Source organism: Trichomycterus rosablanca, chromosome 4 (assembly GCF_030014385.1).
Source record: "Trichomycterus rosablanca isolate fTriRos1 chromosome 4, fTriRos1.hap1, whole genome shotgun sequence".
Lineage (NCBI taxonomy): Eukaryota > Metazoa > Chordata > Actinopteri > Siluriformes > Trichomycteridae > Trichomycterus > Trichomycterus rosablanca.
Window position 1 is genome coordinate 54,358,409 of NC_085991.1, and position 144,179 is coordinate 54,502,587.

At 42.0% G+C, this 144,179-nt stretch overlaps 6 protein-coding genes across 8 annotated transcripts in view; 5 read left to right on the forward strand and 1 right to left on the reverse strand.

The window, feature by feature from the left end:
- Positions 1-25,873, forward strand: part of greb1l (GREB1 like retinoic acid receptor coactivator) — a 77,537-nt gene extending 51,664 nt beyond the window's left edge. For both annotated transcript variants that reach the window (XM_062994549.1, XM_062994550.1), the window contains exons 20-34: positions 1-256; positions 738-853; positions 945-1,198; positions 2,625-3,160; positions 4,134-4,236; positions 11,806-11,964; positions 12,237-12,379; positions 15,556-15,717; positions 16,159-16,357; positions 16,450-16,612; positions 17,390-17,602; positions 17,727-17,868; positions 17,987-18,187; positions 21,010-21,148; positions 22,665-25,873. The exon at positions 1-256 is cut by the window's left edge and continues 90 nt beyond it. In XM_062994549.1, the coding sequence (XP_062850619.1) occupies positions 1-256; positions 738-853; positions 945-1,198; positions 2,625-3,160; positions 4,134-4,236; positions 11,806-11,964; positions 12,237-12,379; positions 15,556-15,717; positions 16,159-16,357; positions 16,450-16,612; positions 17,390-17,602; positions 17,727-17,868; positions 17,987-18,187; positions 21,010-21,148; positions 22,665-22,828 (2,950 nt within the window). In that variant the 3' untranslated portion in view covers positions 22,829-25,873. The remainder of the gene's footprint in view (positions 257-737; positions 854-944; positions 1,199-2,624; positions 3,161-4,133; positions 4,237-11,805; positions 11,965-12,236; positions 12,380-15,555; positions 15,718-16,158; positions 16,358-16,449; positions 16,613-17,389; positions 17,603-17,726; positions 17,869-17,986; positions 18,188-21,009; positions 21,149-22,664) is intronic.
- A 7,837-nt stretch (positions 25,874-33,710) lies between these two features.
- On the reverse strand, positions 33,711-56,856 carry abhd3 (abhydrolase domain containing 3, phospholipase). 2 transcript variants are annotated; one of them, XM_062993462.1, is made up of 9 exons: positions 56,695-56,856; positions 52,543-52,706; positions 45,365-45,547; positions 40,218-40,263; positions 38,215-38,327; positions 37,893-38,066; positions 36,415-36,463; positions 36,172-36,337; positions 33,711-34,527 (listed from the first exon to the last, which is right to left on the reverse strand). In XM_062993462.1, the coding sequence occupies exons 1-9, from the start codon at positions 56,854-56,856 to the stop codon at positions 34,343-34,345; spliced, it is 1,242 nt and encodes a 413-aa protein (XP_062849532.1). In that variant the 3' UTR covers positions 33,711-34,342. The 2 variants fall into 2 exon arrangements, with proteins under 2 accessions (XP_062849532.1, XP_062849533.1); XM_062993463.1 differs by lacking the exons at positions 38,215-38,327; positions 40,218-40,263.
- On the forward strand, positions 56,855-64,820 carry LOC134312023 (uncharacterized). The gene is made up of 6 exons (XM_062993666.1): positions 56,855-56,915; positions 59,063-59,128; positions 62,064-62,378; positions 63,224-63,268; positions 63,482-63,607; positions 64,275-64,820. Exons 1-6 carry the CDS (start codon positions 56,855-56,857, stop codon positions 64,646-64,648), a joined length of 987 nt encoding a protein of 328 aa, XP_062849736.1. The 3' UTR covers positions 64,649-64,820.
- A 2,994-nt stretch (positions 64,821-67,814) lies between these two features.
- LOC134312024 (uncharacterized) lies at positions 67,815-78,017 on the forward strand. Its single transcript, XM_062993667.1, has 5 exons — positions 67,815-67,908; positions 74,642-74,956; positions 75,328-75,492; positions 75,702-75,805; positions 76,929-78,017. The coding sequence occupies exons 1-5, from the start codon at positions 67,815-67,817 to the stop codon at positions 77,046-77,048; spliced, it is 798 nt and encodes a 265-aa protein (XP_062849737.1). The 3' UTR covers positions 77,049-78,017.
- Positions 78,018-88,474: 10,457 nt separating this feature from the next.
- kiaa0232 (KIAA0232 ortholog) lies at positions 88,475-117,326 on the forward strand. The gene is made up of 8 exons (XM_062994551.1): positions 88,475-88,548; positions 99,072-99,547; positions 102,464-102,604; positions 104,615-104,684; positions 104,786-104,873; positions 104,969-108,248; positions 110,144-110,252; positions 111,660-117,326. The coding sequence occupies exons 2-8, from the start codon at positions 99,317-99,319 to the stop codon at positions 111,674-111,676; spliced, it is 3,936 nt and encodes a 1,311-aa protein (XP_062850621.1). The 5' UTR covers positions 88,475-88,548; positions 99,072-99,316; the 3' UTR covers positions 111,677-117,326.
- Positions 117,327-121,865: 4,539 nt separating this feature from the next.
- LOC134311792 (TBC1 domain family member 14-like) overlaps positions 121,866-144,179 on the forward strand; it is a 52,117-nt gene continuing 29,803 nt past the window's right edge. Inside the window, exons 1-7 of the mRNA XM_062993464.1 lie at positions 121,866-122,126; positions 127,321-127,527; positions 129,353-129,725; positions 131,213-131,321; positions 142,587-142,696; positions 142,781-142,863; positions 143,713-143,830. Coding sequence (XP_062849534.1) covers positions 122,081-122,126; positions 127,321-127,527; positions 129,353-129,725; positions 131,213-131,321; positions 142,587-142,696; positions 142,781-142,863; positions 143,713-143,830 — 1,046 coding nt within the window. The 5' untranslated portion in view covers positions 121,866-122,080. The remainder of the gene's footprint in view (positions 122,127-127,320; positions 127,528-129,352; positions 129,726-131,212; positions 131,322-142,586; positions 142,697-142,780; positions 142,864-143,712; positions 143,831-144,179) is intronic.

The window sequence follows — 144,179 nt, forward strand, 5'->3', positions numbered from 1 at the left end:
GCTGAGGGACCACGTCACCCCGCAGACCCTGGCCATGGTGGAGGGCGTGCTGGGCGGCGAGGGTCGCGACGAGGCCCGGGGCGGTAAGGGCCACATGCTGCTGGTACGAGTGCCCTCCCTACAGCTGGCACGCCTGGCGCGGGATCGGCTGGAGGAGGCGCAGCACAAGCTCGGGCTGGAGAGGAGGTTCGCCGTGGTGCTGGGAGGACCGACCAACGAGATCGACCTAGCGCCGCATTTCTGCGCGCAGCTCAGGGTGTGTAACGCACACACACACACGTTACAAACTACAATACACTATATGACCAAAATTATATGGACACCCCTGCAAAGCATTGAATTTAAGTGTTTTGGTACAATTGGGATGTTTAGCAGGCGCTTTTAGAGCAGTTGTAGCCTAGTGATTAAGATACCGGACTAGTAATCAAAAGGTTGCTAGTTCAAGCCCCACCACTGCCAGGTTACAACTGTTGGGCCCTTGAGCAAGGCCCCAAACCCTCAATTGCTTAGACAGTATACTGTCACAGTACTGAGGGGTCACTGTCCGCTAAATGCCGACTTACACTTATGACTGAATACAGTTCAAGCAATCAAGGTTAGGGGCCTTGCTCAGGGGCCCAACAGCGGAAACTTGGTGAGTGGGACTTGAACCAGCAACCTCCAGTCCAAACGAGTAAAAAACTAAGTTGGCTTTGCTTTTACTGACTGTGTATATTTTGTACACGTCTGTTGATCAGGGTTGGCAACAGGGCAGGAATGAAGACTGGATCCCTCTGACCTACGAGGATCTGGAGGATCTACCCTGCATGGTGATCCTGACTGGTAAAGACCCTCTCGGAGAAACGTTCCCCAGGTGCTTCTTCGTCTCGGTTCTTCTCCCCTGATGCTCATCGTGGTTGTGAGGCCTCGTCTGATCTCCTCCGTGTTTTCTGTGTGTTCTGCAGGTCTCTGAAGTACTGCGACCTGAGGCTGATCGACTCCAGCTACCTGACCCGCACGGCTCTGGAGCAGGAAGTGGGCGTGGCCTGCTCCTACGTCACACGGGGCGCGATCCCCGATACCTCGACCGTGGCGGGCAGGGTTGCGGGACTGAAGAAGGAAGTGGAGGAGGATGAGGAGCGGCGTGGAGGAGGAATGATGGAGCATGATGAGCTGGAGAGACCACCCAGCAACGGCAGCTCCACCACCAGAGCCTCCGGTACGACCCGGGGAGCCAGATTACTTACCACAGAGATCACTGATTAGAGAGATCGTTAAAGTCACTAATGATGCAAATAATCAACGTCACTGTCAAATGAAAAAACTGGTGAAGTAGATCACTAATGAAGTAGATCACTAATGTAAAAAACACTTTTTAATCACTATTTAGGTCAGTAACATAAGTAACATAAAAGACAAATAAATTAGATCACTAAGTAAGACTAGTTAGACAGATGAAAGATGATAGGTAGGGTGAGTAGAGATACTTTATTTATTCCGAAGAAAATTTAAGATGATAATAAACAAGATGGCAAATTTCAATAGATTACTGATAAAAAAAGATTACTAGTGAGATCACTTATAAACAAAATCACTAAGTGGATCTCTAATAAACAAGATCACTAAGTGGATCTCTAGTAAACAAGATCACTAATAAGATCACTAAGTGGATCACTAATAAACAAGATTACTAAGTGGATCACTAATAAACATGATCACTGTTGATCACTAATAGATAGATAGACAGACAGACAGACAGACAGACAGATACTTTATTGATCCCGAAGGAAATTAGAGATCACAAAGTGGATCACTAATGAACAAGACCACTTAGTGGATCACTAATAGACAAGATTACTAAGTGGATCACTAATGAACAAGATCACTTAGTGGATCACCAATAAACAAGATCACTAAGTGGATCACCAATAAACACGATCACTGTTAATCACTAATAAACGAGATCACTGTTGATCACTAATAAACAAGATCACTAAGTGGATCACTAATAAACAAGATCACTTAGTGGATCACTAATAAACAAGATTACTAAGTGGATCACTAATAAACAAGATTACTAATTAAAGCACTAATAAATAAGATCACTAAGTGGATCTCTAACAAACAAGATTACTAAGTGGATCACTAATAAACAAGACCACTAAGTGGATCACTAATAAACATGATCACTGTTGATCACTAATAGGATCACAAAGTGGATCACTAAGAAACAAGATCACTAAGTGGATCTCTAATAAACAAGATCCCTGTTGATCCTTAATAAACAAGATCACTAAGTGGATATTTAATAAACAAGATCACTGTTGATCACTAAGTGGATCACTAATAAACAAGTTCACTGTTGCTTACTACTAAACAAGATCACTAAGTGGATATCTAATAAAGAAGATCACTGTTGATCACTAAGTGGATCACTAATAAACAAGTTCACTGTTGCTTACTACTAAACAAGATCACTAAGTGGATATCTAATAAACAAGATCACTGTTGATCACTAAGTCGATCACTAATAAACCAAAATGAGCAGATTAATACAAAAAATAAACAAGATCACTAATTACATCCCAGAAAATCAATGTTATTTATAACGCTAAGATTGCTAATGAACTTCTCTTTGTCTCCAGGCTCCATCGCTGAAAATGGCGTCAGCTCCTCAGGTGTTCCAGACTCCTCCCACAAATCCTGCTTGGTCTCCTCCTCCCACCACGAATCGTCCAATAGCAGCTTGTCCAGCTGCTTAAACTCCTCCCCCCACAACCTGAAGCAGGAGTGTGATTCCCAGTGTCCCTCCTCCTCCTCCTCCTCCTCGTCCTCTTTATCTTCCTCTCCAGGTTCCCACAGACCGAGCCAGTCCACCCAGACGGTCCAGCGGGGGAGCAGACCGGGTCAGCGCGCCTCCCCCCGCGTGGTGGTTCTGTCCCGCGCCTCCTATCGCCTCCTCGCCCCCGACTCGCCGGCTCAGCCCAGCTCCGCCTGGCTCCTCCCCCACGCCGACTTGGAGTGGGTCAGTCCGCTCCGGCCGCCGTTCCCGCAGCAGGGCGCGGCCGCCGAGCAGTCGCTGTACTACCGGCAGTGGACGAGGGCGCGGACGCAGCACGCCGATCACAACGCCGCGGGACGTACCCACCCACGGAGGCTCTTACTGAGCGGACCGCCACAGGTTAGCATCGCACGCCACCGCGCACGTGATCTACTCACACTTTATCCTGGTCACCGGGTCACACCCAGGACGAGCTGGGAGATCAACTTAGCGGTACTAGCTAAGCTAAACTTAGCAGTGGGAGCTAATCTAAACTTAGCGGTGAGAGCTAAGCTAAACTTACCAGTGGGAGCTAAGCTACACTTAGCAATATGAGCTGAACTAAACTTAGCAATAGGAGCTAAGCTAAACTTAGCAATAGGAGCTAAACTAAACAGTGGGAGTTAAGCTAAACTTAGCAGTGGGAGCTAAATTAAACTTAGCGGTGGGAGCTAAGCTAAACTTAGCAGTGGGAGCTAAACTGTACTTAGTGGTAGGAGCTAAGCTAAACTAAGCGGTAGGAGCTAATCTTAGCAGTGGGAGCTAAACTTAGCAGTAGGAGCTAAGCTAAACTTAGCGGTGGGAGCTAAGCTAAACTTAGCAGTGGGAGCTAAATTAAACTTAGAGGTGGGAGCTAAGCTAAACTTAGCAGTGGGAGCTAAATTAAACTTAGAGGTGGGAGCTAAGCTAAACTAAGCGGTAGGAGCTAATCTTAGCAGTGGGAGCTAAACTTAGCAGTAGGAGCTAAGCTAAACTTAGCGGTGGGAGCTAAGCTAAACTTAGCAGTGGGAGCTAAATTAAACATAGCGGTGGGAGCTAAGCTAAACTAAGCGGTAGGAGCTAAACTTAGCAGTGGGAGCTAAACTATACTTAGGCGTCCACATACTTTTGGTCCTGTACTGATTGTGTGTGTGTGTGGTGTGTGTGTGTGTGGTGTGTGTGTGTGGTATGTGTGTGTGTGTGTGTGTGGTATGTGTGTGTGTGTGTGTGTGTGGTATGTGTGTGTGTGTGTGTGGTGTGTGTGGTGTGTGTGTGTGGTATGTGTGTGTGTGTGTGGTGTGTGTGTGTGTGTGTGTGTGTGTGTGTGTGGTATGTGTGTGTGTGTGTGTTACAGGTGGGTAAGACCGGCTCGTACCTGCAGTTCCTGAGGATTGTGTTCCGGATGTTGATTCGGTTGCTGGAGGTCGACGTGTACGATGAGGAGGAGCTCGAGGAGGGTGAGGCGCTCTCCTCATTCACTGGCTGCCAATCCACCTACTGGCATGTTTCAGGGCAGGAAGTGGGAGGAAACGAGTAACATTTCAGATAGTCAGAAGTGACCTGTAGGAGTCACTATTGCAGTCACTGTGCTGGCCTTTAGAAGTCACTATTGCAGTCACTGTGCTGACCAGTAGGAGTCACTATTGCAGTCACTGTGCTGACCAGTAGGAGTTACTATTGCAGTTACTGTGCTGACCTGTAGAAGTCACTATTGCAGTCACTGTGCTGACCAGTAGAAGTCACTATTGCAATCACTGTGCTGACCAGTAGGAGTCACTATTGCAGTCACTGTGCTGACCAGTAGGAGTCACTATTGCAGTCACTGTGCTGGCCTGTAGGAGTCACTATTGCAGTCACTGTGCTGACCAGTAGGAGTCACTATTGCAGTCACTGTGCTGACCAGTAGGAGTTACTATTGCAGTTACTGTGCTGACCTGTAGAAGTCACTATTGCAGTCACTGTGCTGACCAGTAGAAGTCACTATTGCAATCACTGTGCTGACCAGTAGGAGTCACTATTGCAGTCACTGTGCTGACCAGTAGGAGTCACTATTGCAGTCACTGTGCTGGCCTGTAGGAGTCACTATTGCAGTCACTGTGCTGACCAGTAGGAGTCACTATTGCAGTCACTGTGCTTACCTGTAGGAGTTACTATTGCAGTTACTGTGCTGACCTGTAGAAGTCACTATTGCAGTCACTGTGCTGACCAGTAGAAGTCACTATTGCAATCACTGTGCTGACCAGTAGGAGTCACTATTGCAGTCACTGTGCTGGCCTTTAGAAGTCACTATTGCAGTCACTGTGCTGGTCCGTAGGAGTCACTATTGCAGTCACTGTGCTGACCAGTAGAAGTCACTATTGCAATCACTGTGCTGACCAGTAGGAGTCACTATTGCAGTCACTGTGCTGACCAGTAGGAGTCACTATTGCAGTCACTGTGCTGGCCTGTAGGAGTCACTATTGCAGTCACTGTGCTGACCAGTAGGAGTCACTATTGCAGTCACTGTGCTGACCAGTAGGAGTTACTATTGCAGTTACTGTGCTGACCTGTAGAAGTCACTATTGCAGTCACTGTGCTGACCAGTAGAAGTCACTATTGCAATCACTGTGCTGACCAGTAGGAGTCACTATTGCAGTCACTGTGCTGGCCTTTAGAAGTCACTATTGCAGTCACTGTGCTGGTCCGTAGGAGTCACTATTGCAGTCACTGTGCTGACCAGTAGGAGTCACTATTGCAGTCACTGTGCTGACCAGTAGGAGTTACTATTGCAGTTACTGTGCTGACCTGTAGAAGTCACTATTGCAGTCACTGTGCTGACCAGTAGAAGTCACTATTGCAATCACTGTGCTGACCAGTAGGAGTCACTATTGCAGTCACTGTGCTGACCAGTAGGAGTCACTATTGCAGTCACTGTGCTGGCCTGTAGGAGTCACTATTGCAGTCACTGTGCTGACCAGTAGGAGTCACTATTGCAGTCACTGTGCTTACCTGTAGAAGTCACTATTGCAGTCACTGTGCTGACCAGTAGGAGTCACTATTGCAGTCACTGTGCTGGCCTGTAGGAGTCACTATTGCAGTCACTGTGCTGACCAGTAGGAGTCACTATTGCAGTCACTGTGCTGGCCTGTAGGAGTCACTATTGCCGTCACTGTGCTGACCAGTAGGAGTCACTATTGCAGTCACTGTGCTGACCAGTAGGAGTCACTATTGCCGTCACTGTGCTGGCCTGTAGAAGTCACTATTGCAGTCACTGTGCTGGCCTGTAGGAGTCACTATTGCAGTCACTGTGCTGGCCTGTAGGAGTCACTATTGCCGTCACTGTGCTGGCCTGTAGAAGTCACTATTGCAGTCACTGTGCTGGCCTGTAGGAGTCACTATTGCAGTCACTGTGCTGACCAGTAGGAGTCACTATTGCGGTCACTGTGCTGGCCTGTAGAAGTCACTATTTACATTTACATTTTCAGCATTTAGCAGACGCTCTTATCCAGAGCGACTTACAGAAGTGCTTCCATAGTGAACATTTCATTTCTCAAGTTTTGGTAAACAACAGTCGAAGAACACAAATCTGCTAAAACCTGTTAGAACCAAAGTGGCCTTTTTTTTTTTTTTTTTTTTTTTTTTTTTTTTTTTTTTAAATGGAAAAGATTGTTAGTAAATAACTACAAGTCAGCTTAAGTGTTTAGTAAAAAGGTGATGAAGGTTTTTAATCGTTTTTTGAAGACAGCAAGAGACTCAGATGTTCGGACAGACAGAGGAAGTTCGTTCCACCATTTGGGCGCTAGAACAGAGAACAGTCTTGATGCTTGTCTTCCTCTAGTCCTGGATGGAGGCTCAAGTCGAGCGAGACTAGAGGCTCGGAGGTTGCGTGGTACAGAGCGGGGTTTGATTAGACCCCGAAGGTAGCTTGGGGCTGCTCCATTTTTGGCTTTGTAGGCGAGCGTCAGTGTTTTAAACTGAATGCGTGCAGCTACAGGAAGCCAGTGAAGAGAACGCACTATTGCAGTCACTGTGCTGGTCCGTAGGAGTCACTATTGCAGTCACTGTGCTGGTCCGTAGGAGTCACTATTGCAGTCACTGTGCTGACCAGTTGCAGTCACTGTGCTGGCCTGTAGGAGTCACTATTGCAGTCACTGTGCTGACCTGTAGGAGTCACTATTGCAGTCACTGTGCTGGCCTGTAGGAGTCACTATTGCAGTCACTGTGCTGGCCTTTAGAAGTCACTATTGCAGTCACTGTGCTGACCAGTAGGAGTCACTATTGCAGTCACTGTGCTGGTCCGTAGGAGTCACTATTGCAGTCACTGTGCTGACCTGTAGAGGTCACTATTGCAGTCACTGTGCTGACCAGTAGGAGTCACTATTGCAGTCACTGTGCTGGCCTGTAGGAGTCACTATTGCAGTCACTGTGCTGACCTGTAGAAGTCACTATTGCAGTCACTGTGCTGACCAGTAGGAGTCACTATTGCCACTGTGCTGGCCTGTAGAAGTCACTATTGCAGTCACTGTGCTGGCCTGTAGGAGTCACTATTGCAGTCACTGTGCTGGCCTGTAGGAGTCACTATTGCAGTCACTGTGCTTACCAGTAGGAGTCACTATTGCAGTTACTGTGCTGGCCTGTAGGAGTCACTATTGCAGTCACTGTGCTGGCCTGTAGGAGTCACTATTGCAGTCACTGTGCTTACCAGTAGGAGTCACTATTGCAGTTACTGTGCTGGCCTGTAGGAGTCACTATTGCAGTCACTGTGCTGGCCTGTAAGAGTCACTATTGCGGTCACTGCTGGCCTTTAGGAGTCACTATTGCAGTCACTGTGCTAGTCTGTAGGAGTCACTATTGCGGTCACTGCTGGCCTTTAGGAGTCACTATTGCAGTCACTGTGCTAGTCTGTAGGAGTCACTATTGCAGTCACTGTGCTGGCCTGTAGGAGTCACTATTGCAGTCACTGTGCTGGCCTGTAGAAGTCACTATTGCAGTCACTGTGCTGGCCTGTAGGAGTCACTATTGCAGTCACTGTGCTGGCCTTTAAAAGTCACTATTGCAGTCACTGTGCTGACCAGTAGGAGTCACTATTGCAGTCACTGTGCTGGCCTATAGGAGTCACTATTGCAGTCACTGTGCTGACCTGTAGAAGTCACTATTGCAGTCACTGTGCTGACCAGTAGGAGTCACTATTGCAGTCACTGTGCTGGCCTGTAGGAGTCACTATTGCAGTCACTGTGCTGGCCTGTAGGAGTCACTATTGCAGTCACTGTGCTGACCTGTAGGAGTCACTATTGCAGTCACTGTGCTTACCAGTAGCAGTCACTATTGCAGTTACTGTGCTGGCCTGTAGGAGTCACTATTGCAGTCACTGTGCTGACCTGTAAGAGTCACTATTGCGGTCACTGCTGGCCTTTAGGAGTCACTATTGCAGTCACTGTGCTGGCCTGTAAGAGTCACTATTGCGGTCACTGCTGGCCTTTAGGAGTCACTATTGCAGTCACTGTGCTGACCTGTAAGAGTCACTATTGCGATCACTGCTGGCCTTTAGGAGTCACTATTGCAGTCACTGTGCTGGCCTGTAGGAATCACTATTGCAGTCACTGTGCTGGCCTGTAAGAGTCACTATTGCGGTCACTGTGCTGGCCTTTAGGAGTCACTATTGCAGTCACTGTGCTGGCCTGTAAGAGTCACTATTGTGGACACTGCTGGCCTTTAGGAGTCACTATTGCAGTCACTGTGCTGACCTGTAAGAGTCACTATTGCGGTCACTGCTGGCCTTTAGGAGTCACTATTGCAGTCACTGTGCTGGCCTGTAAGAGTCACTATTGCGATCACTGTGCTGGCCTTTAGGAGTCACTATTGCAGTCACTGTGCTGACCAGTAGGAGTCACTATTGCAGTCACTGTGCTGGCCTGTAGGAGTCACTATTGCCGTCACTGTGCTGACCAGTAGGAGTCACTATTGCAGTCACTGTGCTGACCAGTAGGAGTCACTATTGCCGTCACTGTGCTGGCCTGTAGAAGTCACTATTGCAGTCACTGTGCTGGCCTGTAGGAGTCACTATTGCAGTCACTGTGCTGGCCTGTAGGAGTCACTATTGCCGTCACTGTGCTGGCCTGTAGAAGTCACTATTGCAGTCACTGTGCTGGCCTGTAGGAGTCACTATTGCAGTCACTGTGCTGACCAGTAGGAGTCACTATTGCAGTCACTGTGCTGGCCTGTAGGAGTCACTATTGCGGTCACTGTGCTGGCCTGTAGAAGTCACTATTTACATTTACATTTTCAGCATTTAGCAGACGCTCTTATCCAGAGCGACTTACAGAAGTGCTTCCATAGTGAACATTTCATTTCTCAAGTTTTGGTAAACAACAGTCGAAGAACACAAATCTGCTAAAACCTGTTAGAACCAAAGTGGCCTTTTTTTTTTTTTTTTTTTTTTTTTTTTTTTTTAAATGGAAAAGATTGTTAGTAAATAACTACAAGTCAGCTTAAGTGTTTAGTAAAAAGGTGATGAAGGTTTTTAATCGTTTTTTGAAGACAGCAAGAGACTCAGATGTTCGGACAGACAGAGGAAGTTCGTTCCACCATTTGGGCGCTAGAACAGAGAACAGTCTTGATGCTTGTCTTCCTCTAGTCCTGGATGGAGGCTCAAGTCGAGCGAGACTAGAGGCTCGGAGGTTGCGTGGTACAGAGCGGGGTTTGATTAGACCCCGAAGGTAGCTTGGGGCTGCTCCATTTTTGGCTTTGTAGGCGAGCGTCAGTGTTTTAAACTGAATGCGTGCAGCTACAGGAAGCCAGTGAAGAGAACGCACTATTGCAGTCACTGTGCTGGTCCGTAGGAGTCACTATTGCAGTCACTGTGCTGGTCCGTAGGAGTCACTATTGCAGTCACTGTGCTGACCAGTTGCAGTCACTGTGCTGGCCTGTAGGAGTCACTATTGCAGTCACTGTGCTGACCTGTAGGAGTCACTATTGCAGTCACTGTGCTGGCCTGTAGGAGTCACTATTGCAGTCACTGTGCTGGCCTTTAGAAGTCACTATTGCAGTCACTGTGCTGACCAGTAGGAGTCACTATTGCAGTCACTGTGCTGGTCCGTAGGAGTCACTATTGCAGTCACTGTGCTGACCAGTAGGAGTCACTATTGCAGTCACTGTGCTGGCCTGTAGGAGTCACTATTGCAGTCACTGTGCTGACCTGTAGAAGTCACTATTGCAGTCACTGTGCTGACCAGTAGGAGTCACTATTGCCACTGTGCTGGCCTGTAGAAGTCACTATTGCAGTCACTGTGCTGGCCTGTAGGAGTCACTATTGCAGTCACTGTGCTGGCCTGTAGGAGTCACTATTGCAGTCACTGTGCTTACCAGTAGGAGTCACTATTGCAGTTACTGTGCTGGCCTGTAGGAGTCACTATTGCAGTCACTGTGCTGGCCTGTAGGAGTCACTATTGCAGTCACTGTGCTTACCAGTAGGAGTCACTATTGCAGTTACTGTGCTGGCCTGTAGGAGTCACTATTGCAGTCACTGTGCTGGCCTGTAAGAGTCACTATTGCGGTCACTGCTGGCCTTTAGGAGTCACTATTGCAGTCACTGTGCTAGTCTGTAGGAGTCACTATTGCGGTCACTGCTGGCCTTTAGGAGTCACTATTGCAGTCACTGTGCTAGTCTGTAGGAGTCACTATTGCAGTCACTGTGCTGGCCTGTAGGAGTCACTATTGCAGTCACTGTGCTGGCCTGTAGAAGTCACTATTGCAGTCACTGTGCTGGCCTGTAGGAGTCACTATTGCAGTCACTGTGCTGGCCTTTAAAAGTCACTATTGCAGTCACTGTGCTGACCAGTAGGAGTCACTATTGCAGTCACTGTGCTGGCCTATAGGAGTCACTATTGCAGTCACTGTGCTGACCTGTAGAAGTCACTATTGCAGTCACTGTGCTGACCAGTAGGAGTCACTATTGCAGTCACTGTGCTGGCCTGTAGGAGTCACTATTGCAGTCACTGTGCTGGCCTGTAGGAGTCACTATTGCAGTCACTGTGCTGACCTGTAGGAGTCACTATTGCAGTCACTGTGCTTACCAGTAGCAGTCACTATTGCAGTTACTGTGCTGGCCTGTAGGAGTCACTATTGCAGTCACTGTGCTGACCTGTAAGAGTCACTATTGCGGTCACTGCTGGCCTTTAGGAGTCACTATTGCAGTCACTGTGCTGGCCTGTAAGAGTCACTATTGCGGTCACTGCTGGCCTTTAGGAGTCACTATTGCAGTCACTGTGCTGACCTGTAAGAGTCACTATTGCGATCACTGCTGGCCTTTAGGAGTCACTATTGCAGTCACTGTGCTGGCCTGTAGGAATCACTATTGCAGTCACTGTGCTGGCCTGTAAGAGTCACTATTGCGGTCACTGTGCTGGCCTTTAGGAGTCACTATTGCAGTCACTGTGCTGGCCTGTAAGAGTCACTATTGTGGACACTGCTGGCCTTTAGGAGTCACTATTGCAGTCACTGTGCTGACCTGTAAGAGTCACTATTGCGGTCACTGCTGGCCTTTAGGAGTCACTATTGCAGTCACTGTGCTGGCCTGTAAGAGTCACTATTGCGATCACTGTGCTGGCCTTTAGGAGTCACTATTGCAGTCACTGTGCTGACCTGTAAGAGTCACTATTGCGGTCACTGCTGGCCTTTAGGAGTCACTATTGCAGTCACTGTGCTGACCAGTAGGAGTCACTATTGCAGTCACTGTGCTAGTCTGTAGGAGTCACTATTGCAGTCACTGTGCTAGTCTGTAGGAGTCACTATTGCAGTCACTGTGCTGGCCTGTAGGAGTCACTATTGCAGTCACTGTGCTGGCCTGTAGGAGTCACTATTGCAGTCACTGTGCTGACCAGTAGGAGTCACTATTGCAGTCACTGTGCTTACCAGTAGGAGTAACTATTGCAGCAACAAAGCTGTTTTTCCCCCTCCGGTCCTCCCTTCCTCGGATGTAGCCACAGGCCAGTATGCTAATCCGTTTATGTTGCTAATTACTCTTTTGTTGACTGCGCCTGGTTTTATAGAAGTCGTCCCTGATGACCTGGACGTTCCGGTGTCCAGCGGCCTGGCGTGGCCTGACCTGGAGGAAATGCAGAAGAAGACCTTCAACCACAATCCGCGTGACCCCCGGTTCAGGCGCTGCAGTGAGGTGTTTTCAGGCAGGAAGCAGCTGAGTGTGAGCGGTGAGTGGAGCTATGTTCCTCTCACTGCTAAGATTAGCTACCACTGCTAAGTTTAGCTATCACTGCTAAGTTTAGCTCCCACTGCTAAGTTTAGCTCCCACCGCTATGTTTAGCAGTGTGGACACCTGTATAGCAGGTTGCTGCAGGGTCCTAACACCCTGTATTACGCTCACAGTGAACCAATCGAAACGTGTTTGTGACCCGAGAGAGGGCGTGGTTCTGAAGAGTGTGTGTGTATGTGTGTGTGTGTGTGTGTGTGTGTGTGTGTTCAGGACTGAAACAGGAGGATTGTGATGAGGACGCTGAGAGGAAGTGGAACACCGTCTCCATCAGACTCAGCATGTTCGCTGCCCACAATGCATTTCACCACTGCGAGCAGTGCCACCATTACAGCAAGCCCGGCCCCGCCCGCCCCGTGAGTCACACCCGTACACACACTTGTACACAACCAAAAGTATGTGGACGCCACTTTTAATTACCAGGTTCAGACATTTCAGCCAATACATTGCACTGTATGAAACAAATTCTATGCTTATCATTATGTGCCAACAGTTTGGGGAAGGCCACCCCCCCCCCCAATCTTTGCAATAAATCGTATCATTAATTACAAACCATGAGAGCCCGATGTTACAAACATGCTCTTGACTGACTAGATACAAATTCCCACAGACATGATCCAAAATCTGGTGAAAAGCCAGACAGTTTTTCAGTCAGGTGTCTACATACTTTCAGCGCAGTCTCACCTTGTGTTGTGTTTGTTTGTTTGCTTGTTGCGATGTGTGTCGTGAAGTGTGTTGTGTTTGTGTGTTGTGGTGTGTATTTACGTGTTGTGTGTTTACATGTTGTGATGTGTGTGTTGTGGTGTGTATTTACGTGTTGTGTGTTTACATGTTGTGATGTGTGTGTTGTGTTTACGTGTTGTGCTTTCATGTTGTGATGTGTGTGTTGTGTTTACGTGTTGTGCTTTCATGTTGTGATGTGTGTTGTGTTTACGTGTTGTGTGTTTACATGTTGTGATGTATGTGTTGTGTTTACGTGTTGTGATGTGTGTTGTGTTTACGTGTTGTGTGTTTACATGTTGTGATGTGTGTGTTGTGTTTACGTGTTGTGATGTGTGTTGTGTTTACGTGTTGTGATGTGTGTTGTGTTTACGTGTTGTGTGTTTACATGTTGTGATGTGTGTGTTGTGTTTACGTGTTGTGCTTTCATGTTGTGATGTGTGTGTTGTGTTTACGTGTTGTGATGTGTGTTGTGTTTACGTGTTGTGTGTTTACATGTTGTGATGTGTGTGTTGTGTTTACGTGTTGTGATGTGTGTTGTGTTTACGTGTTGTGATGTGTGTTGTGTTTACGTGTTGTGTGTTTACATGTTGTAATGTGTGTTGTGTTTACGTGTTGTGCTTTCATGTTGTGATGTGTGTGTTGTGTTTACGTGTTGTGATGTGTGTTGTGTTTACGTGTTGTGTGTTTACGTGTTGTGATGTGTGTTGTGTTTACGTGTTGTGTTTACGTGTTGTGATGTGTGTTGTGTTTACGTGTTGTGTGTTTACGTGTTGTGATGTGTGTTGTGTTTACGTGTTGTGTGTTTACGTGTTGTGATGTGTGTTGTGTTTACGTGTTGTGTTTACGTGTTGTGATGTGTGTTGTGTTTACGTGTTGTGTGTTTACGTGTTGTAATGTGTGTTGTGTTTACGTGTTGTGTTTACATGTTGTGATGTGTGTGTTGTGTTTACGTGTTGTGATGTGTGTTGTGTTTAAGTGTTGTGTTTACATGTTGTGATGTGTGTGTTGTGTTTTCCGTGTTGTGTTTACGTGTTGTGATGTGTGTTGTGTTTACGTGTTGTGTTTACATGTTGTGATGTGTGTGGTGTGTTTACGTGTTGTGATGTGTGTTGTGTTTACGTGTTGTGTGTTTACATGTTGTGATGTGTGTGGTGTGTTTACGTGTTGTGATGTGTGTTGTTTACATGTTGTGATGTGTGTGTTGTGTTTACGTGTTGTGATGTGTGTTGTTTATGTGTTGTGTGTTTACATGTGATGTGTGTGTTGTGTTTACGTGTTGTGATGTGTGTTGTGTTTACGTGTTGTGTGTTTACATGTTGTGATGTTTGTGGTGTGTTTACGTGTTGTGATGTGTGTTGTTTACGTGTTGTGCTTACATGTTGTAATGTGTGTTGTGTTTACGTGTTGTGTGTTTACATGTTGTGATGTGTGTGTTGTGTTTACATGTTGTGGTGTGTGTTGTGTTTACGTGTTGTGTGTTTACATGTTGTGACGTGTGTATGTGTTGTGTTTATGAAGTGTGTGTTTACGTGTTGTGTGTTTACATGTTCTGATGTGTGTGTTGTGTTTGTGTTGTGTTTGTAAAGTGTGTTTACATGTTGTGTTTGTGTGTTTACATGTTGTGACCTGTGTGTGTGTGTGTTTGTGTTTACATGTTGTGACCTGTGTGTGTATGTTTGTGTGTTTACATGTTGTGTTTGTGTGTTGTGTGTTTACATGTTGTTTACGTGTTGTGTGTTTACGTGTTGTGTGTTTACATGTTGTTTACGTGTTGTGTGTTTACGTGTTGTTTGTTTACATGTTGTGTTTACATGTGTGTTGACATGTTGTTTACGTGTTGTGTGTTTACATGTGTTTACGTGTTGTGTTTACATGTTGTGTTTACATGTTGTGTTTACATGTTGTGTGTTTACATGTTGTGTGTTTACATGTTGTGTGTTGTGTTTACGTGTTGTGTGTTTACGTGTTGTTTGTTTACATGTTGTGATGTGTGTTTGTTGTAATGTGTTTGTGTGTTTACATGTTGTGTGTTTACATGTTTACATGTGTGTTTACATGTTGTTTACATGTTTTGTGTTTACATGTGTTTACATGTTGTGTTTACATGTTGTTTACATGTTTTGTGTTTACATGTTGTGTTTACATGTGTGTTTGTGTGTTGTGTGTTTACATGTTGTTTACGTGTTTTGTGTTTACATGTGTGTTTACGTTTTGTGTTTACATGTGTTTACATGTTGTGTGTTTACATGTTGTTTACATGTTTTGTGTTTACATGTGTTTACATGTTGTGTGTTTACATGTTGTTTACATGTTTTGTGTTTACATGTTGTTTACATGTTGTGTTTACATGTGTGGTTGTGTGTTGTGTGTTTACATGTTGTTTACGTGTTTTGTGTTTACATGTGTGTTTACATGTGTTTACATGTTGTGTTTACATGTTGTGTGTTTACGTGTTGTTTACATGTTTTGTGTTTGCATGTTGTTTACATGTTGTTTACATGTGTGTTTGTGTTGTGTGTTTACATGTTGTTGACATGTTTTGTGTTTACATGTGTGTTTACATGTGTGTTTACATGTTGTTTACATGTTTTGTGTTTACATGTTGTTTGTTTACATGTTGTTTACGTGTTGTGTGTTTACGTGTTGTGATGTGTATTTGTTGTAATGTGTTTGTGTGTTGTGTTTGTGTTTATGTGTTGTGACGTGTGTTGTGTTTGTGTGTTGTGTTTACATGTTGTGACGTGTGTGTTTGTGTGTTGTGTGTTTACATGTTCTGACCTGTGTGTTCATGTGTTTGTGTGTCCATCAGCTGTCGGACTGCACCGTCCACTCCTTCTCCTTCTGCTCCTCCATGCTGGGTGAGGAGGTCCAGCTGCACTTCGTCATCCCCAAACACAAGGAGCATCACTTCACCTTCAGCCAGCAGGGGCGTCAGCTGGAGAGCATGACGCTCCCGTTCCTCTCCGACCAGGTACACACACATGCCCTGGTTTTAAACTGGGACACTGTCCACGGTCGAGCAAGCTTCACATCACCACAGTCTTAAATACTAACATGTAGGAAAGACTCTTGTACACTGATCATGTGACCTCTGTCCATGTCATCAGCGACACATTTTAGTTGTGCCACGCCCTACAAGCCTGTAGTGATATAAAGCTTGCTCGACTGTGGACAGGTTTACCCATCTTGATGCAGCTTCCCAAGCACTGTGACCCTGACCAGTGAATGAATGAATGAATCACTGATCCATATCACAATGATAGAAAAACATTTGATTCATTGTGAATCGATTCACTTGAATGACTCACTTGATAGAATCAATAATGGTCAGGTGTCCATATACTTTTGGCTCTACAGTGTAGATAATGTTAGTTATATTAAATATATCGTGATGGGTTTCTTTGCACCTCAGGACTGCGTCAGAAGTCCCATCTTCACCCCGACGACGGGCCGGCAGGATCTGGGTCTGCTGAACCTGCACCATGCCCTGGAGGGGGCGCCACACCTTCACATCCTGGTGGTGAAGCAGCACGAGATGGCTCTCTACAGGAAGTTCTGGCCCAATCACATCCTGCTGGTCCTGCCCTCCATCTTCAACAACTCCGGAGTCGGTAAGAGACCCGAAATTCCTCCCAGTTTGGTCATATCCAGTTCCACACTGGTTCATTACTGGATCATTAACATTGTGTGTGTGCTTCAACAGGAGCCGCTCGGTTCATGATTAAGGAACTCTCCTATCATAACCTGGAGCTGGAGAGGAACAGACAGGAGGAGCAGAACCTCCAGAGACAGAACGTCTGGCCCTTCATCATCATCATGGATGATTCCTGTGTCCTCTGGAACTCCCACATCCAGAACTCTGACGGGTACGGGGGGGGGGGGGGTCAGGGGGTTAAGGTGGAGGGGTGGATGGATGGTTTAAGGTGGATGGATGGATGGATGGATGGTTTAAGGTGGATGGATGGATGCTAGATTTAAGGTGGATGGATGTATGGATGGATGATTTAAGGTGGATGGATGGATGGGTGATTTAAGGTGGATAGATGGATGGATGGATGGATGATTTAAGGTGGATGGATGAATGAACGATTTAAGGTACATGGACAATTTAAGGTGGGTGAATGGACGGATCATTTAAGGTGGATGTGTGAATGAATGGTTTAAGGGGGAAGGTGGATGGATGGATGGATGATTTAAGGTGGATGGATGGATAGATGGTTTAAGGTGGATGGATGGATGAGTTAATGTTCATGGATGAATGATTTAAGGTGGATGGATTATTTAAGATGGATTGATGAATAGATGGATGGTTTAAGGTGGACAAATGCATGCATGATTTAAGGTGGATGGATGAATGATTTAAGGTGGATGGATTGTTTAAGATAGATGTATAGATGGATGGTTTAAGGTGGGCGGATGAATGCATGATGTAAGGTGGATGGATGGATGGTTTAAGGTGGATGTGTGGATGGATGATTTAAGGTGGGCGGATGAATGCATGATGTAAGGTGGATGGATGGATGGTTTAAGGTGGATGGGTGGATGGATGAATAGATGTATTTATGATTTAAGATGGATGGATGTATGATTTAAGGTGGATGTATGTGTAACGGTTCTTTTTCCCCATCCCGCTCCCGCTGTAGTTCGGTGGAGGTGTGTAACGTCAGTCTGAAGCAGGTACTCCTGCACATGGAGTCGACTCCGGCCCTGCCCTACTACGCCGCCTGTGGATTGAGAAAGTGGAACAGTAAGATGGCATCATCACCTCTGGGTGCCCCGTTCAGCCGATGCCACCTTCACGACTTCATTCTGCTGAACGTGGACCTCACGCAGAACGTCCAGTACGACCTTAACCGGTGAGAACTGGTGCTACAGGAAAACAGTGACTGTGTGTGTGATCATGTAGAGTGTGGAATACTCCACACAGGAATACTTAACGAGTGTGTGTGTGTGTGTGTGTGTGTGTGTGTGTGTGTGTAGGTACACGTGTGAGGAGGTGGACTTTAACCTGAGGGTGAACAGCAGCGGTTTGCTGTTGTGCCGCTTCAACCGCTTTAGCATCATGAAGAAGCACATTCCCACCGGCGGCCACAAACGCGCCCCCATCAAACCCAAACTCACGGTGAGTCCTGGCCGTCCACATACTTTTGAACAGCAAGGGTTTGTGGGTAACACGCCATACCCGCGTGCTTGGTTGCCAGGCGTGGACTAAAAATAATCCTTTGTGTGTGTGTGCGTAGGCGATGGAGACGCTGTCCCCGGTGCCCAGCTCCCAGTTCGTGTGTGCGCCGGACAGTGAGTGCCCCCTGCTGGACGCCCCGGCTCAGCTCCTGCTGGAGAGGTTCCTTCAGCGCTGCAGCACACACCTGTTTCCTCACGCCGTGCACAACCACACCCGCCCGGTCCTCGCCATCGACACCTACCTCGACCTCGGTCCTCAGGTCAGTCACCACACGCGCTCTACATGATTACACACACACAATCACCACACACTCTACATGATCACACACACACAATCACCACACGCGCTCTACATGATCACACACACACAATCACCACACACTCTACATGATCACACACACACAATCACCACACTCTACATGATCACACACACACAATCACCACACACTCTACATGATCACACACACACACAATCACCACACACTCTACATGATCACACACACACACACAATCACCACACACTCTACATGATCACACACACACAATCACCACACACTCTACATGATTACACACAGACACAATCACCACACACTCTACATGATCACACACACACAATCACCACACACTCTACATGATCACACACACACACAATCACCACACACTCTACATGATCACACACACACAATCACCACACACTCTACATGATTACACACACACAATCACCACACACTCTACATGATCACACACACACACAATCACCACACACTCTACATGATCACACACACACAATCACCACACACTCTACATGATCACACACACACAATCACCACACACTCTACATGATTACACACACACAATCACCACACACTCTACATGATCACACACACAATCACCACACACTCTACATGATCACACACACACAATCACCACACACTCTACATGATTACACACACACAATCACCACACACTCTACATGATCACACACACACAATCACCACACACTCTACATGATCACACACACAATCACCACACACTCTACATGATCACACACACACAATCACCACACACTCTACATGATCACACACACAATCACCACACACTCTACATGATCACACACACACAATCACCACACACTCTACATGATTACACACACACAATCACCACACACTCTACATGATTACACACACACAATCACCACACACTCTACATGATCACACACACAATCACCACACACTCTACATGATCACACACACACAATCACCACACACTCTACATGATCACACACACACACAATCACCACACACTCTACATGATCACACACACACAATCACCGCACACTCTACATGATCACACACACACAATCACCACACACTCTACATGATCACACACACACACAATCACCGCACACTCTACATGATCACACACACACAATCACCACACACTCTACATGATCACACACACACACACACACACACACACACAATCACCACACACTCTACATGATCACACACACACACAATCACCACACACTCTACATGATCACACACACACAATCACCACACACTCTACATGATTACACACAGACACAATCACCACACACTCTACATGATCACACACACACAATCACCACACACTCTACATGATCACACACACACACAATCACCACACACTCTACATGATCACACACACACAATCACCACACACTCTACATGATTACACACACACAATCACCACACACTCTACATGATCACACACACACAATCACCACACACTCTACATGATTACACACACACAATCACCACACACTCTAGATGATCACACACACAATCACCACACACTCTACATGATCACACACACACAATCACCACACACTCTACATGATCACACACACACAATCACCACACACTCTACATGATTACACACACACAATCACCACACACTCTACATGATCACACACACACAATCACCACACACTCTACATGATCACACACACGCACACACAATCACCACACACTCTACATGATCACACGCACACAATCACCACACTCTACATGATCACACACACACAATCAACACACTCTACATGATCACACACACAATCACCACACACTCTACATGATCACACACACACAATCACCGCACACTCTACATGATCACACACACACAATCACCACACACTCTACATGATCACACACACACACAATCACCACACACTCTACATGATTGATTACACACACACAATCACCACACACTCTACATGATCACACACAATCACCACACACTCTACATGATCACACGCACACAATCACCGCACACTCTACATGATCACACACACACAATCACCACACACTCTACATGATCACACACACAATCACCACACACTCTACATGATCACACACACACACAATCACCACACACTCTACATGATCACACACACACAATCACCGCACACTCTACATGATCACACACACACACACACACACAATCACCACACACTCTACATGATCACACGCACACAATCACCACACTCTACATGATCACACACACACAATCACCACACACTCTACATGATTGATTACACACACACACACACACACAATCACCACACACTCTACATGATTGATTACACACACACACACACACACAATCACCACACACTCTACATGATTACACACAGACACAATCACCACACACTCTACATGATCACACACACACAATCACCGCACACTCTACATGATCACACACACACAATCACCACACTCTACATGATCACACATACACAATCAACACACTCTACATGATCACACACACAATCACCACACACTCTACATGATCACACACACACACACACACAATCACCACACACTCTACATGATCATACACACACAATCACCACACACTCTACATGATCACACACAATCACCACACACTCTACATGATCACACGCACACAATCACCACACACTCTACATGATCACACACACACAATCACCACACACTCTACATGATTTAGCAAGTATTTAGCATGTACACCTGAAGTGATTAACACTAATGTGTGTGTGTGTGTGTGTGTGTGTGTGCAGTTATCGGTGTGTTACATGAGCTCGCGACCTCACTCGGTGAATCTGGACCACGGCGGCGTCCTGTTCAGCGGTCTGCTCCTCTACCTGTGCGACTCCTTCGTGGTTTCTGGATTCCTCAAGAAGTTCCGCTTTCTGAAAGGTGAGGTTAACATTTAGTTTACCTGAGTTAACACAGGACTCTTATTAAACTGGAGCTCTGATTAACACAGGGCTGATTAACACAGAACTGATTAACACATGATTCTAGTTAACACAGGTTTCTGATTAACACAGCACTGATTAACACAGGTTTCTGATGAACACAGAACTCTAATTAACACAGGGCTCTTGTTAACACAGGACTAACACAGGACTCTGATTAACACAGAACTGATTAACACATGATTCTAGTTAACACAGGTTTCTGATTAACACAGCACTGATTAACACAGGTTTCTGATGAACACAGAACTCTAATTAACACAGGGCTCTTGTTAACACAGGACTAACACAGGACTCTGATTAACACAGATCTGATTAACACAGGACTCTTACACAGAACTCTGATTAACACAGGACTCTAATTAACTCAAGGCTGATTAACACAGGACTCTAGTTAACACAGCACTGATTAACACAGGTTTATGATTAACACAGGACTCTAATTAACTCAAGGCTGATTAACACAGGACTCTAATTAACACAGCACTGATTTACACAGCACTCTGATTAACACAGGACTCTAGTTAACACAGGACACTAGCTAACACAGGGCACTAGTTAACACATGGCTCTAATTAACACAGGGCTCTTGTTAACACAGGACTAACACAGGACTCTGATTAACACAGATCTGATTAACACAGGACTCTTACACAGAACTCTGATTAACACAGGACTCTAATTAACTCAAGGCTGATTAACACAGGACTCTAGTTAACACAGCACTGATTAACACAGGTTTATGATTAACACAGGACTCTAATTAACTCAAGGCTGATTAACACAGGACTCTAATTAACACAGCACTGATTTACACAGCACTCTGATTAACACAGGACTCTAGTTAACACAGGACACTAGCTAACACAGGGCACTAGTTAACACATGGCTCTGATTAACACAGGACTCTGATTAACACAGAACTCTAATTAACACCACTGATTTACACAGCACTCTGATTAACACAGGACTCTGGTTAACACAGCACTGATTGAAACATGACTCTAGTTAACACAGCACTGATTAACACAGGTTTCTGATGAACACAGAACTCTAATTAACACAGGGCTCTAGTTAACACAGGACTAACACAGGACTCTGATTAACACAGGACTCTTACACAGAACTCTGATTAACACAGGACTCTAATTAACTCAAGGCTGATTAACACAGGACTCTAGTTAACACAGCACTGATTAACACAGGTTTATGATTAACACAGAACTGTAATTAACTCAAGGCTGATTAACACAGGACTCTAATTAACACAGCACTGATTTACACAGCACTCTGATTAACAGGACTCTAGTTAACACAGGGCACTAGTTAACACAGCACTGATTAACACAACACTGATTAACATGGCTCTGATTAACACAACACTGATTAACACAGGACTGATTAACACACGTCTGACCACTCTTTTTGAGCCCCCCTCTGTTGTGTGTTGGCAGGCGCGACGCTCTGCGTGGTCTCTCAGGACCGGAGTTCCCTGCGGCAGATCATCGTCCGTCTGGAGCTGGAGGACGAGTGGCAGTTCCGCCTCCGAGACGAGTTCCAGACGGCCAACTGCAGCGAGGACAGACCGCTGTACTTCCTCACCGGACGCCACATTTAACCGCCGGGAGACCCTCGGTCAGATGCTGCTCCCCTGCCGAATGCTACCCCCCCCCCCCCCCCCCCCGCTATGTCCTCGCGGATGTAGAAACGATCTCAGGGTTTTCTGTCTCACTACTCGTGTCTTGTGTAGCGCTCACCAAAGAACTGCTAAGAATGCTAACGCCCAAAGAGACGGACTTTCCCTAGCGAAAGCCTCACGACCCACCGATGATGGATGTGTTTCCGCTAATCCTTGGAATGCAACTTTACGCGGTTTCTGTCGAGCTTCGATCGGCCGATTCTGACGTTTTTATCATGCTAATCATGCTAAACGTCACACGCGGCCTGACCGGCGAGAAACTGCGTGGACTGAAACTGGAACGGTTCTAAATGTGCTGATTCATGTGGGATTGCTAACGCGGACAATCCTTCAGCCTGAACGCTGCTGCTAATCTGAACGCTGCTGCTAATCCTAATCTTACACTGGAAGCTAGAGGACTACTGGAACGTAGACTGCACGCCCGAGAGTGTTCGGACGCCTGATACGCTAATCTTAAAATCTGTTTTGCTAACAGGAAGCTCTAAATTGTTCAAATCCCGCTAGAATCTACAAAGCTAAGCATGTACGTTGCTGCTAAGGAGCTAGCGTGAACATAGCTTTACGCTGTCTTTCGAAAACTAGCATTAACGAGCTCTCAGATTCTGAACAGTCGGATCCTGAAGAGTTTCGGTGCTAATTTGAATGTAAACGCAAATGAAGGAACAACTAACTAGCCGATCGGCTAATTAGCGACAAAAGTCATGAAGTTTATGCTAAGCTAACATTCTGCTAACTGTTTGTAAACTAGCTGCTCACACTGCTATTTTGTGCTACGCCGTCATTTCCGCTGGCTGTTTTCCGCCCGATGCTGATTTTAGCTTTACGGAAAGTTAGCTAAACGTGGCTAATATGCTAGTATCGCTACCTGACGATTGTTTTCAGTGCTTAGTGACGATTTTGCTACATTTATTAACAGCTAAAACATTCCTGATGTTTTTATTTTTCCGTATCTGGGAATGAAGCTGACGAACCGGGTGAACTAGCGCTTGTTTAGCGTTAACCGGTCCCAACTGGAAACGTAAGCTAGCTTTCGTGACGTAGCCGCCGTGATTGAGTTGTAGCAGGTTGGTGTGACAGATGGAACGATATTGGGACGCTATAACGTGGAAAAAGGTTGAAACGTGATGAATGCTAATATTAATATATTGACTTTTCGACGTTTTGGTCGCTAGCGTTGATGAAATATCCGTTCGTTTTTGTTTTTAAGGCACAAAGAAGCTACCTAGCATCGTTTCTTTTATTAGTTTAGCTTTTTTTGTTTGTCTGTATTAATATGAAAGAGAAAAAATCAGGTCTGGATGCTGTGAGATTATTTATTGTTTGAGCTTCTTCTCCGGACTGAAAACGGCACCTAGCTAGCGTGTTTAGCTCGTTAGCCGTGCCGATATTGAAGAAACGTATCGTAAACGTTTTTCCGTACGTCAGGAGAAACGGAATCTGTGGAGTCGTGTTTCGGCTGAAGTTCTGTACGTAGCTAACCGGACTAGCTGAGCGGTCAGCTAATTCTGAATGAAGAGCGTCGCTAACGAAGAAAAACTGAAGTGAAGAACCTGCATTACGACCCAGAACGTCTCTCACGTCTCTCACGTCTCACGTCTCTCACGTCTCTCACGTCTCTCACGTCTCACGTCTCTCACGTCTCTCACGTCTCACGTCTCTCACGTCTCTCACGTCTCTCACGTCTCACGTCTCTCACGTCTCACGTCTCTCACGTCTCTCACGCCTCACGTCTCTCACGTCTCACGTCTCTCACGTCTCACGTCTCTCACGTCTCTCACGTCTCACGTCTCTCACGTCTCTCACGCCTCACGTCTCTCACGTCTCTCACGTCTCACGTCTCTCACGTCTCACGTCTCTCACGTCTCACGTCTCTCACGCCTCACGTCTCACGTCTCTCACGTCTCTCACGTCTCTCACGTCTCTCACGTCTCACGTCTCTCACGTCTCTCACGTCTCTCACGTCTCACACGTCTCTCACGTCTCTCACGTCTCACGTCTCTCACGTCTCACGTCTCTCACGTCTCACGTCTCACGTCTCTCACGTCTCACGTCTCACGTCTCACGTCTCTCACGCCTCACGTCTCTCACGTCTCTCACGTCTCTCACGTCTCACGTCTCTCACGTCTCTCACGTCTCTCACGTCTCACGTCTCTCACGTCTCTCACGTCTCACACGTCTCTCACGTCTCTCACGTCTCACGTCTCTCACGTCTCACGTCTCTCACGTCTCTCACGTCTCTCACGCCTCACGTCTCTCACGTCTCTCACGTCTCACACGTCTCACACGTCTCACGTCTCTCACGTCTCTCACGTCTCACGTCTCTCACGTCTCTCACGTCTCTCACGTCTCACGTCTCTCACGTCTCACGTCTCTCACGTCTCTCACGTCTCACACGTCTCACGTCTCTCACGTCTCACGTCTCTCACGTCTCTCACGTCTCTCACGTCTCTCACGTCTCTCACGTCTCACGTCTCTCACGTCTCTCACGTCTCACGTCTCTCACGTCTCTCACGTCTCACGTCTCTCACGTCTCACGTCTCTCACGTCTCACGTCTCACGTCTCTCACGTCTCACGCCTCACGTCTCTCACGCCTCACGTCTCTCACGTCTCTCACGTCTCTCACGTCTCACGTCTCTCACGTCTCTCACGTCTCACGTCTCTCACGTCTCTCACGTCTCTCACGTCTCACGTCTCACGTCTCTCACGTCTCTGTGCACATAAATTATGCAACTTTTGCTTCTTACAATCTGAACCTCTGAAGTCTGTGGTGCGTTCACAAACCCGCACCGCCGCGCCAAAGTGTTTACGAGCGACGAGTCGTCTCTGTTCTACCTCAGGATCCGTCCCAGCGCTCGTGGCTTTCAAAATGTGACTTAAATATTAAATATCGGCTTTTTTTCTATTTTATTTTCCTGTTGTTAAAATTTATGAATGTAAGAATAAAGTAACGCTGATAACTGTGATACGACTGTGGTTTTATTTAAAAAATCTATAGATAAATATAAAAATAATAAAACAATCTATAAATAAATATATTAAATATATAAAAAATTTATTGATGAATATAGAAATAATAAAACAATCTATAAATAAATATATTAAATATATTAAAAATCTATACATAAAAAAGAAATAATAAAACAATCTATAAATAAATATATTAAATATATTAAAAATCTATACATAAAAAAGAAATAATAAAACAATCTATAAATAAATATATTAAATGTATTAAAAATCTATAAATAAATATAGAAATAGTAAAACAATCTATATAAAATATAAAAAATCTATAGATAAATATAGAAATAAAGTAATCTATAAATAAATATATAAAATATATTATAAATCTATAAATAAATAAAGAAATAATAAAACAATCTATAAATAAATATATAAAATATATTAAAAATCTATAAATAAATATAGAAATAATAAAACAATCTATATAAAATATAAAAAATCTATAGATAAATATAGAAATAAAATAATCTATATTTAAATATATAAAATATATTAAAAATCTATAGATAAATATAGAAATAATAAAACAATCTATAAATAAATATATTAAAAATCTATTAAAAATCTATAGATAAATATAGAAATAATAAAAAATTTATAAATACATTTATTAAATATATTAAAAATATGTAGATGAATATAGAAATAATAAAACAATCTATAAATAAATATATTAAATATATTAAAAATCTATAGATAAATATAGAAATATTAAAATAATCTATAAATAAATATATTATATATATTAAAAATCTGTAGATAAATATTGAAATAATAAAAAATCTATAAATAAATATAAAATATATTAAAAATTTATAGATAAATATAGAAATAACAAAAAATCTATAAATAAATATATAAAATATATTAAAAATCTATAGATAAATATCGAAATAATATAAAATCTATAAATAAATATATAAAATATATTAAAAATCTATAGATAAATATAGAAATAATAGAAAATCAAAAAAATAAATATATTTAATATATTAGAAATCTATAGATAAATATAGAAATAATAAAACAATCTATAAATAAATATATAAAATATATTAAAAATCTATAGATAAATATAAAAATAATAAGTATATAAATAAATATATTAAATATATTAAAAATCTACAGATAAATAGAAATAATAAAACAATCTATAAATAACTATATACAATATATTAAAAATCTATAGATAAATATAGAAATAAAACAATCTATAAATAACTATTAAATATATTAAAAATCTATAAATAAATATAAAAATAATAAAACAATCTATAAATAAAAATCATCGGGTGGCACCGTGGCTAAGTGGGTAGCACTGTTGCCTCACAGCAAGAAGGTCCTGGGTTTGATCCCCAGGCGGGGCGGTCTGGGTCCTTTCTGTGTGGAGTTTGCTTGTTCTCCCCGTGTCAGGTTAATTGGAGACACTGAATTGCCCTATAGGTGAATGGGTGAATGGGTGGGTGTGTGTCTGCCCTGTGATTGACTGGTGCCCATTGAAAAGCTGGGATAGGCTCCAGCACCCCCCGCGACCCTGATTGGATAAGCACTTAAGAAAGTGAGTGAGTAAAATCGCCCGGCTCCTGTCTGTTCAAATCTCGTCTCTCTCTCTCGTCTCTCTCTCTCTCTCTCTCTCTCTCTCTCTCTCTGTTTTCCTCTAGATGGCGCTCCAGCCACATGTTATACTGATCACATTGGTGTGTAAGAGAACCGCAGCGGTTACATTAAAACGCTTTATTTACTTTATAAATCCTCAGGATTAGATTATTTAATGCTGTTGAAGCTGGATGAAAGTCATTATCATTACTCTAACCTTTATCCAAAGCGACTTACAATTATGACTGAACACAATTATGAGCAACTGAGGGTTAAGGGCCTTGCTCAGGGCTCAGGGGCCCAACAGTGGCAACTTGGGGTGGGGCTTGAACCGGCAATCTTCTGATTACTAGTCCAGTACCTTAACCACTAAGCTATCACTGCCACTTCATTTAAATCTAATTGTTAAAATGTGATCTAATGCGATGTAACGTGCTGATCAGTTCCAGTAGAGGGCAGCTGTAGCCTAGCGGTTAAGCTACTGGACTAGTAACCAAAAAGCTTGCTGGTTCAAGCCCCATCACTGCCAGGTTGCCACTGTTGGGCCCTTGAGCAAGGCCCTTGACCCTCAATTGCCTAGACTGTATACAGTACTGTAAGTCGCTTTGGATAAAAGTGTATCCTAAATGCTGAAAATGTAAATAAAAAAAATCTAAAAATATATAAATAAATATAACAATAATATAAATGTATATAAATAAATACACAAATAATATAAAAACCTATAAATGAATATAAAAATAATATAACAACAATAAATAAATATACAAATACTTAAAAAATCTATAAATAAATATATAAAATATATTACAAATATATACATGAATATAAAAATAATATAAAAATATAAAATAATATATAAATGAATATAAAAATAGTATAGGTCCTTGTTTAGGGGCCCAACAGTGGCGATGACAGGGCTTGAACTGCCAACCTTCTAGTCCAGTACTAGCTAATACTGAACCACTGAGCTCCTACTGCACAAGGAAGTCAGGTACTGAGTCTCTGTACGATTTTACAGATCATACCAACTACACCTCCCACAGTGCACTGCGACAGCCAGGTACTTTAGACACGCCCACCCATTTGTGAGCCCTGATGGATCTCTGGAAACCACACAGGTACAAACTATCAGAAACAGAAAACAGAAGGAACACACAGCAGCAAACCTGACCGGATCTTCAGAAGAACACCTGAGAAGAGTTCCACCTGATACACCCACCCACCCGGCCACGCCCTGAAGAGGTGAGCTAACGGCTTTACTGGCTAATCGTGTTGCTAGCCTTTGTTAGCAAGGCTGAAATGGAGTGTTTTATTTTGAAACGAGATGCCCACAGGACTGCCGCTCACTGGATGTTTTCTGGTGTTTATTTATTCCTAATGAAGTGGCATGTGTGTGTGTGTGTGTGTGTGTGTGTGTGTGTGTGTGTGTGTGTGTGTGTGTGTGTGTGTGTGTGTGTAGGATGCTTGAATGGTGTGCATCAGTCCACACTGATACACACAGATGACCTTTGTGTTTAGTAAACTGTGTTTGCTGAGGATTATTTATATCCACACACACACACACACACACACACACACACACACACACACACACACACAGTCATGTGAGATCACGACGACCTTTTCTCTATTTCAGTGGCGTGATGCTCTCAGCCTTTGAGATTATCACAGAAGCTCAGTGTTACAGGACATCTGTGTGTGTGTGTGTGTGTGTGTGTGTGTGTGTGTGTGTGTGTGTGTGTGTGTGTGTGTGTGTGTGTGTGTGTGTGTGCGCGCGCACATGCAAGTAAGTCTGCGATGTGTTTGTGCACTGATCAGACATAACATTATGACCACCTTCCTAATATTGTGTTGGTCCCCCTTTTGCTGCCAAAACAGCCCTGACCCATCGAGGCGTGGACTCCACTAGACCCCTGAAGGTATGCTGTGGTATCTGGCACCAAGTTATCAGCAGCAGATCCTTTAACTCCTGTAAGTTGTGAGGTGGGGCCTCCATGGATCGGACTTGTTTGTCCAGCACGTCCCACAGATGCTCGACTGGATTGAGATCTGGGGAGTTTGGAGTCCGAGTCAACACCTCAAACTGGTCGTTGTGCTCCTCAAACCTTTCCTGAAGCATTTTAGCTTTGTGTCAGGGCGCATCATCCTGCCATCAGGGAACCGTCTCCATGAGAGGGTGAACATGGTCTGCAATGACGCTCAGGTAGGAGCTACGTGTCACAGTAACATCCACATGGATGGCAGGACCCGAGGTTTCCCAGCAGAACGTCGCCCAAAGCATCACACTGCCTCCGCCGGCTCGCCTTCTTCCCATAGTGCATCCTGGTGCCGTGTGTTCCCCAGGTAAGCGACCATCAGACCAGGCCACCTTCTCCCATCGCTCCGTGGTCCAGTTCCGATGCTCACGTGCACATTGTTGGTGCTTTCAGTGGTGGACAGGGGTCAGCATGGGCACCCTGACTGGTTTGTGGCAATGCAGCTCCATACACAACAAACTGTGCTGCTCTGTGTATTCTGACACCGTTCTATCAGAACCAGCATGAACTTCTTCAGCAGTTTGAGCTACAGGAGCTCGTCTGTTGGATCGGACCACACGGGCCAGCCTTCACTGAGCCTTGGCCGCCCATGACCCTGTCGCCGGTTTACCACTGTTCCTTCCTTGGACCTCTGCAGACCAGGACACACCCCACAAGAGCTGCAGTTTTGACGATGCTCTGACCCAGTCGTCTAGCCATCACAATCTGGCTTTCAGATCCACTTTGAGGATTAAATGTTCACTTGGTGCCGAATATATCCCCCCCCCACTAACAGGTGCCGTGATGAAGAGATCATCAGTGTATGTATGTATATAAACACCAGAGTGAGAAATGAACGAGGCAGGAGCATCAGATCTCATTTTATTCAGAATGAACACGACAGAATCCCATAATAAATGGAAACGATGATGCTGAGACTCTCTAGCTGTCCAGATATTAATGACCTGCAGTTCTCACTCACACCAAAACGATAGAGTTCATCCCGCCGGCGGGATGCCACCTTCTGACGGGGCAACAGGGTGGATTTAAGCTTTTTATTCATTTTAATACATTTTAAATAAGTGCTGAAACATGAGGGGGGGGGGGGGGGGGGGGGGGGGGGGGGGCGTGATTAAGGGCAGCGCTGAGACAGATAGCAGTTATGGTACTGGCCATCAGAGGTAATCAGAAGGTTTCTGGTTCAAGCCCCACCATCACCAAATACCTACTGTTGGGGCCCTTTAAAGAGGCCCTTAATCCTCAATTGCTTGCATTAAGTTCAGTCATTAAGTCGTTTTGGGTAAAAGAGTCTAAATGCTAACCAACTATCTGCCTTTCTCACTCAGAATGACCTCCACGATCCGTACCAGTCTGGCTTCAAGGCAGCGCATTCTACGGAAACAGCTCTTGTAGCTGTTACTGAGAAGCTTCATGCAGCCAAAGCAGCCAAACTGTCATCGGTCCTCATTCTTCTTGACCTCTCTGCAGCCTTTGACACAGTGAATCACAGCATTCTCCTGACCACTCTCTCCAACCTTGGAGTAACAGGTTCAGCATGGCAATGGATGGCCTCCTACCTGGAAGGGCGCTCCTACCAAGTGTCATGGAGGGGATCCATAACTCCCCCATGCACTCTCTCAACCGGTGTTCCTCAGGGCTCTGTACTTGGCCCACTTCTTTTCTCTATCTACACCCGCTCTCTGGGCAAGGTCATAGCCTCCCATGGCTTCTCCTACCACTCCTATGCAGATGACACTCAGCTCATTCTGTCATTTCCTCCTTCAGACACACAGGTCTCAGCTCACATCTCAGCATGTCTGCGAGATATCTCACAATGGATGTCAGCTCATCATCTGAAACTTAATCCCAGCAAGACAGAGATGTTGCTCATTCCCGGAGATCAGTCTCCAACCCAGGACCTTCTCATTTCTCTTGATGACTCCCAGATCAGACCATCTGATAAGGTAAGAAGCCTTGGTATTGTCCTGGATAACCAGCTGACCTTCTCTCCTTACATAGCCCACATGACAAGATCATGCCGGTTCCTCCTGTACAATATCAGAAAGATTCGACCATTTCTCTCCAGGGAAGCTACCCAGATTTTGGTCCAATCACTTGTAATCTCACGGTTGGACGACTGCAACTCCCTTCTGGAAATTAAACCCTTACAGCTCATTCAAAATGCAGCTGCACGTCTGGTTTTTAACCAGCCCAAACACTGCCACATCATCACCCCACTGCTGCGTTCTCTTCACTGGCTGCACGCATTCAGTTTAAAACACTGATGCTCACCTACAAAGCCAAAAATGGACCAGCCCCAAGCTACCTTCGTGGCCTAATCAAACCCCACTCTGTACCACGCAACCTCCAAGCCACTAGTCTCGCTCGACTTGAGCCCCCATCCAGGACTAAAGGAAGACAAGCATCAAGGCTCTTCTCTGTTCTAGCACCCAAGTAGTGGAATGAACTTCCTCTGTCTGTCCGAACATCTGAGTCTCTTGCTGTCTTTAAAAAACGATTAAAAACCTTCATCACCTTTTTACTAAACACTTAAGCTGACCTGTACCTATTTACTAAAAATTTTTTCCATTTCATTAATAAAAAAAAAAAAAAAGAAAAAAAAAAAAAAAACACTTTGGTTCTAACAGGTTTCAGCAGATTTGTGTTCTTCGACTGTTGTTTACTAAAACTTGAGAAATTAAATGTTAACTATGGAAGCACTTCTGTAAGTCGCTCTGGATAAGAGCGTCTGCTAAATGCAGAAAATGTAAATGTAAATGTAAAATGCTAAATGTGCTTTATGTTATGTTTATGTTATTTATTAGGATTTTAACGTCATGTTTTACACTCATGACAGGAACGGTAGTTTCTCATTACACAAGATTCATCAGTTCAGAAGTTTATATTAAACAGTCATGGACAATTTAGTGTCTCCAATTCACCTCACTTACACGTATTTGGACTGTGGGAGGAAACCCACACAGAAAGGACCCTGACCGCCCCGTTTGGGAATCGAACCCAGGACCTTCTTGCTGTGAGGTGACAGTGCTACCCACCGAGCCACCATGCCACCCTAAATGTGGTTTAAATTACTGCTTTGTTTTTAATGCAGCCTAAAAAGATTTAGATTATTTAATTATTACATATTTTAAAAGCATTACTATTTTATTATTGTCATTTTATAATAATAATAATAATAATATCAGTAATAATAATAATAATTTAATTATTATTATATTCATTATTATTATTATTATTATTATTATTATTGATAATAATAATAATAATAATGTTTTATTATTATTGAAACGTTTAATATTATTTATTATTATTATTATTTAATTATTATTGAAAAGTTTAATATTATTTATTATTATTATTAATAATAATAATATGTATTATTACTATTATTTTATTTTTATTATTAATAATAATAATTACTATAATAATAATTATTATAATTGTAATTATTATTATTATTATTAATAATAAAAAAATAAAAATAAGAGTATAATAGTAAAATAATTATTATTGTTTTGTTATTATTTAAACGGTTAATATGATTTATTATTATTAATATCATTATTTATTATTACTGTTTTATTTTATTTTATTATTATTATTATTTAAATGTTTAATATTATTTATTATTATTATTTAATTGTATTATTATTAATTATTAATATTTTATTGTATTATTATTAATTATTATTTTATAATTATTAAAACATTTATATTAATATATAATTTTATATATATAATATTATTTATTTATTTTTTATTATGATTATTATTAATTATTATTATTTTATTATTATTATTATTATTATTACCAAAATTATAAACCATTGTGGCTCCAGTTTGGATCTGAACGTCACTTGGTGTTAATGCGTTTCGATCAGTTGAGGGTTTGGGGCCTTGCTCAGGGGCCCAACAGCGGCAGCTTGGCAGTGGTGGGACTTGATCCAGCGACCTTCTGATTACAGGTTCAGTACTCTAACCTCTGAGCCACCGCTAACATGCTAAGTACATTAAACACACAAGATGCTGCATGAAGCTACATCATCATTACAGGGTTAAAGTTCAGCGTCTCGATCACGTGGTTCCACATCGTTTATCTACCCCCCCCCCCCCCCCCCCCCCCCCCCAGACCCCCCGGATCTTTTAAACACGACCCATGACGACCCTGTCGGTAACACTACGACGAGCTAACACACAATGCTAACTCTTAGCATAACACTGAAACTAGCCTTAGCTCCGATCGCCATTATTCTGAATTAAAATAACGGTGGCTAGCTAACGGCTAAGCTGGATTTTATTTAGCTAATTATTTCAAGCTGTTTGAGGTAATTCTAATCACCTAGCTATAATGTTTGGCTAATAAACTTCAGTGACTAACGGCCGCTAACGTATATAATAGCGTGCTAGCTTTACTGAACCCGTTTTCTCCTTGTTTAGTTTATTTAAGCTAATGTTCCTAGCGGAAATAACTTTGGGGATTTGCTTGCTAGCTAGCTAGCTAGAAAATATAAGAGTGTCCAGCCGCATGATGCTAGGTTACAACAAGTTACCATAGCAACAAGAGACACATGTAGAAACCTGATTGATAAACGACGGCTCAGCTGGAAGAGTTTGTGTTCGTACTGGTCACATCTCTGAATCCATGTACCATGAAACACACACACACACACACACACACACACACACTCAGGAATGAACAGGACAGGAGGTCTAGCATGGTGTGTCGCGGTGATGTTTTGCTCCTGGCCGTAGGGGGCGGCGCGGCGGCCTGCGTTAGCTGGAGCGCTCGGTCAGGGCGTGGCCGTTCTCGAACACGGCCCGGACGAACTGTCGGAACACTCGGTCCATGTAGGTGCTGCGACGCGGCCAGAATCCCTCCAGGAAGCCGATGTGGCCGCCGTGGCAGGTGATGACCAGCGCCAGGTTGGGGTTCTGCTTCACCGCCTCCACGGGGATGGCTGCGACACACACACACACACACATACACACACACACACACACACACACACACTGCTTAAGAACGTATTCATATGAAATATAAAACTGCAACCACACTGCCTAGGTCAGGCTGACTGATAAACGAACCAGAAGGACGTTTGTGTGACCCTCTAACACTAACTGTAACATGGAGTGTGTGTGTGTGTGTAAGAGAGAGAGTGTGTGTGAGTGTGTGTGTGTATGTGTGAGTGAGAGAGTGTGTGTGTGTGTGTATGTGTAAGAGAGTGTGTGTATGTGTGAGTGAAAGAGTGTGTGTATGTGAGAGAGTGTGTGTGTAAGAGTGTGAGTGTGTATGTGTGAGTGAGAGAGTGTGTGAGTGTGTGTATGTGTGAGAGAGAGTGTGTGTGAGTATGTGTGTATGTGTAAGAGAGTGTGTGTATGTGAGAGAGTGTGTGTGTGTAAGAGAGAGTGTGTGTGTAAGAGAGAGAGTGTGTATGTGTGAGTGAGAGTGTGTGAGTGTGTGTGTGTGTGTGTAAGAGAGAGAGTGTGTGTGTGAGTGTGTGTGTGTGTGTGTGTATGTGTGAGTGAGAGAGTGTGTCTATGTGAGAGAGTGTGTGTGTAAGAGAGTGTGTGAGTGTGTGTATGTGTGAGTGAGTGTGTGAGTGTGTGTGTGTGTAAGAGAGAGAGTGTATGTGTGTGTAAGAGAGAGAGTGTGTGTGAGTGTGTGTGTGTATGTGAGAGAGTGTGTGTGTGTATGTGTAAGAGAGAGTGTGTGTATGTGAGAGTGTGTGTGTGTAAGAGAGAGTGTGTGTATGTGAGAGAGAGTGTGTATATGAGAGTGTGTGTGTATGTGAGAGAGAGTGTGTGTATGTGAGAGAGAGTGTGTGTATGTCAGAGAGTGTGTGTATGTGAGAGAGAGTGTGTATGTGAGAGAGAGTGTGTATATGAGAGTGTGTGTGTATGTGAGAGAGAGTGTGTATGTGAGAGAGAGTGTGTATATGAGAGAGAGTGTGTATATGAGAGTGTGTGTATGTGTGAGAGAGTGTGTGTATGTGAGAGAGAGTGTGTATATGAGAGTGTGTGTGTATGTGAGAGAGAGTGTGTGTATGTGAGTGAGAGTGTGTATGTCAGAGAGTGTGTGTATGTGAGAGAGAGTGTGTGTATGTGAGAGAGTGTGTGTGTGTAAGAGAGAGTGTGTGAGTGTGTATAAGAGATAGATAAACAGACAGACAGACAGACAGACAGACAGATAGATTGAAAACTGAGAAAGACCCAGAATTCATTGCAGCAGCACGGCGATGGCAGACAGAAAAGCCCATAATGTCTAATTATGGGATAAAGCTAGCTAGAAATAATTTAGCAGGGTTAGCATGTTGCTAACGGTGTGAAGCGCCCCCCGCTGGCTCACCGTGATTGGGAGAGAAGACGGCGTGGGCTCACCGTGATTGGGCGAGAAGACGGCGTGGGCTCACCGTGATTGGGCGAGAAGACGCCGTGGGCTCACCGTGATTGGGCGAGAAGACGGCGTGGGCTCACCGTGATTGGGCGAGAAGACGGCGTGGGCTCACCGTGATTGGGCGAGAAGACGTCGTGGGCTCACCGTGATTGGGCGAGAAGACGCCGTGGGCTCACCGTGATTGGGCGAGAAGACGCCGTGGGCTCACCGTGATTGGGCGAGAAGACGTCGTCGGCGGCGTTCAGGCACAGCATGGGCACCTGCACCGACTTCAGCTTGTGGATGGGACTGGCGTCGTGGTAATAATCGTCGTTGGTGGAGTAGCCGAACATCTTGGAGGTGAAACGCTCGTCAAACTCGCGGATGGTTTTAGCCTGGAGATAAACACAGCGGGGAGGATTAGCTAGCTTAGCGTTCAGCTAATTATCGCTTTAGCCGCTAGTGTTCGAACCTTCATCACGTGATCGATGTCGTAGTTTTTCTCCAGCACCGGCCGGTGTCTGTAAACACGACAAACAGTTAGCAACATCAGGCTAGGCTAAACTCATTAAACTGCAAGCTAGCACTGTGATCGCCAAGCTAAACGGCTAGTTATTTCTGTCACTGAAAATCTAGCTACTATTAGCTACCTTATTATGACATTTAACAGCTGCTAATGTAAACAAACCACCAGCTAGTACAGTAACAGATTAGCTGTTATACTCACTAGCTGTTTTGTTACGTTAAATGCTAACTAAATTGTTAGCTAGTTCTGCTCCCAAACAGCTGACTAGTATCTGTACAACTAACTAGTATTGTAGTAAAACAGCTATGAACTGCAGTACCAAACAACTAACTAACCCTGTATTTCATCGTAACAGCTAGTAAATGTGATCGCTGGCTGTTCACTACAGCACTAGTTAGCTGGTCTGTTTGGAAGCTGGTTAGCTGATCTGTTACAGCACTAGTTAGCTGATCTGTTACAGCACTAGTTAGCTGGTCTGTTTGGAAGATGGTTAGCTGATCTGTTACAGCACTAGTTAGCTGGTCTGTTTGGAAGCTGGTTAGCTGATCTGTTACAACACTAGTTAGCTGATCTGTTTGGAAGCTGGTTAGCTGATCTGTTACAACACTAGTTAGCTGGTCTGTTTGGAAGCTGGTTAGCTGATCTGTTACAACACTAGTTAGCTGGTCTGTTTGGAAGCTGGTTAGCTGATCTGTTACAACACTAGTTAGCTGATCTGTTTGGAAGCTGGTTAGCTGATCTGTTACAACACTAGTTAGCTGGTCTGTTTGGAAGCTGGTTAGCTGATCTGTTACAACACTAGTTAGCTGATCTGTTTGGAAGCTGGTTAGCTGATCTGTTACAGCACTAGTTAGCTGATCTGTTACAGCACTAGTTAGCTGGTCTGTTACAGCACTAGTTAGCTGATCTGTTACACCACTAGTTAGCTGATCTGTTACTGTTTGGAAGCTGGTTAGCTGATCTGTCACAGCACTAGTTAGCTGATCTGTTACAACACTAGTTAGCTGATCTGTTACTGTTTGGAAGCTGGTTAGCTGATTTGTTACAGCACTAGTTAGCTGATCTGTTACAGCACTAGTTAGCTGATCTGTTTGGAAGCTGGTTACAGCACTAGTTGGCTGGTCTTAGCTGGTCTGTTACAGCACTAGTTAGCTGATCTGTTACAGCACTAGTTAGCTGATCTGTTACAGCACTAGTTAGCTGATCTGTTTGGAAGCTGGTTACAGCACTAGTTAGCTGATCTGTTACAGCACTAGTTAGCTGATCTGTTACAGCACTAGTTAGCTGATCTGTTACAGCACTAGTTAGCTGATCTGTTTGGAAGCTGGTTACAGCACTAGTTAGTTGGTCTGTTACAGCACTAGTTAGCTGATCTGTTACAGCACTAGTTAGCTGATCTGTTACAGCACTAGTTAGCAGAGTACCGGTGTACGGAGGCCTGCAGGCAGCCGGTGAGGTAGGAGTTGAAGATGAGGCGGTCGAGCGGTTTCTCCAGTGACGCCGTGCACTTGAACACGTCCCAGCCGGCGGAGAACACGACCGCGCCCTTCAGACACGTCGCCTCACCTTTACGACCCAGATAGTTCGCCAGCATCATCCTGCAGGAGAGGGAGAGAACCGAACCATCAGGACTGAAGCTGAAACAAGAATCCACCACACACTGTATACAGGTGTGTGTGTGTGTGTGTGTGTGTGTGTGTGTGTGTGTGTGTGTGTGTGTGTGTGTGTGTGTGTGATTGATCTTACCCTCCCATGGACACGCCCGCTGCCATGGCTGGAGAGTCGGGGTGAGTTTTACTGACGTGTTGAATCACCGTCTCCAGATCCTCAGTGTTAGCAGCACAGTATGTCCTGGGAGTCTGAAACACACATGTACACATACACACACACACACACGTACACACACACACACATATAGAGTCAGACAGGAGAACAACAGGTACAACAGACAGTAGATGAATGAATAAACGAGTGAATGAATAGATGCATGGATGATGACCACATTAATAAATAATTAAATAAATGAATAAATGGATGGATGATATTCAAGTAATTGAATAAATAAGTAAATGAGTGAAGACATTAAGGAATGAATGACTGAAAGAAGATAAATGAGAACTCAAATGATTGCATTAATGAGGGAAGGAATGAATCAATAAATTAATGAATGGGTGAAAAAATGAATAAATGGATGAATGTTTACATGATGAATGAAGTAATAAATGAACGGGAAATAATTGAACGAATGAATGAATGAACAGATTGATTGATAAATTAATTAATGAATAAATTATGAATAGATGTATGGATAAATGATGAAATGAATGTATGAATGAATGAACTGGTGGATGGATAAATGGATGGATGACGGATTAATTTATAAATGATTAAAAGAATGAGAGTGAATAAATGAATGAGTGAAGGATTAAACAAATGAACAGATTGATGGATGAATTAATTAATAAATATTAGATGAGACATAAATGTATGAATAAATTATGAAACAAATAAATGGAATGAATGAATGAACTGATGGATGGATAAATGGATGGATGACAGTAATTTATAAATGATCAAATAAATGAGAGTGAATAAATGAATGAATGAAGGATTAAATGATTGAATGAATGAATGAATGAATAAATCAATGATCAAGAAAAATAGGTATGAATAAATGATGAAACAAATGAAGAGATCGGTGGATAAATGATTAAATGAATGAATGAATGAATGAACTGATGGATGGATGAAAGTCATTTATAAATGATTAAAAGAATGAGTGAGTGAATGAATAAATAAATGGATGGATGATAGATAAATAAATGTATGAATAAATGATGAAACAAATGAATGGATGGATAAATGATGAAATGAATGAGTGAATGAATGAATGAACAAACAGATTGATGTGTGAATGAATGAACTGATGGATGGATGACAGTAATTTATAAATGATTATGATATAAATGATTATAAACGAATGAATGATTAAATGAATGGTCAAGAAACAAATGTATGAATACATGATTAAATGAATGAGTGAATAAATGAATGAATGACTGAACTGATGGATGGATAAATGGATGGATGAAAGTAATTTATAAAAAAATAAATGAATGAATGAACGATTAAATGAATAAAAGAAAAAATGAATGAATGAGTAAATTGATGGATGAGAAATACATGTATGAATAAGTGATTAAATAAATGAATAGATGGATGAATGATGGAATAAATGATTAAATGAATGAGTGAATGAACGTCAGACAGGTTCAGTTCTATAACTGCAGTGTATAACAGTAAGAACTGTAGGAACCAGGACGTCAGTGAGAGGATAGTTACTATAAGCCACTAATAGTTACTGTACAGGTGGAATAAATCTTTCACACTTTAATAATTGAGAATAATACAGGGTTAGGGGTCTTGCTCAGGGGCCCAACAGTGGCACAGGGTGAGAAGCTTCCAATGATTTTATACAATTGATTTAAAACACGTCAGCAGTGGGCGTGGCTTAAAATCCTGGACTAATTCATTAGAAGAGGCGTCCAAATACTTTTGACCACATCGTGTATCAGGTGATTCCACCGTTTCACCCTAATTAGGACAAAATGTGACGCTGGAGACACGACCACCTCCTGCGAGCTTCATCTACACACGACGGCTATTATTACACGTCTGAGGGACATGGTGCGGTCAGAAGTATTGGGACGCCTGTTTCAAACAAAACAGGAAGTGATGCGTCTGCTTACCAGCAGTTTCTCTCCTGACACGCCCCTGTTATTAAACACCAAACACCTGAAAAACACCGAAACAGAACACACACACACAAACACACACACACACACAGACAGTAAATGCATCACATACACACACTGTGAACACACACAGGTGATAGTGTGTACTGCAGTCTGAGTGCAGGTGATAGTGTGTGTGTGTGTGTGTGTGTGCTGCAGTCTGAGTGCAGGTGATTGTGTGTGTGCTGCAGTCTGAGTGCAGGTGATAGTGTGTGTGTGTGCTGCAGTCTGAGTGCAGGTGATAGTGTGTGTGTGTGTGTGTGTGTGTGCTGCAGTCTGAGTGCAGGTGATAGTGTGTGTGTGTGTGTGTGCTGCAGTCTGAGTGCAGGTGATAGTGTGTGTGTGTGTGTGTGTGTGTGCTGCAGTCTGAGTGCAGGTGATAGTGTGTGTGTGTGTGTGTGCTGCAGTCTGAGTGCAGGTGATAGTGTGTGTGTGTGTGTGTGTGTGTGCTGCAGTCTGAGTGCAGGTGATAGTGTGTGTGTGTGTGTGTGAGTGTGTGTGTGAGTGAGTGTGTGAGTGGAGCTGTGCTGAGCTTCACAGCTTTAATCCATTAAACTCAACAGACTCGAACCGTAAGATGCTGAGTAGACACAAACCCCCCCATTACCCATAATTCCCTGTGTGAGTGTTAATCAGAGTGTGTGTGTGTGTGTGTGTGTGTGTGGAGGAAAGAGCTGATCTAGTGCACCGCAGCAGATTTTACTGTCTCCGTTTGTGATGTGCTGTGATGTGATGTGAATTGATGTGTTGTGTTGTGATGTGATGTGTTGTGATGTGATGTGATGTGATGTGTTGTGTTGTGTTGTGATGTGATGTGAATTGATGTGTTGTGATGTGATGTGTTGTGTTGTGATGTGATGTGATGTGATGTGATGTGTTGTGATGTGATGTGTTGTGTTGTGTTGTGATGTGATGTGTTGTGATGTGATGTGTTGTGATGTGATGTGAATTGATGTGTTGTGATGTGGATGTGATGTGTTGTGATGTGATGTGTTGTGTTGTGTTGTGTTGTGATGTGATGTGAATTGATGTGTTGTGATGTGATGTGTTGTGATGTGATGTGTTGTGTTGTGTTGTGATGTGATGTGTTGTGATGTGATGTGAATTGATGTGATGTGTTGTGATGTGTTGTGATGTGATGTGATGTGATGTGATGTGTTGTGATGTGTTGTGTTGTGTTGTGATGTGATGTGAATTGATGTGTTGTGATGTGGATGTGATGTGTTGTGATGTGATGTGTTGTGTTGTGTTGTGTTGTGATGTGATGTGAATTGATGTGTTGTGATGTGTTGTGATGTGATGTGTTGTGTTGTGTTGTGTTGTGATGTGATGTGATGTGATGTGTTGTGATGTGATGTGTTGTGATGTGATGTGTTGTGTTGTGTTGTGATGTGATGTGTTGTGATGTGATGTGAATTGATGTGATGTGTTGTGATGTGTTGTGTTGTGATGTGATGTGATGTGATGTGTTGTGATGTGTTGTGATGTGATGTGAATTGATGTGTTGTGATGTGGATGTGATGTGTTGTGATGTGATGTGTTGTGTTGTGTTGTGTTGTGATGTGATGTGAATTGTTGTGATGTGATGTGAATTGATGTGTTGTGATGTGGATGTGATGTGTTGTGATGTGATGTGTTGCGTTGTGTTGTGATGTGATGTGTTGTGATGTGATGTGAATTGATGTGTTGTGATGTGGATGTGATGTGTTGTGATGTGATGTGTTGTGTTGTGTTGTGATGTGATGTGTTGTGATGTGATGTGAATTGATGTGATGTGTTGTGTTGTGTTGTGATGTGATGTGAATTGATGTGATGTGATGTGATGTGTTGTGTTGTGTTGTGTTGTGTTGTGTTGTGTTGTGTTGTGTTGTGTTGTGTTGTGTTGTGTTGTGTTGTGATGTGATGTGATGTGATGTGATGTGATGTGATGTGTTGTGTTGTGTTGTGATGTGATGTGAATTGATGTGATGTGATGTGATGTGTTGTGTTGTGTTGTGTTGTGTTGTGATGTGATGTGATGTGGATGTGATGTGTTGTGATGTGTTGTGTTGTGTTGTGATGTGATGTGTTGTGATGTGATGTGAATTGATGTGATGTGTTGTGATGTGTTGTGTTGTGATGTGATGTGTTGTGTTGTGTTGTGTTGTGATGTGATGTGAATTGATGTGATGTGTTGTGATGTGATGTGTTGTGATGTGATGTGATGTGTTGTGTTGTGTTGTGTTGTGATGTGATGTGAATTGATGTGTTGTGATGTGGATGTGATGTGTTGTGATGTGATGTGTTGTGTTGTGTTGTGATGTGATGTGTTGTGTTGTGTTGTGATGTGATGTGATGTGATGTGATGTGTTGTGATGTGATGTGTTGTGTTGTGTTGTGATGTGATGTGATGTGATGTGTTGTGATGTGATGTGTTGTGATGTGATGTGAATTGATGTGTTGTGATGTGGATGTGATGTGTTGTGATGTGATGTGTTGTGTTGTGATGTGATGTGAATTGATGTGTTGTGATGTGATGTGTTGTGATGTGATGTGTTGTGTTGTGATGTGATGTGAATTGATGTGATGTGTTGTGATGTGTTGTGTTGTGATGTGATGTGATGTGATGTGATGTGTTGTGATGTGTTGTGATGTGATGTGAATTGATGTGTTGTGATGTGGATGTGATGTGTTGTGATGTGATGTGTTGTGTTGTGTTGTGTTGTGATGTGATGTGAATTGATGTGTTGTGATGTGTTGTGATGTGATGTGTTGTGTTGTGTTGTGTTGTGTTGTGATGTGATGTGATGTGATGTGTTGTGATGTGATGTGTTGTGATGTGATGTGTTGTGTTGTGTTGTGATGTGATGTGTTGTGATGTGATGTGAATTGATGTGATGTGTTGTGATGTGTTGTGTTGTGATGTGATGTGATGTGATGTGTTGTGATGTGTTGTGATGTGATGTGAATTGATGTGTTGTGATGTGGATGTGATGTGTTGTGATGTGATGTGTTGTGTTGTGTTGTGTTGTGATGTGAATTGTTGTGATGTGATGTGAATTGATGTGTTGTGATGTGGATGTGATGTGTTGTGATGTGATGTGTTGCGTTGTGTTGTGATGTGATGTGTTGTGATGTGATGTGAATTGATGTGTTGTGATGTGGATGTGATGTGTTGTGATGTGATGTGTTGTGTTGTGTTGTGATGTGATGTGTTGTGATGTGATGTGAATTGATGTGATGTGTTGTGTTGTGTTGTGATGTGATGTGAATTGATGTGATGTGATGTGATGTGTTGTGTTGTGTTGTGTTGTGTTGTGTTGTGTTGTGTTGTGTTGTGTTGTGTTGTGTTGTGTTGTGATGTGATGTGATGTGATGTGATGTGATGTGTTGTGTTGTGTTGTGATGTGATGTGAATTGATGTGATGTGATGTGATGTGTTGTGTTGTGTTGTGTTGTGATGTGATGTGATGTGGATGTGATGTGTTGTGATGTGTTGTGTTGTGTTGTGATGTGATGTGTTGTGATGTGATGTGAATTGATGTGATGTGTTGTGATGTGTTGTGTTGTGATGTGATGTGATGTGTTGTGTTGTGTTGTGTTGTGATGTGATGTGAATTGATGTGATGTGTTGTGATGTGATGTGTTGTGATGTGATGTGATGTGTTGTGTTGTGTTGTGTTGTGATGTGATGTGAATTGATGTGTTGTGATGTGGATGTGATGTGTTGTGATGTGATGTGTTGTGTTGTGTTGTGATGTGATGTGATGTGATGTGTTGTGATGTGATGTGATGTGTTGTGTTGTGTTGTGATGTGATGTGATGTGTTGTGATGTGATGTGATGTGTTGTGTTGTGATGTGATGTGTTGTGTTGTGTTGTGATGTGATGTGTTGTGATGTGATGTGAATTGATGTGATGTGTTGTGATGTGATGTGAATTGATGTGTTGTGATGTGGATGTGATTGTGATGTGATGTGTTGTGATGTGATGTGATGTGATGTGATGTGTTGTGATGTGATGTGATGTGATGTGATGTGATGTGATGTGTTGTGATGTGATGTGATTGTGATGTGTTGTGATGTGATGTGTTGTGATGTGATGTGATGTGTTGTGTTGTGATGTGATGTGATGTGATGTGATGTGATTGTGATGTGATGTGTTGTGATGTGCTGTGCTGTGTTGTGATGTGCTGTGTTGTGATGTGATGTGTTGTGATGTGTTGTGTTGTGATGTGATGTGATGTGTTGTGTTTTGATGTGATGTGTTGTGATGTGCTGTGTTGTTATGCTGTGTTGTGATGTGTTGTGATGTGTTGTGTTATGCTGTGTTGTGTTATGCTGTGTTGTGTTGTGATGTGCTGTGTTGTTGTGTTATGTTGTGTAGTTGTGCTGTGTTGTGCTGTCTTGTGTTATGCTGTGTAGTGCCTTGTGCAGAGTTGTATTTTGCTGTGTTAATGTGTTGTTGTGTTATGCTGTGTTGTGCTGTGCTGTGTTATTCTGTGTTGTCTTGTGCTGTCTTATGCTGTGTTGTGCTGTGTTGTTGTGTTGATGTGTTGTTGTGCTGTGTTGTTGTGTTGTACTGTGATGTGCTGTGTTGTGTCTGACCTGGTCCTGACCCACCTGTACCCAAGCTTACGGCTCTGCTTGACCATGTGAACTGTGTTGTGTTGTGCTGAGCTGTGTTGATGTGTTGTTGTGCTGAGCTGTGTTGATGTGTTGTGCTGTGTTGTGCTGTGCTGTGTTCTGCTGTTATGCAGTGCTGTGTTGTCTTGTGTTGTGTTCTGCTGTTATGCTGTGTTGAGCTGTGTTGTCTTGTGTTGTGCTGTGTTGTGTTCTGCTGTTCTGCTGTGTTGAGCTGTGTTGTGCTGTGTTGTGTTCTGCTGTTCTGCTGTGTTGAGCTGTGTTGTCTTGTGTTGTACTGTGTTGTGTTCTGCTGTGTTGAGCTGTGTTGTCTTGTGTTGTGCTGTTTTGTGTTCTGCTGTGTTGAGCTGTAGTGTCTCTTGTGTTGTATTGTGCTGTGTTATGCTGTGTTGTGCTGTGTTAAAGTGATGTTGTGCTGTGCTGTGACGTGTTGTGTTTTGTTGCGTTGTGCTGTGCTGTGTCTGACCCGGTCCTGACCCACCTGTACCCGAGCTCTCGGCTCTGCTGGACCATGTGCAGGATGTAGGACTCCCGGCTGGTTCCCGTTAATCCCGGCAGAAGCAGGACGGTGGGTCGAGTGGACGACTCTGGGTGAGAGAGACTCTCATCGTTATCAAACCAGTCCAGAGATATCTGACCTCCATCTGGTGCTGGGATAAGCTCACTGAAACACACACACACACACACACACACACACAGTTCATATCTGCACCAGGATGATCTTGTTAAAGGAGAATAACGTTACATAACAGATTAGATTTTCAGTGTCTGTTCTACCATCACTGGTGCAGTTTGTCTCACCCGTCCTCTCGTCTCAGCCGTCTCGTTTTACTATTTTATCTCACTTCAGGTGTCTCATCTGTCCCTTTCCTCTAGTTTCACCCATCTTATCTTCCTCTAATATCTCGTCTCACCTGTCTCGTCTTCCTGTATAATCATGTCTCAGGAGTCTCATCTGTCTCTGTCCTCTCGTCTCTCCCAGTGTTTTTGTCCTCTTGTTCTTGTAGTTCTATTTTATTTTGGGTGCCTCATTTGTTCTTATTCTTTAGTCTCACGCTTTAATCTCATCTCACGTCTCGTCTTTATAATTATGTCTCTGGTGTCTCATCTGTCTCTTGTAATATTTTGTCTCACTGTATCCTCTCATCTCAGGTGTCTCAGTTGTCTCTATACCCATCCACTAGTTTCACCCATCTTGTCTTTCTCTATTATCTCATCTCACCTTTCTCATTTTCTTATTTTATCATTTCAGGTGTCTCATCTGTCCCCATACTCTTGTCACACCCAATCTTCTCTGTCCTCTTGTTTTTGTCCTACTATGTTCTCTTATTTCACCTGTCTTGTCTTCCTATTTTATCCTATCTCCGGTGTCTTGTCCTCATCCTTTAGTCTCACCCTCTCTATTGTCTCATCTCGTGTCTTGTCTCTCTTTATAATCATGTCTCAGGCGTCTCATCTGTCTCTGTTCTCACATCTCTCCCAATCTTTTCTCTCCTCTTGTTTTTGTTTTTTTATATTCTCTCGTCTCACCCGCCCTGTCTTCCTATTTTATCTCATCTCGGGTGTCTCATTTGTCCTTATCCTTTAGTCTTGCCCTCTCTATTATGTCATCTCACCAGTCTCGTCTCCCTTCATAATCTTGTCTCAGGTGTCTTATTTGTCTCTATCTTCTACTCTCACCCATCTTCCTCTGTCCTCTTGTAATATTTTGTCTTACTATGTCGTCTCATCTCACCTGTCTCATCTTCCTTTATAATCATGTCTCAGGTGTCTCGTCAGTTTATTCTCTTGTCTCACCCAATCTTCTATGTCCTCTCATCTCACCCATCTTGTCTTCCCATTTTATCTCATTTTCAATGTCTTATTAGTCCTTATCCTCTAGTCTTGCCCAGCTTATGTTCCTCTATTCTCTCATCTCATCTGTCTCGTCTCCTTTCATAATCATGTCTTAGGTGTCTTATTTGTCTCTATCCTCTAGTCTCACCCATCTTTCTCTATTCTTGTGTCTTCATATTTTTGTTTTATTTGTCCCTTTCCTCTAGTTTCACTCAACTTATCTTCCTCTATTATGACATCTCATGCGTCTTGTTTTCTTAATAATCATGTCTCAGGTGTCTCATTCCTCCCCATACCCTAGTCCTCTTGTTACTATATTGTCATATTCTCATCTTTCTTGTTTTACGTTACTATTTTGTCGTAATTTATATATCTTGTCATGTCTCACCCATCTCCTGTTGTTGTACTATTTTTGTTTCACTATGTCCTCTCATCACACATCTTGTCTCTCTTTATAATCATGTCTCAGGCATCTCATCTGTCTCTGTCCTCTTGTCTCACCCATTTTCTGTCTCACCATGTCCTCTAGTTTTACTCATTTTATCTCATCTCAGGTGTCTCATGTGTCCTCTAGTCTCGCCCAGCTTATCTTGCTCCATCCACTTGCCTTTCTATTTTTGTTTTATTATGTCCTCTTATCTCACCTGTCTTGTCTTCCTTTATAATCATGTCTCACGTGTCTCGTCTGTCTATCATCTTGCCTCACCCAGTCTCCTATGTCCTCTTGATTTAGTCTCACTATGTCCTCTTGTCTCACTCATTTTGTCTTTCTATTTTATCTCATCTCAGGTGTCTCATTAGTCTCTATCCTCTAGGCTCACCCACCTTCCTCTATCCTCTTGTTTTCCTATTTTTGTCTTACTATGTTCTCTTGTCCTGTCCTGTCTTCCTTTGTAATCTTGTTTTAGGTGTCTCATCTGTCTCTATCCTCTCATCTCACCCCTCATCTTGTCTTCCTATTTTATCTCATCTCAGGTGTCTCATTTGTCCTCTAGTCTTTTCCTTATCTTATGGTTAAGGTACTGGACAAGTAATCAGAAGATCGCCTGTTCAAGCCCTGCAACCACCAAGTTGCCTCTGTTGGGCCCCTAAGCAAGGCCCTTACCAGTCCCACCAATCTCATCTTCTGTTTCATTTGATGACGTTTTTATCCAGAGCGACTCACAATTTTATGACTGTATTCTGTCCAAGCAATTAAGGGCCTTGCTTTAGGGCCCAAAAGTGGCAACCTGCCAGTGGAGGGGATTACTAGTCCAGTACCTAAACCGCTAAGCTACCGCTTCCCTTAATCAAACACACAATCAGGTACCATGAATTTATCATGAAAGAACTTGGCTGATCGTCGCAGAGCTCTAACCTCAAACCGACACCACATCAGCGTGAACTGGAACTCCTACCTTATCACCTAACATCAGTACCTGACCTCAGCAAAGCTAATCTAGCGGAACGAGAGCCAATCCTAGCAGCCGCATTGCCTAGCCTGGGTCAGAGCTTCCCGAACGAGCAAAGAAGAAGCTCAGATGAACAAACTGTTCGGGTGTCCACTTACTTTTGACCATTTGCACGTGCTAATCATATATAACGTAATATATACGTATGGCTCAATTAGCTTGAGTAGCAACTTGCTTGGGTTAGCATTTCAGACCGTGGGATCCATTTCACTCCCGACACACACACACACACACACACACAGAGCGGTGTGTGTTAGTGGATGACATCATCACACTACTGTCAGAAACCCGGACGACCTTGAGTTACAGCAACGACATTCAGTCTTACAGAGCGGCACGATGCTTCGCTCGAGCTGAGAGCCCCACAGAGCGCTAATCAGGCGCTAGCTTATTCACACACATGCTCGAGCAACTCGAGTTAATTAGTGGTGAATAAAAAGATTAAAGGCTGATCCTTCAGAATCGGGGGTGCATAACGTCTTCTTTATACGATTTTTGTTTTTAGGCTAGAGTCCGAGTCGAGTCACGAGTCTTTAGGCTAGAGTCCGAGTCGGGTCACGAGTCTTTAGGCTAGAGTCCGAGTCGAGTCACGAGTCTTTAGGCTAGAGTCCGAGTCGGGTCACGAGTCTTTAGGCTAGAGTCCGAGTCGAGTCACGAGTCTTTAGACTAGAGTCCGAGTCGAGTCACGAGTCTTTAGGCTAGAGTCCGAGTCGAGTCACGAGTCTTTAGGCTAGAGTCCGAGTCGAGTCACGAGTCTTTAGACTAGAGTCCGAGTCGAGTCACGAGTCTTTAGGCTAGAGTCCGAGTCGAGTCACGAGTCTTTAGGCTAGAGGCCGAGTTGTCACAAGTCTTTGGACTAGAGTCCGAGTCGAGTCACGAGTCTTTAGACTAGAGTCCGAGTCGAGTCACGAGTCATTAGGCTAGAGTCCGAGTCCAGTCACGAGTCTTTAGGCTAGAGTCCGAGTCGAGTCACGAGTCTTTAGACTAGAGTCCGAGTCGAGTCACGAGTCATTAGGCTAGAGTCCGAGTCGAGTCACGAGTCTTTAGACTAGAGTCCGAGTCGAGTCACGAGTCTTTAGGCTAGAGTCCGAGTCCAGTCACGAGTCTTTAGGCTAGAGTCCAAGTCCAGTCACGAGTCTTTAGGCTAGAGTCCGAGTCGAGTCACGAGTCTTTAGACTAGAGTCCGAGTCGAGTCACGAGTCTTTAGACTAGAGTTCGAGTCGAGTCACGAGTCTTTAGGCTAGAGTCCGAGTCGAGTCACGAGTCTTTAGACTAGAGTTCGAGTCGAGTCACGAGTCTTTAGGCTAGAGTCCGAGTCGAGTCACGAGTCTTTAGGCTAGAGTCCTAGTCCAGTCACGAGTCTTTAGGCTTGAGTCAGAGTCGAGGCACGAGTCTTTAGGCTAGAGTCCGAGTCGAGTCACGAGTCTTTAGGCTAGAGTCCGAGTCGAGTCACGAGTCTTTAGGTTAGAGTCCGAGTCGAGGCACGAGTCTTTAGGCTAGAGTCCGAGTCGAGTCACGAGTCTTTAGGCTAGAGTCCGAGTCGAGTCACGAGTCTTTAGGTTAGAGTCCGAGTCGAGTCACGAGTCTTTAGGCTAGAGTCCGAGTCGAGGCACGAGTCTTTAGGCTAGAGTCCGAGTCGAGTCACGAGTCTTTAGGCTAGAGTCCGAGTCGAGTCACGAGTCTTTAGGCTAGAGTCCGAGTCGAGTCACGAGTCTTTAGGCTAGAGTCCGAGTCGAGTCACGAGTCTTTAGGCTAGAGTCCGAGTCGAGTCACGAGTCTTTAGACTAGAGTCCGAGTCGAGTCACGAGTCTTTAGGCTAGAGTCCGAGTCGAGTCACGAGTCATTACGCTAGAGTCCGAGTCCAGTCACGAGTGTTTAGGCTAGAGTCCGAGTCCAGTCACGAGTCTTTAGGCTAGAGTCCGAGTCGAGTCACGAGTCTTTAGACTAGAGTCCGAGTCGAGTCACGAGTCTTTAGACTAGAGTTCGAGTCGAGTCACGAGTCTTTAGGCTAGAGTCCGAGTCGAGTCACGAGTCTTTAGGCTAGAGTCCAAGTCCAGTCACGAGTCTTTAGGCTTGAGTCAGAGTCGAGGCACGAGTCTTTAGGCTAGAGTCCGAGTCGAGTCACGAGTCTTTAGGCTAGAGTCCGAGTCGAGTCACGAGTCTTTAGGTTAGAGTCCGAGTCGAGGCACGAGTCTTTAGGCTAGAGTCCGAGTCGAGTCACGAGTCTTTAGGCTAGAGTCCGAGTCGAGTCACGAGTCTTTAGGTTAGAGTCCGAGTCGAGTCACGAGTCTTTAGGCTAGAGTCCGAGTCGAGGCACGAGTCTTTAGGCTAGAGTCCGAGTCGAGTCACGAGTCTTTAGGCTAGAGTCCGAGTCGAGGCACGAGTCTTTAGGCTAGAGTCCGAGTCGAGTCACGAGTCTTTAGGCTAGAGTCCGAGTCGAGTCACGAGTCTTTAGGTTAGAGTCCGAGTCGAGGCATGAGTCTTTAGGCTAGAGTCCGAGTCGAGTCACGAGTCTTTAGGCTAGAGTCCGAGTCGAGTCACGAGTCTTTAGGCTAGAGTCCGAGTCGAGTCACGAGTCTTTAGGTTAGAGTCCGAGTCGAGGCACGAGTCTTTAGGCTAGAGTCCGAGTCGAGTCACGAGTCTTTAGGCTAGAGTCCGAGTCGAGTCACGAGTCTTTAGGCTAGAGTCCGAGTCGAGTCACGAGTCTTTAGACTAGAGTCCGAGTCGAGTCACGAGTCTTTAGGCTAGAGTCCGAGTCGAGTCACGAGTCATTAGGCTAGAGTCCGAGTCCAGTCACGAGTGTTTAGGCTAGAGTCCGAGTCCAGTCACGAGTCTTTAGGCTAGAGTCCGAGTCGAGTCACGAGTCTTTAGGCTAGAGTCCGAGTCGAGTCACGAGTCTTTAGGCTAGAGTCCGAGTCGAGTCACGAGTCTTTAGGCTAGAGTCCGAGTCGAGTCACGAGTCTTTAGGCTAGAGTCCGAGTCGAGTCACGAGTCTTTAGGCTAGAGTCAGAGTCGAGGCACGAGTCTTTAGGCTAGAGTCCGAGTCGAGTCACGAGTGTTTAGGCTAGAGTCCGAGTCGAGTCACGAGTCTTTAGACTAGAGTCCGAGTCGAGTCACGAGTCTTTAGGCTAGAGTCCGAGTCGAGTCACGAGTCATTAGGCTAGAGTCCGAGTCCAGTCACGAGTGTTTAGGCTAGAGTCCGAGTCCAGTCACGAGTCTTTAGGCTAGAGTCCGAGTCGAGTCACGAGTCTTTAGACTAGAGTCCGAGTCGAGTCACGAGTCTTTAGGCTAGAGTCCGAGTCGAGGCACGAGTCTTTAGGCTAGAGTCCGAGTCGAGTCACGAGTCTTTAGGCTAGAGTCCGAGTCGAGTCACGAGTCTTTAGGCTAGAGTCCGAGTCGAGTCACGAGTCTTTAGGCTAGAGTCCGAGTCGAGTCACGAGTCTTTAGGCTAGAGTCCGAGTCGAGTCACGAGTCTTTAGGCTAGAGTCCGAGTCGAGTCACGAGTCTTTAGGCTAGAGTCCGAGTCGAGTCACGAGTCTTTAGGCTAGAGTCCGAGTCGAGTCACGAGTCTTTAGGCTAGAGTCCGAGTCGAGTCACGAGTCTTTAGGCTAGAGTCCGAGTCGAGTCACGAGTCTTTAGGCTAGAGTCCGAGTCGAGTCACGAGTCTTTAGGCTAGAGTCCGAGTCGAGTCGAGTCACGAGTCACTATAATAAACACAGAACATATATTATAAATGTAGCGTAGAAATAAAGAAATAATCTGTAAGTTCAGATAAAAACAACAACAGATTAGCGAGTGTATTTAGCCGTTTTACTTCGTGTCTTTACTTTCCTCCTCATTGTGTAAATGAATGTAATTTCTGTAACAAGAAGGTTCCAGTTAAAAGCTTCAACTGATACGTTTTGTCTTCATTACAGAACAAAAGCGCTCGATAAATCATGGCACAGCGGCCAAATTCCCAAACACAGCAAAAACATTCATAACCGCTGCTTACCTGAGCTTCTGTTGTTCCAGATGCTATTACATTTATAAGCGTGTGTCCCATTAGGAAAAGAATCGGAATAGGAATTTGTGCCCATTTTATCAAATTATGACAGTATTTGTACAGCTGGGTGCTGATTGATCAGTTGGTGTTCCGGTTCATCCCAGAGCAGTTGGGTGGGGCTGAGGTCAGGGCTCTGTGCAGGAAGCTTTTCCTCATGTCTTTAAAGAGCTCGCTAATGCTCATACAGGAACAGTCCTTCCCTAAACTGTTGCTACAACATTGGAAGCTTATCATGTCTTCTATATCATTGATCTACCTTACAACTGTTATGGCTGACACACAAATTCAATAATAAGAAGGGGAATAGAAGACCTGAGGAAGACCTACTTCCTGTAGGAGACCCAGGGTTTGGCGGTGACGAACGGTCGGAGAAGCGTCTGCGCTCGACCCTCCCAGCACCAGAACGGAGGGTAGTACGTCTCCGTCACCACTGGACAGTTCTCCTTCAGGAAATCGAAAAACTTCTTACCCCCGGCGACCAGCTTCGGCTTCTGCAAAACATCAACAAGCGCTTTTATTTATTACACGTTTACGGGTGGGTCACATGACTTCTGATCTCACTGTAATCAAATACAAATATTTATTAAGATTCATTTTTCCTCCAAGAACGGGTGTCCGAGATGAAAATGTGATGTTTTATGTAACTTTTAGATAAAAGACGTGTTTTATTAGTTTTTTTAGACTGGGTGATGTTTACTGGGTGTTTTATATAATTAATTTTTTTATTTATTAGGATTTTAACGTCATGTTTTACACTTTGGTTACATTCATGACAGGAACGGTAGTTACTCATTACACAAGGTTCATCAGTTCACAAGGTTATATCGAACACAGTCATGGACAATTTTCTCTAGTCTCCAGTTCACCTCACTTACAAGTCTTTGGACTGTGGGAGGAAACCGGAGCACCGGGAGGAAACCCACACAGACACGGGGAGAACATGCAAACTCCACACAGAAAGACCCGGACCGCCCCACCTGGGGATCAAACCCAGGGCCTTCTTGCAGTGAGGCGACAGTGCTACCCACCGAGCCACCGTGCCGGTTTTATAATAATAACAATAATAAGAAGAAGAATCGAAATAATATTAATAACATTAATTTATACTTAATAATTATAATTATTAAATATCTTATTACATATATTAATTTATTGATATTGATTGAAATATTTATAAAGATATTATTTAATAATATATTTTAAAATATAATTTATTAATATATTTAATATAAATATAATATAATAATTAATAACAATGAAAATATAATTGTAATAATAATGAATTTTAATTCTAATATTAATAGCAATAATAATTAATAATAATAATAATAATTAATAATAATGTTTATATTAATATCAATAATAATATATATATATACAGTGGGGGAAATAAGTATTTGATCCCCTGCTGATTTTGTAAGTTTTCCCCTTTACAAAGACTTGAACAGTCTATAATTGTTATGGAAGGTTTATTTTAACAGAGAGAGACAGAATATCAACAAAAAATCCAGAAAAAAAAACATTAAATAAAAGTTATAAATTAATTTGTATTTAATTAAGGGAAATAAGTATTTGATCCCCTACCAACCAGCAAGAATTCTGAACCCCACAGACCGGTTATGTGCCCATGAGGCACACAAATTAGTCCTGTCCCTGTATAAAAGACTCCCGTCACAGAATTTCTTCCGTTCAAATCTCTCAACCACCATGGGCAAGACCAAAGAGCTATCAAAGGACGTCAGGGACAAGATTGTAGACCTGCACAAAGCTGGAATGGGCTACAAGACCATCAGCAAGAAGCTTGGTGAGAAAGAGACCACTGTTGGTGCGATCATTCGAAAATGGAAGAAATACAAGATCACAGTCAATCGCCCTCACTCTGGAGCTCCATGCAAGATCTCACCTGGTGGGGTAAGAATGATTCTGAGAAAGGTGAGGTCAGTCCAGAATTACACGGGAGGAGCTTGTCAATGATCTCAAGGGAGCTGGGAGCAGAGAAATGCTGGATATGACCCCAAGAACACCATCCCCACCGGGCATTTCTCTGCCTCCAAACACGGCGAGTGGAGTTGATGCCAAAGAGTTCAATTTTGGTCTCATCTGACCATATCACATTCTCCCAAGCTTTCTCTGAATCATTCAGGTGTTCATTGGCAAACTTCAGACGGGCCTGTACATGAGCCTTCTTGAGCAGAGGGACTTTGCGGGCACTGGAGGATCTCAATCCATTACGGCGAAGTGTGTTACTAATGGTTTTCTTGGTGACTGTGCTCCCAGCTTCCTTCAGATCATTGACGAGCTCCTCCCGTGTAATTCTGGACTGACCTCACCTTTCTCAGAATCATTCTTACCCCACCAGGTGAGATCTTGCATGGAGCTCCAGAGTGAGGGTGATTGACTGTGATCTTGTATTTCTTCCATTTTCGAATGATCGCACCAACAGTGGTCTCTTTCTCACCAAGCTTCTTGCTGATGGTCTTGTAGCCCATTCCAGCCTTGTGCAGGTCTATAATCTTGTCCCTGACGTCCTTTGATAGCTCTTTGGTCTTGCCCATGGTGGTCGAGAGATTTGAACGGAAGAAACTGATTCTGTGACAGGAGTCTTTTATACAGGGACAGGACTAATTTGTAGCCTCATGGGCTGGTTGCTGGTTGGTAGGGGATCAAATACTTATTTCCCTTAATTAAATACAAATTAATTTATAACTTTTATTTAATGTTGTTTTTCTGGATTTTTTGTTGATATTCTGTCTCTCTCTCTTAAAATAAACCTTCCATAAAAATTATAGACTGTTCAAGTCTTTGTAAAGGGGTAAACTTACAAAATCAGCAGGGGATCAAATACTTATTTCCCCCACTGTATTACTTTCATTAATATTACTTACTTACTTACTATTACCCACTTTCAACTGACCCTCAACCCACCAACACACTCACCAGCTTCACCCCACTCACCATGGATGAGGTTACACAGCTCCTCTCATCCAGCAATCCCACCACATGCACACTTGACCCTATACCATCCACCATCCTCAAATACATCTCACAGGACCTAATCCCCTTCATCACACCCATCATCAACAACTCCCTGACATCAGGTGTCATCCCTACTGCTTTTAAGAAGGCTCAGGTCATTCACATTCTTAAGAAACCTACACTAGACACCACAGACATTAACAACTACAGACCTGTCTCACTCCTCTCTTTTCTATCCAAAATTCTTGAACGTTCTGTCTATAACCAACTATCTGCCTTTCTTACTCAGAATGACCTCCACGATCCGTACCAGTCTGGCTTCAAGGCAGCGCATTCTATGGAAACGGCAGCCAAAGCAGCCAAACGGTCATCGGTCCTCATTCTTCTTGACCTCTCTGCAGCCTTCGACACAGTGAATCACAGCATTCTCCTGACCACTCTCTCCAACCTTGGAGTAACAGGTTCAGCATGGCAATGGATGGCCTCCTACCTCGAAGGGCGCTCCTACCAAGTGTCATGGAGGGGATCCATATCTCCCCCATGCACTCTCTCAATCGGTGTTCCTCAGGGCTCTGTACTTGGCCCACTTCTTTTCTCTATCTACACCTGCTCTCTGGGTTTTTAACCAGCCCAAACACTGCCACATCACCCCCTGCTGCGTTCTCTTCACTGGCTTCCTGTAGCTGCACGCATTCAGTTTAAAACACTGATGCTCACCTACAAAGCCAAAAATGGAGCAGCCCCAAGCTACCTTCATGGTCTAATCAAACCCCACTCTGTACCACGCAACCTCCAAGCCACCAGTCTCGCTCGACTTGAGCCTCCACCCAGGACTAAAGGAAGACAAGCATCAAGGCTCTTCTCTGTTCTAGCACCCAAGTGGTGGAATGAACTTCCTCTGTCTGTTCGAACATCTGAGTCTCTTGCTGTCTTTAAGAAACGATTAAAAACCTTCATCACCTTTTTACTAAACACTTAAGCTGACTTGTACTTGTACTTATTTACTAACTTTATTCTTCCATTTCCAAAAAAAACCCAAAAAAACACTTTGGTTCTAACAGGTTTCAGCAGATTTGTGTTCTTCGACTGTTGTTTACTAAAACTTGAGAAATTAAATGTTCACTATGGAAGCACTTCTGTAAGTCGCTCTGGATAAGAGCGTCCGCTAAATGCAGAAAATGTAAATGTAATTATTAATAATAATCATATAATAGATAGTAATAATGTAAATAATAAGAATAAGAATAACGTAAGCAATAATAATTCCCTCTTTCGCGTTAGTCTGAGTGTGTGTGTGTGTGTGTGTGTGTGTGTGTGTGTGTGTGTGTGTGTGTGTCCCACAGGTACCGCATCACACTTGTCATTTGGACGGGTTGGTTCACGGGTGCGCGCGGGTATGACCCTAACCACGGAGGTGCAGATCACCAACCCTGATGCACCAGCGTGTGTGTGTGTGTGGTGTGTGTGTGTGTGTGTGTGTGTGTGTGTGTGTGTGTGTGTTACCTTGGCTATAGAGGTCCAGTAGTAGCAGGCGTAGGCGGCACCGAAGCCGAGAGCGAGCGCCAGTCCGACCCCGGAGCCCAGCAGCCCGACCCGGACCTGGTTCTCCAGGTAGACGGAGAGCTCGTCCGTCAGCACCTGCAGGTTCACATCCAGCGGTAACATGGTCCGCTCGCTGCAGCACGGGCACGGCTCAGACCGGGCGGGAGCGCGCGCGCGTGCCTGTGTGTTTAGCCGGTGTAGAAGATGCGGTGCTGCACGGGAGCGCGCGTCTGTATATGTGTGTGTGTGTGTGTGTACAGTCAGTGCGGTGCGGTGCTGCACGGGAGCGCGCGCGCGTGTGTGTGTGTACAGTCAGTGCGGTGCGGTGCTGCACGGGCGCGCGCTTACCGGTACATCACACACACTCGCTTATTTCTACTGGAAGCGCAAAGTAGCGGCAGAGTAGGAGCGCAGTAAGATCTCGCGAGATTTACTGAGAGAGACCCGCAGTTCACGTTCTCTACATAAATACTGCTTTAATAATAACAGTAATAATAATAATAATAATGATATTATTATTAATGATAATAATAATAATAATAATATTTATAATAATAATTAATAATAATAATAACAGCAAGAATAAGAATAATAACAATAATAAGAATAATAATAATAATAAAAATAACAGTAATAATAAGAATAATAATAATAACAATAATAATAATAATAATAATAATAAAATAATATTATTAATAATAAAATAATAATAAAATAATATTAATAACAATAAAATAATAATAATAAAATTTAAATAAAATAATAATAATAATAAAATAATAATAATAATTACAGTAATAATATAATAGTAATAATAAGAAGAATTATAATAGTAATAACAATGATATAATAATATAAATATTAATAATAATTACACTAATAATAAGATTTATAATAGTAATAACAATGATATAATAATATAAATATTAATAATAATTACACTAATAATAATAATTATAATAGTAATAATAATGATATAATAATATAAATAGTAATAATAATAATAATATAATAACAATAACAAAATAACAATAACAAATAATAATAAAATAATAAATAATTATATTATTAATAATAATAATAGTTTAAATATGAATTTTAAAAAATGGTCATAATACTAAATAATAAAAATAAAAATAATAAAAATACAAATAGTAAAGATAATAATAACTATTATAATAATAATAAATATCATACAAATAATAATTAGTGAAATACAAACAATAAAAATAATGATAATAGTAATAATTATAATAATTATAGCATATAAATATTAATATAACAATTATAATTTAATTAGTAATAATTTATAAAATATCAAATAATATAATAATTACAGCATAACAATAACTAATTTAATTTGGTATCATTTATAAAGTATCAAATATTAATAATAATCATCATCATCATTATCATCATCACGGCATAACTAATAATAATATTATTAATTTAATTTGTAATTTAATTTGGTTAATCAGAAGGTTGTAGTTTCAAGGCTCACTACTGCAAAGTTTCCACTGTTGGGCCCCCGAGAAAGGCCTTTGATTGGTTAATTGATTGATTAATTGGTTGATTGATTGATTTATTGATCCGTTGATTGATTGATTGGTTGGTTGGATGATCGAGTGATTGGTTGATTGATTTTGTGATTGGTTTGGTGATTGGGTGATTAACTGATTGATTGATCGATGGATTGGGTGATTTGGTGATTGGTTTGGTGATTGGTTGGGATCGGGTGATTGATCGATCGAGTCTCCAGTCTCTCGGGGATTGTTTGTGAAGTGACTCTGCTGACCTTTTGAGGCTGAATGAGAGCAGCTTTTTTATTTACACATGGGGGGGAGGTTGTTCTGAAGAGGTTTTTCTGTGAGATTTGGGAGTCTGTCTGTGAGAATTTGTGCTCGTTCAGTTATCAGTGTGTGTGAGGTCAGACACTGGTGTTGAGATCGGTGATCTGTGAACGCTCGACCTGAACCACGCCCAGCTCTCCATACTCTGAGCGATTTATTAAACGTCTCCGTCTCGAGTGGTGCAGCGGTAAAACTATTGCGTTTGTTTAAACACGAGTGCCGAGACCTCAGGTTTGAATCTCAGTTCTGCTATCAGCTGGCCGGGCGTCCACACAGACGCACGATCGTCTCTGAGGTTTTGCGGCCCCTGATGACCGGTCGAGGTGCCGGCACAGTGTCCACATGAGGAGACAGGAAGTGAAGCTCTGTGTGTTTTATATAGCGGTTTAGAGAGGCAGGAAGTGATGCGCTCGGTGCTCGGCTCTGAGACTCTGTGTGGTTTATTAAATTCTGATGTTCTCATTGTGTGGCGTGATCAGGGTCTGAGATGGTGCATCTCACCTTTCTGCTCTGTGGGCTTTTCACTTCCTGGCTCTCATTCCGGGGTGAGTTTAAAACACACCGAACACAATTATTATAAAAAAAACTTTATATTAAATAATAAATATGGTTTTATCTACAAAAAAGGAGAGAAATGTAGATATAAAGACGTTATTAAAGGTCCAAGCCGTGAGTTTTAACATCAAACTGTTTTAGTCAGAAAGATTTTATTAACGAAGGAAAAAGATGTCCAATAAAGAGTTATTATTAATATTTTAATTATATTTATTATGACAGAAGATCAGTCTACTAAATAATATTATCAATTATGTTAAATACAGGTTTTCTTTCCCGTTGCTTCTCTTAAAATCAAAAAAATTAAAATTAAGAGAAAAAAAAGCCACACTAATTTGTAATAAATAATCATTAGTAGCCAAATTTATATAATTTTTTATTTGTTTGTTTCTTAGTTTTTTATTTAATAGTTTATTAATTAAATGATTTGCTATTTTATTTGTTTATTTATTACTTATTTATAAATTTTTTATTAGTAGTATAATTAGTAGCCGCATTTATTTATTTATTTTATTCGTTTCTTTCTTAGTTTTTTATGTATTAGTTTATTAATTAATGATTTGCTATTTTATTTATTTATTACTTATTTATTTATTTAATTATAATTATTATTAGTATAATTAGTAGCCACATTTATTTATTTGTTTTATTTGTTTTTTGTTTTTGTTTTTTGTATTTATTAGTTTAATAATTAAATGATTTGTTATTTTATTTATTTATTACTTATTTATTTATTTATCATTTTTATTATTATCATAGCTAATTTCTTTAATATATATTTATTATTTGTATTTATCTACTATTATTGTTGTATTTTGTATTTAGCTACTGTTGCTTTATTTATTTGTTATTGTATTTTTATTTATTATTTATATTAATTTACTGTTATTATTTTTATGTATTACTGATTTATTTATTTATCACTTTTATTAATTTGTTTATTTATAATTTTTATTAGTATAATATTTAATTTGTTTAATATTTATTTATTATTTATATTGATCTACTGTTATTATTTTATTATTTTATTTATCTATTTTTATTTATCTACTGTTGTTTTATTTATTTGGTATTGTATTTTTATTTATTATTTATATAATAATTATTTTATTTATTTTATTATTTAGTATTATATTCATTAACTGATATTTTTTATTTATTAATGATTTATTTATGTATCATTTTTATTAATTTGTTTATTTGTATTTTTTTATTAGTATCACATCTAATTTGTTTAATATTTATTTGTTATTTAGATTTATTTACTATTAATATTTCATTTATCTATTTTTTATTTACCTACTGTTGCTTTATTTATTTGTTTATATTTTTATTTATATTCATTTACTTTGATTATTTAATTTTTCTGTATTACTGCTTTACTTATTTGGTATTTTCTTTAGTAAGTATTTTTATTTAATTTGTATTTATGGATCTTGGTTAGTTGGATCATTATTATCTTTCATGATAAAGAATAAAGACTAAAACTAGCATTGTATTATTATTATTATTATTATTGTCATAAAAAGACAATAGATAATAGTTGAAACATAACAGGTAGCAGCGGGGTTTTGCACATGTCCTGAGTAGCTAAGACGATATTGTACTGAGTATACTGCACATTGTTGTTCACAATAATATTTATTACTACACACTTCATTTTACCTAAAATCTTCTGTTTTGTTTGTTAGAATATTAAAAGTTTTTATCGTAATAACACTTCTGGACCCTTCTGCTTTAGGAATATAAAATATGTAAATGTATAAAATAATTTGTGTTTATTTGCTTTATATTTTTGGAGTAAAACAGTTAAACATTAAAGACTGATGTGAATTCTCGACTCTCATTCTGGTTTTATGTATTTTTACACTTATTGTTCATTTATCAGCATCAGAATCAAAAAACCCTCAAGAAATTAAAAAATTAAAATGTAAAATCTCCGTCTGGAAAAACTGAAAGAATTATAAACTTATATTTAAGGAAGGAAGTTACAAACTTTCTTCCTTTAATAAATAAAATAGCTGATGAGTGTTTATGAACTTGTTTTATGTGTTTAATAAAATAAAAACACTTCTGATGTGATAACAAATCTACTCTAATAGTACAAGCACTGACTGCTAAATTATTATTATTGATAATTAATTATTTAATACTATTATAAAATATTATATTATTATTATTATATTTTAGCATTAATAGTATTACTGTTGTTGTTATTTAAATTATCATTATATATAATATTTTTAATTAATTAATTATTTAATAGTTTTAAAATAAAAACACAGCTGATGTGTCCAAAATAACAAATCTATTCTAATTATACAAGCATTTACTGCTAAAACTATTAATATTTTAAAACGTTTTTTTAAAGAAGAATAAAAATAGTATTGTTTAAATAATAATAATTATTATTATAATCAGTATTAGTATTTTATATTTTTTATTATAATATTTTTTAAGTATTATTGTTGTTCTTTATATCATTATTAATATTAATAATAATAGTAGTAGCATAAATGTTTAAATTATTATTACTATTACTAATATTATTATTATTAATTTTATTATTACTATTGTTATTATTTTTTAAGACCTTATAATTTTTATTGTAGTTGTTGTTTATTTTGTTATTAATATTAATATTTACATTTATAAAATTTTTTATTATTGTTGTTGTTTATATAAAACGAGTTATGTACTTACTCACATATAAAGAATCAAAGCAGCCAATCCACCCTCTGCATTTATCCAAAACCACTTACAGTTCTGTCTACAAACAATCCAGAATAATCGAGGGTTTGGGGTTTTTGCTCAGGGGCCCAACAGCAGTTTTCATTTGCCCCTTGGTGGAAGTAGGAGAATGTTTGAGTGTGTTGCTTCATAATGGAACCCTGATCAGGTTCTTTATGTGTCCCTGTGGTTCAGTTTCAGGTTCCAGTTCCTCTTTTGGGGTGATCCAGTCTCCACCCAGAATCTCACTAAATGAAGGCGGTTGTGTTCAGATCTCCTGCTGCTGGAACATCAGCAGCTCTGGATTCAAAACCAAATGGTTTCAATACAGCAGAGTTCTGAGTAAAACACACGTCAACACAACAATACGTGACAACTGTTCCACGTTATCTATACCAAACGCTGCTGAAGATGATGCAGGATTTTATTATTGTGAGGTGACAAAGGACATTCCCAAACTGCTGAAGGTGAATGGAACAGGAACCCATGTGACAATCCAGGGAACAAACGGTACGTAAATATTTCTCCAAATTCATCTATTGTAATAGAGCATTTATTTATCATTTACTCACGTTTAATGGAGGAGTAAAACCCTGAGACTTTTTTAGACCTCTACAACTCCAGCGAACCACAGTGAGAACTATTAGAAATATTTCTTTAGTATTTCTTTTTTTTTTTTTTTTTTTTGGGGGGGGGGGGGGGGGGAGGGGGGGGGGGGTATTATTTGTAACTTCTTGAAGTTATGAGTAATCTTTTAGTGAGATGTCAGCAGGCCTTGCTGTATTATTATTATTATTATTATTATTATTATTATTATTATTATTATTATTATTATTATATTTTAGATATTTTTATATATAAATTATTATTGTTTTTTTATATTTCATATTTTTTCATTTATTTATGCATATGTATATTATTATTGTTATTATTACTATTTTTATTATTTTAAATCATGATATAGTAATTATTGTTATTATTTTATTGATTATATTATCATTGTTGTTCTTTATATAATATTATTATTATTATTATTATTATAATTTTAAAGATTATTTTATTTTATTATTTGTATATTATTTTTTATTATTACTATTGTTATTATATTTTATTTGTAATATTATAATTATTATTTTTATTATTGTCATTATTATATTTTAGATATTTTTTATTTATTAATTTATAAATTATTATTGTTATATCTGTATTGTTTTAGTTGTATTTATTTATTTATTTATTTGTTTGTTTGTTTGTTTGTTTGTTTGTTTGTTTATGTATTTATTTATGTATTTATTTATTTATTTATTTATTTGTTTATGTATTTATTTATTTATTTATTTATTTATTTTAATCAGATCTTAAAGGAACAAAAGTGACGCCCGTGATTTCGACTAAAGAAGGTAAAAATAAAACATCAAGTAAAAACACTCAGATTTAAGAGTCTGTGTTTATGTTAGATAACTGTATTTTATTACTGTACATCATTCACACATTTCTGCAGAAATAAATAAATCAGAATTAGAATGAAAGCAGAAATAAAATCAGTGATTGAGAGCAGTGTGTCGGGTGTATTGATGTCTTGTTCTGTTCTGTTCTGTTCTGTTTATTATCAGAAGATGCTGAACAGGATTCAGACGAACTCGTGATTTTCATCTTTAGATGTGTTCCCGTGGTTACGCTCCTGTTAGCGGTGTGCTACCTGAACCACGACCTGAAAAAGAAACCACGTGAGACACCAGGTACGACCAAACTAAATATTATTACATATTACTTACTGAACGTCTGTACTTACTGTCACGTGGTTCAGTTACTGAAGGAGTTCAGCCGTCGTGTCCTTCTGCGTGGCCTTTTGGGACTGCAGAGGGGGCATGGAGGCACTAATTATTGATATGTTTGTTTCTCTTGATTGACAATCACTTGTTGTCCTCTCATGAGCACTAATTTGCTTCTTCTATACACCACGGTTTCTTCTTCTCACCTTTTCCAGCTCCTTTGTTGATAAACCTGCTTTGATTGTTGGTCACTTGGTCCAGTCCGGCTCTGCAGCTGGGGACGTTTTTATGTCTTTTGTTTAGTACTTTGTTTCTAAATATTTGGCCGCTTTTATTTGCAAACTGTCCCCTTTTTTTGTTGGTGGTTTTTACCCATAGTTTTGTTCTACCTTTGTGAAACATCCTACACTTGGGTTCATTTTCAGATCTTGCAGGTGTGGGGCTTTACCTCGCACTTCAGCAGTGAGGCGTGACCCGTCCCTTTTACAGGCAAGGACTAGACACGGCGTCTACATGTGGAGTTTACAGCCCAAACTAGAAGTTCTAAATCAGTTATATTTTTAATGAAGACTTTGTGTGATTTCAGGTTCTGTTTAATGATCCGGAAATTCTGTTTGATATTTCTGTGTGTAAGGTTCAGAGAATTCATCTAACACTAACAGACAGGAGAGAGATGTGGAGGAGCAAGGTGAGCAAGTAGGACAAGAAGGAGACGTGGAAGAGCAAGTTGAGGAACTTGGACAAGAGGGAAACGTGGAAGAGCAAAATGAGCAACCAGGACAAGACAAAGCTCTGGAAGAGCAAGTTGAGTCAACTAGAACAAAAGGGAAACGTGGAAGAGCAAGACAAACAACTAGGACAAAAAGAGACGTAGAAGAGCAAGTTGAGCAACTAGGACAAGACAGAAACATGAAAGAGCAACGTGACAAACTTGGACAAGAGGGAAGCGTGAAAGAGCAAGGTGAGCAACTAGGACAAGATGGAGACGTGGAAGAGCAAAGTGAATAACTGGATCGAGGAAGAAATGTGGAAGAGCAAGCTGACGAACTAGAACAAGACAGAGACGTGAAAAAGCAAGATAAGCAACTAGGTCAAAACTGAGACATGGAAGAACAAGGTGAGCAACTACACCAAGAAGAAGATAGACAGAGACAAGACAGAGACTTGGAGGAGCAAGGTGAGGAACTAGAACAAGACAAAGATGTGGAAGAGCACAATGAACAACTAGGACACAAAGAAGTCGTAGAAGAGCAAGATAAGCAACTAGGACAAGACAAAGCTCTGGAAGAGCAAGTTGAGTCAACTAGAACAAAAGGGAAACGTGGAAGAGCAAGACAAACAACTAGGACAAAAAGAGACGTAGAAGAGCAAGTTGAGCAACTAGGACAAGACGGAAACATGAAAGAGCAACGTGACAAACTTGGACAAGAGGGAAGCGTGAAAGAGCAAGGTGAGCAACTAGGACAAGATGGAGACGTGGAAGAGCAAGCTGACGAACTAGAACAAGACAGAGACGTTAAAGAGCAAGATCAGCAACTAGGTCAAAGACGAGCAACTATGACAAAAAGAGAAGTGGAAGAGCAACTGGGACAAGACAGAGATGTGGGGGAGCAAGTTAAGCAACTAGGACAGGAAGGAGACGTGGAAGAGCAAAGTGAACAACTGGATCGAGAAAGAAATGTGGAAGAGCAAGCTGACGAACTAGAACAAGACAGAGACGTGAAAAAGCAAGATAAGCAACTAGGTCAAAACTGAGACATGGAAGAACAAGGTGAGCAACTACACCAAGAAGAAGATGTGGAAAAGCAAGAGAAGCAAGTAGGACAAGACAGAGACTTGGAGGAGCAAGGTGAGGAACTAGAACAAGACAAAGATGTGGAAGAGCACAATGAACAACTAGGACACAAAGAAGTCGTAGAAGAGCAAGATAAGCAACTAGGACAAGATGGAGACGTGGAGGAGCAAGGTGACGAGCTAGAACAAGAAGGAGAAGAGGAAGAGTAATGTGACCTCAGTCATGTGACCTCAGAAGACAAGATAAAAAACTGTAGAGATGAAGTTCAGCCTCACATCCACCAGAGGTCACTCTCCCTGAGTCCAGCCTGTTCAACCATTCGGTCACACAACTGGGATTCATTTAGGTTCTTGAACTGTCCTGTCTCGCCTCTGTAGGTAGATCTGCATCAGTGATTGGCTGGGTGGTCCAAGTGTCGCTCCCAGTCTGGCCAAGCCTCCATGCAGAACCGCGACCAACGTGTGACACATAATCATAATAATAATAATAATAATAATAATAATAATAATAATAATAATAATAATAATAACAATAACAATAATAATAATAATAAAATAATAACAATAATAATAATAATAATGTTAATAATAATATTAATAATAATAATAACAATAATAATAAAATAATAACAATAATAATAATGTTAATAATAATATTAATAATAATAATGATAACAATAAAATAATAATAATAATGATAACAATAAAATAATAATATTAATAATAATAATAATAATAATAATAATAATAATAATAATAATAATAATAATAATAATAATAATAATAATAATAATAATAATAATAATAATAATAATAATAATAATAATAATAATAATAATACACTGTCTGACAGTTCGGTGTTTATTATGTTTGATCCTTTGACTTTGACCTGTTGGATATGAATCAGTTGGATATGACTCAGAGTCATTTATCAGTTGTATATAACTCAAAGTCAGTACCTGTTCATTATGAATCAGTGAGATATGACTCAGAGTCAGAACCTGTTCATCATGAATCAGTTGGATATGACTCAGAATCAGTTGGATATGACTCAGAGTCAAATTCAGTTGGATATGACCCAGTCAGTAACTGTTTGTTAGGAATCAGTTGGATATGACTCAGAGTCAGTACCTGTTCATTAGAAGAGTGGCTGTTGTTCCAGCTGAGAAGGTCACACAGAGGTCGCTCATGATCAGGCGTCCAAACACTTTTGACCACATTGTGTATCTGTCAGCCATTGTACAGCACTCAACAGTTGGGATTCAAACACACAACCGTTTGATTTAAAGCCCCAAAGCTCTACCCACAGAGCTACTACAGTCCCGTATGTACCGTCTCCTCATCAGGGATTCGAACCCATGTCCTCCACACTGAGCAGTGTTATTGTTTCTGGACGGTCTCTTCCTTGCTTCCACGTCAGAGGCGCACTCGTCCCTCATTTACACCTCGTTTGTATCTGACACACCCTGAGGCACACCCACACCCTCGTTTCCATGCGACACACACGCCGGGTCATGCAGGTGTGGGGCGGAGTCGACCAAGGTGAACACGTCAACAACCCGTTTCTGCCCCAGACAGACGCCTTTCACTTCTTTGATGTTGTCAAAAGGTACGACTATATACTATAGGGCCAAAAGTATTTGGACACCTGAGCAGCTCTGTTAAGCAGCCACTGTTGGACCCCTGAGCAAGGTCCTTAACTCTTTGTGACCAAGTAAATTTGTATCTGTGGAAAAAAATTCATTGTACTGTACACACAGATCTGTTTATACACTATATAACCCTATAAGTATTCGGACGCCTGACCATGAGCTTGTTGGACATCATTTAAAAAACACAGTGACCTCAACAGCCGCTCTTCTGAGAAGCTTCTCACAAGACTCAGAGTCAGTACCTGTTCATTATGAATCAGTGAGATATGACTCAGAGTCAGTACCTGTTTGTTATGAATCAGTTGGATATGATTTAGAGTCAGTACCTGTTCATTATAAATCAGATGGATATGATTTAGAGTCAGTACCTGTGCATAATGAATCAGTTGGATATGACTCAGAGTCAGTACCGGTTCATTATGAATCAGTGAGATATGACTCAGAGTCAGTACTTGTTTGTTATGTATCATTTGGATATGACTCAGAGTCAGTACCTGTTTGTTATGAATCAGTTGGATATGATTTAGAGTCAGTACCTGTTCATTATAAATCAGTTGGATATGACTCGAAGTCGGTACATGTTCATTATAAATCAGATGGATATGACTCGGAGTCGGTACCTGTGCATTATGAATCAGTTGGATATGCCTAAGAGTCAGAGGCTGTTTGTTATGAATTACTGAGATATGATTTAGAGTCAGTACCTGTTGATTATGAATCACTTGGATATGACTCTGAGTCAGTTGGATATGACTCAGAGTCAGTTGGATATAACTCAGAGTCAGAACCTGTTTGATATGAATCAGTTGGATATGACTCTGAGTCAGTGCCGGTTTGTTATGAATCAGTGAGATATGATTCAGAGTCAGTACCTGTTCATTATGAATCACTTGGATATGACTCAGAGTCAGTTGGATATGACTCAGAGTCAGTATCTGTTTGTTATGAATCAGTGAGATATGACTCAGAGTCTGAAGTGTGTCTGTGTATGGGAATTTGTGCCCATGACTGACTGCATTTGTACGGCTGGGCACTGATTTTGGTCAACAGAGCCTCAGTCGATGTTCCGGTTCATCCCAGAGCTGTTGAGTGGGGCTGAGGTCAGGGCTTCTAAGCTCCTTAGGCTGGAACAGGAACTGTTCTGGCTGCAACACATGAATTCAGTCATTAGAAGCGGTGTCCACATACTTTTGTCCATATATTTCAATGTGTTGTGCATTTTTTGATGATATCCTGTACTGAAGATCTTAGTTTGTGTTTCTGGGTGTTGAACAAGCCACAAAAGTCCTAAAAGTTTGTAAAAGTACAATACAATTAGACGTGGTGTCCCAATACTTCCCAATACCACCTCCTTGTTTCTACACTCACTGTCCATTTTATCAGCTCCACTTACCATATAGAAGCACTTTGTAGTTCTACAATTACTGACTGTAGTCCATCTGTTTCTGTTCTTCAATGGTCAGGACCCCCACAGAGCAGGTATTATTTAGGTGGTGGATGATTCTCAGCACTGCAGTGACACTGACATGGTGGTGGTGTGTTAGTGTGTGTTGTGCTGGTATGAGTGGATCAGACACAGCAGTGCTGCTGGAGTTTTTAAATACCATGTCCACTCACTGTCCACTCTATTAGACACTCCTACCTAGTCGGTCCACCTTGTAGATGTAAAGTCAGAGACGATCGCTCATCTATTGCTGCTGTTTGAGTCGGTCATCTTCTAGACCTTCATCAGTGGTCACAGGACGCTGCCCACGGGGCGCTGTTGGCTGGATGTTTTTGGTTGGTGGACTATTCTCAGTCCTGCAGTGACAGTGAGGTGTTTAAAAACTCCAGCGGCGCTGCTGTGTCTGATCCACTCATACCAGCACAACACACACTAACACACCACCACCATGTCAGTGTCACTGCAGTGCTGAGAATCATCCACCACCTAAATAATACCTGCTCTGTGGGGGTCCTGACCATTGAAGAACAGGGTGAAAGGGGGTAACAAAGCATGTAAAGAAACAGATGGACTACAGTTAGTAATTGTAGAACTACAAAGTGCTTCTATATGGTAAGTGGAGCTGATAAAATGAACAGTGAGTGTAGAAACATGAAGGTGGTTTTAATGTTATGGCTGATCGGTGTATGATTATATTTCCTGTTCTTGTTGGTTATTGTTATTGTCCTGCTCGTGACTCTGGACGGCGTGTTTGGTGATGTATTGTCAGTAAACTCGACCTCAGAACCACCTGAATGATGTTTTACACGTGTGGTTTGTAACTGTGGAAAAAAAACAACCTTTATTTTTGACTCGGAGGTGAAACTGTGTGCGTAATGAATGCCAGCGTAGCAGCTCTGTCGTTTATATATATATATGTGTGTGTGTGTGTGTGTGTGTGTGTGTGTGTGTGACCTATGATCTGATGATCTGATGTGTACCGATAGCGCTGTACTCAGTGTGTGATGTGATGGGGGTCTGAAATGCAGCGTCTCAGTCTTCTGCTCTGTGGGCTTCTCACTTCCTGTCTCTCTTCCTGGGGTGAGTCCAAAAACTTACCGATAAAAAAAGTCTCTACAGCAGATTTGAACTCGTGTTTAATTTAGATCAATCAGAAACACCAAGTCGACTAAGATCTTCATTTATTTATTTAATTATTTATTCATAATTATATTAACAATCAACGTTAAACGTATAAACCTTCAAAATCAGCTCAGCGCACTGAAGGTTCCTGTTTTACACTTTTTATTAACCTCACACCCACAGCACAAAGTGTGAAAATCCACCTACTGCACAGCAATAAAAATCTGTCTTTATATTTATTGATCTGCATCTATAAACAATAATTCTGCTCATTTATTCCAAAATGCACTTTACATCCAGAAAAGACCAGAAGACGTGCCAAATGATATATCATAATACAATGCTTTATTTATACAATGTTTAATGTATGAAACACCATATATTATATATGAGTATGGGGCAAAAATGTATAGACAAATAAATGTAAATCTATGGCGTTTTTGAAAATTGAATGGAATTACGGTAACGTAAAATGATGTTTAGATGTAACAGATAATACATATAGACACAAATTTATATGCGTGTATCTATATGTATATATATATATATATATATAAATATATTATATATGCATTATATATGTATTGCACATATACATCTAGATATAAATATTTACATACATTTGTATTATATTTACATTGTAAATCATATGTATTATACACATATCGCTTTGGATAAAAGCGTCTGCTAAATGCTGAAAATGTAAATGTAAATGTAAATATATATATATTGTAGTGTATGCGTAATATATTTTATATATGCACATATATGTATGTATACACACTATTAATTATATTAACACACACACACACACATATATATATATATATGTATATATACATGCAGTATTTGTGCATTGCACATACATCTAGATATACTGTATATTTACATACATTTGTATTATATTTACATTGTAAATCATATGTATTATACACATATATATATTGTAGTGTATGCGTAATATATAGCATATATGCACATATATGTATGTATACACACATATAACTATATTAACACATACACGCACGCATATAGTATATATATATATATACACATGCATTATTTGTGTATTGCACATATACATCTAGATATATATATATATATATATATATATATATATATAAATACATTTGTATTATATTTACATTGTAAATGTATTATGTAAATGTATTATGCATATATATGTATATATTGTAGTGTATGCGTAATATATAGCATATATGCACATATATCTATGTATACACACACGTATATATATGTACATACACACACACACACACACACACACACACACATATATATATATATATAGTTGTAGCCTAGTGGTTAAGGTACTGGACTAGTAAGCAGAAGGTTGCTGGTTCAAACCCCACCAGGTTGCTGCTGTTGGGCCCTTGAGCAAGGCCCTTAACCCTCAATTGCTTAGACAGTATACTGTCACTGTGCTGTAAGTCGCTTTGGATAAAAGCGTCTCCTAAATGATGAAAATGTAAATGTACGATACAGAATCACATCTTCACTATACTGTAGCAGAGTTTAGCTTTAAATTTAAACTATAAAAAACAGTGAAACACGGCAGTTGTAGCCTAGTGGTTAAGGTACTGGACTAGTAATCGAAAGGTCACTGGTTCAACCCCAACACTGCTTGAACCAGCGTTTTAAGTAAAAAATAAAACGTTTAATAAATGCTGAAAATTAGGACTGACACTGAGAGTAACGGAGAAAAACAATAATTATTTATTTATTTATTGTTCTTAATTAAAAACAGCTGAGTTCAGCTCATTAATAAAGCAGTTTATATTAATTATAACATTAATGTAATGACTAACATAAATTCTGTATAAAAACAAAACAATGAGTTTTATCATAACGTTAAATATTAGAGTGAAATATTTTGTTTAGTTACTGATTGTGTTTATTGTTCTTACATCAAGAGATCAGAAGACGATTTTTATACTGTTATCATATCAAATGTTATTATATTTTATAATCTTGACTTTTTTAATAAAACACTTGATTTTTGTACCTGTTAATCTTCACAATGATTTTTACTCAATCACTACACACAAACAAAACGCTGCTGAACATTTTATATTCAAATAAAAATAATAAAGAAAATACAACACGAATAAACACGAAATACTTTTACTGTTATAAATTATAATTATACTGAATCTAAACTGACTACTAATCAGTATATAATTATTATCTAATCAATATATAATCAGTATATAACCAACATATAACCAGTATATAACCAGTATATAACTAGTATGTAACATAAATAACCAGTATATATTCAATATATAACCAACATATAAGCAATATATAACCAGTATATAACTAGTATATAACCAGTATATAACCAGTATATAACCTGTATATAATTACTATAATAATAAGTTCATAATCTAATAAATATAATTTAATAATTATATAATACATATATAAGAAATGTAACAAGTGTTTAATTAGTTATAATTAAAATACAACCAATAAATAACCGATATACAGCCAGTAGAAACTTAATAAATAAGTTATAATAATAAGTATGTTTAATAAGTGTATAACCAGTCTATAATCACTATATAATAGGTGTACAATAAGTATATAACCACTCTATAATCTGTATTATACTATATAGTATTAAAGTGTTTAATAAGTACAGTATATAACTAGTATAAATATATAACTAGTATATAATTACTATATAATAGGTGTATAATCAGTATATAACCAGTCTATAATCACTATATAGTATAATAAGTATATAACCAGTCTATAATCACTATATAGTATAATAAGTGTATAACCAGTTTATAATCACTATATAGTATAATAAGTGTATAACCAGTTTATAATCACTATATAGTATAATAAGTGTATAACCAGTTTATAATCACTATATAGTATAATAAGTGTATAGCCAGTCTATAATCAGTATATAGCATAATAAGTGTATAATCCCTATATAGTATAATAAGTGTATAACCAGTTTATAATCACTATATAGTATAATAAGTGTATAACCAGTTTATAATCACTATATAGTATAATAAGTGTATAACCAGTCTATAATCACTATATAGTATAATAAGTGTATAACCAGTTTATAATCACTATATAGTATAATAAGTGTATAACCAGTCTACAATCATTATATAATAAGTGTATAATAAGTAGAGATGGGACGATCGATCGGCTATGAATGAATTTGACTATTTGGCTATTTGATTTGTAATCAAATAATGCGATCGGCCGATATCTCCTAAAAGTAGCCGATCCGATGGTGTGATATATAAAGACCATGTTAAGTTAACAGCTCAGTGGATTGATCCAGACTTTGAGCTACGAAGCACCAACCATCACATCACCATTCATCAACCATCGTACAGAAACCACAGTGAAAGCTCTTCATGACCTAAAATAACAGAATTAACGTTGTGCATCATACATACGATGTAATTTTGCTGATTGTAATATTTACTTTAAAAAGATAATTCAACCCGGTCACATCTGAGCCGATTCTATCAGCCCGTTATATAAACTCCTGGTTCACTTTGGTCAATCGTGAGCGGTTCTTACTTGTGATGTAGATGAGAACAGAAAACGTTACAGAGCCAATCAGAGGCAAAAGTTTATTCATTAGCAAATTCGTTAGTTCAGGATCATCTGCTGAACTTTTAGCTCCTTAGACGGAACGAGTCTGACGGTCGGTTACAGATCTGTGGTAATAGCAGTTTAATGAAGCTTTTTAATGTAAGAGAGTCACACAAAATGTTCTGTAGTAGCTGGTGTTTATTTTAAAACCACGACATTTAATTAATAACAGTAAACACGGAAAGATAACCGAGAAGAGAAACTTACGCTTGGTGACCCCCGACCCCCCGCCCTCCCCCCCCCCGATCGGAATCGGCTATCGGCCGATGTCCCTGAAAGAAGATCGCAGATCGGAATCGGTGCCAAAAACCCCGATCGGCACATCTCTAATAATAAGTATATCATCCGTATATAATAAGTATATTATAATATTTGTAATTCACGGACCGTGAAACGAGTCGTCTCCAGTGTAATATGCAATTTACTGTGAGATTCTAAATGTAAAGTTTGTGTTTAGTGATTTATGTGTTTAGTAATTTAACGTTTTTCATTCGCATATCGTATAAAATATGAGGCGCAGTATGATGCATCCTAGCAATCATACGCTAATGAAGTTAGTGTAAGAGACTTCTCTATACTGTTGTGTTCTTACAGTGTGTGTGATGCGTGTGTTTATGTATTGAGTGCAGTTTGTTCCTTTTTGGATTCCATAATCAATGTAAAAGTGTGATTCTCTACACACGTGATCATCTATGTGCTGCGTCTCAAAAGAACAAACCAGTAGTTGAATAAACTGTAAGAGATGTGAAAGTGTAAAGCAGCTAACAACATGACTGAGTAACTGGTAACTGAGTTTAAAAAACCTACAACCAGTTCTGTAGACGCAGAGGACAGTGTGTGGAAACAAGCTAGGCTGTGCTGTGTATTGTGGCGTCTGTTTATTCTATCGTTTAATTTATGAGTGTAATTTAATGACTGCCGTGAAATGTGGCACTTTTAATGTGTCACCAGGCTGTGTGTGTTCGGCGTCGGCTACTTTATTTGTCATATATACATCTACAGGTGTACAGTACAATGAAATTCTTTCACCACGTATACCAGCTCGTTCAGAAGCTGGGGTCAGAGTTCGGGGTCATAGCACAGGGTCAGAGCCATTGTACGGCACCCCTGGAGCAGACACGGTTAGGGGTCTTGCTCAAGGGTCCAACAGTGGCTGCATAGCAGAGCCCAAAGCTCCACCCACCAGGCTACCACGTCCTAAAATGACATAAATGTAAAATAAAATGTTATGTAACTAATTACATTTGTTGGTTTTATTTTATTTAATGATGATAATATTTGAACGTTTGTTTATGGTGTTTTTGGGTTTATGGTGTCCCTGTGGTTCAGTTTCAGGTTCCAGTTCCTCTTTTGGGGTGATCCAGTCTCCACCCAGCATCTCACTAAATGAAGGCGGTCGTGTTCAGATCTCCTGCTGCTGGAACATCAGCAGCTCTGGATTCAAAATCAAATGGTTTCAATACAGCAGAGTTCTGAATAAAACACACATCAACACAACAATACGTGACAACTGTTCCACGTTATCTATACCAAACGCTGCTGAAGATGATGCAGGATTTTATTATTGTGAGGTGACAAAAGACATTCCCAAACTGCTGAAGGTGAATGGAACAGGAACCCATGTGACAATCCAGGGAACAAACGGTACATGAATATTTTACTTTGAATCAACAGTTTAGGGAAGGTCCTTTCCTCCTCCGGCATAGTTTTAAGTCACTCCAGTGTCCTGCACAGAGCCCTGACCTCAGCCCCACTCAACAGCTCTGGGATGAACCGGAACATCAACTGAGGCTCTCCTGACCAGCCTTACAAATGCTCTTTTATCAGAATGAGCACAAATTCCCACAGACATGCTTTAAAGTCTTTTGTTCTAGCTGAAAGGTCACATAGAGGTCATATGGTCAGCCGTACGAATACTTTTGGTCATACAGTGTGTAATATTGACTCCCTATAATAAACGTATTACATTTATACATTTATATAAATATCCTTATAACCGTATGTTTGACTCCCAGGCAGCTCCACCTGTACGACTCCGCCTGGTCCCACCGCAGGACCCCAGGAGGCCGGACCGCTCTTAGTACCCATGCTGGGGTCCGTCACCGCCGCCGCCCTGCTGATCTTATCCATCTGTGTGTGTGTGACTGTGTGGATGAAAATAAAGGGCTGCAAACAAACAGGTACAGAAAAACACCCCGTCACTTCAGTTTACATCAAAGCACGCGGGGTAGCGAGAAGGTCCTGAGTTTGATTCCCTGTCTGGGTGATCAGGGTCCTCTCTGTGTGGAGTTCTGCATGTTCTCCCCACGTCCCAAAAGGTTGACCAGGACGACCGGGCACGTGGGCGTCGCTTGTGGTTTGATTGGTCTTTTGTCTGTTGATCTGTTAGAGAGGATGGTGATCAGGGAAGGACCACCGAGTGAGGAGGAGAGTCCAGAACACCTGGAAGAGGATGGGCAGAGTTCAGGAGGATCCAGAGGATCCACACAGTGGGTAAGAGAGGTTCACCTTCACCTATCTGACCCTCTTCAGTGAGGAACTCTGTAAAAACGACCTTCAGGATCATTTTCCAAAGCTGAACTGGTTTAGGGTGCATTCACCTGAGGAGCCTCGAGAATCCTGTCGAGGCACGGACTCCACTAGACCCATGAAGGTGTGCTGTGGTATCTGGCACCAAGATGTCAGCAGCAGATCCTTTAACTCCTGTAAGTTGTGAGGTGGGGCCTCCATGGATCGGACGTCTGTCCAGCACGTCCCACAGATGCTGGACTGGATTGAGATCTGGGGAATTTGGAGGCAGAGTCAACACCTCAAACTGGTTGTTGTGCTCCTCAAACCTTTTGTGGTAGTGAGCATCATCCTGCCATCAGGGAAGTGTCTCCATGGAAGGGTGAACATGGTCTGCAGCGATGCTTAGGTAGGAGCTACGTGTCAGAGTAACATCCACATGGATGGCAGGACCCGAGGTTTCCCAGCAGAACGTCGCCCAAAGCATCACACTGCCTCCGCCGGCTCTCTTCTTCCCATAGTGCATCCTGGTGCCGTGTGTTCCTTAGGTAAGCGACCATCAGACCAGGCCACCTTCTCAGCAGTTTGAGCTATAGGAGCTTGTCTGTTAGATCGGGCCACACGGACCAGCTTTCACTGAGCCTTGGCCACCCATGACCCTGTCGCAGGTTTACCACTGTTCCTTCCTTGGACCTCTGCAGACCAGGACACACACCACAAGAGCTGCAGTTTTGGAGATGATCTGACCCAGTCGTCTAGCCATCACAATCTGGCTTTCAGATCCACTTTGAGGATAAAATGAAGAGATAATCAGTGTTATTCACTTCACCCATCAGTGGTCATAATGTTCTGACTTGTCGGTCCTTCCCTAAACGGTTGATGTACTACTGCTGGCTCGTGTCTGAGGCTCTGGTTCAGTCTCAGATGAAACCGAAAGTAAAAGAATGAAGCGAGACAGAGAGCGGTCAGGGTTACTAAACAATCACAATCACAGTAATAAATCACCCAGCGCTAGCACTTAGCGTGACTGCAAAAAGCCGCCACGGCTGCTACGACAGACGCTTGGTTAGCGGTTAGCCTGGTAATCACTATTCTCGGTCTTTTTCAGTACATGGTTCCGGTGTACGAGTCCTACTTCGATCTGCAGAGGAGCCGGGATCAGCTGTCTGAAAAGCCAAACATCGACTCAAGCAAACATGCTAACACAGATACAAAAACGCAGCAGTAATCACGCTCAGGCTAGCAACATACCTAAACGCTAATGTCGCCGCGAGACCAGCGCAGTCTCCTCAAACCAGCTCTGGCTCTACGTGATGTTCATGAAACTGCTTTGCTCTGACAGACCGGAGATAAACACTCTCAAGCTACTGACATCGATCAGTCTCTGCTGTGCTATCAACTAGCCGGGCGCCCACACTCCATTTGAACAGTCCCTTGCTGGTCGGTCGAAGCACCTACGCTAGCAGCGGTTAATCCAAAATTCCAAGACCTAATTGAGACCTAATTGCTGGCTGGTGAAAAGAAGTGGCCAGTGACTACACGCTATAGCAACCACCCTCCTCAGCCAGCGTGAGGAAGCAAGGGCAGTGCTAGTCGACAAATAGCTGCTAGCGATGCCAGGAACGCAGTTTGTGCTAATCCTGCACCGTTAAATTGGTCTTGTGTAGCTGGAAGCATTTGAGTACGTGTCTAGTCTTAGCTGATACGCCTTAAGGTTCGAATGCTAACACAGATAATAACAAACAACAGTAACAGAATAGTCAGCATAGTTTGGCTAGCAAATGTGGCTTAGCATGCGAAGTCAGATAGCTGTTTGTTGTTAGATTTGTTAGCATTAGTTAGCTTAAAGTGTCAGTTTAATTTTACATGCTGACTAGAAGATGCTACTGTTTTTCTACTGGCCACATTAGCAGTGCTAATATACATATTGCTGGAATACAGGCATGCTTAAACTAACACAATGCTAGCGTAGCTTGGCTAGCTAACGTATTTAACAATGCTAAGATCGGCCGCTGTTTTGCTGTTATTATAAAATATATAAAAATAAATTATCTAAAGATGTAACATAGGTTAGTTTAGCATTAGCAACTTTAGCTGTTGTTTGCCAAAAGTTGTATTCACACTGCTTAGGAGTTTGCTAACATAGCACAGTGATGCTAAAATGCTAACAACTCATCAATAAAAAAGTTTAAAAACATGGTTGTATTTTTATTGAATGTAAGAACTGTAATAATGAATATTCTACGAACCATAAGAACCATACGAACAGTAATGATAATCACTCTTGGAACAGTAATGATAATCACTCTAGGAACTGTAATGATAATCATTCTAGGAACCATAATGATAATCACTCTAGGAACCATAATGATAATCACTCTAGGAACCATAATGATAATCACTCTAGGAACTGTAATGATAATCATTCTAGGAACTGTAATGATAATCATTCTAGGAACAGTAATGATAATCATTCTAGGAACAGTAATGATAATCATTCTAGGAACAGTAATGATAATCATTCTAGGAACAGTAATGATAATCATTCTAGGAACCGTAATGATAATCATTCTAGGAACAGTAATGATAATCATTCTAGGAACAGTAATGATAATCATTCTAGGAACAGTAATGATAATCATTCTAGGAACTGTAATGATAATCATTCTAGGAACTGTAATGATAATCATTCTAGGAACTGTAATGATAATCACTCTAGGAACTGTAATGATAATCACTCTAGGAACCGTAATGATAATCACTCTAGGAACCGTAATGATAATCATTCTAGGAACCGTAATGATAATCACTCTAGGAACCATAATGATAATCACTCTAGGAACTGTAATGATAATCACTCTTGGAACAGTAATGATAATCACTCTAGGAACTGTAATGATAATCATTCTAGGAACCATAATGATAATCACTCTAGGAACCATAATGATAATCACTCTAGGAACTGTAATGATAATCATTCTAGGAACTGTAATGATAATCACTCTAGGAACTGTAATGATAATCACTCTAGGAACCGTAATGATAATCACTCTAGGAACCGTAATGATAATCATTCTAGGAACTGTAATGATAATCACTCTAGGAACTGTAATGATAATCACTCTAGGAACCGTAATGATAATCACTCTAGGAACTGTAATGATAATCACTCTAGGAACTGTAATGATAATCACTCTAGGAACTGTAATGATTAATCACTCTAAGAAACTGTAATGATAATCATTCTAGGAACCGTAATGATAATCATTCTAGGAACCGTAATGATAATCATTCTAGGAACAGTAATGATAATCATTCTAGGAACTGTAATGATAATCATTCTAGGAACTGTAATGATAATCATTTTAGGAACAGTAATGATAATCATTCTAGGAACAGTAATGATAAACATTCTAGGAACAGTAATGATAATCATTCTAGGAACAGTAATGATAATCATTCTAGGAACTGTAATGATAATCATTCTAGGAACTGTAATGACAATCATTCTAGGAACTGTAATGATAATCACTCTAGGAACTGTAATGATAATCACTCTAGGAATTGTAATGATAATCACTCTAGGAACCGTAATGATAATCATTCTAGGAACCGTAATGATAATCACTCTAGGAACTGTAATGATAATCACTCTAGGAACCGTAATGATAATCACTCTAGGAACAGTAATGATAATCATTCTAGGAACAGTAATGATAATCATTCTAGGAACTGTAATGATAATCATTCTAGGAACTGTAATGATAATCATTCTAGGAGCTGTAAGAACTGTAAGAACAGTAATGATAATCACTCTAGGAACTGTAATGATAATCATTCTAAGAACAGTAATGATAATCATTCTCGGAACTGTAATGATAATCATTCTAGGAGCTGTAAGAACTGTAAGAACTGTAATGTTAATCATTCTAGGAACCGTAATGATAATCATTCTAGGAACAGTAATGATAATCATTCTAGGAACTGTAATGATAATCATTCTAGGAACCGTAATGATAATCATTCTAGGAACAGTAATGATAATCATTCTCGGAACTGTAATGATAATCATTCTAGGAACAGTAATGATAATCATTCTAGGAACTGTAATGATAATCACTTTAGGAACTGTAATGATAATCATTCTAGGAACCGTAATGATAATCATTCTAGGAACAGTAATGATAATCATTCTCGGAACTGTAATGATAATCATTCTAGGAACCGTAATGATAATCATTCTAGGAACAGTAATGATAATCATTCTCGGAACTGTAATGATAATCATTCTAGGAACAGTAATGATAATCATTCTAGGAACTGTAATGATAATCACTTTAGGAACTGTAATGATAATCATTCTAGGAACCGTAATGATAATCATTCTAGGAACAGTAATGATAATCATTCTCGGAACTGTAATGATAATCATTCTAGGAACAGTAATGATAATCATTCTAGGAACTATAATGATAATCATTCTAGGAACTGTAATGATAATCACTTTAGGAACAGTAATGATAATCATTCTCGGAACTGTAATGATAATCATTCTAGGAGCTGTAAGAACTGTAAGAACTGTAATGTTAATCATTCTAGGAACCGTAATGATAATCATTCTAGGAACCGTAATGATAATCACTCTAGGAACTGTAATGTTAATCATTCTAGGAACAGTAATAATAATCATTTTAGGAACTGTAATGATAATCACTGTAGGAACTGTAATGATAATCACTCTAGGAACAGTAATGATAATCATTCTAGGAACAGTAATGATAACCATTCTAGGAACAGTAATGATAATCATTCTAGGAACTGTAATGATAATCATTCTAGGAACAGTAAGGATAATCATTCTAGGAACAGTAAGGATAATCATTCTAGGAACTGTAATGATAATCATTCTAGGAACTGTAATGATAATCACTCTAGGAACAGTAAGGATAATCATTCTAGGAACTGTAATGATAATCATTCTAGGAACAGTAATGATAATCATTCTAGGAACAGTAAGGATAATCATTCTAGGAACTGTAATGATAATCATTCTAGGAACTGTAAGAACTGTGAGAACTGTAATGATAATCATTCTAGGAACTGTAATGATAATCATTCTAGGAACTGTAATGATAATCATTCTAGGAACTGTAATGATAATCATTCTAGGAACTGTAATGATAGTCACTCTAGGAACTGTAAGAACTGTGAGAACTGTAATGATAATCATTCTAGGAACTGTAATGATAATCATTCTAGGAACTGTAATGATAATCATTCTAGGAACCGTAATGAAAATCACTCTAGGTACTGTAATGATAATCACTCTAGGAACCGTAATGATAATCATTCTAGGAACTGTAAGAACTGTGAGAACCGTAATGATAATCATTCTTGGAACTATAGGAACTGTAATAATAATCATTCTAGGAACAGTAATGAAAATAACTCTAGGAACTGTAATGATAATCATTCTTGGAACTATAAGAACATTATGATAATCATTCTTGGAACTATAAGAACTCTAATGATAATCATTCTAGGAAGTTTAAGAACCGTAAGAACTGTAAGAACCTCTTTTTTTCAGTACTGTTTATGGTGAGCAGCAGCACATGTAGGTTGGTGTGAGCAGTCGGGGTTCCAGTGCAGCCCAGCAGGAGTTTGTTTGGGTCTGTTTAGGTTGACAACCAAAAACACAAACATGCATTCTGGTTTCTGCAGTGGCGTCTACGTGTGTGTGTGTGTGTATGTGTGTGTGTGTGTGCATGTGTGTGTGTGTGTGTGTGTGTGTGTATCCAGGCCATGGTGGAACGTTCAGTGGTATTATGAAGGTCAGTGGTTGAAGATGGAAACTTCTCTACAGTCACATAAACCACGAGCTCAAGACGACCAGGTATAACAGCATCGACGTGCAGAGACACTCGAACCCGGATTCACACAGCTGCAACACAGCTGCAACATCTACACCAGCACACACACACACTACAGAGCACAACACACTGGTGTAACCATCTCACCAGGAACACCACGCATGCTCTCACGGTTCTGCTTCTGAAAACAAACACTATATCATTCTATAATCATTCTAGGAATCGTAGGAACTGTAATGATTATCATTCTAGGAACCATTGGAACTGTAAGAACTGTAGAGATAGTTATTCTAGGAACCGTAAGAACTGTAAGAACTGTAGGGACTTTAGGAACTGTAAGAACTGTAAAGATAATCATACTAGAAACTGTAAGAACTGTAGGAACTGTAAGAACTGTAATGATAATCATTCTAGGAACTGTAAGAACTGTAATGATAATTATTCTAGGAACCGTAAGAACTGTAAGAACTGTAAGAACTGTTATGATAATCATTCTAGGAACCGTAAGAACTGTAAAAACTGTAAGAACTGTAATGATAACTATTCTAAGAACCGCCCAGACACACACGTCCTGCTGGATGCAGTTATAATCAGGTGATGGCGCTGTTCTGATGACTAAATATGAGGGGGAAATTAATCGATTGTTTCTGCACAACAGAACTACACACTACACACTACACACTAAATATGAAGGGGAAATTAATCGATTGTTTCTGCACAACAGAACTACACACTACACACTACACACTAAATATGAGGGGGAAATTAATCGATTGTTTCTGCACAAAAGCATCGGTTTATTTTGTTGTTCCTGATGATCAGCATTACAACATTGATGATACAGCTTCATCTAATCCAGCAGCTTTGATCTTCTGCTGAGAACCTGAGTGATCATCAAAGCTTCACATGTTTCTTCTGATGTTTAATCTTCTGCTGAAGCAGCAGCAGCTCTCACAATCACGTCAACCCTGATGTACCATCATCCACAATAACCAGGTCACAGCTGCATGTGAAACCTGACTGTCACGTCTGGAAGCTAAAAATGACCAAAACCGAAGAGGTATTTTATTTCATTAGCAAAATTAAATAACAACCCCAAATCAGAAAAAGTTGGGACATTGTGGAAATTGTAAATAAAATAAAAACACAGAGTTTCTTACACTGACTTTGACTTTTATTTGATGTCAGACAGGATGAAGCTGAGATATTTCATCTTTTATCTGCTCATTTCATTTATTAATAAACATCCATTCCTGCATTTCAGACCTGCAACACATTCCAAAAAAGTTGGGACAGTAAAGCATTTACCACTTTGTAATGCTGTTGTTCCTTTTCACCACTTAAAAGAGGTTTTGGCACCGAGGAGACCAAGTCATTTAGTATTTCAGCTTTTATTTTGTCTCGTTCTTCCTGCAAACACGTCTTAAGATGTGCAGCAGTACAGGGGGGCGGCGTTGTTCAAAATTCCCCCCCCCATACCATGACAGACCCTGGTACTGACACACCCCCATACCATGACAATCTCTGGCTTTTGGACTTGTTGCTGATAACAGTCTGGATGGTCCGGAGCACACAGCGTCATGACCAATGGGGACCACTGGCCTAACTCATCTCCTTCTACTGGAACATCCTGAGATATGGATGGAGATGTCAGATCCTCCATTAAATGGTGTGACAAAGCCACGCCCTTCAGCTGGTGAAAAGCACTTGTAGACCCTGGTAAAGTGTGGCCCTTCAGGCGACCAAGCTGTGGCAGAGTAAGTGAGGATCCGGCAGGTGGCCATCAGAGAACTAGAGGACAGTGGAGGGGTTGTAGATGGGGCTTCAGAGGCATGGCGTCCACAGGATGCTGTAGCTCTACTACCCAAGGGAACTTCCAGTATACAGTTTGAAGGGAACTTCCTCAGAGCTGAGAGTGTATATTTCCAGTTATACAACAGTTAGTTCCGACCTTACAATCTGATTGGCTGAGAAGCGTTCTAACTGTGCTGATATTCGTAATAACAGCACGGCCTTTTCACACCACAACTGTATTACTCCGCTGGCGCACACCAACGCGCACGCAGGCGACACAGCCCTTTTTTTTACGATCGCGATTTAAATCCGTTATCTGATACACAATCTAGTGCACTATGTAGGGAACATAAATCCGTTATCTGATACACAATCTAGTGCACTGTGTAGGGAACATAAATCCGCGATCTGATACACAATCTAGTGCACTATGTAGGGAACATAAATCCGTTATCTGATACACAATCTAGTGCACTATGTAGGGAACATAAATCCGTTATCTGATATACAATCTAGTGCACTGTGTAGGGAGCATAAATCCGCGATCTGATACACAATCTAGTGCACTATGTAGGGAACATAAATCCGTTATCTGATATACAATCTAGTGCACTGTGTAGGGAGCATAAATCCGCGATCTGATACACTATCTCATGCACTATGTAGGGAACATAAATCCGCGATCTGATACACAATCTAGTGCACTATGTAGGGAACATAAATCCGTTATCTGATATACAATCTAGCGCACTGTGTAGGGAACATAAATCCGCGATCTGATACACAATCTAGTGCACTATGTAGGGAACTTTAATGTGTTTGTAACACGAACAGTTAGCTTAATAGCCCAGTTAGCAGCTCCTAGAAGTTCTGTTCTCACCCATAATCCTTTTGTGTGTGCGAGAGGTTTTTTTATTTCTTTTTTTCTCTTCGGAGGTTCTCGCCTTTTTCTTCTTGTTGTTCTTACCTCCCTGAAATAAGTTTTTGCAACTTGGGATGTCTGCTTTGTAGTGTTAAACTTTATATTTGTTGTGGAACTACTTTTTGGCGGAATTTATTTTCTTTATTTTGTAAAAACTGTTGTATAAAAGCAATAGAACACTTGAGGTCGTGCGTTATCGCAAATAACTGTTATTCGCCTTCGGCTCGTGCCTGCGACCGAATCACAGCCGTGATGTTATTCGCGATAACACACTCCCTCTCGTGTTCTATTGCTTAATAAACACACAGTGTTCCATACATACTTTGTCCTCGTAGTGGAGGATTATAGATGAGCCTTGTAGTAGCGCTCATGAGTTCGAATCTCAGCTCCGCTACCTGCAGAAAATGATTGGCCCGTCTGTTAAGATGAGATGCTGGATGGAGATTCCTCATAACTGATGCAATTACGACCCTTGCTGGCTGATCGATGGCGCTGCACGTCTCTGCACAGAGACGAGGGATCATGGAGATCACTGCGTGACTCTCCGTACGCAAGACCGAGCCCCGTATGAACCCATCTGGTGCAGGTGAAAAGATGCACTAGTATAGAGGAAGCAAAATGCAATCCAAATCCGCCACGGCTGAGCAAGGTCACGCTGTACATTCTTAGTGGTTGCTTCCATTGCCAATTGACCCATATTGTACCCAAGTACCTGTACTAAATGTACTTATCCTTCTCGACCAGGGACCAAGTGTACCGAAGCAGGCTGAATAGGTGGAGTGATCGGTTAAAGAGATTTTACTAAACAACCAAAAATCGCATTGATGTTGCTATCACTATTGTTTACAGTTACAACAGCTTGGTTAGGTCTCAGCGTCTGACAGAGATGGGGACACACAGCGGCTTCAGACTCGACTCGGACTCGTTTCAAATGACTCACGACAATTATATATATACTGGTGCTGGTCATACAATTAGAATATCATGAACAAGTTGATTTATATCAGTAATTCCATTCAAAAAGGGAAACTTGTATATTATATTCATTCATTACACACAGACCGATATATTTCAAATGTTTATTTCTTTTAATGTTGATGATTATAACTGACAACTAATGAAAACCCCAAATTCAGTATCTCAGAAAATTAGAATATTACTTAAGACCAAAACAAAAACAGGATTTTTAGAAATGTTGGCCTACTGAAAAGTATGAAGATGAAAAGTATGAGCATGTACAGAACTCAATACTTAGTTGGGGCTCCTTTTGCCTGGATTACTGCAGCAATGCGGTGTGGCATGGAGTCCATCAGTCTGTGGCACTGCTCAGGTGTTATGAGAGCCCAGGTTGCTCTGATAGTGGCCTTCAGCTCTTCTGAATTGTTGGGTCTGGTGTATCGCATCTTCCTCTTCACAATAGATTTTCTATGGGGTTAAGGTCAGGCGAGTTTGCTGGCCAGTTAAGAACAGGGATACCATGGTCCTTAAACCAGGTACTGGTAGCTTTGGCACTGTGTGCAGGTGCCAAGTCCTGTTGGAAAATGAAATCTGCATCTCCATAAAGTTGGTCAGCAGCAGGAAGCATGAAGTGCTCTAAAACTTCCTGGTAGACGGCTGTGTTGACCTTGGACCTCAGAAAACACAGTGGACCAACCCCAGCAGATGACATGGCACTCCAAACCATCACTGACTGTGGAAACTTTACACTGGACCTCAAGCAACGTGGATTCTGTGCCTCTCCTCTCTTCCTCCAGACTCTGGGACCTTCATTTCCAAAGGTAATGCAACATTTACTTTCATCAGAGAACATAACTTTGGACCACTCAGCAGCAGTCCTTTTTGTCTTTAGCTCAGGCGAGACGCTTCTGACGCCGTCTCTTGTTCAAGAGTGGCTTGACACAAGGAATGCGACAGCTGAAACCCATGTCTTACATACGTCTGTGCGTGGTGGTTCTTGAAGCACTGACTCCAGCTGCAGTCCACTCTTTGTGAATCTCCCCCACATTTTTGAATGGGTTTTGTTTCACAATCCTCTCCAGGGTGCGGTTATCCCTATTGCTTGTACACTTTTTTCTACCACATCTTTTCCTTCCCTTCGCCTCTCTATTAATGTGCTTGGACACAGAGCTCTGTGAACAGCCAGCCTCTTTAGCAATGACCTTTTGTGTCTTGTCCTCCTTGTGCGAGGTGTCAATGGTCGTCTTTTGGACAACTGTCAAGTCAGCAGTCTTCCCCATGATTGTGTAGCCTACAGAACTAGACTGAGAGACCATTTAAAGGCCTTTGCAGGTGTTTTGAGTTAATTAGCTGATTAGAGTGTGGCACCAGGTGTCTTCAATATTGTACCTCGTCACAATATTCTAATTTTCTGAGATACTGAATTTGGGGTTTTCATTAGTTGTCAGTTATAATCATCAACATTAAAAAAAATAAACATTTGAAATATATCAGTCTGTGTGTAATGAATAAATATAATATACAAGTTTCCCTTTTTGAATGGAATTACTGAAATAAATCAACTTTTTCATGATATTCTTATTTTATGACCAGCACCAGTATATATAATAATTATTATAATAAATTTTCTGCTTTCTAACAATAATAACGCTTCGGCTGTCTTAACCCACAACACACGCAATGTGTAAATGTTCCAGCCAGCTTCTGGTGTAGTGATGAAGCGTCGCTCCCTACTCCCTACACAGTTTGAAGTTCACTTCATTTGAACATTTTCGTTACCTTTGGATCTGAATCTCACTTAAAATGGTGGAATACCCTACGTAGTGCACTTCACAGTAACAACTGGGGTGAATGGAACGCTCCTACAGAATCGGTGCTGATGGTTGAAAGACGCTTTCTGAACCAATCAGAGCTTCTGATTGTAATTGTTAGTAAGAAATGCTGTTATTTGCATTTATTCAGTTTGCGTCACACAGATGACGCGGTAATGAAACACTCGATCGGCTTTCTAACCACTTCCTGTTTTACTTCACCACCGGGAAAAGTTTGAGGTTTTTAATTATAAGCACGTTTACAAAATAACGGATTCTGTTCCTAATGGGACGCACGCTTATAAATGTAATAGCATCTGGAAGAACAGAAGCTCAGGTAAGCAGCGGTTATGATTGTTTTTGCCGTGTTTGGGATTTTGGCCGCTGTGCCGTGATTTATCGAGCGCTTTTGTTCTGTAATGAAAACAAAACGTATCAGTTGAAGCTTTTAACTGGAACCTTCTTGTTACAGAAATTACATTCATTTACACAATGAGGAGGAAAGTAAAGACACGAAGTAAAACGGCTAAATACACTCGCTAATCTGTTGTTGTTTTTATCTGAACTTACAGATTATTTCTTTATTTCTACTCTACATTTATAATATATGTTTTGTGTTTATTATATTGACTTGACTCTGACTCGTATTTTGTGACTTGTGAACATCTCTGGCGTCTTGTAAACTGACATTAGCACATTACGCACAGTACGGTACGCGTGTTAAGGTGGGATCACAGATTTAAAAACATACCATACCACAGGGTAATGCACAGTAGAATGGGGCAATACTTTGTACACAGGAGTGTCTAGCTGGGACAGGAACGTGCCCTTCCCAAACTCTCCCAAGTTCATAGCATTTAAATAATTTAATTAATTAACTAATTTATTTATTTATTAATTCATTCGATGACTGTTTTATTACTTGGGGTCACAGTGATTTTAAGTGTGATTGAAACACTAAAATTATAAGTTAAGGAGGGGTGTCCACATACTTTTGATCATATATAATTGTTTTAATTAATTAAACAGTAAACTAAATAAGAAAACGTATGACATTCTCACACACAGGGACTACTTAATCTACTGATGCAATCGGGCGCGGAGGGATTAAGCCTGTCATGAACTAGGGCGGTCGCCGTTCGTCTTGTTGCCTTGGAGACGGCTGGGCAAGCAGCGCTAGTGAAACTAGTCTATCTTCAGCCGCCATCTTGGCTCCAATCTATCGTCGATGTGCGAGTTTGCCCGCGGCACCATGTCGATCCAGAATGGCCGCTGTTGCTAGCCAGACGGTCACGGGATAAAAACATAGCTGCGGAGCGGCCGGCAGCGGGAGAGAAGTTACCGCTTCTCCTGCTTTCGCTCAACAAACGACAGGTAGGATTTATTAAAATCTTTAAACATTTCTCAGTCTGAAACTGCTCGCTCTTTGTGCTTTATTAATTAGTTAACGCGTGTAACGTGTGACCCAGACGGAGCTCATATGTTTTTTAAAGTTGTGCGTTGAATACAAACGTCACTGACGTTAGCATAGCATAGCTTAGCATAGGCTAGCTTAGCTTACGGCGCTCAGCCGTGTTGTGTAAATGAACTGACATTTGACGCACGGAGTCAGCTTGTCAGTTGTGTAATGTTGTTTATTTTACAATCGTGACCGTGTTTTAGAGTTAGAACAGTAGTATTTAAGGGGTTAAATGCTTGGTGTGATTACTGGTTTGGTGGGAGGAGGGTATAGGCCCCGGTTAGCATAACAACAGTAATAATAGTAATAATAGCAACGCTAGAAGTACTGTCACTACTCATATGTGTAATACTATGAATGTTATTACTTTTACTATTAACAATGATGATGATTAATACAAAATTAGAGCTGAATGTTAGTGAATAGGTCTGTGCTGTAATGTACACATAGCTAAGGTGACACTAATGAAGTCTGCATTGACTTTACGACATTATAATCTATATTTACACACAATATAACTTCTCTACATTATTATTAATAAAGCTAGTCATTTATTAAACACGTATTAGGAGTGGGCTGATGAAAATAAACCGAGAACATGAATATAAAACAGTTGAAACTAATAATAAGAATCACGTTCATATGATATACAGTGTATCACAAAAGTGAGTACACCCCTCACATTTCTGCAAATATTTTATTATATCTTTTCATGGGACAACACTATAGAAATAAAACTTGGATATAAGTTAGAGTAGTCAGTGTACAACTTGTATAGCAGTGTAGATTTAATGTCTTTTGAAAATAACTCAACACACAGCCATTAATGTCTAAATAGCTGCAACATAAGTGAGTACACCCCACAGTGAACATGTCCAAATTGTGCCCAAAGTGTCAATATTTTGTGTGACCACCATTATTATCCAGCACTGCCTTAACCCTCCTGGGCATGGAATTCACCAGAGCTGCACAGGTTGCTACTGGAATCCTCTTCCACTCCTCCATGATGACATCACGGAGCTGGTGGATGTTAGACACCTTGAACTCCTCCACCTTCCACTCGAGGATGCGCCACAGGTGCTCAATTGGGTTTAGTCCATCACCTTTACCTTCAGCTTCCTCAGCAAGGCAGTTGTCATCTTGGAGGTTGTGTTTGGGGTCATTATCCTGTTGGAAAACTGCCATGAGGCCCAGTTTTCGAAGGGAGGGGATCATGCTCTGTTTCAGAATGTCATAGTACATGTTGGAATTCATGTTTCCCTCAATGAACTGCAGCTCCCCAGTGCCAGCAACACTCATGCAGCCCAAGACCATGATGCTACCACCACCATGCTTGACTGTAGGCAAGATACAGTTGTCTTGGTACTTCTCACCAGGGCGCCGCCACACATGCTGGACACCATCTGAGCCAAACAAGTTTATCTTGGTCTCGTCAGACCACAGGGCATTCCAGTAATCCATGTTCTTGGACTGCTTGTCTTCAGCAAACTGTTTGCGGGCTTTCTTGTGCGTCAGCTTCCTTCTGGGATGACGACCATGCAGACCGAGTTGATGCAGTGTGCCGCGTATGGTCTGAGCACTGACAGGCTGACCTCCCACGTCTTCAACCTCTGCAGCAATGCTGGCGGCACTCATGTGTCTATTTTTTAAAGCCAACCTCTGGATATGACGCCGAACACGTGGACTCAACTTCTTTGGTCGACCCTGGCGAAGCCTGTTCCGAGTGGAACCTGTCCTGGAAAACCGCTGTATGACCTTGGCCACCATGCTGTAGCTCAGTTTCAGGGTGTTAGCAATCTTCTTATAGCCCAGGCCATCTTTGTGGAGAGCAACAATTCTATTTCTCACATCCTCAGAGAGTTCTATGCCATGAGGTGCCATGTTGAATATCCAGTGGCCAGTATGAGAGAATTGTACCCAAAACACCAAATTTAACAGCCCTGCTCCCCATTTACACCTGGGACCTTGACACACGACACCAGGGAGGGACAACGACACATTTGGGCACAATTTGGACATGTTCACTGTGGGGTGTACTCACTTATGTTGCAGCTATTTAGACATTAATGGCTGTGTGTTGAGTTATTTTCAGAAGACAGTAAATCTACACTGCTATACAAGCTGTACACTGACTACTCTAAGTTATATCCAAGTTTCATGTCTATAGTGTTGTCCCATGAAAAGATATAATGAAATATTTGCAGAAATGTGAGGGGTGTACTCACTTTTGTGATACACTGTATATATCTGCTGTGTCCCAAATACCATCCTGTACACCTTTTGTGTGGATTGAGACACAGCCATCCGGCTCTATGTTCAGCAAAGTTTGTATATTTATACCAATATGTTATATTATTGGGCAGTTATAGCCTAGGGGTTAAGGTACTGGACTGGTAATCAAAAGGTCGCTGGTTCAAATCACACCACTGCCAGGTTGCTACTGTTGGGCCCTTGAGCAAGGCCCTTAACCCTCAATTGCGTAGACAATTTACTGTCACAGTGCTGTAAGTCGCTTTGGATAAAAGCGTCCACTGAATGCTGAAAATGTAAATGTACATATCCACCCTGTAAAACTGTCTCTATTTTTTAAAGGTGTTTTGTTGACAGTTTGTTTACTTCGCAGCCCTAATGCCCTCCGATGTTATATATGTATGCCTGTGTGTGTGATGGACTGGCGCCCCGTCCAGGGTGTTACTGTGTGCCTTGCGCCCACTGAAAAGCTGCGATAGGCTCCAGCTTACGTATTTAATTTGCCTTTCGGTTGCCAGATTTCAGACGGCTGGTCGCATCACGATCCAGACTCTAACGAAATGTCTACAGGAGGTTTGGACGGCGGCTTAGAAGCACTATAATAAAAGCAAACTGTGATGCCCGGTTCACACGACACGATTTTTGCCCTGATTGCCCGGCTCTCGATCGCCGTGTGTGAACTACTCAACTAGGGCTGCAACTATCGATTATTTTTGTAATCGAGTATTCTATGGATTATTCCAGCGATTAATCGAGTCATCGGATAAGAAATACTTTTGCTTTAACAAAGAGCAAAAACAAATACATATTAGATTAAATAAGACGTGTTTCTTAAACCAAACTGTACATTTGTATTCCTTGCATACAGGACAGTTTAACATTTTTTAAATGCAAAAATAAGTCAATTTACTTTTAAAATGTAAACAGGCAACCTGAAACATCACGTCATCAAGTCATAAATAATAATAAACCAAAATACATGAACGTAAGCCTGTAATTTGTGCAACTTTCAAAACTCAAAGTTTCAGCTACAGCTCACACAGAACATAAAGCTTTAATATTTTGTTGGGAGGTTTTGTGGTGTTTGTAGGGGGATAAAAATCTGTCAGGATTGTGTCTCTAGATGAGGTAGATCTGGTGTGTGTGTGTGTGTGTGTGTGTGTGTGTGTGTGTGTGTGTGTGTGTGTGTGTGTGTGTGTGTGTGTGTGTGTGTGTGTGTTGCCTAAATCTTCATAAAAGCCTGTGGTGGTTGAAAGGAAGTAAAGTCAGTAAACATGAGTAAAGTAAACACGATGCTCTGATGGTGTGGATGTTCTACTGAGTTTTAGTTTTATCAGCTTAAAATGATCTCAAACTTTCTGTGGTTTTCTCTGTCCAGTCTCCTCCTGTTCGCTATTTTCTCTCTATATTTTGCAGTCCGCGCTATCAAATCTCGGCCGCGTCCTAAACCGACACGTTCGGTCCGCAGGAGCGGCGGACGTGTCCGGATACGCGGCGTTCATTAAACTGTCCGCAAAAAAGAACCCGGATGAAGTCCTGTTAAGTTCTGTTTATGTTTGAGATATTTGGGACGCGGCCCTCAGATTCTTCACGTCGCCTGCACGCGGCGTTAAACACGCTGCGCAAAAGTGAAAGTCGTCCGTGTGAAACACCGTGAGCTGTATACGGTCGTGCGGATTAAACGATTCCTCGATGCAAAAAATTTGAATCGATGATTTTTAGTAATCGATTTACTCGAGGAATCGTTTCAGCCCTATACTCGGACCGAACAGAGAGAGATATCTAGCACGTCAGATATCTGAATCTGAGTCGCCCGACTGGCAATGAGTGCTGTGTCGAACAGCCAATGAGAACGCAGGATACGGAGTGAGGGGAAACACATGGAGGAGTGTAAACAGGTGGTACAGGGGGATAATATAGTTTATATCAGAATACATCAGCACACACACACGTTTTACAGTATTAGTGACCTGATCGTTCTCTACAAAACACCCACGCTGCATTGCAACCAATATTTATTAACCTCCAACTCACTATAGAACAATCCAAGCTGGTCGTGTTGCCAAATCCACTCAGATTCATTTATTTTTTCTCTCTTGCACATCAGCGCACAAACTTCGAGCGCTCGCTACTCGTCGACGTGCATTTTTGGATTAAACGTAGTCCGGGAGAGCAGAGAAGCTCGCCTGCGATTCCAGTTAGTGATGGATGGTGTAGTGTGGCATGAGCATCCTGCATGAATTGGATGTATACCAGTCTTTTTTAGAGACACATGTGGAGCTGTTAGACTGGGTTTGATGGTCGTTTCACACAGATGTTTGTTCGTATCGTGGAACTTTCGAGCGCCGAGCAAATCGGTTATATCGGTTACATCGTTATGTAACGCCCATCGGTTATGGCGCAGGCTTGGTTCCCAAAAACTGGCGGAAACGCGCGTCGGTTCTCTACAAAACACCCAGGTTTGAAGAAACCCGAACAGAACCGGTTCAAGAACCAGAACCAGGGTTCTTTCGGTGGGAAAGCGCATTATGAGAAGAACCGATTAATTAAACAACACTTCTCAGAAGAGGTGAAGGTAAAAGAGGAAGAGGACAGCCAGCAGGCCTGGTGTGGGAGTCATGAGGCAGACGTGAATGCGCCGTGTAGTCCATTTCCTCGGCTGCTCCCGGACGCCCTTCCCGACACGACCCTCCCTGTTTATCCGGGGCTCGGGACCGGCACTACGATGCGCCGGTTAATGCGTTCTATCGGTACCTATAGGGCAATTCAGTATCTCCAATCAACCTGGCTGCATGTTATCAAGGCTGTGGGAGGAAACCGGAGCACCCGGAGGAAACCCACACAGACACGGGGAAAACGTGCAAACCCAGGACCTTCCCGCCGTAAGGTCACAGTGCTACCCACCGTGCCGCCCCGTGAATACGCCGCCGAAATTGTGGACGCCTCGTTCGATTCTGTGGAGTCTGAGCTTTTCGAGCCCAACTTGCATCAAGAACAAGTACAGGGAGCGACCGAGGGCTCCGGACCAGGAGCTCCGCGTCTGCCTCTCGTCCGTCCCTGCCAGTAGGGCGATTGTGTGCATCATCCCATTGAAAGTACGTCACGTCCACCCCTCCCTCCCTAAACGACACCGTATGGTGTGTGTTAGCAGTCCGGGGTGACTTGAGATCTTGCGTACTTTTAAAGGGTGCCGTGACTGAAACAGGGTTGAGAAACACTGGGTTAAGGTACTTGACTAGTAATCAGAAGGCTGCCGGTTCATGCCCCACCACCACCACCAGGTTGCCACTGTTGGGTCCCTGAGCACGGCCCTTAACCCTCAATTGCTCATCGTGTTCCGCTCAAACGTCTAAGGTTCTTTTCTTCGCGACGTGTTAATCCACGTGTGTCCACGACTGAAATATCGATCAGTATTCTGTCCCTGGGCGAACTAGCTGATCTAAACCAGAATAACCGGTTAGCTGCTCATGACATTAAAACGCTCTACAGGAATTTGTCTATCACGAGGAAAAGCACGTGACCGAGCGACCGAGCGGCATTCCCGGTAGCCGAGTAACGCGGGACGCGGGACGGGTTTACTGACATGCCAGCACGATGAATCTTCGAACACGCCATCTATGAATAACCCGCCGCCGCGATGGTTTCATCTGCTGAACCGTTCCGTTCAGCCACCATGAACGAGGCTCCGTGTTAATCCGGGCCACGGCCGCCGAACGTCCGAGCCGCCTGGACGTCCATTTACATACAGGAAGTAAAACCACACGCTAACGAGAAGCTGAAAATAACAGAGGTGTAACCCCTTAGTTCCTCAAAATGGAAAAGCCTCACCACTGCCATGTTGCAACTGTTGGGCCCTCGAGCAAGGCCCTTAACCCTCATTTTCCTAGACTGTATACTGTCACAGTACTTCAAGACACTATGATACATTATGTACATTCAATTTACGTTTTACCCAAATTTCAGGGCCTCTTACACACCTCCGGGTACGGGAAGCTCAGTGGTAAGAATCCGGACTTGTAATCAGAAGGTTGCCGATTAAAACCAAGTCAAGTCAAATCTGTTCGAATAGCACTTTATACGATAGACATCGTGTCAAAAAAGCAGAATCCAGGACCGACAGACCGAAAACCTCCCGTCGAGCAAGCCGAGGGCGACGGTGGCAGGAAAAACTCCCTTAAAAATACAGGAAGGCACCTTGAGAGGAACCAGAACTCAGCAGGGACCCAGAATTTGAATACATTTGAATAAATAGGATTTACACACATCATACATACGCAAATTAAATTGAACTAGAAGTTATAACTTGGGATGAAACGATTCACCACACGTACAGTTAATAACCGATTCAAAATTTCTGGCGCCATCCACCTCGCCTTGTTGAACGTCAACGGCGCTATACGCCTGGTTGCCAAATTCGGGGGTTTTCAGCCAAAATGGGCTTCATTCAAAATTGTTTTGCGTAGTTTGTACCTACCAACCTTGTTCAACCTGTGTTTTACTTTCCACCCGTTCTGGGGTAATACCCAACCTTCAGTTCATTTTTCACTGCAGAGACGAGTCAAAAGCAGGATTCACTCGAAGCACTCTGTGTTCCCTATCCGCTTGTTAAGTCGTGACGTGTCGACCTTATGAAACGTCACATCCGGGTCCAAGTTGGCTGAGACCCCTCGTATTTTCAATATACCACAGTGCTGTGTCCCAGTCGGAAAAAAACTACCCAACTGTCTTTCTACCGCTTTTCTTGCAATTAGATATCATGAAGTAATATTTTTGTTCATAATTTAATGTAAACTGTCAAATTGTATATTCATTACACGTGTTTCGAGCTGTTTTTAATTTACATGTAATATGTTCATATAATTTACATGTGATATCCTGGATTTTTGATTTTTATAAGCTATAAGCTTTACTGATTAAAAGTAAAACCAAAGAGTCAGAAATGTCAGTTTTCATGTAATGAATAAAAAATATGACCGCTTACCTCTTGATGAGTTGACATGAAATTAAATAATGACATGAACTAGTGTACTGCACATCTTGTCTATATATATATATATAAAAGACCTTTTCTCGTCCAGATCGCTATTGAGAAGGACTAGAAGTTTATGACTCGTGTTTGTAAACCCAATTTCCAATGACAGCGACACAGAGTTCCATAAGTTTTCCACAAACATTATTTATTTTAACTTTCTTCTTAAATTGGCTTATCCATTAATCCAAGTTTCTTATAAAAACAAAATAAAAACTCAATATGTTCGCAATTGGCGTATAACAAACAAAACTACGGTAAAAAATCTATTGCTCCGCGTCCTCTTTCTTTCCGTATATTTTATATATATTTTCCGTATATAGAGCCAATACAATTCTGCCCTCTTAAGGGCTAACCAAAGAGGACTAATGAATAACAGCATACATTGATTACCAGGAAAAATTATCAACAGTTAAAATACCAAGTCTCCACTTCAAATAAGTATTATTTAACCAAACAGGAAATATTTATGACAATAAACATAGAAAATTACAATTAGTGCAATATTGCTTTTACAATATATATAAAAAGGTTCAGAGGTTCAGCCTTATCTTATCTTATCATATCATAGTTGTTTGCGTTTGGACCCGGAAATGGTCCGAACGTCACGTGTGACGTCAGACTTAACAAGCCCATAACCGCTTGGGTATAACGCCGAAAATAAAACTGAGTGGCCGCGTTAAATAAAAGAAAATAAATATAAACAGAGTGAAGGAGCGAGAGGGGAAAGTTTCACGTGCAGCGACCACAACAACATGCAATACAGTACCCATAATGCAATGTGTCTTCAAAACATTAACCCCTTACTTTCCCAACACTGACCCGGGGGGGTGGCGGCATTGCGAGATGTTTTTACTTCTAAAACTAAAGCGATTCATTTTTCACCCACGTGAGACAGATCTCATTAGTCTAACTGACCACACACACACACACACACACACACACACGCAGGTTAGATGTGATACAGTTCAGTCTGAAAAAACCTTAAAAACAGGACGAACAGTGAAGATAAACCGGCGACCGAAGCACCGGCGTGTGTGTGTGTGTGTGTGTGTGTGTGTGTGTGTGTGTGTGCCTTTAAGAGAGACGCTCTGTTCACAGTATCGATGTAAGTGATTCAGGAGTCGATTCATTTTATGTGAAGCGTAAGTTTCTCTTCTCGGTTATCTCTCGGTGTTTACTGTTATTAATTAAATGTCGTGGTTTTAAATAAACACCAACTACTACAGAACATTCTGTGTGACTCTCTTACATTAAAAAGCTTCATTACACTGCTATTACCACAGATCTGTAACCGAGTCAGACTCGTTCCGTCTAAGCAGCTAAACGTTTTCTAAAAGTTCAGCAGATGATCCTGAACTAACGAATTTGGTAATGAATAAACTTTTGCCTCTGATTGGCTCTGTAACGTTTTCTGTTCTCATCTACATCACAAGTAAGAACCGCTTACGATTTACCAAAGTGAACCAGGAGTTTATATAACGTGCTGATAGAATCGACTCAGATGTGACCGGGTCGAATTATCTTTTTAAAGTAAATATTACAATCAGCAAAATTACATCGTAAGAGCTTTCACGATGGTTTCTGTACGATGGTTGATGAATGGTGATGTGATGGTTGGCGCTTCGCAGCTCAAAGTCTGGATCGATCCACTGAGCCGTTAACTTAACGTGATCTTTATATATCGCACGATCGGATCGGCTACTTTTAGGAAATATCGCCGACCGCCGATAGCATATTTTGATTAAAAATCGTCCGAGACCGATTCGTAGCCGATCGATCGTCCCATCTCTAGTTTAAAGAGAACACTACTGAAATGCAAAAACAAATACATCAAAAATTAATCAAATTACCTTTAAAATGGGGTGGCACGGTGGCTCGGTGGGTAGCACTGTCGCCTCACAGCAAGAAGGTCCTGGGTTCGATCCCCAGGCGGGGCGGTCCGGGTCCTTTCTGTGTGGAGTTTGCATTTTCTCCCCGTGTCTGCGTGGGTTTACTCCGGGTGCTCCGGTTTCCTCCCACAGTCCAAAGACGTGCAAGTGAGGTGAATTGAAGATACTAAATTGTCCAAGACTGTGCTTGATATAAACTTGTGTAATGAATAACTACCGTTCCTGTCATGAATGTAACCAAAGTGTAAGAACATGATCCTAATAAACAAACCTTTAAATTTAAACAGGCACCTAAAACTAAAGCGTAAATAATAATAAACAATAAAACATAAACATGAGTCTCTATTTTGTGCAACTTTCAGAACTAAACGTTTCAGCTCCAGCTCACGCAGAACGTAAAGCTTTAATATTTAGTCGGGAGGCTCTGTGGTGTTTGTAGGAGGTTCTGTCAGGATCGTATCTCCTAGATGAGGTCGATCTGGTGTGTGTGTGTGTGTGTGTTTGCCTGAGCCTTCAAAAAAATGTGGTGGTTGCAATGAAGAAAAGTCGGCGTATCAACACGACACTCGTCTGTTCACCCCTCGATATATCTTCTCTCTCTCTATATATATATATATATATTCTTCAGTCCGCGCTATCAAATCTCGGCTGCGTCCTAAATCGCTTCGTTCACACCGAACAGTACGCGGGAGCGGCGGGCGTGTCCGAATACGCAGTGTTAATCAAACTGTGCATGAAAAGTACCCGGATTAAGTCCTGTTACGTTCTGTTCGTGTATGAGATTTGGGACGCGGCCCTCGGCTTCTTGTCCGAGTCCCGAATGGAGGCAGGGAGAAAGTGCTCTTCCACCAGCCGAGATCTTTTTAATTCTAGGAACTATAAGTGGTAACCCTGCATCTTGTGAGCGAAGTGAACGTGCTGGGTTGTAGTGCTTAATAAGTGAGTTGCTATGCGCTACTGTTGGGCCCCTGAGCAAGGCCCTTAACCCTCAATTGCTCAAATCGTATTCAGTCATGACTGTAAGTCGCGTCGGATAAAAATGTCCACTAAATTCCGAAAATGAAACGTGAAAGGAAGGTTGATGAGCCACTATAAGGGCCACTTTATGGACAGTGGGAGCCTAGTGGGTAGAGCTATGGGCTATGAACCACTGTTGGGCCCTTCCGGCTCCAGCGGTGCCGTACAATGGCTGATTCATTCAGCTCACGATCGGGTGTCCACATACTTTTGGTCGTAATATAACGCCGGTTCTACTTTTCCCTTTCAGGCGATTCCTGGAGCAAGCCGTCCTCCATCATGAAAGTCTTGGATCGACACTGAGCACGCTCCGTGTTCTACAAGCCGCCAGCTATCGGCCGTTCGAACCATGCCTGAAGATTAGAGCCGCTCTCCTCGCCCACGACCCGCGACCTCCCCGATCCTGTCCTCCCCCCCCTCCCCCAGATCATCGGCCCCTCCGAGACGCACCGGGACCATGCCCCTGCACCCGAGAACGGCCCCCACCTAGTCCCCATGCGTCCCGTGAGCGGAGATTCGTCCGGCGCCGCCCCTCCTCCTCCCGAGAGCGTATCGTCCCTGGGCTCGCTGCCCCCGTCCGACATGTCCCTTCTTCAGAGCCTGGACCCGGTGCAGAGCTGGCTGGGCCAGGAGCTGGAGAAATGCGGCATCGACGCCATGATCTACACCCGATACGTCCTCAGTCTCCTGCTGCACGACAGCTACGACTACGACCTGCAGGACCAGGTACCAGTCCGCCACCGAGCTCAGTGTTTGACCAGCACACTGAATCTTATGGTATTGATTAAAGATGCACCAGTATGGTGGCAACTACATCATGGTGACCTGCAACAGGATGTCCAATAAGCTCATGGTCACGTGTCCACATATTTATGGTCCTAATTGTCATGAATGTAACCTACAAAAAAAACATTATGAATTAAAATATAGATCTAACGGTGAAGGTACAAGACTAGTAATCGGTAGGTCACTGGTTCAAGCCCCGCCACCGCTAGGTTGCCACTGTTGGGCCCTTAAAGTCACTTTGATACGTTTTTTTACATTTAATTAACATTTTATGTACATTTAATGGTCTTGCTTAAGGGCCCAACGGTGGCAGCCTGGCATTGGTGGGGCTTAAACCAACGACCTTTCGATTACTAGTCGAGTGCCATGACCACTAGGCTACAACTGCTACATCGCAGAGATGGGGACCCGAGTCTGTGACGCACACACAGCAACCTCAGATTTGACTCGGACTCGTTACAAATGACTCGTGACATGACAGACTCTAGCCTAAAGACTCGTGACTCGACTCGGACTCTAGCCTAATGACTCGTGACTCGACTAGGACTCTAGCTTAAAGACTCGTGACACGACTCGGACTCTAGCCTGAAGACTCGTGACTCGACTCGGACTCTAGCCTAAAGACTCGTGACTCGACTCGGACTCTAGCCTAATGACTCGTGACTCGACTCGGACTCTAGCTTAAAGACTCGTGACACGACTCGGACTCTAGCCTGAAGACTCGTGACTCGACTCGGACTCTAGTCTAAAGACCCGTGACTCGACTCGGACTCTAGCCTAAAGACCCGTGACTCGCCTCGGACTCTAGCCTAAAGACTCGTGACTCGACTCGGACTCTAGCCTGAAGACTCGTGACTCGACTCGGACTCTAGCCTAAAGACTCGTGACTCGACTCGGACTCTAGTCTAAAGACTCGCGACTCGATTCGTACTCTAACCTAAAGACTCGTGACTCGATTTGTACTCTAGCCTAAAGACTCGTGACTCGACTCGGACTCTAGTCTAAAGACTCGTGACTCGACTCGGACTCTAGTCTAAAGACTCGTGACTCGACTCGGACTCTAGTCTAAAGACCCGTGACTCGACTCGGACTCTAGTCTAAAGACTCGTGACTCGACTCGGACTCTAGCCTAAAGACTCGTGACTCGACTCAGAATCGTATTTTGTGACTTAAGAACATCTCTGCTACATGGTGAGGAGCTCCGCTGTTTTGGTACAGAATAACTTCATAAATAATGCCGACGATTTTCGATAATCGATTCTGTCGACTAGATATCGCTGCATTTCACCCCCTGTGTGTGAGCTTATAGTGTATCACAAAAGTAAGTACACCCCTCACATTTCTGCAAATATTTCATTATATCTTTTCATGGGACAACACTATAGAAATAAAACTTGGATATAACTTAGAGTAGTCAGTGTACAACTTGTATAGCAGTGTAGATTTACTGTCTTCTGAAAATAACTCAACACACAGCCATTAATGTCTAAATGGCTGGCAACATAAGTGAGTACACCCCACAGTGAACATGTCCAAATTGTGCCCAAATGTGTCGTTGTCCCTCCCTGGTGTCATGTGTCAAGGTCCCAGGTGTAAATGGGGAGCAGGGCTGTTAAATTTGGTGTTTTGGGTACAATTCTCTCATACTGGCCACTGGATATTCAACATGGCACCTCATGGCAAAGAACTCTCTGAGGATGTGAGAAATAGAATTGTTGCTCTCCACAAAGATGGCCTGGGCTATAAGAAGATTGCTAACACCCTGAAACTGAGCTACAGCATGGTGGCCAAGGTCATACAGCGGTTTTTCAGGACAGGTTCCACTCGGAACAGGCTTCGCCAGGGTCGACCAAAGAAGTTGAGTCCACGTGTTCGGCGTCATATCCAGAGGTCGGCTTTAAAAAATAGACACATGAGTGCTGCCAGCATTGCTGCAGAGGTTGAAGACGTGGGAGGTCAGCCTGTCAGTGCTCAGACCATACGCCGCACACTGCATCAACTCGGTCTGCATGGTCGTCATCCCAGAAGGAAGCTGACGCACAAGAAAGCCAGCAAACAGTTTGCTGAAGACAAGCAGTCCAAGAACATGGATTACTGGAATGCCCTGTGGTCTGACGAGACCAAGATAAACTTGTTTGGCTCAGATGGTGTCCAGCATGTGTGGCGGCGCCCTGGTGAGAAGTACCAAGACAACTGTATCTTGCCTACAGTCAAGCATGGTGGTGGTAGCATCATGGTCTTGGGCTGCATGAGCAAATGATCCCCTCCCTTCGAAAACTGGGCCTCATGGCAGTTTTCCAACAGGATAACGACCCCAAACACAACCTCCAAGATGACAACTGCCTTGCTGAGGAAGCTGAAGGTAAAGGTGATGGACTAAACCCAATTGAGCACCTGTGGCGCATCCTCAAGTGGAAGGTGGAGGAGTTCAAGGTGTCTAACATCCACCAGCTCCGTGATGTCATCACGGAGGAGTGGAAGAGGATTCCAGTAGCAACCTGTGCAGCTCTGGTGAATTCCATGCCCAGGAGGGTTAAGGCAGTGCTGGATAATAATGGTGGTCACACAAAATATTGACACATTTGGGCACAATTTGGACATGTTCACTGTGGGGTGTACTCACTTATGTTGCAGCTATTTAGACATTAATGGCTGTGTGTTGAGTTATTTTCAGAAGACAGTAAATCTACACTGCTATACAAGCTGTACACTGACTACTCTAAGTTATATCCAAGTTTTATTTCTATAGTGTTGTCCCATGAAAAGATATAATGAAATATTTGCAGAAATGTGAGGGGTGTACTTACTTTTGTGATACACTGTATAGTGAAGTGTTATAATGCCGTACCCTCGCAGGAGAACGACATCTTCCTGGGTTGGGAGAAGGGAGCCGGGAAGAAATGGGGGAAGAGCAGGAGGAAAGGAGGGACGGACCTGAGTCTGGAGGAGATGAAGAAGCAAGCCGCCGTGCAGTGCCTGCGTTCTGCTTCTGATGAGGTCAGCACTTCTGTTTCTTCTGAAAGTCATCATAATGGTTGTGTGTGGCAATCATACTGCATCATACACCGATCAGTCATAACATTAAAACCACCTCCTTGTTTCTACGCTCACTGTCCATTTTCCAAAAACTACAAAGTGCTTCTATATGGTAAGTGGAGCTGATAACATGGACAGTGAGTGTAGAAACAAGGAGGTGGTTTTAATGTTATGACTGACTTTTCTGTGGTGTAGTGTGCCAGAGAAGAGTTTTTGCTTACTAAAAGCTAACACAGTTAGCCTCAGGCCATTCAAACCCTTGGGCTGAGGCAGCATAACCCGCTAGCATGCAAACTAACATTTCTCTCCGTGTACCGAAAATGGCTGAATTGTCACCGACGAGCCCGAATTTGCAAATAAATGACACTCGTACACATTTATACAAATTAAAAATGAATGAGAATTTATTTACATTTGAAAAGAACTCGGATACCCCTTTTCCACCGACGCGGATCCGGCTCCGTTCCGGTTCTTGGACTTGATGTTGAACCGGTTCCGCATGTTTCCACTGAAAAAAATAGGTCCCAGACAGCGAACCTGGGTTCTAATCTGGCACCACAGAATACTGGGATTTTCAGCACGAACCATGGCATCATCTGTGGGCGTGTCAGTGTCGAGGTTTGGGTGCTTTCACATGGGAACTTATATATACATTGCACTTATAACCTGTATAGAGCGCCTATAACCAGTACAGAGCTCTTATAACCAGTATAGAGCGCCTATAACCAGTACAGAGCACTTATAACCTGTACAGAGCGCTTATAACCTGTACAGAGCACTTATAACCAGTACAGAGCGCTTATAACCAGTACAGAGCACTTATAACCTGTACAGAGCGCTTATAACCTGTACAGAGCGCTTTTAACCAGTAAAGAGCGCTTATAACCAGTACAGAGCTCTTATAACCAGTATAGAGCGCCTATAACCTGTACAGAGCTCTTATAACCAGTATAGAGTGCTTATAACAAGTACAGAGCCCTTACAACCTGTACAGAGCACTTATAACTAGTACAGAGCTCTTATAACCTGTACAGAGCGCTTATAACCTGTACAGAGCACTTATAACCTGTACAGAGCACTTATAACCTGTACAGAGCACTTATAACCAGTACAGAGCACTTATAACCTGTACAGAGCGCTTATAACCTGTACAGAGCGCTTTTAACCAGTATAGAGCGCTTATAACCTGTACAGAACCCTTATAACCTGTACAGAGTTCTTATAACCTGTACAGAGCCCTTATAACCTGTACAGAGCTCTTATAACCAGTATAGAGCGCTTATAACAAGTACAGAGCCCTTACAACCTGTACAGAGCTCTTATAACCAGTACAGAGCGCTTATAACCAGTACAGAACCCTTATAACCTGTACAGAGCTCTTATAACCTGTACAGAGCCCTTATAACCTGTACAGAGCTCTTATAACCAGTACAGAGCGCTTATAACCAGTACAGAGCACTTACAACCTGTACAGAGCTCTTATAACCAGTACAGAGCGCTTATAACCAGTACAGAACCCTTATAACCTGTACAGAGTTCTTATAACCAGTATAGAGCGCTTATAACCAGTACAGAGACGCTGGTCAGTTTTCTAAAAAACACCAAGGTTCCAAGAAACCTGAACAGAACCGGTTCAAGAACCAGGGTTCCTTTGGTGGAAAAGCGCCAAGTTCGAAATCTTCGGCGGGAAAAGCTGTGCCGCTAAGAATGCTAGTAATGTCTTCACCGCCAAGGAAGCCTCAGACGCTCCCTCGTTATTCAGTCAGTTTATCACTTAGAGTCAAGGCGCCTCAGTAGGGAGCATGTTAGGGCATCTGAAAATTCAGACAGCCCTCTTCTGTTTGATGTATGTGTTTACGTATGGAGTGCATTCGTTCCTTTGTGGATTCCATAGTTCCATTAAAAAAAAAGTGTGAAAATTGGAAACACTGTATAAAATACATTTGACCTGACACGACCTTTCTCTTCTAGAACTCCGGAATCGAAAGCTTGGTTGAGGAGCTTTGCTCCAAGCTCAAGGACATTCAGAACAAGCAAAAAGGTTCGTTACTCCCTCATATGCAGCGTGACCTGAAGTGATACTGTGCGAGTGCGGTTCTGAAAACTTTGCCTTGCTAAAACGCTGCTGTGGTACATTTTCAGAAAAAGAAAAGCAAGCAACAAAGAAATCTGATGAATCTCGGTCTCCTGAATTAGCTGAATCACCTTCTTCTAAAGACCAGGTGGAAATGTAAGAACGTCACGTCATTTAGAAAACACATCGTTAAAAATAAGGAATATTCGGACTCGGTCTTATAAGCATTTTTGTTTTAATTCTATTCCAAGGTACTACGAAGCCTTTCCACCTCTGTCAGAGAAACCCGTCTGTCTTCAGGAGATCATGACCGTGTGGAACAAGGCTAAAGCGTGCACCTCGTCCGCTGCTCCTCAAACAAGCGCCGACCCCTTCTCCCCGAAAGACTGCACCAGCGAAGGCGAAGTCTTCAGGGACAGAGCGCCCAATTCGACGGCCGAAAAGGCTCAGCAGCGGCGCAGCAAGAAAGAAAAGGAGAACCGATACCACGCCGGTGCGACCGGGGCTTGCGGCGAACAGCCCGCTTCTCAAAACAAGAAGCAGACTAGGAACCGATCCGATCTGGGCCACCGTCCCCGTTCCTGGTCCTCCGGCTCCAGCGAGGGCGGGTCGAGCTCCAGCGGGAACGCGGGCGACGTCAAATCCTCGAAAGGAGCCCGGGTCAGGAACAGGTCTCGCGAAGTGGGCAGCAGGAGCAAGAAAGGAAGGAACAACGGGCAGGTCAAGTTGGCTCTAAAGGCCATCGAGAAGGAAGAGCGCAGAAACGAAGGCGCGTCGAAGCAGCACTACACGAAGAAAGGCAAGAAGCCGTTCAGGGAGCTTCGTAAAGATCCCGGCTGGGCCGACCTGAACGAGTCCGGAGAAGAACCCGGTAACAATAAGGAATACATGGAAGAGCCTCTTTGGTACACTGAGCCTATCTCTGAGTATTTCGTCCCCTTCAGCTGGAGCAAACTGGAGACGAAGTACCGAAGCAAACCAGACTCTCCCAGCGAACTGTCGACACCCATGAACACGGACGGTCCGTCGAGGGTGCAAGGCATCTGCCTCGCCGACTTTTCCTTTCAAAGGGCGTACCTCGCAGCGGGTACTTTCGTGGACGGGCACTTCGTGGAGGCGCCCGACGAAGACGCGGAGGAGGAGGTCGCCGGACTGAACGGGACCTCGAGCTGCCCTCTCCCGGAGGATTGTAAAGATTTAGATGACGAGCATCTGTCCGAATTCACTCACTTCTATGAAGTCGATATTTATCAATCCATATTGGATCCCAGTGCCTCGGACGCGGTAACAGAGAGTCGCATCTTGAACATAATTCGGCAAAAAAGCAGCGAGCCGAGAGACCCCGAGGCAGGGTGTCGAATAGTCCTAGACGGCTTCGAGCTACAGGGAGAAAGTGCAATAAGGGTGGAGTCTGCGGGAGCTCCGGGGGACGACGTGATCCTTACACAGGACATGGAAAACATCGCTCAGATTGCTGAGTGCTGCTTATCGTCCGGTTCCGAGAACCTAGAGCGAGAGAGCTGTTCAGACTCCCCAGTCAGGTTCTCGCCGGTGTTTGGGGGAGTACCGTTCAACGCGAGCTTGCTTCCCGGCGCCTTCGACGAGCCTCACCTCCAAGACCCCAACGAAAGCACGCCGACCCTAAACCCCTGCTTCTCGCTCTTCGAGCTGCGATGCGAAAGCTCCCCCCTCAGCGCCTTCACCTTTCCCGGCGACTCCCTCGCGTCGAACGCAGATCCGAGCGGCACTCTAGATCCGCTCGGAATCAAACAGTCTCGCTTGCTAATCTGGACCAAAAACAGTGCCTTCGAAGAGAGCGAACACTGCTCGAACCTGTCGACGAGAACCTGCAGTCCGTGGTCGCACTCCGAGGAGACGCGCTCGGACATCGAGCAGACCGCCGGCCAGGCGGACGAGTCGGCTCAGGTCGGCGGCGAAGACGTCGGCTGCGCGATCCCTCGGATCCCGGCCTCGTACCTGGAGGAGGAGTTCCTGGATTTCTTGCAGGAGGGTCCAAGTAACCAGCAAGACGATTTAAATCTAGGCGCGGTGTCCAGTCAGAACCCTAACAAGGTCTCTAAACTGGAGTCCATCTGCGGCATTGCTCTAGAGCAGGACGACGGGGAGCAGTACAACCCGGTCTCGTTTCCAGACGACACCGGTCAACAAAGCGAAGATTACAGCTCAGGAATGATCAAAGATATCTGGACGGCCATCGGGGAACGCGACAGCGTCGACAAAGCGGAGGATCGCTTGTTTTCGGAGGAGGCGCCCGGCTACCAGTGTGGCCGTGGCGATAGCGAGATAAAAGAGCCCATTCAGAAGAAAGCCGTGCAGAGGTCCGAGTATCACTTGTGGGAGGGTCAGAACGAGGCCAAAAAAGTCAGTAAGGTCGACGGAGGCGACTACGCGACGCCCGCCAGGCCTTGGAACGCCGAGTCGGACAAGGAGAGCACGTCGTTTATTCTCGGAGGAGTGTACGGGGAGCTGAAGAACCTAAGCGGTGACAAGGAGTGGACCGTGGATCCACCCATCAACTCCTGCGGGAATCTGCTGCAGTGCGCGTCGGCGTCCTCGTCCGATGTGGTCACCATCGCAGGCACGGATGTGTTCATGAACACGGCTAGTTGCTTCGCTCCCGGCCACAAACCATTGTGGAGACCTTTGGTATCGTTTGGGCAGAACGGCCAAGCTGCCAAAGGAGCCGGGGAAGGACTGAACCGGGGGTTTTCTTTTATCTTCCATGAAGATTTACTCGGATCTTGTGGCGGCTACCGCGGGGACGAGCAGGGACTCGATTATACGTTCTCGTCCTTGGACCTGAACAACCCTTTCTCCCAAGTCTTGCATGTCGAGTGCTCATTCGAACCCGAGGACATGGCCTCGTTCAGTCCAGGATTCAAGCCCAAGTCCATCTTGTGCTCCGATTCGGACGCCGAGCCCTTCAGCCCACGGTTTTACGGCATCAACCACACCCAGTACCGGGCCATCCGCATATCCCCGAGGACTCACTTCCGCCCGATCTCCACCTCCGAACTTTCTCCGGGTTGGTGCAGCGCGTCGGACGCCGAGTCCGAAAAAGAGGAACTGAGTCTTCCCGTTTCCGATCAGACGGACGTCTTCGACGACCCGCAGGCCGACCTCAAGCCCCTGGAAGAGGACGCGGAGTGCGAGGGTCCTTATTACGGCAAGTCCGAACTGGAATCCGGGAAATTCCTACCCAGGTTGAAGAAGTCGGGCATGGAGAAGAGTGCCCAGACCTCGCTGGATTCACAGGAAGGTGGTGGCACCTCCCTGCCAGCTTCCGTGGAACCTGAGATTTGCTTAGACTGTGAAAACGCAGGAGTGCCCACGGCTGGGTCGGCGGCTGGGTCGGCGGCTGGGTCGGCAGCGAGCTCTTACGTCGAGGCGCCTCCGGATACCCTTCAGAAAGAGGAGTCCTGCCCCGAAAGAGAGGCTTGCCGGTGTGCAGGGGTGGGGCAGCTTCTGGAATTTGGGAAATCGTATGACGTGGTTGAAGATTTGCATGAGGTAAATTCTTGAATACTTCAAAATGTATCGCTTTAAAGAAGTCAGGGTTTTATTTAAGGTTGTATAAATGTTTTAAAGTATGCAGGTTCCTGATGCATCTAGCAGAGATGTTCACAAGTCACAAAATACGAGTCCGAGTCAAGTCACGAGTCTTTAGGCTAGAGTCCGAGTCAATATAATCTACACGAAACATATATTGGAAATGTAGCATAGAAATAAATAAATAATCTGTAAGTTCAGATAAAAAACAACAGATTAGCGAGTGTATTTAGTCTTTTTTTCTTTTTGTTATTGTTTTTTTGTTCTTTCTTTTTACTTCCTTTTTTCTTTCTGTTCTTTTTTTCTTTGTTTTTCCTCTTTTCTCTTTTTTCTTTATTTTTTCTTTATATTTTTCTTTATATTTCTTTCTTTTTAAATTTATTGTACTTTCTTTTCCTTCCTTTTTTCTTTCTTTTTTCTTTTTGTTCTTTTTTTCTTTGTTTTTCCTCTTCTCTTTTTTCTTTATTTTTTCTTTATATTTTTCTTTATATTTCTTTCTTTTTAAATTTATTGTACTTTCTTTTTCTTCCTTTTTTCTTTATTTTTTCTTTTTCATTCTTTCTTTCTTTTTCTTTCTTTGTTTTTTCTTTTTTCTATTTTAATCAATTGTTTTTTGTTTTCTTTTCTTTTACTTTTTTCTTTCTTTTTTCTCTTTTTTATTACTTTATTTTGTCTTTCTTTTTCTTTTTTTATTACTTTTAGTTGTTTTCTTTCTTTTGTTCTCTTCTCTCGCGAGTGTATTTAACCGTTTTACTTCGTGTCTTTACTTTCCTCCTCATTGTGTAAATGAATGTAATTTCTGTAACAAGAAGGTTCCAGTTAAAAGCTTCAACTGATACGTTTTGTTTTCATTACAGAACAAAAGCGCTCGATAAATCACGGCACGGCGGCCAAAATCCCAAACACAGCAAAAACAATCATAACCGCTGCTTACCTGAGCTTCTGTTCTTCCAGATGCTATTACATTTATAAGCGTGCGTCCCATTAGGAACAGAATCCGTTATTTTGTAAATGTGCTTATAATTAAAAACCTCCAAACTTTTCCCGGTGGTGAAGTAAAACAGGAAGTCGTTAGAAAGCCGATCGAGCGTTTCATTACCACGTCATCTGTGTGACGCAAACCGAATAAATGCAAATAACAGCATTTCTTACTACTGTTTAAATGAAGTGAACTTCAGAGTGTGTAGGGAGTAGGGAGTAGGGAGCGACGCTTCATCACTACACCGGAAGCTGCTGGAACATTTATTAATTATAACACGTAACTAATGTTAACACGTGCTGACGCTAGAGACTCTTGTTGTTCACGAGTCATTTTTTGCGAGTCATGAGTCGAGTTCGAGTCATTTGAAACGAGTCCGAGTCGAGTCTGAAGTCGCTGTGTGTGCGACTCGAGTCCCCGTCTCTGGAATCTAGTAATTCTGAAACTAAAAGCTAGTAGTGTCCAGCATGTGACCCCTGGCCAATTTGCTCAATCAAGATTAAAACTCAAGAGTTGTATTGTTAGGGAAGTGGCGACAGTGACAAAGAAAAACACCCTTAAATTACAGGAGGACATTTTGAGAGGAACCAGACTCAGCAGGGACCTCCATCCTCCCTGTGTGGCATGGAGAACCACCAGGAGTACCACCCAGATCTTGGGCTGGAGGGCTAGGGTAATAGACGGCCAAGCATCCTCCCGTTCTTTGGAAAGATGTTTTGCGTCAGGCGTTGTTGTTAAAGTTTCTATTAAAACTTTGGTCCCAGGCTACAACTCTTCCTGTAGATGTTTAACGCTGCTGAAGGTTCTTCTAGTTCTGTAGAAACAAAGATCTGAGCTTCTCTAACGGACGACTCCTGTGTGATGTGTTCCTCTGCAGTTTCCCCTGTTGAGTTTTGGAGAAGGGGGTGTGACGAGTACCCAGCTGGAGGACTGCTGGTGGCAGAACACCTTCTGTTCCTCCATGTTCTCAGGATCTCGCTGCACTGGTAGGAACACCACGCCCAGTGAGGATCCAGCTTCACGTCACCATGAGCTTCTGGTTCTTCATCCGTTTGAATGTTGAATGAATTTGAAAGGGGCGTGGCGTCACGTTGTGGGACCGACTAGAAGCTCATGCTCATGTGAAGCTCATCTGTTTTACACTGATGTAAAAAGTATTCGCCCCCTTCATACCTTCAGTTACTGGTTTCAGATCATCAAACTGATTTTAATAAGAAAGTAAATATCACAAATAAATAAATACTAAATTATTTTTAAAGGATTTCCTTTTATCCTCCCTGACCATAAATTAAAGTAATAGTTCTTTCTTTCTTTTTCTCTTTCTTTTTCTATCTTTGTTTCTTTCTCTTTTCCTCCCTTTCTTTTTCTTTCCTTCTTTCTTTCATTTTTGCTTTGTTTATTTTTCTTTCTTTTTCTTTTTTTCTTTATTGCTTTCCTTTTTTTCTTTCTTCTTTCTTTTTCTTTTATTACTTTCTTTTTCTTTTTTTCTTTTTTCTCTTTATTACTTTTTTTTTCTTTTTTCTCTTTATTACTTTTTTCTTTCTTTTTTTCTCTTTCTTTTTCTTTCTTTTTTCTTTCTTTATTACTTTCTTTTTCTTTCTTTTTTCTCTTTATTACTTTATTTTTCTTTTCTTTTTCTTTTTTCTCTTTATTTCTCTTTATTTTTTCTTTACTACTTTATTTTTCTTTCTTTCTCTTTTTTCTCTTTATTTTTCTTTATTTTTTCTCTTTTTTTCTTTTTCTCTTTTACTTTATTTTTCTTTCTTTTTTCTCTATTACTTTTTCTCTAGTTTTTCTCTATATTCTTTGACTATTTTTCTTAGTTTCTTTTTCTTTTTTTCTTTTTATTTCTTTTTTCTATTACTTTTTCTTTTTATTTAGTTTTCTTTCTTTTTTCTTTCTTTACTTCATTTTTTGTTTTATTTTTTCTGTTTTTCTTTATTTTCTTTTTTTTCTTTTTTTGTTTTACTTCATTTTTCTTTATTTTCTCATTTTTTCTTTTTTTGTTTTTCTTTCTATTTTTTTTTTCTTTTTTATTACTTTATTTTTTTCTTTCTTTTTCTTTTTTCTTTCTTATTACTTTCTTTTTTTTTTCTTTCTTTTTTTCTGTAAAAATGAACAATAAAAGATTTTGTGGGACAGCTGTTTTTTTACACCACAAAAGTATGTGGACACCTGGCAATCTTCTTGAGTGTATTTTTCCTTCAGTTAAGGCATTAATAGTTTACCCTCTTACAGCTAGAACATCCTCTTTATATAATGACCACTTAAGTCCACGAGAGTTTAGAAGGGTGCAGGTGGGCTCACAGTCGACATCCTGATTCATCCTGAGTGTTTGAAACTGAAAGCTGTAAGCTGATGTGATGATGATGTTTTTGTTTATATGTTTACAGAGAGCAGTAACATATGAACTCACTGCTCAGCGCAGAGGAACCTGATCTTTACATTCAACCCAGAGGAGGAGGAGGAGGATCTTCATCACTCAGTACAGCAGACCTCTTCACCTGACCTCACATCTTTATTTGTGTTTTTTTTTTTTTTTCTTTACCCCGGCCCCGCCCTCCAGCGGGCCCCGCCCTCTATAGTCACAGCCGAGTGAGCGGAGGGCGAGTGGATTATCTGAGTGAGGGTCTGTTTATCATTATCCATCAGTTTGAAGTGTGTGTGTGTGTGTGTGTGTGTGTGTGTGTGTGTCGGTGATGAGCGTTTCCTTTCGAAGCCCCTCGAAGTTTCTTTTCTGTCTGTTTTTTTACGCCCTGGCGTCGCGCTAGCGTCACTCCTCAACCGTTACGACGATGATGATTAGCGAGGGGGGAATAAAACACAACCCAGACTGCATCAGCTCACCACTCTTCCACCAGCAGTTCCTCTTCTCCTGGACGAGCGCTTCACGCTCTCCCATTTTACGCTGAGGTTAAAATAGGAAGTCGTTTGATTCGTCTGACGGAGCGTTTTCCCCCCCAAGGGAGCAAAACATTGAAATAAATGAACGCCGCGATTACAGGATGTGTGTTTAGAAATTAAATATAGTTTTTGATAATTAATAATTCTTTATGGAGCGTTCTTCTCCTCTTCTTTCTTTGGTCGTCGCTGCCACCCCCACCCCGATCGTGGAGGGCTGAGGCTGTCCCTCATTTTACCTGCTGGGGGCGTGGTCTTACCTCGACCAGCCAGCAGAGGTCGCACTTGCACCGGCGACGAGGAACCCTGTTTCAGCCGTCGTCCCTCCCCCTACAGCCACCGCTATAGTCATGTCTCTGATGAGTCAGATTGGGGTTCTGATGGCACAGTTTGAGTTCTGACGAGTCAGAGTCAGGTTCTGATGAGTCAGACTGTTGTTCCATTAGCACAGTTTACACAGTTTAAATTCTGATGAGTCAGAGTCAGGTTCTGATGAGTCAGGTTCTGATGAGTCAGGTTCTGATGAGTCAGGTTCTGATGAGTCAGATTATGTTTCTGTTAGCACAGTTGGAGTTCTGATGAGTCAGATTCTACTTCCGATAGCACAGTTTGAGTTCTGATGAGTCAGATTCTGGTTCTGATGGCACAGATGTTCTGATGAGTCAGATTCTGGTTCTGATGGCACAGATGTTCTGATGAGTCAGATTCTGGTTCTGATGGCACAGATGTTCTGATGAGTCAGATTCTGGTTCTGATGAGTCAGATTCTGTTTCTGATGGCACAGATGTTCTGATGAGTCAGATTCTGGTTCTGATGGCACAGATGTTCTGATGAGTCAGATTCTGGTTCTGATGGCACAGATGTTCTGATGAGTCAGATTCTGGTTATGATGAGTCAGATTCTGTTTCTGATGGCACGGTTGTTCTGATGAGTCAGATTCTGGTTCTGACGAGTCAGATTCTGTTTCTGTTAGCACAGTTGGAGTTCTGATGAATCAGATTGTGGTTCCGATGAGTCAGATTGTGGTTCCGATAGCACAGTTTGAGTTCTTATGAGTCAGATTGTGGTTCTGTGAAGGGCTGAGACTGTCCCTCATTTTACCCGCTGGGGGCGTGGTCTCGCCTCGACCAGCCAGCAGAGGTCGCACTTGCACCAGCGACGAGGAACCCTGTTTCAGCCGTCGTCCCTCCCCCTACAGACACAGCCACCGCTATAGTCGTGTCTCTGTGTGGGCGCCCGACCGGCTCATAGCAATGAGAGAACTGAACCAGTTCTGGTGGAAACGGGGACGAAAGCGTCTTTTGCTTCAGTGCGGAAATGTTTTGTATTATTAATAATAAAATAAAATGGGTTTAAAATGATAAAAATAGAAATAAATAATAATCGGAGGAACTTCTCTCGCCCGCCTGGACGCTCGGTTTGTGTGCTGGAAAATGTTCGAGCTTCGTGATTCAGAAAACTGGTTTTATTTCTGAACGTTTCCGAGGTGAGAAGAGTTTTGAGTTCAGACTGTCGATGCTCATGTTTAAAAAATAAAAAAAAAGATATAAATCTATATAATTATTATAATTATTTATTTTTTAAAGAAGTCTATACGTGTACAGAACTAGTTATAGTTAATAGTTACTAGTTTCATTTTTTGTTTATTCCGGTCTTGGCTGATTGGTGGAGGGCCGAGGCTGTGCATGTAGCTAGCCACTTCTTTTCCCCTGGCAGGGGCGTGGTCTCACAAGCACCAGTGATCGACCCTCCTTCTACAGACACTCGGCCAATCTCTGTAGGCGCCCGACCGGCTGATAGCACAGCTCTAGCTTGAGATCTCGGCCCTGGTGCCACCCCAGTGCCCCCCCGGACTAGGACACCAAGACGGAACCGAGTGACCGATGGTCCGGTCATCTCTCTGGTGGATTTTGCGTCCTTAATCTTCCCCACGTTTTTTAACACTAGGTTCGACGCGATCAAAAGTATCTGGACCACGTCTCATTCCAGAGCCGTCTGCATTAATACGGAGCTGAAAGGTGTCTGTGGGGGGAGTTAGCAGTGGCGTCCACATACTTTCGGCTGATCGTGTAGCCTGGACAGAATAGATAAAGCCGAGTGGCTACGTTTAATGTAATAATAATAAAATAAACTTTATTTAATAAAATGTTGAGGTCTATCAACATTTCTTCAGAGAAAGCGGACCAACGATGTCACTGCGTCTAGGGGCCCAAGGGCCTCACCCAGGGGCCCAACAGTGGCGGCTCGGCACAATCGCGTTTCATTCGCACTCTGTGCATGTGGTAGAACGATGACGCCTGCCGTGTTTTTATTCGCGAGCCAGTCCACTCCTGCTCTGACCGAGGAGAGCCACACTACGCTCTCAGAGAATCGCCCACCCCCAGCAGAGGTCGCATCCTGTATCGACGTTCGGGAACCCGTTCGACCCTCCCTCTTCCCCTTCATCAGACACGGACAGGCCGATAGGACCGCTCTGATTTTCCGGAGACGCCGCACGGCCTAAAGTATTCGGACGCCGCTACAACAGCAGCCGCTCGTCCGAGAAGTGTCTGTGTGTGGGAATTTGTGCCCCGTTCGGTCAGTTTGGCAGACGAGAGAAGCTCCAGTTTGAGTGGTGCTGAGGTCAGGGCTCTGTGCAGGATGCTGGAGTTTCTTCATGTCTTTGTAGAGCTCAGATTCGGTGATCAGAAAGGGCGTCCCGATACTTTTGACCACTCGCAGTGACGTCATTGGTCTGTTTTATTTTTTTATGATTAAATCTCTGGTATTACAACTTTTCCTGCGTAACAGCTTCCTTTAAAGAGAAGGTACATATATATAAATATAAATAAATATATATAAATATAAAAAAATGTATTTTTTTAGGTCTGGAAGAGTCTCTGATTCCGATTGGCTGTTTTGCAGTGACACGTTTATTTTTGCATTATAAGAGAAGTCCAGGATTGCGCTTTGGTAGGTGCGTGTGTGTGTGTGTGTAAAATAAGTAGATATTTTGATTATAATGCTAATATTTATCACTACAGTCACCAGCTCGTTATACCACGACTGTCTGATACCTGCCGTCTGAGCCGCTCCACCCCTAAATTAGTGAACGCTTTAGTATGGGGGTGAGGTTCCAGTTCCTACATCCCAGTGCAGAATCCAAACCAAGCGAGACCCTCATGAGTCGCCCATTCACCATCAATAATTACACTTAAATATCGGACAGCCCTGCACGTTTATACCAATGATCCAGCATCGGCGCATTAGTGGAGTTTTTAAGCCTGGTTCACGCTTCATTTCCAACCGTCTTGACGTGCTGGATCAGTATCGGTTTTATAACGACCCTTGAATCGGGATGAATCGGGACGCACCCCTTCCCTAAAGTCAAAGACTGCACACTTACACCAGTGATCCAGCACCGGCGCATTAGTGGAGCGTTTGAGTCTGGTTCTGATCCAGCACCGGCGCATTAATCGAGCGTTTGAGTCTGGTTTATGCTTCATTCAAGGGTGCTGGATCAGTATCGGTTTTATAACAACACTTACATTGGGACGAATCGGGGCGCCCCCCTTCCCCAAGTCAAAGACTGCAATGATCCAGCACCGGCGCATTAATCGAGTGTTTAAGTCTGGTTCATGCTTCATTCGAAGGTGCTGGATCAGTATCGGTTTTATAAAGACATTTAAATCGGGACGCCCCTAAAGTCAAAGACTGCACATTTACACCAATGATCCAGCACCGGCGCATTAGTGGAGCGTTTGAGGCTGGTTCTGATCCAGCACCGGCGCATTAATCGAGCGTTTGAGTCTGGTTTATGCTTCATTCGAAGGTGCTGGATCAGTATCGGTTTTATAACAACACTTACATTGGGACGAATCGGGACGCCCCCCTTCCCCAAGTCAAAGACTGCAGTGATCCAGCACCGGCGCATTAATCGAGCGTTCTCGCCTGGTTAGAGCTTCATTCGAAGGTGGTTGGAATTTCATAGCCGATTGTGCCTTTGTGGACACCCGGCCAGGTCGACAGCACCGCCAGGGTCCAGGAGGTCACAGCCAACTACGTGCTTTATCAGAACGTCCTGTCCCCTGTGTCGAGGGGGGTACTTGTGGCACACCAGACCCGGCCGCGTTCGAGCACCCGCGCATCGTCGTTTAGACCCTTAAAGGGAAGAACACTACCACCTCACTACCAGCCTAAGTTTGTGCTCTGTTAAAATTGGGACGGTTCCGTTTTCTCACCCCGCTTCGTGTCGAGAATCTTTAGGGGTTGGAACCCCGTCCAGAATGAAGCGTAAACCAGCGCGACACGTCTTGGCTGATATACAGGGGGGGGGGTATTAAGTGCGTTTAACCCTAGTGCTTGTTTATTCAAGAATAAATATGAACTCTTGGATGGTTTCATTAGTTTTGGGACGCCTGTAGCCTGGATTTGTTTAGTGAGGGCGCCTCCTGGTGGGTGCAGCGGGTTAATGCAGGAGATTGGTCAATAAAACACTCAGCTACGTTTATTATTAAACCTGAACAGACGGTACTCATATTTAAAACTGTGATTATAAAACATTATTAATGAGTTATTGTTGTTGTTTTCGGTCTATACGGCTAAATAAGAGACCTCGTGAAGCTTATCGATCGATACGCTCGTTAAGACGAGTAATATTGTAGTAATTGGACATCACAGCCTTGCTCAAAACTCAAAAAAAAAAAAAGTTCATTATTTTCTTTTGACGTGTGAGTGAGTGTGTGTTCATGTCAGTCGTCTAGAATAAATCTCTTGGGAGCGTTGAGTGTTAGTATGGGATGTTGGGAGACCCTGATGTATCTACATGTGTCGTTTGTGTGTGAGATTGGATCAGTATATTAGATTTAATCATCTCTTCATGGGTTTTGTTTTTTTTTTGTTTTTTTTAATGGTGTGTCGGAAGCGCCGCGCCCTCCCAGTGGAGGATCCCAGTTTGAAGCACCGAGTTCTGACTTCCGCGTTCGATTCTCGTCCCTTCCCGTCGTTTATTTCAGTCCCTTCATCTCTCGACCCGTGTTCATCACCTCGCCGCCTCGGTGCCACCAAAACCAAACATTAAAAAAACCGCGGTAACATAGAGTTCTAATTCCATGTAAATCTCCAGCAAAAGGCTTCGTTCCATTGTTGAGTTTCTGAATCTAATAAAGGATTGACTATTCCATCGTGCTCCTGTGTGGTTTCTATTTGTGACGCTTTTCATAATGAATTACTGTCTTAAAGCAGCTTTACAGAAATTAAGGTCCACAACTCTTAACAAGGACAGCGGTAGCCTAGTGCAGGGGTGCCCAATACGTCGATCGCAGTGCATGCTGGTACATCGCGCCTCATTCGACCAGGTCGACGTGATCGACGTGAAATGCCGCCACTGTTTCTTTAATTTGCGTTTTGTTACCAGAGCTACGCCTCACCCCGCCTAAAGCACCGCTAGTCTAGCAGGTTTTCATTCATCAGTAGCCAGTCTGCGCCAGTTTTGCACGGTTTGTGAACCAAAAACGCTTCGATTCGGGCAGGAATGCTGCAGAGACGCTGTTCCGCACACACATATTCATATCATATCATATTAAACCCTATGGATTAAGAATGGGACGTCACTCAAGTTCATATGCGTGTGAAGGCAGGCGAGCGAATACTTTCGGCAATATAGTGTATTTCAAATGGGCACCCCTGGCCCAGTGGGTAAAGGTTTGGGCTATCGAATGGAAGGTTGTGGCTCAGAATCCTGGTTGGCCCTTGAACAGGGCCCTTAACCCTCTCTGCTTCAGGAGTGCCGTACAGTGGCTGACCATGAGCTGTGATGCCAACTTCCAAATAGGGCTGCACGATATATCGGTTCAGCATCGTCACATGGCGGCACGTGCGACGTCACTTAATGCAAATGATATAAAATACGTCACGCTACAACTTTTCTGCTGCTCGACACAGAACGAAAATTCACGCCGTCCTCATTTTCCATGACGTATCTACACCAGTGTGTTCGAAATCCCAGTGAGCCGCCTCGCCGTCTTACCGCCTACACGTGCGGCCGCCTCAGGAGAGAGGATTCTAATCAGTCATTGACTTTTATAAGGCGGGTTATTCGAACGCGCTACTCAGCGATTGCCATTAAAACCAACAGAATGAGGTGGGACGGCGCTAACATGTCAATATAACATCTGGATTCTGTACAGAAAACTGCCCAAACCTGCAAATAAAAACACGTTAAAAATCAATAATTATTTATTTACGTTTGAAGATAACTTTGTCCGCACCGTCAGCCATGTTTATTTTTCTGTGCCGCAATGAATTCTGGGATTGCCTTCATCACTAAGGACGCTTCCGATTCTCACTCGTTCTGCCTCAGTAGTGAGCTTAGTAACTAAGGCATCTGGGATTTGGAACGGGTGTATAGCTGCTCTTTTGTTTGTATAGTTTATTTTTTATAATGTTACTACTTGAAGAGGTTTTGATTGTGAAATAAAATATTAAATGACCCATTTTGTCAATCCTGTTAATAATTCCCTCATCTGATGTTGAAGCTTTCTTAGTTTAATGCTCAGTTTTAACCCAGTACAAAGATGTAGCTGGTCATAATCTCTTGTATCCCTTGTAGGCACCACGCTTTTGTACAGATGAGCCCCTTATCTAGAGTAAGATACATGCATTATTAATATTATTAATCATGTGGTGGAAATTCCTGCATTTTTTTAATATCTCAATATATACCGCAGGAAAAAAAAAATCGCAATGTCAGTTTTTTCCAATATCGTGCAGCCCTACTTCCAAATATATTCCAAAAAATATTTCATTGTACCGTACATGTGATTATGAACATATGATCAATTATAATTATTGTTACGAGGGTTCCTTAAAAAGTTTCCTCACTTTTTTTTAACTTTATTTATTAAGAATTTTAAAAACAAACTCCATCACACTGTCACCTTCCGATGCATTTTTCCAGCATCGTACCGACTTTTTAATGCCGTCAGCAAAACATGTTTCTGGTTGAGCTCGTAGCCACTGATGCGCCGCTGCTTTCACATCATCATCACATGAAAATCTTCTTCCCCTTAAAGCTTCTTTCAGCGTCCAAAAAGGTGAAAATCAGATGGAACTAAATCCGGACTACGAGCGTCTCTCAGACACGACCGATTACTCCTCCTCCTCCTACACCCTCACCGCTTATAACCACAATATAAAAGTGAGGAAACTTTTTGACGATCCCTCGTATATAATCATTTTTATAATCTATATGAATAGGGTCACAATAGCGGAATAGATGAAAAACTCCCTAAACCTTGTGAGAAACAAACCTTGAGGACCGAGACATAAGAAGAACCGATTTTTCATGGGTGGGTTTGACAGTCCGTAGATGATGATCACGTGATACCAGTGGGCTTGATGACGCCAGGTTATCGAAGCTGTTCCTGCTGATCTGCTGGAAATAAAGGGAAACTGCAGCGACGGCAAAAACACCCAACATAACGTCAAGAACGCTGGCACACGCTGGATCCAGCCTTAATCTGGTGGAGGGCTCACGGCAACAGAACATCTACTGTGGTCTGATCACCAAACATAACGTGATATTTCTCTGGATGACCTGAATCTTTTCACAATGTTATGTATCTGCAGTCTTGTACTGACCAATGTTCTGTTTCTACTGACTGATAAATCTCTCTAAAGGTTTGGTTTATTTACGCAGTGGGGCAGGTAGTGCAGTGGTAAATTGGGTTCGAATCCCAGCAATGCTATTGGCTGGTTGGGCTAATTCTGAGCTGGACTTTGGGGTTTTTTGGTAATCTGTCTGGTATGTGTTACTGCATTGAGCTCAGTGTTTCTAGGAAACCAGACCCACCGCAACCCTGACCAGGATAAAGCAATGGTAAAAACATGAAAATGAAATGATGTTGTCAGTCTTGTTTGCTAGCTGTACATTCGCTGATTTATCTGTTCATCTGTCTAAATATCTATATCCATCCATTCAACAGTCCTTCCTTTCCCTGTGTGTTCATCCATCCATCCATTCATCTATCAGTTCATCTCTCTAACTCTCTCTCCATCCATCCATCTATTCATCCTTCCATCTATCTGTCCAACAGTTCCTCCTACCTTCTGTCTGTTCATCCATCCTTTCATCTATCAATTCTTCCATCTATTCCCCCATCCATCCTTTATCTATCATCCAAGTCTTTCCTACCTTCTGTCTGTCTGTTCATCCATCCATCCATTCATCAATGTATCTATCTATTATCCATCTATTTATCATTCATCTATTAATTCATTCTTCTATTCATCCATCCATCTCTCCATATATCTATTCCTTTGTCTGTTTGTCTGTCCATCCATCCATCTATCCAGCTACTCCTCTGTCCACCCATCCATCAGTTCATCTACCTATTCATCCATCGAACCCTCATTCATCCATCAGTTCATCTATCTATTCCTCCACTGATTCATCTCTTCATCCATCTATTCCTCCATCCAGCCGTCCATCCATCCATCAGTTCTTCCTTTCGTTTATACATTCAACAGTCAGTCCTGTCTGTCTGTTTATCCATCTATCTATTATCCATATATTCCTCCATACATCATCCTTCCAACTATCTGTCCAACAGTTCCTCCTACCTCCTGTCTGTTTATCCATCCATTCATCTATCAATTTATCTATTCCTCCATCCATCCATCCATCTTTCTGTCTATCTGTCCAACAGTCCTTCCTACCTTCTCTCTGTCCATCCATCCATTAATTCACCTTTCTATTCATCCATCCATCCATTCTTGTCTTATCCATCTGTCCATCCATTCTTCCGTCCATCCAGCCATCCATCCATCCTTCCGTCTATCTGTTCAACAGTCCTTCCTACCTTCTCTCTGTCCATCCATCCATTAATTCATCTTTCTATCCATCCGTCCATTCCTCGGTCTTATCCATCCGTCCATCCATCCATTCTTCTGTCCATCCATCCATCCATTCTTCCTTCCTTTCGTCTATCCTTCCAAGTTGTTCCTACCATCTGTCTATCTATCATCCATCCTTTCATCTTCCAACAGTCCTTCCTACCTTCTGTCTGTTCATCCATCTATCCATCCATCTATTCATCCTTCCATCCATACAATTATCTGTCCATTTATTTCAACGTCCTTCAGTCCCTCCTATATTCTGTCAGTCCATCCATCTGTCTGGCTCCCTGTCTGTCTAACACAGGGCACTCTCTTTCTCACACACTCAGATACGCGTGCACACACACACACACACACACACACTCAGATACACACAAGACTAATTCAGTTCACCTTCTGCATGACTTTGAGAGGAACCCAGAACACCCAGAAGAACTACCAGACACTAACTGGAGATGAGGATCGAACCATCCCACCATGCCACCATCCCAGACTCTCCTCTGTACCTCTCCAGCACCTGAGCGGGTACAGGTGCGGCGGCGGTGTGCGCATGCGCAGTGCTGGGACGCTCGGTGTTGAAGATGGCGGCGGTAGGGGTGTTGGAGCAGGTAGCGCTACCTGCTTTATCTTCATTCGACCTGTTCTAACATCAGATCCAGCCGCGTCAGGGGTGTAAAAGCCACCGGGGGGTGTGTGAGTGCTGATCAGCGGGGTGTAGGAGTGCAGGAAGTGGGAGTATGGGGAGTTACAGCGGGGTGATGAATGAGGAAGAGAAGATGAGAAGTGAAACTAAACGGAAGTGAACTTTCAGTACATTCAGCAGCGCGCGCTACAGTTCCGTCATTTACACCTAATTATTATTATTATTATTATTATAATTATTAATGTTAATGACTCAGTAATAAAGCAGCAGAGTTTATTTTACCCTTCACTTCCCACCGCGGAGCTCCGCTTATACCGGGGGAGGAAGGTGAAGGTGTTGTGACGTCATGATGATGATGAAGAGTGAGCAGAATGAAGAAGATCTGTAAACAACATGGAGGAAGTGATGATGGACAACACTGATACCGACACAACACCAGGTGTGCAGTCATCACACTGTCTGTCTGTGTGTGTTTGTGTGTATCTGCAACAGGTGTCATCATTCAGTGTGTGTGTGATAAAGTGAGAGAGAGAGTGTGTGTGTGTGTGAGTGATTATTGTACTGTGTGAGTGAGTGTGTGTGTGTGATAAAGTGAGAGAGAGTGTGTGTGAGTGATTATTGTACTGTGTGAGTGATTATTGTACTGTGAGTGTGTGTGTGAGTGATTATTGTACTGTGTGAGTGATTATTGTACTGTGAGTGTGTGTGTGAGTGATTATTGTACTGTGAGTGTGTGTGAGTGATTATTGTACTGTGTGAGTGATTATTGTACTGTGTGAGTGAGTGTGTGTGTGTGATAAAGTGAGAGAGAGTGTGTGTGAGTGATTATTGTACTGTGTGAGTGATTATTGTACTGTGAGTGTGTGTGTGAGTGATTATTGTACTGTGTGAGTGATTATTGTACTGTGAGTGTGTGTGTGAGTGATTATTGTACTGTGAGTGTGTGTGAGTGATTATTGTACTGTGTGAGTGATTATTGTACTGTGAGTGTGTGTGTGAGTGATTATTGTACTGTGAGTGTGTGTGTGAGTGATTATTGTACTGTGAGTGTGTGTGAGTGATTATTGTACTGTGTGAGTGAGTGTGTGTGAGTGATTATTGTACTGTGTGAGTGTGTGTGTGAGTGATTATTGTACTGTGTAAGTGATTATTGTACTGTGTGAGTGTGTGTGAGTGATTATTGTACTGTGTGAGTGAGTGTGTGTGAGTGATTATTGTACTGTGAGTGATTATTGTACTGTGAGTGTGTGTGTGAGTGATTATTGTACTGTGTGAGTGTGTGTGAGTGATTATTGTACTGTGTGAGTGAGTGTGTGTGAGTGATTATTGTCGTGTGAGTGAGTGTGTGTGAGTGATTATTGTACTGTGAGTGATTATTGTACTGTGTGAGTGAGTGTGTGTGAGTGATTATTGTACTTTGTGAGTGTGTGTGTGTGTGAGTGATTATTGTACTGTGAGTGTGTGTGTGAGTGATTATTGTACTGTGTAAGTGATTATTGTACTGTGTGAGTGTGTGTGAGTGATTATTGTCGTGAGTGTGTGTGAGTGATTATTGTACTGTGTAAGTGATTATTGTACTGTGTGAGTGTGTGTGTGATTATTGTCGTGAGTGTGTGTGAGTGATTATTGTACTGTGTAAGTGATTATTGTACTGTGTGAGTGTGTGTGAGTGATTATTGTACTGTGAGTGTGTGAGTGATTATTGTACTGTGTGAGTGATTATTGTACTGTGTGAGTGTGTGTGAGTGATTATTGTACTTTGTGAGTGTGTGTGAGAGTGATTATTGTACTGTGTGAGTGATTATTGTACTGTGAGTGTGTGAGTGATTATTGTACTGTGTGAGTGATTATTGTACTGTGTGAGTGTGAGTGTGTGTGTGAGTGATTATTGTACTTTGTGAGTGTGTGTGTGTGAGTGATTATTGTACTGTGTGAGTGATTATTGTACTGTGAGTGTGTGAGTGATTATTGTACTGTGTAAGTGATTATTGTACTGTGTGAGTGTGTGTGAGTGATTATTGTCGTGAGTGTGTGTGAGTGATTATTGTACTGTGTGAGTGATTATTGTACTGTGTGAGTGTGTGAGTGATTATTGTACTGTGTAAGTGATTATTGTACTGTGTGAGTGTGTGTGAGTGATTATTGTCGTGAGTGTGTGTGAGTGATTATTGTACTTTGTGAGTGTGTGTGTGTGAGTGATTATTGTACTGTGAGTGTGTGTGAGAGTGATTATTGTACTGTGTGAGTGATTATTGTACTGTGTGAGTGTGTGTGTGAGTTATTATTGTCATGTGTGAGTGATTATTGTACTGTGTGTGAGTTATTGTACTGTGAGTGTGTGTGTGTGTGAGTGATTATTGTACTGTGTGAGTGAGTGTGTGTGTGTGATAAAGTGAGAGAGAGTGTGTGTGAGTGATTATTGTACTGTGTGAGTGATTATTGTACTGTGAGTGTGTGTGTGAGTGATTATTGTACTGTGTGAGTGATTATTGTACTGTGAGTGTGTGTGTGAGTGATTATTGTACTGTGAGTGTGTGTGAGTGATTATTGTACTGTGTGAGTGATTATTGTACTGTGAGTGTGTGTGTGAGTGATTATTGTACTGTGAGTGTGTGTGTGAGTGATTATTGTACTGTGAGTGTGTGTGAGTGATTATTGTACTGTGTGAGTGAGTGTGTGTGAGTGATTATTGTACTGTGTGAGTGTGTGTGTGAGTGATTATTGTACTGTGTAAGTGATTATTGTACTGTGTGAGTGTGTGTGAGTGATTATTGTACTGTGTGAGTGAGTGTGTGTGAGTGATTATTGTCGTGTGAGTGAGTGTGTGTGAGTGATTATTGTACTGTGAGTGATTATTGTACTGTGAGTGAGTGTGTGTGAGTGATTATTGTACTTTGTGAGTGTGTGTGTGTGAGTGATTATTGTACTGTGTGAGTGATTATTGTACTGTGAGTGTGTGTGTGAGTGATTATTGTACTGTGTAAGTGATTATTGTACTGTGTGAGTGTGTGTGAGTGATTATTGTACTGTGTGAGTGTGTGTGAGTGATTATTGTCGTGAGTGTGTGTGAGTGATTATTGTACTGTGTAAGTGATTATTGTACTGTGTGAGTGTGTGTGAGTGATTATTGTCGTGAGTGTGTGTGAGTGATTATTGTACTGTGTAAGTGATTATTGTACTGTGTGAGTGTGTGTGTGATTATTGTCGTGAGTGTGTGTGAGTGATTATTGTACTGTGTAAGTGAGTATTGTACTGTGTGAGTGTGTGTGAGTGATTATTGTCGTGAGTGTGTGTGAGTGATTATTGTACTTTGTGAGTGTGTGTGAGAGTGATTATTGTACTGTGTGAGTGATTATTGTACTGTGAGTGTGTGAGTGATTATTGTACTGTGTGAGTGATTATTGTACTGTGTGAGTGTGTGTGTGAGTGATTATTGTACTTTGTGAGTGTGTGTGTGTGAGTGATTATTGTACTGTGTGAGTGATTATTGTACTGTGAGTGTGTGAGTGATTATTGTACTGTGTAAGTGATTATTGTACTGTGTGAGTGTGTGTGAGTGATTATTGTCGTGAGTGTGTGTGAGTGATTATTGTACTGTGTGAGTGATTATTGTACTGTGTGAGTGTGTGAGTGATTATTGTACTGTGTAAGTGATTATTGTACTGTGTGAGTGTGTGTGAGTGATTATTGTCGTGAGTGTGTGTGAGTGATTATTGTACTTTGTGTGTGTGTGTGAGTGATTATTGTACTGTGAGTGTGTGTGAGAGTGATTATTGTACTGTGTGAGTGATTATTGTACTGTGTGAGTGTGTGTGAGTTATTATTGTCATGTGTGAGTGATTATTGTACTGTGTGTGAGTTATTGTACTGTGAGTGTGTGTGTGTGTAAGTGATTATTGTACTGTGTGAGTGTGTGTGTGAGTTATTATTGTCATGTGTGAGTGATTATTGTACTGTGTGTGAGTTATTGTACTGTGAGTGTGTGTGTGTGTGAGTGATTATTGTACTGTGTGAGTGTGTGTGAGTTATTATTGTCGTGTGTGTGAGTTTTTGTACTGTGTGAGTGAGTGATTATTGTACTGTGTGAGTGTGTGTGTGAGTGAGTGAGTGATTATTGTACTGTGTGAGTGTGTGTGAGTGAGTGAGTGATTATTGTACTGTGTGTGATTATTGTTGAGTGTGTGTGATTATTGTACTGTGTGTGATTATTGTACTGTGTGTGTGATTATTGTTGAGTGTGTGTGTGTGTGATTATTGTTGAAGTGTGTGTGTGTGATTATTGTTGAGTGAGTGTGATTATTGTACTGTGTGATTATTGTACTGTGTGTGTGATTATTGTACTGTGTGTGATTATTGTACTGTGTGTGTGATTATTGTTGAGTGTGTGTGTGTGTGTGTGATTATTGTTGAGTGTGTGTGTGTGTGTGTGATTATTGTTGAGTGAGTGTGATTATTGTACTGTGTGATTATTGTACTGTGTGTGATTATTGTTGTGTGTGATTATTATTGAATGTGTTCGATTATTGTTGAGTGTGTGTGATTATTGTACTGTGTGTGATTATTGTTGAGTGTGTTTGATTATTGTACTCTGTGTGTCATTTGTTGAATATGTGATTATTGTATAATGTGTGAGTGTGTGATTATTGTTGAGTGTGTGCTTATTGTAAAGTGTGTGATTGTAGTAGTGTGTGATTATTGTACTGTGTGTGTGTGGATCTGCAACAGGTTTCATCATTCAGTGTGTGTGATTATTGTACTTTGTGTGTGTTTGATAAGTGTGCATGTGTAAGCGTGTGTGTGATTATTGTTGAGTGTGTGCTTATTGTAAAGTGTGTGATTGTGGTAGTGAGTGATTATTGTGCTGTTTGTGTGTGATTATTGTAGAGTGTGTGTGTGTGTGTGTGTGTGTGTGTGTGTGTGTGTGTGTGGGATCAGATTACCCACTCTGATTGGATGAACAGTGACTGCATGGATAATTCCACACGGCTTACTTACAGAAGAAAATACTTCATAAATATCTGAAGCTGTTCCAGCGCGCGCACACACACACACACACACACACACACACACACACACACACACACACACACACACACACATACATACACATATTACCTAATAACACATATATAATGATAATATGAGCCACAGTGATTGCAGTACTTCTGTTGTAGCAACAGTTTGGGTAAGGCCCTTTCCTTAAATCCATAAAGACACGACTGGTGTGAGGAAACTCCTGAGCCCTGAACCCAACCCCTCCTACCTGAACACCCTGGTATTAAACAACGACCTCACGGAGGCTCCTGTTTCTAGACAGGCCCAAATTCCCACACTTTAAAATCTTGTGTGAGGCCGTGAGGAGGGTGGAGTCTGGGTGGATCTCCGTGTTACTCTGCATGGTTTTGATAAGAGATCCTCGACACGTCGGACCAGCTGTGAGTCACCTGCAGAAGAATGGAGCTTCTCTGGGCGTTCCTGGCGTTCCTGGCGTTCCTGGCGTCTCTGCTGATCCGTCTGGGTGTGGCTAAGCCGTGTTTGTGTGGGCGGATGAGCGAGGAGCTCGAGCTGCGTGTTCAGGAACTCATAATAATAATAATAATAATACCCATTTATTTATTTTCTCGCTTTTGTAGGTCTTCATGACTCTGAAAATGGACCTATGTTTGGACCGTGTTCTTCAGAGAACCTTCACGGTGTGTGTGTCAGTTCCAAACTGCCGTACTGCCAACCCACCTCCGGGTCAGAATCTCTGCGTGGCACCTCCTGTGGTGAGGAGGAGCAGTACAGCCCGGGATCGGAGGACTCGGGGATCCCGACGCTGGAGCTCAGCGCCTCTGAGGGTACAGTGTCATTCTGGTTCCACAAAGGGCAACACTGGGGTCAAGAGCTCGAGAGGGTGAAGTCGATTCCTGCTCTAGTGGTGTCCAATCATAAGCTTGCTGGAGCTCATGGAGTTTAGATGGGGTAGTAGTGTGTTAGTTGTAGATGGGGAAGGTGATTGTGGTTCCTAGTCTAGCAGGAGTCGGATGAGAATTTGAAAAGGGCTTGTGGTCCTTAGGATAGGATTCAACTTGGAGGAGAAGCTTTTGTTTTGATATGACAGAAGTCAGGAAGTCAGATACGTTTTGAGCAAGAACTTAGTCTCAGGATACCAGAAGTAGGAACCAGATTGCAGACTGGAGCTGGTGGGTCTTGGGATAGCTGGAGCAGGATCCAGACTGGGAGCAGGAGCTTTTGAGACTCGTGATACTTTTGAGACTCGTGATACTCGTGATACTTATTTTGTTTACAAGTTATCTTAAACACAAAATACTGCAGTTCTGATACAGTGGTTATATTTTGTATTATTACAGGCTGTCTGTGTACTCATATTGACATGTTAACAATATTTATATTAAACACACCAGCAGAATCTCACAATCACATTTCTGCTCCGTTTTACTTCAAATAAATGAGCATCAAAAAATCCCGAAAACGTTTAATATGTGTTGATGCTTTTCTATCATTGCAAAATGAAAGTGCACGTTAAACCCAGATCAACCACACAGCAGTGTAAAATCATAACCGCTGCTTACCTGAGGATATAATCTACTTGTTTTTCTTTTTGAAGGCCACCTTATGTTTCCAGAATATTTACAGAATATATAAATCCATTTCTAACTGTGTTTGTTCATCTAACTAACTTTTTTTTAACGGCTTTCCCGTTAAAAAGCTGAAACCAATCAAAAGAGCGATTTAAAAAACGTCCAAAATCTGAATTCGGAAGCTCTGATTGGTTTATAACTGATTGGTTGTGTGAATGAATCTTTACCATAGATAAGAGCACCCCGATTCGATTCCAATGAATAATTCATTTGAAAAGAGTCGTTTCGGACAGTGATTCAGCTTGCATGTGTGTGCATGTGTCTATCATGCCCGGAGGAAAGCATCCAGCCTTAGCGCTTTTGTGCTCCGTTTTAATTGTTCTCAAAAGGTAACATGTGTATCCTAGACATACTCGATACATAGAATATGGTATGGTAATATGGTAATATCGAATATATCGATATTCGCGATATACCACCCAGCCCTAGTCTCAGGGTACCAAAAGTAGGATCCAGCTTGCAGACTAGAGCCGGTGGGTCCTCGGATAGCCGGAGTAGGGTCCAGACTGGAAGCAGGAACTTTCGAGTCTCTGAATAGCAGAAGTAGGATCCAGTCTGGGAACAAGAGCTGTAGAATTCTTTGAGTACTGGAAGTAGGACCAGATTGCAGACCGGAGGTGGTGAGTCTTGGAATAACAAGAGCAGGATCCAGTTTGGGAACAGATGCTTTTGTGTCTCTGAGCTGCAGAATTAGAATCCAGACTGTGAGCAGGAGCTTTAGAGTCTCAGGATACCAAGATGTAGGAACCAGATTGCAGACCAGAGCTGGTGGGTCTTGGGATAGCTGGAGCAGGATCCAGACTGGGAGCAGGAGATTTTGATTCTCTGAGTACTAGAAGTAGGACCAGAGTAGGAGCAGGAGCTTTTGAGTTTTACGATACCACATTTAGGAACCAGATTGCAGACCAGAGCTGGTGGGTCTTGGGATAGGAGCTGGTGGACCTCAGGAAGGCAGAAGCAAGACCCCATGTGAGTCTCAGCAGGGTCTTGATCGTGACTCACTTTGTGTTTTTGTGTGCAGATGCCCCTCACCTTCACATCACCGCCGAGGCGAGAGCTCCAACACACCGGGACGCTCCGGCCACTCTAAAGCTGGAGACGACGGGCGGAGGCGGAGCTTCGAGCCATCGGGACTCCACCTCGGTCTGCAGCACCTCCAGTCTGAGCACGGAACTTTCCACCACGCTGTCTCTGGGGAACGACGACCACGCCGACTTCGTGGTGACGTCAAACTCGAGCGCTGTCGTTGACTTTCAGGATTTTGTTGAGAGCCCCAAGTTCTCCAAAGCCCCGCCCATTAATGACGGAGCTTTCGATCATTTACAGCATCCGCCGCAGCGGCAGAGTGAGGTCACGCCGAGGAGAGCCAGTCCCATCGCGGACTTCTTCAACAGGTAGGGTCGTGGTGGGGAGTGGGGGGTGCTGGCACTGTAGTTACACCAATGCTTAATAATTAAGATACGTCATAAAAAAGTATGTGGACGCCTTAGTCTAAAGAGCTTCTGTGACGTCAGATGCTGATGTTAAACGAGAAGCTCTGGCTCACAATTAACGTTCCAGTTCTATCATCATCATCATTATCATTATTGTTATTATTAATAAAATTATTATTATTATTATTATTATTATTGTTGTTGTTGTTTTGTTATTGTTATTATTATTATTATTATTATAATTATTATTATTATTTTAATATTATTATTATCATTATTATTATCATTATTGTTATTACTATTATTATTATCATTATTATCATTATTATTACTATTATTATTATCATTATTGTTATTATTATTATTCATAATATTATTATTATCGTTATTATTATTGTTATTATTATTATTATTATTATTATCATTATTGTTATTATTATTATTATTGTTATTAATATTATTATCATTATTATTATTATTATTGTTATTAATATTATTGTTATCATTATTAATATTATTATTATTATTATCATTATTGTTATTATTATTATTGTTATTATTAATATTATTATTGTTATCATTATTAATATTATTATCATTATTACTATTATCATTATTGTTATTATTATTATTATCATTATTATTATTACTATTTTTATTATTATTGTCATTATTATTATTATTATTATCTGTTGATATTGTGTTAAAGATATGTTAAAGATTTTTAATAAGAATTATCATTTTATTATAATTAATATTTACAGGATTATTATTATTGATCTTATAATATTAATAATAATAGTAATGATTATTTTTTATTAAAAAATATACTGTTATTATTATTAATATTATATTAGGAATAACTTAATGAATAATATATTTTATTTTATAATTAATATTTAATTCTTTTACATTACTACATTATTTTATTGTTATTTACACTTTTATTATTTACATATTATTGTGAATATATTATTAATATTGTAATTATTTTATTCTTAATATATTACCATTATATTATTACCATTATTATCGTTGTTATTATTATTAATGTATCACTGCTGTCGTGTTCAGTTTTATTTTTCTTAACGTGGCCCCAGAGCACAAAACAGTGATGCTGTAATTCAGCTAAACCGAGGAGCTGCTGAGCAATAAGAGAATATAAACAATAAATAATAATAAAATAATAAAATAATAATAACAGGGCGCTTGGGTGGTGCAGTCGTGGGCTCCTTGTACTGTTGTGATTGCGGCCTCTGCTGGCTGCTCGAGGTTCCTGCATCAGGGTAACTCGTGACTCGGTACACGTTACTCCTCTCTGTGAGACTCCATCTCTGGTGGGTGAAAAGAAGCGGCCCCCCTCTGCCAGTGTGGAGGAAGTTACAATTAGGGACTGGGATATGACTAAATGTTTAATCTATTGTTTTGTTTGTTCTTTCTGCCTGAAGCGTGTTCTCTAAGAAGATCAGGGACGCGGATGGTCAGGAGCCTCACGCAGAGACGAGCTGGAATATTTTCAGCAGAGCCTCACGCAGAGACACCAAGAGAGCGGTGAAGGTACGAGCAACACACACACACTTCACACACACACACACACACAGAGTTCTGAACCGAGAAGTGTGTATAGATTATTAGTAATGGTGGAGTTGGGGGGGGGGGGTTCACATGAAGCTTAGCGTGGCTCTCTGTACGCAATATAACTCTGTGTAGGAATCCAACACTGGCAGGTGATAAGAAGTGGCTGCAGAAGGTGTGTGTGGTGATCCGGCTCTCCTCCATCAGATCAGGGGGTGTGCAAATGGCAGTGGACTGACAGTGGGGAATTGGACATGGCTAAATGTATGTGTGTGTATCTGTGTGTGTGTATCTGTATGTGTGTGTGTGTATCTGTGTGTGTGTATCTGTGTGTGTGTATCTGTATGTGTGTGTATCTGTATGAGTGTGTATATGTGTGTATGTGTGTGTATATGTGTGTGTGTGTATCTATATGTTTGTATGTCTGTGTATCTGTGTGTGTGTATATGTGTGTATGTGTGTGTATGTGTGTGTATCTGTATGTGTGTGTATCTATATGTGTGTATGTCTGTGTATCTGTGTGTGTGTGTGTATATGTGTGTATGTGTGTGTATGTGTGTGTATCTGTATGTGTGTGTATCTATACAGTGTATCACAAAAGTGAGTACACCCCTCACATTTCTGCAAATATTTTATTATATCTTTTCATGGGACAACACTATAGAAATAAAACTTGGATATAACTTAGAGTAGTCAGTGTACAACTTGTATAGCAGTGTAGATTTACTGTCTTCTGAAAAAAACTCAACACACAGCCATTAATGTCTAAATAGCTGCAACATAAGTGAGTACACCCCACAGTGAACATGTCCAAATTGTGCCCAAAGTGTCAATATTTTGTGTGACCACCATTATTATCCAGCACTGCCTTAACCCTCCTGGGCATGGAATTCACCAGAGCTGCACAGGTTGCTACTGGAATCCTCTTCCACTCCTCCATGATGACATCACGGAGCTGATTGATGTTAGACACCTTGAACTCCTCCACCTTCCACTTGAGGATGCGCCACAGGTGCTCAATTGGGTTTAGTCCATCACCTTTACCTTCAGCTTCCTCAGCAAGGCAGTTGTCATCTTGGAGGTTGTGTTTGGGGTCGTTATCCTGTTGGAAAACTGCCATGAGGCCCAGTTTTCGAAGGGAGGGGATCATGCTCTGTTTCAGAATGTCACAGTACATGTTGGAATTCATGTTTCCCTCAATGAACTGCAGCTCCCCAGTGCCAGCAACACTCATGCAGCCCAAGACCATGATGCTACCACCACCATGCTTGACTGTAGGCAAGATACAGTTGTCTTGGTACTTCTCACCAGGGCGCCGCCACACATGCTGGACACCATCTGAGCCAAACAAGTTTATCTTGGTCTCGTCAGACCACAGGGCATTCCAGTAATCCATGTTCTTGGACTGCTTGTCTTCAGCAAACTGTTTGCGGGCTTTCTTGTGCGTCAGCTTCCTTCTGGGATGACGACCATGCAGACCGAGTTGATGCAGTGTGCGGCGTATGGTCTGAGCACTGACAGGCTGACCTCCCACGTCTTCAACCTCTGCAGCAATGCTGGCAGCACTCATGTGTCTATTTTTTAAAGCCAACCTCTGGATATGACGCCGAACACGTGGACTCAACTTCTTTGGTCGACCCTGGCGAAGCCTGTTCCGAGTGGAACCTGTCCTGGAAAACCGCTGTATGACCTTGGCCACCATGCTGTAGCTCAGTTTCAGGGTGTTAGCAATCTTCTTATAGCCCAGGCCATCTTTGTGGAGAGCAACAATTCTATTTCTCACATCCTCAGAGAGTTCTTTGCCATGAGGTGCCATGTTGAATATCCAGTGGCCAGTATAAGAGAATTGTACCCAAAACACCAAATTTAACAGCCCTGCTCCTCATTCACACCTGGGACCTTGACACATGACACCAGGGAGGGACAACGACACATTTGGGCACAATTTGGACATGTTCACTGTGGGGTGTACTCACTTATGTTGCAGCTATTTAGACATTAATGGCTGTGTGTTGAGTTATTTTCAGAAGACAGTAAATCTACACTGCTATACAAGCTGTACACTGACTACTCTAAGTTATATCCAAGTTTCATGTCTATAGTGTTGTCCCATGAAAAGATATAATGAAATATTTGCAGAAATGTGAGGGGTGTACTCACTTTTGTGATACACTGTATGTGTGTATGTCTGTGTATCTGTGTGTGTGTGTATATGTGTGTGTATGTGTGTGTATATGTGTGTGTATCTGTATGTGTGTGTATCTATATGTTTGTATGTGTGTGTATCTGTATGTGTGTGTATCTATATGTTTGTATGTCTGTGTATCTGTGTGTGTGTGTGTGTATATGTGTGTATGTGTGTGTATCTGTGTGTGTGTGTATATGTGTGTATGTGTGTGCATATGTGTGTGTATCTGTATGTGTGTGTATCTATATGTTTGTATGTGTGTGTATCTGTATGTGTGTGTATCTATATGTTTGTATGTCTGTGTATCTGTGTGTGTGTGTGTGTGTATATGTGTGTATGTGTGTGTATGTGTGTGTATCTGTATGTGTGTGTATCTATATGTGTGTATGTCTGTGTATCTGTGTGTGTGTGTGTATATGTGTGTGTATGTGTGTGTATATGTGTGTGTATCTGTATGTGTGTGTATCTATATGTTTGTATGTCTGTGTATCTGTGTGTGTGTGTGTGTATATGTGTGTATGTGTGTGTATGTGTGTGTATCTGTATGTGTGTGTATCTATATGTGTGTATGTCTGTGTATCTGTGTGTGTGTGTATATGTGTGTATGTGTGTGTATATGTGTGTATGTGTGTGTATCTGTATGTGTGTGTATCTATATGTGTGTATGTCTGTGTATCTGTGTGTGTGTATATGTGTGTATGTGTGTGTATATGTGTGTATGTGTGTGTATCTGTATGTGTGTGTATCTATATGTGTGTATGTCTGTGTATCTGTGTGTGTGTATATGTGTGTATGTGTGTGTATATGTGTGTATGTGTGTGTATCTGTATGTGTGTGTATCTATATGTGTGTATGTCTGTGTATCTGTGTGTGTGTATATGTGTGTATGTGTGTGTATATGTGTGTATGTGTGTGTATCTGTATGTGTGTGTATCTATATGTTTGTATGTCTGTGTATCTGTGTGTGTGTGTATATGTGTGTATGTGTGTGTATATGTGTGTATGTGTGTGTATCTGTATGTGTGTGTATCTATATGTGTGTATGTCTGTGTATCTGTGTGTGTGTATATGTGTGTATGTGTGTGTATATGTGTGTATGTGTGTGTATCTGTATGTGTGTGTATCTATATGTTTGTATGTCTGTGTATCTGTGTGTGTGTGTGTGTGTGTATATGTGTGTGTGTGTGTGTGTATATGTGTGTATGTGTGTGTATGTGTGTGTATCTGTATGTGTGTGTATCTATATGTGTGTATGTCTGTGTATCTGTGTGTGTGTGTATATGTGTGTATGTGTGTGTATATGTGTGTATGTGTGTGTATCTGTATGTGTGTGTATCTATATGTGTGTATGTCTGTGTATCTGTGTGTGTGTATATGTGTGTATGTGTGTGTATATGTGTGTATGTGTGTGTATCTGTATGTGTGTGTATCTATATGTTTGTATGTCTGTGTATCTGTGTGTGTGTGTGTGTGTATATGTGTGTGTGTGTGTGTGTGTATATGTGTGTATGTGTGTGTATGTGTGTGTATCTGTATGTGTGTGTATCTATATGTGTGTATGTCTGTGTATCTGTGTGTGTGTATATGTGTGTATGTGTGTGTATATGTGTGTATATGTGTGTATGTGTGTGTATATGTGTGTATGTCTGTGTATCTGTGTGTGTGTATATGTGTGTATGTGTGTGTATATGTGTGTGTATATGTGTGTATGTGTGTGTATCTGTATGTGTGTGTATATGTGTGTATCTGTATGTGTGTGTGTATCTGTATGTGTGTGTATCTCTATGTGTGTATGTCTGTGTATCTGTGTGTGTGTGTATGTGTGTGTATATGTGTGTATATGTGTGTATGTGTGTGTATCTGTATGTGTGTGTATGTGTGTGTATCTGTATGTGTGTGTATCTATATGTGTGTATGTCTGTGTATCTGTGTGTGTGTATATGTGTGTATGTGTGTGTATATGTGTGTATATGTGTGTATGTGTGTGTATCTGTATGTGTGTGTATCTATATGTGTGTATGTCTGTGTATCTGTGTGTGTGTGTATCTATATGTGTGTATGTCTGTGTATCTGTGTGTGTGTGTGTGTATATGTGTGTGTGTGTATGTGTGTGTATCTATATGTGTGTATGTCTGTGTATCTGTGTGTGTGTATATGTGTGTGTATATGTGTGTATGTGTGTGTATCTGTTTGTGTGTGTATATGTGTGTGTGTATCTATATGTGTGTATGTGTGTGTATCTGTATGTGTGTGTATCTATATGTGTGTATGTCTGTGTATCTGTGTGTGTGTATATGTGTGTGTGTATCTATATGTGTGTATGTCTGTGTATCTGTGTGTGTGTATATGTGTGTGTATATGTGTGTATGTGTGTGTATCTGTATGTGTGTGTATATGTGTGTATGTGTGTGTATATGTGTGTATGTGTGTGTATCTGTATGTGTGTGTGTATCTGTGTGTGTATGTCTGTGTATCTGTGTGTGTGTGTATGTGTGTGTATCTGTATGTGTGTGTATCTATATGTGTGTATGTCTGTGTATCTGTGTGTGTGTATATGTGTGTGTATATGTGTGTATGTGTGTGTATCTGTATGTGTGTGTATATGTGTGTATGTGTGTGTATATGTGTGTATGTGTGTGTATCTGTATGTGTGTGTGTATCTGTGTGTGTATGTCTGTGTATCTGTGTGTGTGTGTATGTGTGTGTATATGTGTGTGTATCTGTATGTGTGTATATGTGTGTGTGTATCTATATGTGTGTATGTCTGTGTATCTGTGTGTGTGTATATGTGTGTGTGTATCTATATGTTTGTATGTCTGTGTATCTGTGTGTGTGTGTATGTGTGTGTATATGTGTGTATGTGTGTGTATCTGTATGTGTGTGTATATGTGTGTATGTGTGTGTATATGTGTGTATGTGTGTGTATCTGTATGTGTGTGTGTATCTGTGTGTGTATGTCTGTGTATCTGTGTGTGTGTATGTGTGTGTATCTGTGTGTGTGTGTATGTGTGTGTATCTGTATGTGTGTGTATCTATATGTGTGTATGTCTGTGTATCTGTGTGTGTGTATATGTGTGTGTATATGTGTGTATGTGTTTGTATCTGTATGTGTGTGTATATGTGTGTATGTGTGTGTATATGTGTGTATGTGTGTGTATCTGTATGTGTGTGTGTATCTGTGTGTGTATGTCTGTGTATCTGTGTGTGTGTGTATGTGTGTGTATATGTGTGTGTATCTGTATGTGTGTGTATCTATATGTGTGTATGTCTGTGTATCTGTGTGTGTGTATATGTGTGTATGTGTGTGTATATGTGTGTATGTGTGTGTATGTGTGTGTATATGTGTGTATATGTGTGTATATGTGTGTATCTGTATGTGTGTGTATCTATATGTGTGTATGTCTGTGTATCTGTATGTGTGTGTGTATCTGTATGAGTGTGTATATGTGTGTGTGTGTATCTGTATGTGTGTATCTGTGTATGTGTGTATGTGTGTGTATCTGTGTGTGTGTGTGTATCTGTATGAGTGTGTATATGTGTGTGTGTGTATCTGTATGTGTGTATCTGTGTATGTGTGTATGTGTGTGTATCTGTGTGTGTGTGTATCTGTATGAGTGTGTGTATGTGTGTATGTGTGTGTATGTGTGTGTATATGTGTGTATATGTGTGTATATGTGTGTATCTGTATGTGTGTGTATCTATATGTGTGTATGTCTGTGTATCTGTATGTGTGTGTGTATCTGTATGAGTGTGTATATGTGTGTGTGTGTATCTGTATGTGTGTATCTGTGTATGTGTGTATGTGTGTGTATCTGTGTGTGTGTGTATCTGTATGAGTGTGTGTATGTGTGTATGTGTGTGTATCTGTATGTGTGTGTATCTGTGTATGTGTGTGTATATGTGTGTATGTGTGTGTATCTGTGTGTGTGTGTATCTGTGTGGGTGTGTATATGTGTGTGTGTGTGTGTGTGTGTATCTGTATGTGTGTGTATCTGTGTATGTGTGTGTATATGTGTGTATGTGTGTGTATCTGTGTGTGTGTGTGTATCTGTATGAGTGTGTGTATGTGTGTATGTGTGTGTATCTGTATGTGTGTGTGTATCTGTATGAGTGTGTATATGTGTGTGTGTGTGTGTGTGTGTATCTGTATGTGTGTGTATCTGTGTATGTGTGTGTATATGTGTGTATGTGTGTGTATCTGTGTGTGTGTGTATCTGTATGAGTGTGTATCTGTGTGTATGTGTGTGTATCTGTATGTGTGTGTGTATCTGTGTGTTATCAGAGAGAGAGGGCAGTATGATGTCAGTGTGGGTGTTGCCCTCTCTTTGCGCCTCATCTCTTGGTCCTCTGTGTGTGTGTGTAAGAGACAGAGAGAGAGAATCTGAGGTGTGTGAGAGAGAGAGAGAGAGAGAGAGAGAGACTCTGAGGTGTGTGTGTGTGTGTGATGTGAGCATGATGGACTATGGGATACGACGACACACTTCAGCGTAGATGTTCCAACATCACTGCTGTGTTCATGGTGAGTGTGAGTGTGTGTGTATGTTTGGGGGTGGGGTGTGTGTATGACCTTTCGTCCTCCGTGTGTGTGTGTGTGTGTGTGTATTTTCTATAGGATTCATTGTGTTTCAGATTAGCACAGCAGGCTAACAGTTAGCAATTCACTAGCTAGTTTAACCTCTTGATTTGCTGATGACTTGTAAACGGGGCGGGGCAGTATGAAGCGCTTACCAGTAGGGATGATGCTCCGATGTCTCTATAACAGTACAGTCCCGTCACACCAGCTCTGGGATCCTGATCTCTCCGAGTGTGAATCTCAGACCGCTAGTCTGCTGGGTGGGAAAAGACGGGACTAAAAAGTGGGCGGAGTCTTCGTATTCCGAGGCGCCTGTACAGAAGTGGAGGAACGTTGAGATCAGTGCGTGAGTGACTCTACATGCGCGAGACCGACCTCACATACTGATCCACTGGAGTACGGGGGGATAAGAAGGGGTCGTGGACGGTGCATGTGGTGGAGGGAGGGCGTGTCGGGAGAATATACCCTCCTCGTACACCATCGGGGTCTCCAGCAGAGGAAGAGGAACCGGATATGACTAAACTGGGAGAAAAGGGGTGAAACCGAACACTTAGGGCTTTTAAGAGACACAACTGCTCCTGTCAGAGGGAGGGAGGGCCGGATGAACGAGGAAAGGTGTGTGTTTGAGTGTGAGTGTGTGTGTGTGTGTGTGTGTGTGTGTGTGTGTGTGTGTGTGAGTGTGTGTGTGTGTGTGTTAGGGTTTTTCCGTCCCTGAGTTTCCTCTGCTGTGTTCCTCTGAATTATTTAGAGGAACACGATCCGGTTCTCATCACAAAGCGTTCATACACACACTGGAACCTGCGACTGTCTCAGCTGTGTGTGTGTGTGTGTACTTTTGTATTACCTTGTGAGGACCACAATCTGTTCACACACTCACACTGTGGGGACCACAAACACTGGCAACCACAATCTGTTCACACACTCGCACTGTGGGGACCACAAACACTGGGAACCACAATCTGTTCACACACTTGTACTGTGGGGACCACAAACACTGGGAACCACAATCTGTTCACACACTTGTACTGTGGGGACCACAAACACTGGGAACCACAATCTGTTCACACACTTGTACTGTGGGGACCACAAACACTGGGAACCAAAATCTGTTCACACACTTGTACTGTGGGGACCACAAACACTGGGAACCACAATCTGTTCACACACTTGTACTGTGGGGACCAAAATCTGTTTTACACACTCGCACTGTGGGGACCACAAACACTGGGAACCACAATCTGTTCACACACTTGTACTGTGGGGACCAAAATCTGTTCACACACACGCACTGTGGGGACCACAAACACTGGGAACCAAAATCTGTTCACACACTCGCACTGTGGGGACCACAAACACTGGGAACCACAATCTGTTCACACACTCGCACTGTGGGGACCACAAACACTGTAAGGACCACAATCTGTTCACACACTCACACTGTGGGGACCAGACTGCTGGTTTCTAGGGGTGGGCGATATGGCCTTTAAATAATATCACGATATTTTGGGATATTTTTGCGATATCAATTTTCACTCACGATATGTAAGAACACTTTTAAAAAGTTTATTTTAAAAACACTTTTGTTTTGCAGACAGTCAGGAAATTTAAGGTACAAATGTTACTAAATGTACATTAAATTAAGCATCACTTCCAGTAGGGCTGGGCGATATGGCTAATAAACTCATATCTCCATATGCTTTTGAGAAGTGGTGATATACTACAGTACGATATAATGTAAACTTAAAGTACAATGGCAGGCCACCGCCCTGAATCGGAGTTGTTTGCCCACAGAGTCAGCAACACGAATGAATCTTTACCACAGATAAGAGCACAGTTTTCTGATTCGATTCCAATAAATAATTAGTCTGAAAAGAGTCGTTTCGGACTCATTGACTCAGTGATTCAGTTTCCATGCTCATATGTGAAGGAAAGCGTTCCGCTCAGCGCTGTTGTGTTTTAAACGTTCTCAGATGGTAACCTGTGTGGTAACCTGTGTGGTAACCTGTGTGGTGACCTGTGTGGTAACCTTTGTGGTAACCTGTGTGGTGACCTGTGTGGTAACCTGTGTGGTGACCTGTGTGGTGACCTGTGTGGTGACCTGTGTGGTAACCTTTGTGGTGACCTGTGTGGTAACCTGTGTGGTGACCTGTGTGGTGACCTGTGTGGTAACCTGTGTGGTGACCTGTGTGGTGACCTGTGTGGTAACCTGTGTGGTGACCTGTGTGCTGACCTGTGTGGTGACCTGTGTGGTAACCTGTGTGCTGACCTGTGTGGTGACCTGTGTGGTAACCTGTGTGGTAACCTGTGTGGTAACCTGTGTGGTGACCTGTGTGCTGACCTGTGTGGTGACCTGTGTGGTGACCTGTGTGGTGACCTGTGTGCTGACCTGTGTGGTGACCTGTGTGGTAACCTGTGTGGTGACCTGTGTGCTGACCTGTGTGCTGACCTGTGTGGTGACCTGTGTGGTGACCTGTGTGGTAACCTGTGTGCTGACCTGTGTGGTGACCTGTGTGGTGACCTGTGTGCTGACCTGTGTGGTGACCTGTGTGGTAACCTGTGTATTCTGTGTTCGTTCACCTTCCACACTAGTGATGTAGCTCGGCTTTTAGGGACTAGTTTATCCTCGGTGCTAACTCCGGTACTACTCTCTACATTGGTCGCCATTATTTCACTGTTACGCGCTTGAGAGCGAGTGACGCGCGTTTGCTAACAATATCGCGACATGGCAAAATTCATATCGAGTTCACAACTATACCGGTATTATCGTGAACGATATTATATCGCCCACCCCCTCACCTCTACACTCACTATCCATTTTATCAGCTCCACTTACCATATAGAAGCACTTTGTAGTTCTACAATTACTGACTGTAGTCCATCTGTTTCTCTGCATGCTTTGTTACCCCCTTTCATGCTGTTCTTCAATGGTCAGGACCCCCACAGGACCACCACAGAGCAGGTATTATTTAGGTGGTGGATGATTCTCAGCACTGCAGTGACACTGACATGGTGGTGGTGTGTTAGTGTGTGTTGTGCTGGTATGAGTGGATCAGACACAGCAGCGCTGCTGGAGTTTTTAAACACCGTGTCCACTCACCGTCCACTCTATTAGACACTCCCACCTAGTCGGTCCACCTTGTAGATGTAAAGTCAGAGACGATCGCTCATCTATTGCTGCTGTTTGAGTCGGTCATCTTCTAGACCTTCATTGGTGGTCACAGGACGCTGCTAAAAACTCCAGCAGCGCTGCTGTGTCTGATCCACTCATACCAGCACAACACACACTAACACACCACCACCATGTCAGTGTCACCTAAATAATACCTGCTCTGTGGCTTTATCCTCAAAGTTGAGCGTGAGGATCTGAGCGAGTTTGTGACGGCTAGATGACTGGGTCAGAGCATCTCCAAAACTGCAGCTCTTGTGGGGTGTGTCCCGGTCTGCAGTGGTCAGTATCTATCAGGAACAGTGGTAAACCGGCGACAGGGTCATGGGCGGCCAAGTCTCATTGATGCACGTGTGGTCCGATCCAACAGACGAGCTCCTGTAGCTCAAACTTCTGAAGAGGTTCATGCTGGTTCTGATAGAAAGGGGTCAGAATACACAGAGCAGCACAGTTTGTTGTGTACGGATGTTATTTGGCTCATATATTGGGTTATTTAAGGTGGTATAGATTTTATATTGATTGCATTTAGGGTTACTTAAGGTGGTATAGATGTGATATGGATCATATACAGGGCTACTCAAGGATAATATTAATAGCATTACTTAAGGTGTTATTAATGTTGGAAATATGGATTATATATTTGGCTACTTAAGGTGGTATAGATGTCATACGGATTATATATATAGGGTTACTTAAGGTGGTATAGATGTCATACGGATTATATATATAGGGTTACTTAAGGTGGTATAGATGTCATTCGGATTATATATAGGGTTACTTAAGGTGGTATAGATGTCATACGGATTATATATATAGGGTTACTTAAGGTGGTATAGATGTCATTCGGATTATATATAGGGTTACTTAAGGTGGTATAGATGTCATACAGATTGTATATAGGGTTACTTAAGGTGGTATAGATGTCATTCAGATTATATATAGGGTTACTTAAGGTGGTATAGATGTCATACGGATTATATATAGGGTTACTTAAGGTGGTATAGATGTCATACGGATTATACTGTATATAGGGTTACTTAAGGTGGTATAGATGTCATACGGATTAAATACAGGGCTACTTAGGTGGTATATATGTTAAATGAGTAATATAAGAGGTTACTTAAGGTGGTATAGATGTTATATGGATCATATATATGGCTACTTAAGGTGGTATAAATGTTATATGTATTTTATGTAGAACTACTTAAGGTGGTATAGATGACATGAGTCTCATTAACGTCATGCCAGGGCATTGATCATGTTTCCATAATGTTCTATAGATGCTGTATGGATGGTACCTTCATGTCTTTTTGTCTTCAGGAAAATGAAAAAGCCGGAGGCTCTGCATCTCCCAGACAGAGGAGTTTAAGGAGGAACCTGGAGTTTGAGCCGCTTTCCACCACCGCTCTCATTCTGGAACACAGACCGGCGTGAGTTCAGTTCTACAGAGCATCTTCAGTACAGTAGATCATGAGAGGAGCATTAAAATCATGAAGGTTCTTCTCTCACTGCAGGAACCTCCCAGCAAAGCCTGAAGAAGAAGCTCAGAAGCACCAGCAGCAGTACGAGGAGATGGTGGCTCAGGCCAGGAAGAGAGGTACAGTGTGTCTACACCAGCGGCTCGGCTCAAACCAACGTGCTGGTGCCAAAAACTATGTGGACACTCGTCCTTATTGTTTAGTTTAGGTATCTTATTAGCTGTTTAGATGGTTCCAGATTTGTGGCAACAGTTTGTGGAAGGTCCTTTCTTATTCCAGTATGACATGAGGTCTCATTCGGTCTCAGAGGCAGTTCTCAGCAGGTCTCAGCAGGTTACAGCAGGTCTCAGAGGGTCTCAGCAGGTCTCAGAGGGTCTCAGCAGGTCTTAGTAGGTTACAGCAGGTCTCAGAGGGTCTCAGCAGGTCTTAGTAGGTTACAGCAGGTCTCAGAGGGTCTCAGCAGGTCTTAGTAGGTTACAGCAGGTCTCAGAGGCAGTTCTCAGCAGGTCTCAGCAGGTTACAGCAGGTCTCAGAGGGTCTCAGCAGGTCTTAGTAGGTTACAGCAGGTCTCAGAGGCAGTTCTCAGCAGGTCTCAGCAGGTCTCAGAGGGTCTCAGCAGGTCTTAGTAGGTTACAGCAGGTCTCAGAGGGTCTCAGCAGGTCTTAGTAGGTTACAGCAGGTCTCAGGGGGTCTCAGCTGGTCTCAGTAGGTTACAGCATGTCTCAGAGGGTCTCAGCAGTTCTCAGAGGGTCTCAGCAGATCTCAGCAGTTCTCAGCAGTTCTCAGATGGTCTCAGTGGGTCTCAGCAGGTTACAACAGGTCCCAGCAGGTCTCAGTAGGTTACAGCAGGTCTCAGCAGGTTTAAGCAGGTCTTAGTCGTTCTCAGTAGTTCTCAGGGGCTCTCTGCAGGTTTCAGCAGGTCTCATCATGGACGTTCGATCTGATGTTATTGTGTTTTTCTTCTGTAGAGCTGAAGGAGGCTCAGAGGAAGAGGAAGCAGCTGGAGGAGCGGGCGCGGTTAGAGGAGAGCATCGGCAACGCAGCGCTCACCTGGAGTCAGGAAATTCTGCCCGACTGGAACAGCATGTACACGCGTCTATTATTTATATTTACACTCAACCGCCATGAGAAATAATAATCATATAAATATCAATAATAATAATAATATAATAACAGTAACTAAAATTATATTTATTAATAATAACAATTATCGTTATTATTTATAATACTTAATATCATTTATAATAGTAATTACTACTAATAAATTATATAAATATATAAATATTATTAAAAGCAACAATAATGAGAAATAACAGTAATATGATAATAATTATATAATAATGAATAAATGAATAAATAAGTGAATGGATGGAGGGATGGATAATTAAGTGGATGAATGAGTGTATGGATGGATGGATGGATAATTAAGTGGATG

Coding starts and splice junctions, on each gene's coding strand:
- LOC134312023 (XM_062993666.1), top strand. CDS start 56,855: ATGGTCCGCTCGCTGCAGCACGGGCACGGCTCAGACCGGGCGGGAGCG. Junction 62,379..63,223: donor GACAATCCAGGGAACAAACG/GTACGTAAATAT, acceptor TATTTTAATCAG/ATCTTAAAGGAACAAAAGTG. Junction 63,269..63,481: donor CGTGATTTCGACTAAAGAAG/GTAAAAATAAAA, acceptor GTTTATTATCAG/AAGATGCTGAACAGGATTCA.
- abhd3 (XM_062993462.1), bottom strand. CDS start 56,856: ATGTTACCGCTGGATGTGAACCTGCAGGTGCTGACGGACGAGCTCTCC. Junction 52,707..56,694: donor ACTGGACCTCTATAGCCAAG/GTAACACACACA, acceptor GATGTTTTGCAG/AAGCCGAAGCTGGTCGCCGG. Junction 45,548..52,542: donor CCCTGGGTCTCCTACAGGAA/GTAGGTCTTCCT, acceptor TGTGTGTTTCAG/TGAGCTTATCCCAGCACCAG.
- LOC134312024 (XM_062993667.1), top strand. CDS start 67,815: ATGACTCTGAGTCAGTTGGATATGACTCAGAGTCAGTTGGATATAACT. Junction 67,909..74,641: donor TCAGTTGGATATGACTCTGA/GTCAGTGCCGGT, acceptor CCTGTGGTTCAG/TTTCAGGTTCCAGTTCCTCT. Junction 74,957..75,327: donor GACAATCCAGGGAACAAACG/GTACATGAATAT, acceptor TTTGACTCCCAG/GCAGCTCCACCTGTACGACT.
- kiaa0232 (XM_062994551.1), top strand. CDS start 99,317: ATGCGTCCCGTGAGCGGAGATTCGTCCGGCGCCGCCCCTCCTCCTCCC. Junction 104,874..104,968: donor TCTAAAGACCAGGTGGAAAT/GTAAGAACGTCA, acceptor TTCTATTCCAAG/GTACTACGAAGCCTTTCCAC. Junction 108,249..110,143: donor TGGTTGAAGATTTGCATGAG/GTAAATTCTTGA, acceptor GTTCCTCTGCAG/TTTCCCCTGTTGAGTTTTGG.